Raw genomic sequence first — 144179 nt, 5'->3', positions numbered from 1 at the left:
GTTTCTGCCTGATCCTGTGTATGTGACTATCTGCCTGCGACGGTGTGCATGTGGTGGATTTGACAGTGTATATGTATAACTGTGTGCATCTGACTGTGTGCACATAACTCTGCAAAAATATACACCTGCATTCACACAGAGGCTTAAATGCATTTTTTTATATCTGAATTAAATAACCATCACACACAGCCAATAAACCCAGCACAAAAATCACATACAACCAAAACGCGCATATCACACACAGTCATCACACCTACTATCACATACACAGACAACACAAACATTACATCATACATGGATGACAGGGGGGGGACTGTGAAGATTTTTTGCACAGGGTGCCTAAAGGCCTAAGGCTGGCCCTGAATACTACGTTACATAGTTACATAGTTACATAGCTGAAAAGAGACTTGCATGCATCAAGTTCAGCCTTCCTCACATATGCTTTTGCTCTTGATCCAAAAGAAGGCAAAAAAACAGTCTGAAGCGCTTCCAATTTTGCAACTAACTAGGAAAAAAATCCTTCTTCACCCCAATATAGCAGTCATATATCTCCTTGGATCAAGCAGCTATTACTGCACTAATTAGAAATGATATCCCTGTGTGTTATGTTTTAGTTACGTTGACTTACCATGCTTGGCTGTGAGGATATTTATTCATGCAAAGAAACATAAAAAAAAAAAAGAATCAGCAAACTGATAGAAGTCCCTGGATTATGGCATATGTTCACATGCCTCCTAACAATCCCACTTTTGGCAGGACAGTCCTGATTTTGGAGTCTTGTCCCTCTGTTTCACTTTAGTTTCCAGATGCCCCAATACAAAAAGAGGACAAGAAATGGTGGAAAATATACAGTCATATCCAAACCTCTGTAAACTGGTAATTTATAACAAAGAGGGGATTTTACCAAGAAAGGTTCTCAAACTTTATCATACATGAACTTCTGCGGCTTCTATTTGCAATGTAATCTACTTCCTGGTTGAATTTGAACGGGTATAAGGCACCATTTAATATGCTTCTTGGAATGCATATTGCACTTGCTCAAATTTCTCTGGGAATTATCCAAAACATAACATTCTTTAACCTTGATTTTCTTTGAATCCGAATCAGAAATTATTCCATTCTATTAAAAAAAACTTTTCAAATTATCTATCTACTGAACTCATAGAAACATAGAATGTGATTAACCCATCTAGTCTGCCCAATTTTTTAAATACTTTCATTAGTCCCTGACCTTATCTTATAGTTAGGATAGCCTTATGCATACCCCATGCATGTTTAAACTCTTTTACTGTGTTAACCTCTACCACTTCAGCTGGAAGGCTATTCCATGCATCCACTACCCTCTCAGTAAAGTAATACTTCTGGATATTATTTTTAAACCTTTGCCCCTCTAATTTAAGACTATGTCCTCTTGTTGTGGTAGTTTTTCGTCTTTTAAATATAGTCTCCTCCTTTACTGTGTTGATTCCCTTTATGTATTTAAATGTTTCTATCATCTCCCCCCTGTCTCGTCTTTCCTCCAAGCTATACTTGTTAAGTTCCTTTCACCTGCAATCCATGAACCAGTTTAGTGGCACTTCTCTGAACTCATGCCATTGTGCAGAACACTGGTGAGACCTCACTTGAAGTATTGTACGCAGTACTGGAGACCGTATTTCCCGAAGGATATTGATATCCTTTCTAAAGTATCAATATCTTTCGGGAAATACGGTCTCCAGTACTGCGTACAATACTCCAAGTGAGGTCTCACCAGTGTTCTGTACAATGGCATGAGCACTTCCCTCTTTCTACTGCTAATACCTCTCCCTATACAACCAAGCATTCTGCTAGCATTTCCTGCTGCTCTATTACATTGTATGCCTACCTTTAAGTCATCAGAAATAATCATCCCTTTCCTCAGATGTTGAGGTTAGGACTCTTTCAAATATTCTGTACTCTGCCCGTGGGTTTTTGCGTCCGAGATGCATTATCTTGCACTTATCCACATTTAATGCCACAACTCTGACCATTTTTTTTTGTTTACCTAAATCTGTACTTGGACCCATTCTCTTTAATATTTTTATTAGTGATATTTCAGAAGGTCTTGATGGTAAGGTATGTCTTTTTGCTGATGATATTAAAATATGTAACAGGGTTGATGTTCCAGGAGGGATAAGTCAAATGGCAAATTGATATGCTTTCCAAAAGAAGTGATTTTTTCTGATGATCTTTTGAAGTAACTGAGATTGAGTGAGAGTCTAACAGAGAAGATAAGGGAGTTCTACAGAAAAGGTGCAGCCCTGGAGTAGTCTTGAAATTGAGAGTCCAAGCAGATGATAGATTCTGGATGGGACATATTTGTGTTTTAGGTGGGTAGGAACAGCATTATGTAGACACTTGTAAGAAAGTACCAGAATTTTATATTGAGCCCTATATCTTATGGGTAGTCAATGTAGGGATTTACAGAAGGGGAGGCATGGGAGGTGCGGGTGGTCAGGAAGATAAGCCTCAACACCACATTTATTATAGACTGTAATGGGGCAAGTGGGAACACATAAGACTACTGAGTAACGGATTGCAGTAGTCAAGGCAAGAGAGAATTGTAGCATGGACCAGCTACTCAGCCATGTCCGGTGTTAAATAGGGGTGGATACGCACTATGTTTTTGAGATTGAAATGGCAGAATTTGGTGTGCGACTGCACATTGGGATGAAAGAGAAGTTGCAGTCAAAGAGAACAGCTAGGCAGCAAGCCTGTTAGGTAGAACTGATAGAACTGATAGTAGTGAAATTGAACTGGAGGGAAACAGACATGGGAGTAGCAACACTTGTTCTGTTTTGGACAGATTAGGTTTAAGGAAGTAAGCAGCCATACAGTGAGAAATAGCAGAGAGGCAGTCGGAGATACGAGTCACAAGGAACAACGAGAGATAGGAAGAGGACAGGTAAATTTGCGTGTCTTCTACAAAGAAATTTTATAAGAAGCCAAAGGAGCAGCTGAGTTTTCCAAGGGAGGCAGAATAGATTGAGAAGAGTAGCAGACCCCCCAAAAAAACAACAATTGATACAACTGGGTAATCTATAAATGCTGGACTGGTAGGCATGCCTTGAGTACTGGTTTAGAAACCACTGGAATAGAGTCTTTGGTGAGAGTATCTTAATATGTAACCATGTACTTAGGGTTGTCAGATCTGCAGTGTTCTCTAGACACATATTACTTGAACATTACTTGATGGCAGACGGTACATGAAAGATGCGGTCCATTATCTTGTAGAATTCATAAGCTGCAAGTGTGAAACCAATGAATTAATCATGACAATTCTTTTTGAATTCCTCATTAACTTATTATTTGTATTGTACATATGGTGATATTGCACCTAAGGAAACTTAGGGAACCTGAGATCTTGAAAACTATTTTATAACACCTACCTATGTTAAATCATGATGACCAAATTGTGTATCATCTGATTTGCGTATCATAATCAAATTATTTCTCATGGGTTCTAAACATAGCATCTTATGATGTCTTTAACTTTATTTAGCAGTTAATGATACGAGAAATACACACCGGACAAGGCTATTAACGACACTGTTCTAGAGAATGCTTAAGGGGACACTATGGGCACCCAGACCACCTCAGCTCATTAAAGGGATTTAAGTGCAGTGTCCCTGTCCCCCTTAGTCCTGCAATGTAAAACATTGCAGTTTTAGACTGGCTTCTGGCAGAAAAAGAAGACCTTGCAGAGGATGAGGGCAGGGATGGGACTATGTCTACACTCTGTTATTTCACAGCAACTGGACAGCAATGGCTGCCACATCACTCGGTTTAAGCATTTAGTAGATAGACAGTCAGCTATGACATGGGAAGTGGAGACATACGGAGGTTTAAAGCCTCTGTTATAGTGATATAGGGGTCTTATTGATCCCCATGGGATTTTTAGTTATTTATTTTAATGCTGAAACTGGCTAGCAAGAACTGGACAGCCACCACATTATTAACTTTCTCTCTACCAATTATTTTTTAACTGTCTGCACAATGACTGCTAGTGCTGCTAATGGCACATAGTTTGGATTGATTTTTTTTTTTTTAATAAATAATAATTCAGGACTGGAATTCTATCCTCAAGACCAGGATTTGAAGTATTCAGTCCGGATTTCAGACATCTGGAGTCATCTGGTCCCGCTGAAATGCTGACCACATTTGGGCCTGGATTGCAAAATCCAGACATTGTTAAAGAGCATGAACAATGTCTGAGTTTTGCAGACTGAATGGTCATAAGAGAATTATGCCATCTGTATGTTGGTCTGCCTGGCTTTGATGTAAACTTGTTTTTGTTAGAATGCAAGAGTTAATTTGTTTTCCTTCATTCTGCATTAAGTAGTTGTAATCAAAATTATTCAACCCCCATTGAAAATTAGGTTTATTGTCAAAATTTACTAAATTTCAGCTATTTGCAATGAACAAATCAAACAAAATTGAAATATCTCAACACAATGGATGCTTCAAGTTGTTTCTCCAAATTCAACTAATAAGGCAACTTATATTGACTTTTGACTTATGTAATTTATTTATTTATTTGTTTATTATTGGCATTATATATATATTTTGCCACGCTAAAACACAGCAATAGCGTTTTCAGCCAATTTGGTGATCAGGACAGCCATGCAGCATGCGGCAGCCCTAATCACCTCAATTTATTTTTCATGTGGAGACTGGCTAGCAAGAACTGGACAGCCACCACATAATTAACTTTCTCTCCACCAATGATTTTTTAACTGTCTGCACAATGACTGCTAGTGCTGCCAATGGCACATAGTTTGGATTTAAAACATTTTTTTTATTCAGGACTGGAATTGAATCCTGTGGACCAGGATCTGAAATATCCAGTCCGAATTTCAGCCTTGTGGCCCAGCTGAAATGCTGACCAAATTTGGGCCTGGGTTACACAATCTAGACATTGTTAAAGGGACACTATAGTCACCAGAACAACTACAGCTTATTGAATTTGTTCTGGTGAGTAGAATCATTACCTTCAGGCTTTTTGCTGTAAACACTGTCTTTTCAGAAAATGCAGTGTTTACATTACAGCCTAGTGATAACTTCACTGGCCACTCCTTAGATGGCTGTTAGAGATCCTTCCTGGTTCATGGCTGCCTAAAATGCATCCAAACATTCAGTATCTCCTCCCTCTGCATGCAGACACTGATCGTTCCTCTTAGAGACTCATTGATTCAATTCATCTCTATAAGGAGATGCTGATTGGTCAGGGCTGTGTTTGAATTATGCTGACTCTGCCCCTAATCTGCCTCCTTGTCAGTCTCAGCCAATCCTATGGGGAAGCATTTTGATTGGATCACGATACCACTTCTGATGATGTCAGCAGTTTTTCTGAGGCAGACCGTGCAGAGACAACAGCTTCAGGCTTGAACACAGTAATATTTTTACTACATTTATGGAGACATGAGGGGTCCAGGGGGGCTAGATGGTGGATTTAACACTATAGGGTCAGGAATACATGTTTGTGTTCCTGACCCTATTGTGATCCTTTAAATAGCATGAACAATGTCTGAGTTTTGCAGACTGAATAAACGTTAGTGCCTGTATGTTAGTCTGTCTGTCTTTGATGTAAAGGGATCTAAACAGTTAAATTTCAACATCAGCAGCCTGAGAATTGTTCATAGCTTTCAGAAACCCTCTGAGACCTTTTAATGACTCTTTAACAGCTATCAGGTTTTAGGTACATGACAAACACACACCTCCCCCTTTTTATAATACATGTTATGTATATTTACATAGTTTAATGGGACATTTTGTATTATTATATTTTGGACTTAATCAATTAGTTCTCTATGACCTTGTTTTTGTTAGAGTGCAAGAATCAGTTTGTTCTCCTTCATTCATGTAGTTGTAATCAAAATTATTCAACCCTCATTGAAAATCAGGTTTATAGAAACATAGAAACATAGAATGTGATGGCAGATAAGAACCATCCGGCCCATCTAGTCTGCCCAATATTATTAATTGTCAAAATGTACAGACTTTCAACTATTTGCAATGAACAAATCAAACAAAAGCAATAAAAATAGATCAACACAATGGGTGCTTCAAGTTGTTTCTCAAAATTCAACTTATAATGCAATTTATAATGACTTTTGACTCACTTTATTTATGTATTTGTTTATTATTGGCGTTATATAGCGCCAACATATTTGTCCAATATTTTGCTGCGCCAATATTTTGCCATGCTAAAACACAGCAATAACGTTTTCAGCTAGTTAGGTGATGAGGACAGCCGTGCAGCGTGCGGCAGCCCTTATCACCTTAAAATATTAAAATGGCAACGTTGATGGAATACTCCATTTCTGTGTCTGCCACTGAAATGGTGGATGTCTCTCCTAGAGACAGCCACTGAAATGGTGGATGTCTCTCCTAGAGACAGCCCCATCAACATTAGAAGGCTCCATAAGAGAACCTTCCTTCCTTCCTTTCCTCTTCTTCTCATCTTCTGAGGAGCATGTGGTCCCAGTCACCTGTAAAAGAAAAAAAGAAGGGTTGCCTTTCATCCTTTTCAAGTTCAGATGATGAACATGATTTTGGTCCCTCTTCCCCTCACTCCAATTTGAGTAGTCAACAAATTAAAGGGGCAGTACATTTCAAAAGCTTAATTTGTGTTTCCCTCGTTTGAGGTTTCAAAGCATTTTTCACACAAAAAGAACAAGCTCATTCATCCTCCCTATGCCGGTCCAATTCCAGACAGGGATCACTTGAGACCCATTGGAAGTCTGAGGAGGTGGTTTGTTCTGCAGCTTTCACTAAACAACATGCAGATGGCCAGTGTGAGACTTTTAGGTAAAGTGCTCTCTTCAAAATTGTTCCATTCAAGAGTCAGAAGTCAGAATTTTGTCAAACTAACTTTCAGATCCAAGCAAGAGTCAGAAGTCAGAATTTTGTCAAACTAACTTTCAGATCCCAGCTAGTAAAAAAGGATGACCTCCTCCTTAGAAACCATATTGGTATCCCTGACATTCAGGTACTAATGGCTCCAGAAATTGATCCAGCACTGTTATCCATTACAGGAAGCAGTGTTATTGTGGATCCCGTGGATCAGACATTTTTCAATATACAGTTTAAGATTTTGGAGGCTGTTAACCCCTTTTGCTTTTGTTAGATTACAAAGAGAGGGAGGTATCCTCTCATAACTATTCTCTACCAGGTTTATTGGCTTCTAAGCTGACAATTTTGAAATTGCTTTGGGAATGTCAGACCGCAGTCTGAAGAGGATTCTTCATTTAAATTTTCAGTTTCATCCCTGCAAGATGATGTTGGTTCAGGAAATGAGTGTAGCAGATTACGCCAACTGCAGAAATCTGATTGAGCAAATGTTTGCACAGATCCCTCCCGCAGCAGCTTTCTTCAGTAGCGACGAGGCACATTTTCATCTCAGTGGAGCTGTGAATAAGAAACATTTTCACTACTGGGGTCAAAATAACCACCGAATGATTCATGAAAGAACTCTACCTTGCCCTAAACTAAAGGTGTGGTATGCCATATCACAATTCGGAGTGATAGGCACGTACATTTTTGAGGAGGAAGTGAATTCTGAGCATTATGTCTCAATGTTATAAAATTTTCTGCAGCCCAGAATGGAAAAGATTGTTAAAGAAGATTAATTGGGGGAGTTCTGGTTCCAACAGGAATGTTGTTTTGAAAAAAAATGTTTCCCGGACATCTGGTCTCTCTGAGGGGTGTTGTGGGGTGGTCGGCGCGGTCACCATATTTGAGCATTTGCAATTGTTTTCTTTGGGGATATCTCTAGGAAAAAGTGTTCACACCCTACCAGAACTAAGGGAGCAGATTATTGAAGAAGTTAACGCCATACCCCGCGATATGTGTGAACGAGCTGTATAAAACTTCAGAGATCGTCTCCAACAGTGTGTTGCTGCTAATGGCCGCCTTCTCGAAGACAATATTTTCAAAACTTAATGAATATAAAATCGTATTTACTGCTGAATTAAAAAAAAAAAACAGTTTTTCTATATATACCTCAGTTAATTTTTTATAACCCCTCAAAACAGCTTAATCGGTTCTGCTGCACCCTGTAAACACCTATACAGTAAATATTACAGGATTGGATAGCAACTTGTCCTCATGCTTTTCTTCTGTTTGGTCATATTTTTCCAAATAGACAAATTATATTTAAAAAGAAAAAAAATATCTCAGCTCAGATTTGAAGTCAGGATCTCCTGTTTACAATAGAGAACCTTTAACTAACTACACTACAGCAACTTATTGCTAGCTTAGGATAGCAATACTTTATTGACACTCACTCTCAACACAAAATACACATTTTGAATAACCAAATATGTGTTGGAGAAGCCAATATAAAACCATTTCAATAGATCGTATTAATTCCAAGATTGTCAAAAATGTGCCTTTCTATATGTGTACGTGGGACAATTATTTATTTATCTCAAGACATAATTAATATTTTTTTAAAAAACACTCTCAATTGTAAACGTAGATCACAATATAAAGGGAGTATAACAAATCCTGCTTGACTGATTATTATTTAACCATAATCACCACTATGCATTTGTTTTATTGCTGTTTGTACAAGAGATACAAATCAGATAGCATAGCATACCGTACAAGCAACAATTTCTGATTGTTTATAGTGTTAAAATAGAAACATAGAAACATAGAAACATAGAATGTGACGGCAGATAAGAACCATTCGGCCCATCTAGTTTGCCCAATTTTCTAAATACTTCCATTAGTCCCTGGCCTTACCTTATAGTTAGTATAGCCTTATGCCTATCCCACGCATGCTTAAACTCCTTTACAAATGTTAGGATATCACAAAATGTCAGGAGACAGCACTCTTTAATATATAAACAAGAAAAAAAAATCTCAGTAAGAATATAATAAAGAACTGATATTGAGGTGGATAGCACTAACTGGCAATTAAAGTGATTAACGAGAGAGGGAAATAATACCACTGGGTATTTTAAAATAACTACAGCTGCTGGTTAGTTTGAACACATCCATACAGTAAAACAATTTAGACAATCATATCTGATCTGAGAGAGGCTGATAGAAAAACAAAGCTGCTGTAGGGAGAAGCAGTAGCCGTTGCCCTCACATGGGGATACACGAGGAGGCAGGGTTCCAGAAATAATGAAGGGGTCGCCCCACTGGGCCCACATCTCAGGACTGTTCTGCACAAGGCTCTCTGACATCCAGCTACATCTGGCTGAGGTGTGTGCTCTTGTACCTCCTGCCCTACGTATCCACCATCGCAAATCAGGAATTCTATGCCTGGGAGGCTTCGGTGGAACAGCCATGTGTCACGCCAGACTTTCATGTGAAGTTTGCTATGGCTCGGCACCGCACTCCTGTGAACTCAGGCTTGAAGGGCATCAGCAACTCACATTCTAAGTCCTTCTCTCTCCACACTTCAAGCTCTCAAACCTGTGGGTGCTCCGAAGTAGGAGGCATCCCTTGGTCAATTGGGTGGCTGGTTGGAGGGATCTTCATTCGGACGTCCAACTCGGGGAGGGGTCAGTAGATTCACCCGACATCTGTACAGATGGACCGACCAGGCAAGACAGGAGGGTGTGCTCCCAAAAGTCCTAGCAGATTTAGTCAAATTTAGTTTTAAAACACTCTTCTGGGATTGTGCAGGCTGTAATGCAGCAGCCATCTTTGGTTTCTAGCCGTTGGCTGCATGGCAAGGGATGCCACTGTGTAGAGGTGAGTTTTCCCAGTGCGAAAATAGATGTATGTGCACTGGCAGTAGCCAGTTTTATTATTAGTTTTTACTTATTTTAATTCAATGTATGATGAGGAGTCTGACTGTTTCTGTTCAATCTGACAATATCCTCACAATCTTGTGCTATCCTCACATCCCCTATGCTCTGCCTAAGGTTGATAGATGGTTAGAACTGCACAGAATAATATACAGTACCAGTGAACCTGATGTCTCCCCTAATACTGTTTTTGTCTGCTTCATCCCTCAGCAATACATACTTGTGGTTTCCTTTTGGATGTAGTGAGATTACCCATACTTGTGGTGTCCACACTAGTGAGATTACCCACCACTCTCCCCCTACTTACTTTCTTGCTGCACAAATTGTACTTTTAAAAATGCCCCCTCTTGGAGGCACTCAAAGGATCCCAAGTGGTGCAGTACATTAGCCTAAACCCTTTGCCTTTATGCTGCTGAAGATAAGGGTAGAGAATTATCAGTGGCAGTAGAAGCTATTTCAGCACTAACCTTCTGCACTAGCATGTGGTTGTGTAATGCTAATTGAAACAGTGATAGAACTGGTTATGGGGGTAGTGGCATTGTTGTTGGTGGTGGTGATAATGGTAATAATGCCAGTGGGTGAACTACTTGTGGCACTCATAGCAGGTAGTCTTACAACTGTCTAATTTTTTTTAAAAGGCAATTCAAAAGCAGATAATGATAGACCTAGCCAAGATGGAGAAGATGCTGGAGAAGAGTGCACACTAGCTAGAGGAAATGGTGGACTGCTTGATGTCTGTCCTCTCCCCTCTCCCATCACCCCTCTTATAGTTCCTCTAGTTCACAGTCAAGGCTCACAGTCCTGAGAAGTTAATAAACTATGTCTGCAGTTGTGTTAGAAAGAATTATATGATTACCAGATTCATTACTACCACCAAGACCAGACATTGGGAACATTACTTTGCTGATATGTTGTACCAATTCAGTAAGGGTTTACTCTGATGATACAGCAAACAAGATTCTGGTGATCTCTTCCTTCGTTGCTTCTCGGGGGTGACAAGAAGGGCCAGGCTGCTGCAGATTATAATTATTCCAGTGATTCACTAAACTCCAAATTTCCATGAATTAAATTTGAATTGAAAACTGAAGTAAAATAGTCAAGTTATAATTATGGAGATGGAGAATCTATTTCAGCTATATTTAATGAATAACTCCGAAATTTGCTTTGTAATTCCAATGACACTTCTGGAGATGATCAATTATTTCGCCTACTTCCTGTGGAACATTACTCCAGTAACACAAGTTGTCTGCAGAAGATCTCCATCTCAAAGAAGAACATAATTTATTATGTTTAAGGCATTGCTTCTATAACCTATAAGAGACATAAGCAGCACTCATTTTTCTTCATCCTGGCCTCAACAGAACATTGCTCAATCAGCATCTCTGATTTGTATCAAAAAATTTTATCCAGCAAGAAACTTATAGTGGCAACATTTCATATCTCCTTTACTGACTGAGAAACACAGATCTCATTATCAACTCATTACGTTTGAATTACTTTACTTGGCATTTCTTTTAACTTAAGAACAATGATTGTTGCACTCATGGGATAGATGAAATTACCTGATTGTCCTAAATATGTGTCTGCTCTACATTTGTATATTACCTCTAATTTTATTTTGGCTATTGTAACGGAGCGCTAGTCTAGCAGGGACTTTTCCCAGCTGGTTTTGTCCAAGATGACTCAGTAACAAGGAAGGTAATCCACAGAAACAAGTAAATGCAGCAAAGTAACAACTCCCCAGTAACTGGATGACACTCAGTTTAGGGGGAATAGCTGAAGGTTTAATGCAGGCACACTGCGTTTTATGTGCTTTTCCCCACAAGGTTACCACCCAGGTGGACCTTGTGGGGCACCAAGTTACAAAGTTAAGAGACCAATGAAACAGGGTTATACATAGAGACACTCCCATACAATATGTATAAGCCCACCCCTCTGCCTGGTAGATAATTGAGATAGATAATGTAATAACTCAATTATTTCCAGGCAGAAAAAAACTAATTTTTCACGTTTTCCAGAAATTCCCCAAAAACATTACATATCCCTATAAAGGGCACATCCATGGATAGCTCTGATTTAGGTGAACAACATATCCAAAAATAACCCAGATCAGAGCAGGGGTTCACAAATTCTTTGGAAGTTACATTTGACCGACCGCACGCTTGATTTCATGCCCAAAAGAGTTCCAGAGAATTAGACTGTGCGGCCGGTCTATCTTCTCGGTTAAATAATGTGCAAATTTCATGAACAGATGCGTTCGTGCATACTTTATTATATGTATCTCGTTCGGTAGATTTTTTCACTTTTAGGTGAACTTCGATGGAGGTGGAAGTCCCAGCGGTGTTCACATCGTCGAGTGTCCGATTTTAGTTCCATGCACTCGATGACCAAACATAGCTGTCTTTGTTTGTGTCCCAAGATGGCCGCAGCCATATGTTTGTCTATACAAACGGGGACCACCCAGCCGACTGCTTGGAACGTTCGTGTGGTTGCGGTTTGTGAAGGTTTTAACTGAGTTAATGAGCGGCACGCTCCATAGCTGGGTGGTCTGCCGTTCGGTAGTTTGTTCGGTTGTTGTACAAAACCGTGTGAACCATTTAAGGGAATGTATATTTTTACAAACGGCCAGACGACACAGGGGAATATATAGGTAACAAAGCCAGGGGAGTAAGTCTCGCATAGTTAGAGTTACTTTCTTACACAGGGGGACAAGGAGAGGGGAAAACAAAGGGGATACGGACAGCCCAGAGTTTGTATAATAGGATAGCAGGGTTCATTCTGCTACAGCTATGATATTCAGAAATTGTAATCATTAACTGTTAATCATCATTGTCTCTCCTGTAGGATATCATAGCATCAGAAGTGACAGAAGGATTAAGCAGGTACTGGACACCGTGAATGTTTATATAAAGGCAATAAGGATATTGTTTCTGTTCTGTGAGCATTCAATGGCATCATGTGAATAAATACAAAAGTTATGCCTATTTTCATTCTTCTGTAGTTTAAGACAGTGCTTTAAAAAATGAAACTGACAAATGTGGTCTTCATAATCATTTATTCATTTAATTAATTATATGAATAGTTACATAGTAAGCTACATAGTAACATAGGTTGAAAAGAGACATGTGTCTAGCAAGTTCCGCCTTCCTCACGTCTCTTTTTTTGCTTTTGCTTCAAAAGAAAGCAAAAAACCCAGTTTAAAGCAATTTCAATATTGCAACAAACTAGGGGAAAAGAATCCTTCTTGAACCCAGAATGGGATCAAGAAGCTTTTACCCTGCAGTTGAAAAATTATATACAGTATTTATCGGCGTATAACACGCCCCGGCGTATAACACGCACCTCATTTTAAGAAGGAAATTTCCCCCCCTCCCATAATATTTTCCCCCCCTCCCATAGTGTTCCCCCACCCTCATCCTATAGTGTCCCCCCCCCTTTCCATAGTATTCTCCCGACCTCTTTTAGTATTCTCCACCCCCTCCCATAGTGTCCCCCCTCATCCCATAGTGTTCTCCCACCCTCCCATAGTGCCCCACCTCCCCTTGTCCCATAGTGCACTTTCCCTCCCCTTGTCCCATAAATACTTACCTGTCTTGAAGCGTGGGCCGGCTTCACAGCGCGCACCGCGGTACAGGAACTTAAATTTCAGGTTCCAGTTTCCGGCGGGACTGAAAGGAAGTGTGCACACTGAGTGCGCACTTCCTTTCAGTCCCGCAGGAAACCGGAACCTGAAATTGAAGTTCCAGTACCGCGGTGCGCGCTGAACACTGGCCCACGCTTCAAGACAGGTAAGTAAACCTTCACATTCCAGAGAGGAGAATTCTGGGAGAATTATTTTCGTTTTAGCTGCTACTATTGTCTAAGTACCAGAGGGTACTATATTCATTGTATTATTCAAACCATATTTTGACTTTTTATTTAGGTCTTTTGTTTTAATTTGATATTGCGCTCTCTTTTCAAGTATTATAAACCTTCACATTCGCTCCATAAGACGCACAGACATTTCCCCTCACTTTTGAGGGGAAAAAAGTGCGTCTTATGGAGCGAAAAATCTGTATATCGGCGTATAACACGCACACATCATTTGCCCCCTATTTTCAGGGAGAAAAAGTGCGTGTTATATGCCAATAAATACGGTAATTGAATATTGTATTTTCTGCAAGTATGCATCTTGTTGCTGTTTAAGCAACTGTACAGACTCTGATAAAACCACTTATTCAGGCAGATAATTCCACATCGTTATTGTTCTTACAGTAAAAACACCTTTCCTTTGCCTTAAACTAAATTTAATTTCTTCCAGTCTAAACGCATGATCTTGTGTCCTAAGTATAGTCCTGTTTGTGAATAGATTTGCAGACAATGCTTTGTATTAGCCCCGGATATATATATATATATATATATATATATATATATATATATATATATATATATATATACAGGAAAAATTGTTTATCATATCCCCTATATATATATATATATATAATATATAATATAATATATATAATGTTATCATATCCCCTCTGAGGTGCCACATTAGTGTATTACTTTAAATGGTTTTGTATCATCTGCATCTGACAACACTGAAATATGACTTACAATGGCTATTTCAAGATCATTTATAAATATGTTAAATAGAAGATGTCCCAGAACAGAACCCTGGGGGAAGCCACTTACCATTTCTGTCCAGTTTGAAAATGTACCAATAATATTAACTCTCTGTACTTTTTAGCCAATGTCCTACCCAAGTGCAAGAATTTTCATCTAGACCAATTTCTTTGAGTTTGAACATTAATCTTTTTTGTGAAACTGTATCAAATGCCTTGGTAAAATCCAAGTAGATCACATCCACTGCAACACCCTAATAAATTATTCTACTTATTTCTTCGTAGAATGCAATTAAGTTAGTTTGACATGACCCATTTTTTTTTTAAATGCTGATGTTTGCTAATAACCACATTCTTCTCAATGAATTCCTGAATATTATCCCTTAATAACCTTTTAAATACTTTTTCAGTCACAGAAGTAAGCTCACAGGCCTATAATTTCCAGGCAGGGATTTTGAATCCTTTTTGAATATATGAACCACATCTGCCTTCCTACAATCCTCCTGTACAAAAGAATCTTTAAAGATAAAAAAAACTTAGTCAGCGTGGATGAATACCAACAGGGCTGGGAGGTTTGTTTATATTAACTTTCTTTGGTTGCTGCAGCACCTTGTCTTGAGTCATCAAATTACAATGTTTTTGCAAGTTTTTTGCAGCAATCATTTGCATATCTATAGCCATAGGTTCCTTAATATATATTGAGGAGATAACATCCCCATCCTGGTTTTCATTATACCTAAACTTTCATGTTCTTGTACTTAAAAAATGCTTTAAAAAATCACCCAATATCCTGCTACTTTGTCAATATCTGTGAATGTATCACTGCACAACAAAAATAATAATTGTGATGGAAACTCCTATTCCACAGACATTTGTAGAGGCTTAAAGGCAGCCTATGGGCTTTGAACTATGAAGAAGGGGTATGGTGTATATTGTGCTTGTGGACCTATGGGGATCACCTGGACTAGTCCCACACATAAAGTACATGATCAGGAGATACTGTGAAGCACTCTAGAAATGTTCCTCAAATAAGGACTGTGCGGTGGTCCAGTAAACCTTTCAGCAAGTATCACTTACTCCACCAACCATCAAATAGACCTCTATTTGGAGGGGAGTTCTAGGAGGCAAGAAGGAATCTGAGTATACGTGGGAGTTGAAAGTGTTCACCTTCCCAGAGTTTCTGGAGCACTTTTGTAAGACTGGGACTAAACTTGGAGAAAAGTCACGACCTGTTAAAAGCTTAACACACTGTAACTCAGGAGTTAATTCTCCGATCAGGGCATTATTTGGACATTTCAGGGCATTTGGTGCTAAGCTTTCCAGGAATATATATTGTGTAGGTTATTGGTTCAGGGAAAGAGGGTTCTGAAAGACATTTTATGTATTTTGTGCCTCTTGGAAAGTGATTGCACAGCAGGGGACCTATAGTGTTTTCTGGGGGTAAAAAGTCCCCAGACCGAGTGGTGCCAGGAAGAGACTATTGTTCTGTGTATTGTATGGATGACACCCTGCAGAGAGAATCAACACTTTTCAATATAAATAGCATTGTTGTGTGCAATAAAATAATTCTCCCCCTACATACAGTCTCTTCTAATTGGTTAAGTAAAAAATGCTAAAATCTATTTTACACGAGAGAAGGTCTCCGGAGCTATAAGCACTGCAGCATATTCCAGTGGAAGAAGTCCGCACAGACCCCTGTCAAACTTCAGGGAGGTAGCAGTGAGGAAGCTGAGCTTGACCTACAAAAAATATTCCTTTAATATGTAAGCATCTTTTTTTAAAGTGGAAAAAATATCTGACCAATATCAACATTGAGAAATGTGATTACGTCTCCAGATCATCACTGCTATTAATACTGCTACTTATCAGCTCCTTTCCAGCTGATAACAGGCAGTAAAGGACTTTGGGTTAAATTATGGGTCATAATATTTTTTGTGACTTGCGTGTGTAAAGATAAAAATTCACTAATAGAGAGGTGAGCTGACTCACTGTAACCCGTCAAACAGTTATTTGGAGCAGCATATTGTATCATAATTAGAACTGAAGTGCGACCTCTGATAACAGACTGCCACACTTTGCATTCATTAGCAACATACTGAAAGCAGTTTCTCAAAACTGTAATATTTCTTTGTCCCCTAAAGAAAAGTAAAAAAAAAAAATAGAATAATATTATTTATATGAAAAATGTTTTTCATGTTTTTCCCTGCATAGACTAAAATCCTGTGCTGACAGATTGAGAAATCAGATTGAGCCATGGAAGTGCACTCCTGGCTTTTCATTGATAGATTTCTCTATGAGCGGTGTCACAGCTTAATAAGAAGTCCTTGCTAGGAGCACACAGTGCATGAACACTCTATGGAGCTAACAAAAGTGGAGAAATCCTCCCCTGGATAGAGATGAAGTGATTTATCTATTTCCAGTGTTCCTTTAAAACAAGCTTTTTAAAATAAATTTCAACATTAAAATAGTTTTTCTGAACTAGCAATTAACTCAAACAAATATATAAATATGGCCATAATTATGTATGGTATATCTCTCTGGCAAGCTTACAGGTAAAAGTAATGTGTAAATTGATTGAGGTAGAAAGTTAAAATGTAGGTGTACCTTGAAAATATACCTCTCATTGAAATGTGTCTTGGTCCAAAAAAAGGTTGCGAACCACAGTGCAGATCATGCGGTTATACGGAGAACCAGTTTCAAAGCACACTCTCTTTGTACTTTCATAACCATCTTATAAATTGCACATTTACTTTAAGCTTTGCTAGAAAGATATGCAGACTTCGAGCCAAGTGACAGATAAGAATCCCAGTTTTAAAGCTGACAAATATACAAACTAATTTTAAGCGATGCATTCATCTTAATACAGTCGTGAAGTCAACTGTGGAAAACTGGTTAAAATCCAATACTTATTCTACTACTATGTAGTACTCAAGCATGTATCCAGAAATACACCTCTCCAGGTGTTCCTTATCTTATTACACTTGTGAGGAAAAATAAAACTGTATCATTTTTAATGAACATATTCAAATGATTATACTGTTTAATGAAATATTAGAGGGCTTATGGATTCTGAATGATTCCAGAAAATGTAAACTTTCACCCATAAGATTAACCACCCCAATTGCAAAATCCTAAAGGCGGGAACTTTGGGAGACATTGCACAACAGAGTTCCATGGCAAGAATTTTTATTGTTGGAGGTAGTTGTGACTCATTTGGTGCTCTGTGGCTATGATATTTATTTAATACATTGATTATTAAATGCTTCAAGAACTCCTTAAGAGAGGTTGATAGTTCAATGTACTTTTTACATTTGTAAATTTTTGATTATTAAAATAATTCAGATTTTCTATTTTTGGTTTCTTATCGGACTATTTACTTAAATGAGAATTGTTGTGACTTCAGAATGAGTTCCGAATAAATGTCAAATTTAATGTCAGAATAGCTGAACTGGAAAAAAAATTCAAATTATTCAGGTTTGCTTCAACTTTTTCTATGTTGGCCTTAAATTTGAAATTCACTTCTCATTTTAGTGAATAACCGGGTTTATGTCGCGAATGGTGTCATCTACATACATTTTTCCAACTGATGTTTGGCAAGTCATGGGCAGATTATTGTAAATAGGAAAGAAGAGACCCAAGAATGGAACTAAGTGGAACCTTTTATACAATTATATCATAAATTACTCCAATCTGTTAGAAAATCTGTTTCTTTTTAAATGATTTATCTACAAAAAGTCCTATAGACTTTAATGGTGATTTCCTGTAGATAAATCATTTGACATTTTTTTTGTTTTTTTTCTGATAGAAATAATTTTTTCAATTAATTAATTCAAGCTTATTAAATCGAGACCATAGTAAGTAGAGTGTTGGAAACACACAAATGGTTATGTATTACAATTTGTCTAAGTAAGAACTCTCTTGGTCGTCAAGGAATGAAGTGAAAACTTTTTCAAATATGATGATCAACTGTGTCCTCAAGACCTTTGGAAAATCTAACTCAATTCCCGTAATAAATACAAATAGATTCTGATTTATAATATGACATAAAACAGTCGTTACTTTATACCAATGAAGTGCTGATATCTTGGTTACAAAATATTGGACATAACTGCAGTGACCATTGCATCTAAATCAGGTAACGAGAAATGATTCACTAAAACGCACCCAGCTGCCATGGCAATAACAATAAAATATATACAAAACCATAGCTATACAGAAGAAAGAATGAACGCAAGTGTCATATTGTACAAATATAATAGTGCTTTAAAACTACCAATAAAAAAGAAAAAAAAAAGATAGCTAACTGGATAGAGATGACTACACACACCTATGCACTTCACCTTTATCTCATTATACACAGAACCACAAATGTGGATCACTTAGCGCAGTATATACGAGTCTATAAACTATCTAAATCCAATGTTTTTTTTTTTTTTTACAATTGTATACATGAAAAATAAAACAAATACCAACGACGTTTGCCATATACAAGCTTTTAAACAAAATAAATGATCCTTGTAAATGGACTATGAGTGAATTTGAGGATATACAGGGATGCACTGTGATTGGCTGGTTTTGTAAGACAACACTGATTTAAAGTGATATGACGACTCTTCAAGCTTGAAATGTTTTATACTTAAAGGGTATACTTAATGAGCTGCATACACCAGAAAGGAAGTCTACTAAAATTAGTATTTATCCAACTAATTCTGAAAAAATACAAGATCTTTCACAATATCACAGTAAGTTATAATGTGTTGTCACTCGAAAAAAGTGCATATATCTTTAATTGCACTAATTAGTGAAAAAGTGCTTAAGTAAATTAAAAGTGCATATAACAATATATAAATACTTGACTTCCCTTCTAGCTTAGAATTAACTTGAAGTTCTTCTCAAATCGTCAATCAATGGACATATAGTACATAGGGTGAGTCCAGCTAGGGGAGACAAAAATAAAACATAGTGCAACACTGTGGAACCCAATAGGATAATTTGTATAGTGCCAATGGGTCATTCACACTTTTTAGTCAAAGTTTAGGCATTCAGAAATCTTTAGATGTATGTCTTCTTGATTTTTGATATTGGAGGTCTCAGTTATATGAAACGATAAAGTGCAAGCAAAATAAGGTGACTGTAAAACAAATGTGTAGTACAAAATGTATTTACTTACACACAAGTTAAAAACAGCTGGCATCAGATAAAAAAAAACATGTTAAAAATAACATCAATCCTACGTGTTTCATGCCTCTCAGGGACTTCCTCAGAGATTGTTTTCAGTTCAAAGACAAGTGCCAAATACATACAATACATACATACAATATTTGGCACTAACAGTACGACAGTAAGGTTGGGTTACTGGGGACACTTAACTGAACAAGGAATAGAGCAGCACTAAACAAAGTAAGAACACTAGGATGGGAGGCAGCACACCTGATAATAGGGGAATCCCTCCAACCACCAAGAAAACTAGAACAAGTCAAACAACAATATACAGGTAGCACCGAGAAAAATATTCCAAACACAATAGTATATAATAATAAGAGCAAAAAAAATCAATAAGAGCAATAAAAAACCCACAGGATATAAAAAGAGTCCACAATAAAACTTAAAAGAATACAAAATGGTATGGCACATTCTCAAAGGTGGCAATAGATCTTCTAGTCCTGGTATAGGACTTTCTTGGTAGCTTCGCTTAATGGACCACTCTAGGCACCCAGACCACTTCAGCTTAATGAAGTGGTCTGGGTGCCAGGTCCTTCTAGGGTTAACCCATTTTTTCATAAACATAGCAGTTTCAGAGAAACTGCTATGTTTGTGAATGGGTTAAGCCTTCCCCTATTTCCTCTAGTGGCTGTCTCACTGACAGCCGCTAGAGGCGCTTGCGTGATTCTCACTGTGAAAATCACAGTGAGAGCACGCAAGCGTCCATAGGAAAGCATTATGAATGCTTTCCTATGTGACCGGCTGAATGCGCGCGCAGCTCTTGCCGTGCGTGCGCATTCAGCCGACGGGGAGGAGAAGAGGAGGATCGGAGGAGGAGAGCTCTCCGCCCACCGCTGGAAAAAGGTAAGTTTTTACCCCTTTCCCCTTTCCAGAGCCGGGCGGGAGTGGGTCCCTGAGGGTGGGGGCACCCTCAGGGCACTCTAGTGCCAGGAAAACGAGTGTTTTCCTGGCACTAGAGTGGTCCTTTAATATTATTATATGAAAAGGAAGCAAAAACAGAGGCAAACCAATAGTGCAATATGGTAGTATGTGTTAGGACAAATGACACTTAGGTAAGATGTTAACTCACATATGGTAGAGCTATAACCAGCTCTAGGTAAAACAGCATGCAGTGGTATACAATCCCCACATGCAGGATATCCCTCTGGTTTTGGTACACAGTAAAATGATGATAAATCACAACTGGATAATGATGAGGTAGATCATATGGAATGACAAAAAAACATCCAATAGTGCTCTTTATATAGATAAGTAAGTATCAATAAGTTAAATAAAAATATACTTACAATAGAGTGAGCAAACTAACCACTCCATGTATCAAACCTGCGTGGTATAATCCCCTCCAAGGATTTCTTTGGTTAGTTATCCACAGTAGGTAATGGGTCCAGATGTCAGGTAAAAGTGTAAAAATAAATAATAATATGTTCTAAAAACATATGGCTAAAAGTCAGGTAGTGAGGTAACCAAAATACTTTATTTTAACAACAGCTTAAAAACCACGATGTGTTTCTCCCCTTAGGGCTTTCTCAAGTGGTAAAAACTTTTTTTTAACCCTTGAGAAAGCCCTAAATGGAGGGAGGGTTTGAAGAAGAAGAGAGTGGTCAACAGCATCAAAGGCATTGAGGTTGAGGAGAGTTAAAAAAGAGTAGATTTAACAGTTATTATGTTAGTCACTTTTTCTAAGGACAGTTTCAGTAGAATTTAGGGAGCCGAATCCAGATTGCAGAAGATCAAGGTCAAGTATTGAGAAAGTATTAAGATGGTGAGTAAAACCCACTCAAGGAGCTTAGAAGTTAAGATGACAAGCTACATTGAGAGACCTCTATCTCAGAGACAGCGGGAAAGGAGTTAAAAGTAGAAGAAGGTACAACATAGAAGTCAAGTAGGAAAGGTCAGGAGAAAAGTCCTAAAAAAATTCCTAATTTGGTTGCTCTTGTCAGTTAAGTGACATGCAAAATCACTAGCTGTGAGCTTAGTTAATGGCGGGGTTGTAATGGGATGAAGAAGGGATGTAAAGACATAAAAGTGGTCTTTGGGATCATGAGAGTAGGTGGAGATGAGAGAGGTACTCATGCTTGGCAAGAAAGAGGACAGAAGTATAGATATGTAGCATTAATTTGTAATGTATGAAGTCAGTTGTGGTGTGAGACTCTCTTAAACTATGTTCAGCACTTCATGAACATCATTGGAGGTAGTGGATGAGCTTGCTGTACCATGGTTGAAGGTGTGGCTGATGCTTAGCATGCACTTTGATTGGTGCTTCCATATCTAAAGCAGTAGACACAACAGAATTATAGTATTAGGTAGCTTGAGAGGGACAGGAGAGACTTGAGATAAGAGAAAGCGGAGACAGGAGCGAGTAATAGAAGTGACCTGAGATAAGCAAGATTTAACATATTGAGTGAGAGGCACATTGACAGTGCAGGTTAGAAGATGGTGATCATATTGAAGGAAATGTATGTTAAGGAAGTTAGATGCAGACGAAAAGTTAGAGAAAACAAAGTCAAGGGTATTATAGTATTATATTTGTAGTTGGTCCATTGAGTATTGCCAAAGTAAAAGATGATAGATAGAAGACTAGATGCTGTTGAATTGTTAGGTTCATTAATATGGATGTTGAAGTCACCAAGGATGAGAGAAGAAATGTCAAATGAGAGAAAGTAAGGAAGCCAGAAATGTGATCAAGGAAAAGTAGGGGAGAGCCAGGAGGGCAGACGATAACAGTGACACTAGCAAAGATTAAAAAGACGGATGGAATGAACTTCAAGAGATGAAAAGACAGAGATGAAAAAGAAAAAGGGGAGAAGGTTGGAAGGAACAACCCCACAACACCATCCTTAGCACCGAATGGCCTGGTGGAGTGGAATAAGTGTAATCCAACCATAAGATAGATTGCGGGATAGCAGTGTCAGGTAAAGAGAGTCAGGTTTTTGAGGCTGTAACAGTTGAGCTCAGAAGGTGAAATAGATACAATCAGGACTGGTGCAAGAATTTTTGGCACCTTCAACCTCCCCCCAAAAAATGCATTTCAGCTGTGTCTTGTAATCCCCCTTTTGAATTTCTTACTCCCTTTAATGTATTGTATCCCCTTTTAGTGTGTCTTACACCACTTTGAATGTCTCTTACAACTGCCTTATGTATCTTTTTCTTCCCCCAAGCCCCCTTGTGTTTCTCTTTTTTTCCCACAGCCCTTTTCTGTGGGTCTCTTCCCTCAGCCAGTTTTGTGTGTCCCTCCTCCCCCAGGGTCCTTTGCATGTCTTTTTCCTCCCAAGCCATATAGACATAAATATTTACCAACACACGTAACCATACATGCACACAATCAAACACAGTCATACAGGCACACACATACACTGTTATACTAACACATACATACAGCCAAACACAGAGACATGCAGACACTGTCATATAGAGAAATAAAGCCAGTCATGCAGAGATATACAAACAGACATACAGTCATGCAGAGACATAGACACAGTCATACAGAAACATAAAGATGCAGGTATACAGTGGCATACAGAACAAAGCATACAGAGATATACAAAACAAGGCATACAGAGACACATCGCCAAAGTCATGAATAAACATACATACACAGGCATATAGTCCACAGAAATATATAAAACTGTATGGTATACAGAGACATACAGATATAGTCATACAGAGACATACAGAACAAGGCATACAGAGGCATACAGGGGGACAGGGAAAGTGGAGGGAAAGACAAGGGCAGTAGAGAGAAATAGAGACATACTGACACAAACATATAGTCATACAGACACAGGCATACAGAGCAGGGGCAGATCCAGAACCTAGTCTCTGTTCCCACGACCTTATGCAAGGATGGAAGTCTCTGCGGTGTTCATGCCGTTGCGTGTCCGATTTGGGTTCCAGACACTCGATGACCAAACACAGCTGGTGTAATTTGTATGCTAAGATGGCTGCCGCCACGTGTTCGTATGACAAACGGCGGCCATCCAGGGAATACCCAGTTAGTTTGTTCGGTTGGCAATTAAAATAGTGTGAACCAAGTTGGGAAGGTCAAATGATGCCACGCTCCTCTCCTTGGTGGCCTGGTTATTCGGTAGTTGGTTCGTTTGTCGAACCATATGATGAAAAATAGCTGAAACAGGATTCTTACCGTACAACCAGATGAACGAGAGCCAATATTATATTGTTACTTGTTTCCACAAGTAACCAACAGGGAAGGTAACTGAAATAAAGTAACAAAAGGGTGGGTGGACAGCCCTTAGCAACATGAAAGTACTATGGCGAAGCCCATTCCACTACAGCAAGTCTTATGGCTTGCCTGGTGTGTGCATTTGTGTTTAGCATTAACTATCCACTTATTTCGGGTAGAAGGGGTTTTCATCCACACTATTTTTCCCCACCACAACTTTTTTGGTATGTACTTAACTTAACAATTAATGCCAAGCCTCCATAGCAAGCCAGTAACCTATCTCATGCTGATGAGTTGAAATAACAGCTGTCCATGAGTGATTAACTGGCATTGCACCTCTTCCTGAGTTGTGTTTCAAAGCTGTTGTATGCAGCAGACACAGACTCCAAAGAATCCATGTATAAAGTGAAATTACGAGGCAAAAATTTGGTTTTTGGTGAGCTCATTTGCATACGCCTACCTATAATCCCTTGCAGTAGTGAGAGCACTGTTAAAGGGAGATTTATGTGGTAAAAGCAAGTCTTATGGCTTGCCTGGTGTGTGTATTTGTGTTTAACATTGCATTATATATATATTAGGAAAATATATTAGGAAAATATATTCTTTTTATTATCATCACCAAAATCCAAAATTTACTATATCCTATAAATGCCCTTTTTCCTAATGAGTCAATAAACACAAAGCTGACCTTTGCACCTGATAAAAGCATTTCAATGCATGTGTTGTCACCTATGTGTACACCTAGCCCATCCCTCCCTGATCAGTCTGAACTGACGTCACAACACCCGTTATAAAACTGTTCTCTTACATTGCATAGCAGTGGAGTTGGTGGCAACAGCTGGTACAGAGAGAAATAATAGAGCGCACCCAAGTGATAAAGAACCAATAAGTCGAGCTTGGAATACAGAGTTTAACTTCACTAGACCTCCAGTATAAGGATGCTATGGAAAAGTCTTATCTCAATGCTGATCCCCGGTCTTGTAGCTTGTAAGTAGAGTTTAGTGCTTTTCATGTGCCTCTTTGCTTAAAGTTTTGTATGATCATTTGTTAGTATTAGGCTCTTTTTTATACACCAGCACACAATTCTGTTAAATTTAAAGTTCCAAATAATGCTTCTTTACAATGCAGCATAATGAAGTGTTAATGAATGATACTGTTTTACGTATAGTAATTTATATCTGAAAATTACAATAGCAGACCTAAGTGTTTCAACATAAATCGTATTGAGTTTAAGAATTTAATTTTTAATTTTTATTAAATTAGAGAAAGTAATTTATAATTTCAATGGGCAAACCATATTTTAAATCATTCTGTTGGAAAAAAAAAACACTTTTCAAACAATTTATATACAAAAATTCCCCTAGACTTTAATGGTGGCTTCTGTGGATAAATCATTTGATTATTTGATTTTATTTAAAAGAATGGAAAAATGTATGATTCAAACTAATTAAATGAATACCAACGCTTTGATGGTGAGATAGCCGAGTTGGGAATTTTCCTGACTGCAGAGTCTGTTCAAAAATGCAAGGTCACAGGATCATATCCCAGCAGGGTCAAATCAGCCCCTAATCATTCTGAGGACAAGAAAATGAGTACCAGCAATTGCCAATTTGGTTAATTCCAAGAGCATGTGCTTAAAAGTGCTTTGAGTCTCACTGGGAGGAAGGCACTGTATAAATACTATGGTGGTGCCCCTAAACCTGAAAGTTATAAGACAAATGAGGGACTGAAGAGACAATGCAATCTTCTAAGATCCTCTCCTATCAAATCACAAACAGGGACGATCGCCATTAGCCTTACATATAAAAGAAAAACCTTTTACTTTTAAAAAAAATACATAATGCTGGTATGTGCATAATGAGAAATATTACCATCTCAGTTTTCTGAAAAAAAATCCATACACACCTTAAACTTTGTCTTGTGGTTTATTATGAGGGTGCACTCAGAGATCTTCTTAGGGTACTCGTGGTTTAATGTTCAAACATTAAATTTAAAGGACGCTGTAGGCACCCAGACCACTTCAGCTAATTGAAGAAGTCTGGCTGCTGTGACCCTTTTGCACTTAGTGCTGAAATGTAAAACATTGCAGTTCCAGAGAACTGCAATATTTACATTTCAGTTCTATGTCTGCCCTCTGTGGCTATTTAATAGACAGCCACTAGAGGGCTTCCGGAATCCAAACTGACTTTTGGTCCGTTATCTGATGCTGGACGTCCTCATGGACCTCTAGCGTCAGATTTTCCCCATAGTAAAGCATTGAATAACGCTTTCCTATGGAGAGGTCTAATGCGTACGGAGCATGAGTGGAGCTTGACCCAGCACCGAGGGACATTCAGGTAAGTGGCTGAAAGGGTTTTTAACTACTTCAGCCCCGTGAGAGGGGGACCCTGGGGGAGAAGGGCACTCCAGGAGCCTATAGTGCCAGGAAAATGAGTTTTCCAGGCACTATAGGATACATTTAAATAAATGTGGACGATCGACAATTTGACCATGCAAGTCTTTTTCAAGATCACATGGTAACAAAACAAGATCAAACTCTGTGCTGTTTGTCAGTATAGATAAAATAGAGATGTTAGTAAAACAGTATTCTAATATGGAACATAAACCCCCTTCCCCTTTTTGGCTCCTAGTTTTTGATTGTGACTTCCATTTATGATTAAGTAAGGTGTCTGAGTCAGATGACATTTAGGAATGGGTGTGACTGTCTTCTGACATTAAGTGACTCAGGTATGACAGCCAAGTATCAGAATAAATTATGGGATAGAGATATGATCTGGCACAGACTTTACATATATCGTCTGATGAGTTTAAATGTTAGTCAGACAGGAAAATTTAAAAATGTTTACATATTATATGTAAGAAGATATAAATGTCATTTAGGTGATCTAATCATTATGCACTTTGTTAAACATTTAGAAGCTGTGCAATCTACAGCCTTCAACATAAAAGTAAAGTTAAAGAGCACTCATGGCTCTTGAGAAAACTTTGCTATGATTGTATTCCAATAAAGTGCAAACTCAAAGTTTCATACCTTAACCATAGACTTTTTCAGGACCTGGTTCTGTGAATTGCAGCATGAGGCAAAAAAAATAAAAAATAAAGAGGCAAAAGAGAGAGAACTCGAGAGAGACTTTTAACTCTGTTGTGATAATTGTTAACTTATAGTTTCTATTTTATTTATCCATGTATCCCAGTCTTCTATTTGAGTATCTCTATTTCAAAAGTTCACCAATATACCCCTTTCCATTTTTGCCTGCCATATGACTTGTGTTATTAATTCTTGAATTCGTGGGATTTTCCTTGTTTTCCAATTTCGTGCTAGAAGTAGTTTAACTGTCGTAATGATTTGTAACGTTAACATTAATACTTTTAATAGTATGATATATTTTTTTGTCATTTTAAGCCAATTCAGGTTTAATAGGACCACTTCAGGTTTGAAGACGAGTTTCATTTCCGTTATTTGATATATTACATTGATTACATCTTTCCAAAACGTATTTATGGGTACGCATTGCCACCAAATGTGGGTCAAATTGGCTTCATTGACATTGCATTTCTAACACCTATCTGATGACTCTGGAAAGATTTTTTTTAAGCGTTTTGGTGTTAGGTACCATCTGTTTGAAAGGTTGAATTGTGTTTCCGTAAGGTTTAGGCAATGTATATGTTTGTATAGTTTATTTATAGAGCTTATCCACTCCTCTTCTATATGTACTTGAAGCTCCTTTTCCCATTTGTTAATCAGTCCTATAGGTTTGTCTCCATCTATACATAACTATAGCCCATTTTGCCAATTAATATTATCTAACATATCTGGAATGGTAGAAAATGGAAGCACATCTATTATTCTATGTCTGAGTGTTAATTGTAAAAAGTATCTGTGATTTAGTTTGTGCCTCTTTAACCCCTTAAGGACCAAACTTCTGGAATAAAAGGGAATCATGACATGTCACACACGTCATGTGTCCTTAAGGGGTTAAAGGGACGCTCCAGGCACCCAGACCACTTCTGCCCATTGGTGCCAACTCCCATCACCCTTAACCCTGCAAGTGTAATTTTTGCAGTTTTTATAAACTGCAATAATTACCTTGCAGGGTTAAGTCCTCCCCTAGTGGCTGTTTATCAGACAGTAACTAGCAGGACGTTTGTGTTCTTAGAGCACGAAAAGTGTTTTAAACGATGTTGGACGTCCTCACGCTATGCATGAGGACCTCTAGCGTCGCCGGAATCCCCTTAGGAAAGTATTGAATAATGCTTTCCTATGGGGAGGTCTAATGCGCGCATGCAGCCATTGCCTCGCATGCGCATTAGGTCTCCCCTGCCGGTTGATGTCGACGGGGAAGGAGCATGAGAGGAGCCTGACCCAGCGCCTAGGGACATTGACGCTGGGTTCAGGTAAGTCACTGCACAGCACAGTCACAGCAACATGGGATGGGGGCTGGGAGTGAGAGCTGCACTGCAGGGTCCTGCAGTGCCTGGAAAACAGATAAGGCACTGGAGAGTCCCTTTAACTTGTTACCTGTGTACTTAATCAATTTCTTAATATATTTATACTTTTTCCATATTCTTTGCTTAAATTTCCTATTATCCCCTTGTGCTATTAGTGTCAGGATCCCGCGGGCAGCTGCGAGGGGAGGCTTCAGTCCGCTCGTGGCACTCACCCTCCAGCCGTCTGCGGTCCCCTCCCAGCGTACGCTCGGCGGGCAGCATCCTCCCAGCCTCGGATGCCGCCCGCATCTTCCTCTCCATCCCCCAGCGGCAGCATGCATGACGCTGCACGCTGGGAGACCGCCCATTTTTGTAAACGCCGGGGTCAGCCACCTGACCCGGCGTTAAAGGCACAGTGCCTCAATCACAGTGGGAGGTATAGATATCTCCCACGTGTGATTGTTAATTCTGATTGGAAATTATCCAATCAGAATTAATCAATGGGTTTAAATACTTACCTTTCCTGTCTCTCTCTGCCCTGTTGTGGTCTTTGCTTGCTAGTATTGCTATTGAACTTGTGTTTCTCTCTGGTTACGTACTCTCTGGCTTGTGTATTCGACTTTGCGACTTTCTCCTACCCTTTGACCTCGGCTTGTCTCTCGTTATTCTGTCTTCTGGTTCCCCTTACTCGGCTTGTTTTCCTGACTATTCTTTGTGTGCTTAGCCCGGCCACTCTAAGGTACTGCACCTTTTCTCTGTGTGTGTGTTAGCGTGTTTGGTTCCTAGAATCGTGACAATTAGACTAAAAAAACAAAACAAAAAAAAAGTAAAAAGGGTACTCGTGTATATATATATATATATATATATTTATCCGTGGTTCTTCTTATTTAATATATTCTTCTTTTTCATCTTCCCTACTTAAGAATTTAAGTGTCACTAATTCCATTTTTTTTTACAATTTTTTTTTAGGTAGTTTGAACCTCACTGTTTTTTGATGAGTGATTCGGGCTTCTTTCAATTTTGTTTGCAGTTAAGAGCTTTTTAGATCTTCTGCTCGATCTATAGGAGTAATCTTTCTTTCATGTGATATAATAATTTTCGTGGGGGACCCCCATCGATATTTGATGTTGTTGTGTCTCAGAAATAATGTACTATCAGATAAGGTTTTCCTCTTTTGTCTGGTTGGCCATGACAAGTCCTGTAATATTTTCAGGGTTCTTCTTCGCATTTGTTACTTCTTGTAGCTTTCAGTATTTGCGTTTTAAGTTTAACCCCTTAAGGACCAAACTTCTGGAATAAAAGGGAATCATGACATGTCACACATGTCATGTGTCCTTAAGGGGTTAAAAGAGGTGCAGCATATCAGTACATCTCTTGGAAGGTGGTCTGGGACATCTTTAGGTTTCTTCACTAAGTGGCATCTCTCCATCATAGGAATTCTGGCGTCCCATTCCCAATGCAGGTGTTTGATATGGCTCCATATTTTTGCAATTATTTGTTTTGATACTTTTCTGATTCTTAAGTTGTTCCATCTTGACCGGTCCTCCAGGTTGATCAATTTGTTCTCCATGTCAACCATTTACTTTTCCAGTACCAGGTGTTCTTCCTTGTGGACTTTTTCCTTGTATTCCATCCCGTTTAGTTTCTCTTCTATCCCTTGTATTCGTGGGTTAAGAGTCAGCAGTTATTTCCTAATGTTTAGGGTATTAACTTGGATTTCTTCTCTTAGTTTCCCAAATTGTGCATCTAGCTGTCTGAGTAGGTGGTCATATTCATTTCTTCCTTCTCTTGACTCTTGATTTCCCTCCATTTGTCCATTATTTGTATCTCCTTCTATTGGGATATTTGACAGGAGAGAATCCTCCAGGTTTGATTTTTTACCTGGGGGTATGGTGAAAAGAGGAAAGACGTTTTTCCGCTTTATTTTCGATTTTTTTTGTACTTTTTTAAAATGCTTTCCATTTTGTGTCTTTTTAGTGACCATTTTGTTCATTGGTTTATTTACTCTCTCTCTAGAGATTCTGAACTATTTGCGAATAGTGAAATCTTTGATTATGGTATGATTTTCCTTTTGTATTTAATGTTTCCTAATGGACCCCTCTCCTCCTCACCTTTACACTCCGGCTTTGCCTCTCCGCTTTTATACCCAGTTATATTTTGTCTTTCTTATTCTTTTTCACATTCACTTATTCATGCTTTTATGGAGTAGTGAGTTTAGTGTGACAAATAGAAAGAATAGGGGCAGAGTACGAGGGGGCTGAAAGGAACAGCAAGAGAGAAAAACGAAAACAAAATAAAAAAAATTAAATAAATAAATAAAGTTATTTTTTTTTTTTAAATAAACAAAATAAACAACAAACAAACAAAAACACCACAAGGAATATTAACCCGACCTGCTTAGACTGTCAGGCAATCAGCTTAGCATTGTGAGCAAACTTTAGATCATATATTGCTCACTGAATTCTGCTCCTTATATTGTCCTATATTTTCCCTTCTTTCTCAAGGGTCCTTCAGTATTCAAATGTCCAAAAATTTATACTTTGTTATTTGTACTTTCACCTAGAGGCTATTCACATGCATTTTAGTATCATTAGGCACTTAGCTTTTTGAGATATACTCCGGATCTGCTTTATTGCAGCTTACTGTTTACTCCTGCTGTCTTTATTCGTGGAGGAGCTAGCTATAGTGCATAGTTCTGTCTGTCAAGAAGGTGAGTAGCTTCCTACTTCTCAACCCGGCATCTAGTCCTATTTGACCATTATGTGGGGATCTGTGAAGCCCCCCAAGTAGTACACCAGGTAGATCGAGCCGTTCCCTCAGCTCTTTGTCGGCACCCTCGATTGCCCCCTCAGTCATATTCCACGAGGACGCACGCTACGCACGTTACGTCATCGCTCCACCCCTCCAAAATGTTTTTTTATTTTACAGGATGACATGTTTTATCTAGATTGGAATATAAAATAGAAATGTTTTACTTATGTTTTGGAAAAGATTGAAGAGCACATTAAAGCCATAAGGCAGTTGTCCTGCGACATAATAAGAAACAACAAAGCTAAAGCAATACAACAATCTAGGAGAGACATGGTTTCATTAGGAAGTGCTACTAAAATACTTAAACAGAGGGGAATATTTGGGAATTAAAATGAGTTTACCTCATTCTAGAGTTATTTACCTTCACTTACTATTAGAAAACCATCACTTACTATTTTATTTGTATCATTGTCAACATTTTTAGAGTGATACATTTTTCTGCAGTGCTTTAAAATATCATAAGGGGAGATTTAATAGCAAATAAGACAAACTATTACAAACGTTGGCAAGAAAAAGTGATTGAGAGGACTTGAAAAGCCTACAATATAGAGGAGATGGGGCAGCATGATGGTTAACAACAAAATGAGAATGGGAAAGCAACAGAGTTGGAAAGTGAGAGTGGAGTGTGGACTAGGAGAAAGTCTGATAAGGAGGAAGACTGTTCCATAAGAATAGGCCAAAAGTGTTTATGAATTAGCAGTATGGATAAGAGCAGTGGACAGGACAAGAGTAGAGTTGTTGAGAGTTTTCCACCAGAGTAGAAAAAATATTTGTACATGTGAGCATAATGTCCATACAAATTAAATGTATTTGCATGGCTAAAACAGCAATACTTAACAAGGCAGCATTGACATCAACTGCAGTCTGTGGTATACTCATTACGCAACGTTTTCTCCTCTACTACGGGTGTTAGTATACAGACACTGTAAATAGACCTATAACGACTCCTGTGCAAAGAAGGGTCTACAGAGATATAGAGTTGCTGAATGTAGCCTTGGAGAAACATGCTTATGTGCTGGGTAGATAGGCCTTGGAATCATGGACATGTTAAGGGCAAGCGTATTGTATTACATTTAATTCTACAAGAGACATTTACATACATTGGGATGCAAAGTTAAGGGTTAATATACATGATTTTGACTTGTCTAACAGCAGGTGTCCACCTCTAATTTTCTTTTACAAAATTCCTTATGTGTTGTGAGCTATTTTAGACATAAATTTCTACAACCTACTTATTTTAGAAGATTTATGATTAATTCGAAAATATTAATTAACTGATGTTAATTTGTAACAATGTAACTTTTTTTTTTACAAAAATAAATATATTAATTATTTCCCTTCTAGTTCAATGTCAGAATGGAGGTACATTTGATGGGTTTAAGTGTATTTGTCCTGACAATTTATTTGGGACTTACTGTGAGGATTCTGCAGCACGACCTACCACACGTAAGTATCAAAACTACAGTTCCTTCCATCAGTTGTGTTATTAGGCAGATTAGATTGGCGTTTATACTGACCTTCTGATTTTAGAAAAAAACTATAACCTTAAAAGAAGTTTGGAACCAATCTGTTTGAGATGGTCCACCACAGAACCATAAGGTTTAGCCCTCTGAAATAATACTGTGGAAAATGTGGTGTAACTGTAATCAGAAATTCACTTTTGACGAAAAACCTATGCAAAAGGAACATATCTTCTAAACAAAAGAACAAAAATCACCCATGATCTTCCCACACATTAAAAGAGAAATGTGAGAAATAGTAAAAGAGATAGTGAACCATAAGAGAAAATTATGTTCTACTTAGAACGGTATATAATTTGTATCAATAATGTATTCCATTGGGTAAAAGGAATTGCAGTTTATACACTGTTCACCAGGGATCACTATCCCCATCGTTAGTTGAAACCCATGAATGTGATCCATTTTATATTCAAATTTCTACAAAATACTGATTTTAGAAGATTTATGATTAACAAGAAAACATAATTTAAACGGGTCAATTTAGTAACAATGTAACCTATTTTTTTTTTTACAAAAATAAATATATTCATTATTTCACTTCTAGCTCAATGTCAGAATGGAGGTACATTTGATGGATTTAAGTGTATTTGTCCTGACAATTTCTTTGGGACTAATTGTGAGGATTCTGCAGCACGACCTACCACACGTAAGTATCAAAACTAAAGTCCCTTCCATCAGTTGTGTTATTAGCAAAATAAACCTACAGATTTTAGAAGGTTCACTGCTAGCTAAGGTGGTAAATCAGCTGTAAAAATTGGAGTGCAAGAATTGCATAGACAGAAGATAACTCTTTACATGCACTTGTCATTTAAAATACCTAGAATACATGGCCAGTTACAAGTAAGAGTATACATTTAATCTACGCACGTTTCTAGCAAAATATTACCATATATTCTTGGATGGAAATGGGGAGTGACATCATATGTTTATGAGCTATTTAGTATTAATGATGCCAAAATAGTATACAATAATGTTAGGGAGCAATTGATACTTGTTGAAATGTACGTTAGAAGTTGTATAACATATGAAAGCATGTGTGCATATTAAATATGAAAACAAATATTACAGTGTAAGATGTACCTGTTTCCAAGGAAATTCAACTGTGGCAATAGTTAACAAGACTGTTCTATAAGTTCTGAGAAAAGGCAAAGTCCAGAAGAAGGGTTGCTAACCCTTAAGTAGTCTGGTATTAAATACTAATAGAACAAGGGAATTACGAGGTTTGCAAGATTATAAAGAATATAAAGAATATAAAGAGTAAGAGATGTCCAGTATCCAAATCTGAGGTTTGTAACAGTAAAGTATTTAATAGAAAGGTTAAAAGGTAGTCGGTGTGATAATGCAGGGTCTGTACATGTGTCCGAGCATATCAGTTGTAGAAGTCAAGGAGAGAGTGTGTGTTGTAACCTAGACAATTATTGAGCAACCGGGACTTGATTAATCGGATTTAAATAGGAGATCTAATTAATTTCAAATATTTCCTGAGGATTAACTTTTGCAGAAAAGGACAATTAATCCTTGCATGTCAGGATAATATGATAGGTGGGCAAAGAAGAGAAATAAATTGGGAAGTGGGCGTAGGACAGGATTGGAATTGTGGTGAATGCATGGGAAAGCAATGTATTTGAAAGAAGAGACATATTATTAGTAGGGGCATAGAAGAGGAACAGAATTCAAAAGGTAAGCAGAAAATAAGGAATGAATTAGGAGGGGGTAAAACGGGGAGAGGGAATTGTAAAATAGTAAAAGGAGAGGTATGAAATTAAGAAATGGGAGTAGCAGTTGGAATGGATGGTGTGTACGATACAATAAATAAAATGTTATTAGTACGGAAAAACGTAATTATTATAAATATTAAATATCTGATTTGAAATTAAACTCGACAGGAACAACAACTACAGCAAAATCAAGTCACACAACAACACATGAATCGTCCACTGCATCAAACATAGCCACAGACTCACTCTTAAGTTCACATCAACCTACCACTAAACCAAATATCAGTCCATTTGAATCAACGTCAAAAACTCTGTTCAGTTCAGCAGAATCAAGCAAAGATACAGTAACAATTCCATCTGAATTATACCCAATTTCAACATCATTTCAATCTACTACAGAGGAAATTAAATCTGAGTCTGTATCATCTACTGCAAGTGAATCCACAACATACTCACAATCTAGTCCATCTGACTCAATCACAGACAAGTTAACAACAACAAGTGAATCTGAATCAAGGACACAATCAAATTTACCTGAATTAAGCTCAATCTCACTTTCAGGTTCACCTGAATCAAGCACAGATGCGTCATCTTCTACAACCCAATCAACCACCTACTCAATGTCAAGTTCATTAGAATCAACAACAGAGAATGTGCCTGATCTATCTGAATCAACAACTAATGCTCTATCGAGGTCATCTGAGTCAACCACAGAAACCCGTTTAAGTACTATTGAATCAACAACCTCAACATTATCTGAATCTACCTCCGATGCATCATACACTGTTTCTGATTTAACCATAACCACACTAACCAATACACCAGAAACAATCGATGATTCATCCTTTAGCCCATCTGTTTCAAACACGAATAAACCATCTATACCATTTGAATCAACAACTGGTTCATTTTCCAGTTCATCAGAGTCAACCATACTCACCCTATTAAGTTCTAATATACCTACAACTCTGGAAATGTCATCAGCATTTGAATCAACCACCAAGACATCATCTGCTGAATCTGAGTCAATAGCATATACCCCATCAAGTCCAGATGGATTAGGGACAGACACCTCATCAACATCATCTGTAACTACACAATTTGACTTTTCTGGTCCTTCTGAATCTACCACAGATGCATTGCCCATTGAATCTCAGCCAACCATCACCACACAATCAAATATACCTGAATCAACTACAGATTCAGTGTTCAATCCATCTGAATCCAACACAGATAAATTGTCTAGTCCATTTCAATCAACAACAATTGCACAGTCTATGCCATCTGACATAACCACAGATTCACTCTCATTTCCACCTCAGTCTACACCAGAATCAAGCACAGATGCTTTAACAAGTCCATCTGAGTCAAAACCACTTTCAACTTCAACCTCCTTTGAATCTACCACAGAGAACTTGCCCAGCACCTCTGAATCAAGTAAGGATATATCATCTACTGTAAGTACATCGACCACATACTTACATTCCAGTCCATCTGACTCAACCGTAGATATATCAACAAGTGAATCTCAATCTAACACACCATCAAATTTACCTGAATCAAGCACAATCTCACTTTCAAGTTCACCTGAATCAAGCACAGATGCGTCATCTTTTACAATCCAATCAACCACCTACTCAATGTCAAGTTCATTAGAATCAACAACAGAGAATGTGCCTGATCTATTTGAATCAACAACTAATGCTCTATCGAGGTCATCTGAGTCAACCACAGAAACCCGTTTAAGTACTATTGAATCAACAACCTCAACATTATCTGAATCTACCTCCGATGCATCATACACTGTTTCTGATTTAACCATAACCACACTAACCAATACACCAGAAACAATCGATGATTCCTCCTTTAGCCCATCTGTTTCAAACACGAATAAACCATCTATACCATTTGAATCAACAACTGGTTCATTTTCTAGTGCATCAGAGTCAACCATACTCACCCTATTAAGTTCTAATATACCTACAACTCTGGAAATGTCATCAGCATTTGAATCAACCACCAAGACATCATCTGCTGAATCTGAGTCAATAGCATATACCGCATCAAGTCCAGATGGATTAGGGACATACACCTCATCAACATCATCTGTAACTACACAATTTGACTTTTCTGGTCCTTCTGAATCTACCACAGATGCATTGCCCATTGAATCTCAGCCAACCATCACCACACAATCAAATATACCTGAATCAACTACAGATTCAGCGTTCAATCCATCTGAATCCAACACAGATAAATTGTCTAGTCCATTTCAATCAACAACAATTGCACTGTCTATGCCATCTGACAGAACCACATATTCACTCTCATTACCACCTCAATCTACACCACAATTAAGCACAGATGACTTAACAAGTCCATCTGAGTCATACCCACTCTCAACTTCAACCTCATTTGAATCTAACACAGAGAACTGGCCCAGCACCTCTGAATCAAGTATGGATATATCATCAACAGTAAGTATATCGACCACATACTTACATTCCAGTCCATCTGACTCAACCGTAGATATATCAACAAGTGAATCTCAATCTAACACACCATCGAATTTACCTGAATCAAGCACGATCTCACTTTCAAGTTCACCTGAATCAAGCACAGATGCGTCATCTTTTACAATCCAATCAACAACCTACTCAATGTCAAGTTCATTAGAATCAACAACAGAGAATGTGTCTGATCTATCTGAATCAGCAACTAATGCTCTATCAAGGTCATCTGAGTCAACCACAGAAACCCGTTTAAGTACTATTGAATCAACAACCTCAACATTATCTGAATCTACCTCCGATGCATCATACACTGTTTCTGATTTAACCATAACCACACTAGCCAATACACCAGAAACAATCACTGATTCATCCTTTAGCCCATCTGTTTCAAATACCAATAAACCATCTAGTCCATTTGAATCAACAACTGGTTCATTTTCCAGTGCATCAGAGTCAACCATACTCACCCTATCAAGTTCTAATATACCTACAACTCTGGAAATGTCATCGCCATTTGAATCAACGACCAAGACATCATCTGCTGAATCTGAGTCAATAGCATATACCCCATCAAGTCCAGATGGATTAGGTACAGACACCTCATCAACATCATCTGTAACTACACCATTTGACCTTTCTGGTCCTTCTGAATCTACCACAGATGCATTGCCCATTGAATCTCAACCAACCATCACCACACAATCATATATACCTGAATCAACTACATATTCAGTGTTCAATCCATCTGAATCCTACACAGATAAATTGTCTAGTCCATTTCAATCAACAGCAATTGCACTGTCTTTGCCATCTGACATAACCACAGATTCACTGTCATTACCACCTCAATCTACACCACAATTAAGCACAGATGACTTAACAAGTCCATCTGAGTCATACCCACTCTCAACTTCAACCTCATTTGAATCTACCACTGAGAACTGGCCCAGCACCTCTGAATCAAGTATGGATATATCATCAACAGTAAGTATATCGACCACATACTTACATTCCAGTCCATCTGACTCAACCGTACATATGTCAACAAGTGAATCTCACTCTAACACACCATCAAATTTACCTGAATCAAGCACAATCTCACTTTCAAGTTCACCTGAATCAAGAACAGATGCATCATCTTCTACAATCCAATCAACCACCTACTCAATGTCAGGTTCATTGGAATCAACAACAGACAATTTTTCTGACCTATCTGAATTAACAACTAATGCTTTATTGAGTCCATCTGAGTCAACCACAGAAACTCGATCAAGTACTATTGAATCAACAACTTCAACTTTATCTGCATCTACCTCAGATGCATCATACACTGTTTCTGATTCAACCATAACCACGCAAGCCAATACACCAGAAACAATCGCTGATTCATCCTTTAGCCCATCTGATTCAAACACCAATAAACCATCAAGTCCAATTGAATCAACAACTGGTTCATTTTCCAGTGTATCAGAGTCAACCACACTCACCCCATCAAGTCCAGATGGATTAGGTACAGGCACCTCATCAACCTCATCTGGAACAACACCATTTGGCTTTTCTGGTCCTTTTGAATCTACCACAGATGCATTGCCCATTGAATCTCAAACAACCATCACCACACAATCCAATATACCTGAATCAACTACAGATTCAGCTTTCAGTCCATCTAAATCCAACACAGACAAATTGTCCAGTCCATTTCAATCAACATCAATTGCACTGTCCATGTCATCTGACATAACCACAGTTTTACTCTCATTTCCACCTCAATCTATGCCAGAATCAAGCACAGATGCATCATACCCACTTTCAACTTCAACCTCGTTTGAATCTACCACAGAGAACTGGACCAGCACATCTGAATCAAGTATGGATATATCATCTACTGTAAGTGGATTGACCACATACTTACATTCCAGTCCATCTGACTCAACTGTAGATATTTCAACAACTGAATCTCAATCAAAAACACGATCAGATTTACCTGAATCAAGCACAGTCTCACTTTCAAGTTCACCTGAATCAAGAACAGATGCGTCATCTTTAAATGCTACATCTAAACTGTCAACGTCTTTGAGTGCTCTTCCTTCCAAAAGCACCATAAGTACTTTTGATCCAGGTAAGTCTTTTCCTGTTTCCTGTTCTACTGTGCTGCACATTTAACAATTTTCTCACAGGAATAGTTTGCATATAGTGTTTATTTTTTTTACAAGTGAGACTATCTATCAGTATATTGCATTGTAAATACATTTATTAATATTTAGAGAGGAAAATAAAGCTCACTGGAAAGTTTTTTATACACATTAAGTTCAACAAACTGGTATAAAATTTCAAATTTTAGAAGAAAATAGCCATGCTTTGTTGAAGACTTTTTCCGAAAATGTTTATTTTGATCCAAGGTTTTAAATTCCCAGACTTTTAACTCTAAACATTTCTTTTTTTTTTTAGTTAATTATTAGGGCATACATAATTGGAATAGGTATATACTCTATCACATGACCCTGTTATTAACTTGAATTTCAAATTTAAGGCCAGAGAATTTGAACTGCAAGCATAGCTGACAATTTTCTAAATTATTTTTTTTTCCCCTTAAGCTTGAATTTCATTTTTAATTCTCACTTTAGTGAATAACCTAGTTAGTAAAATATATATATATTTATAAGAGTATTTATACTCAAAATATAACACACTAGAAACTCTAATTAATAAAATCAATAGTTAATCTGAAATTGAAAGCCAAAATTGTTTCCAAAACATAAAAATTCTTTGTCAGTTCTCTAAATTTCTTATCATGGTGAATAATTCCATCTGTGTCTTGTTCTCTCTAGAAAGTTGAACAAAACAGTGTAACATCTAAAATGTATTACATTTGTAAATCTGAAATCAACTTCCATCATATTTATTAGTACATCTTGTGCTTAGAAAAAAAATTATATGTTAGCTATTATTTTTTTTTTTTATATATAGCTATTACAAGAATTCTTGGCAGGTATATTCACGTCGCACACTGTCAAGTCAACATAACTAGTGAAAAAATAGAATTATTCACTAATGTGAGAACTATTTGGAATTCAAAGTTAATTTATAGTCAAATTCAAATTTTAAACTAAAATAGCTTATCTGGATGCCTAGCTGATTCTATTCACTATTTCGACTTTAAATTTGAAATTCACTCTCTATCCTCACTTTACTTAATAATACTGGCAGCATTAGGATCAATCTAAGGGAAACAGATAGTCATAGGATTTAAACCCCAAAATAAAAGTTTATGGTGGGTAAATCCCTTAGTTCATCTGGTATATATGAGCCACCATTGCAATTTCTCTGCTTTTCTATGGGAGTTTTTAAATTCATAAATGGGTTTGTTTCTGACGTAGTAGCTGACATATTCATATTAGTAACGCTCCTTCTGGGGTATGTCTTCTGTGACGTCACATCAGGTGCTTGTGAATTCATCTGTATCTGTGCAGTTTACTGTCCTTAGTAAGGTTTAAGCCATACCAGAGCATTAAAATCCCATTGCATGCAAAATGGTAGCAACATACTTTACATATTTCTTTGAGGTTGTGAATTCTTGATATTAAATATTAATTATGCTATTATTTTATCCTGAAATAGATGCTCAATGTAACAACAATGGTTACTATGATGGCATCATATGTATCTGTGGAGAAAACTTCTATGGAAGTCGTTGTGAATTCATTGTGAATGAGATCCGACCAGGTAAGCGAGTAGTAAGGCTGGACAGATATTACAGTTAGAATTAATGGTATCTTTACATGAATACATCAAATTTTAACAGAACTATTTGTTCAGTCACATAGGGTTATTTTTGCTATTGGAGTTAACTTAATTGCCATGACCTTTAATGTAAAGCATTTTTAGATAATTGACCAGATATCAGCCTTGAGCACAGAGAACAAACTGCACCCTGTTGAACTGACACTGATAAGCATATCTTTATGATTTACACCAGTTTTACTACCTTCTATTGTCACATGTTTTCTCTTTACTCATATGTAGAATAGAAAAATAAAATAAAAATATTTTTGGAGAATACCGTAATAACCATAACAATAACCATAACAACAATATTATAGAAGGGCTTGATGTGCCTATATTCACAGAACGGCATATTGCAATTATTTGGGAAAGAGCAAAATACCTATTATATATTTTTTGTTAATGGAACACTATAGGGTCAGTAACACAAACATATATTCCTAACCCTACAGTGTTAAAATCACTATCTAGCCCCCATGCCCCCCTCCCTTGCCTCCTTAACTATTGTAAAATGTTACCTTTATTCCAGTCTTTATTATCAGAAGTAATGATCTGAGCCAAACACAATGCTTTCCCATAGGAAAGCATTGGATTGGTTGAGCTTGTCAATTCTGATAATCTCAGCCAAGGAGGTGGGGTTGGGGGCAGAGCCAAACTATGCCATGGCCAATCAGCATCTCCTCATAGAGATGCATTGAATTAATGAATATCTACGTGGAAAGTTCAGTGTCTCCATGCAGAGGGTAGAGACACTGAATATCAGCGACACTGTGCAGCACTGTCCCAGGAAGCACTTCCAGTGTCCGTGTTATTAGATAAGCGTGCATTGTGGTGTGAGCACGGCTCTCTGCATGTTGCGCACTGAGTGAGTCCAGTTAGAAGGCTGTCAGTCAGCCTGGCATGTATTCACATAAAACTGACATGCTCCTTTGGTGTGTCACCAGTGAAACAAGTGGCTTATATGGCAAGCCCCTTTAACCCCTTAAGGACCAAACTTCTGGAATAAAAGGGAATCATGACATGTCACACATGTCATGTGTCCTTAAGGGGTTAATACTGTCCTCCTCCTGAGTGCATGCCTTCCAATGTTGGGGGGATGTTACTCTGTAAGTTTGATGTTATGTGTGTTGCTAATTTCAGATTAATTCCTGGAGTAGTTTGAAAGAGCCGTTTAAGTAGTGTTTTTCTTCCATTCAGCACAACTAAAACACACAAACAAACAAAACATTCAAATCTACAGCACGCATGAAATCATAGCAACAATTCAAAGACACATAAAATGTATCTCATTCATCCACACTGCCCATTTTTTATGTTTGAACTTTCTTTTAAAGTTCAGAAGTGTCACACGTATTCCTTATGTATGTTTAAGTTAATAACAATTTTGGCTTCATCTGTTAGGAGGTCATCCCATGCATCCACCACACCTTCAGTCAAGTTATCAGGTTTCATATTGCACTTAAAACCATATTGCACATTTACTCTGTAGATTTAGACTTTGAGCTCTTAGCACAGGCTGGGAATGAGGGTTTTAAAATATTTAGGTTATTAAATGGTAGTACTGGTAATTTGAGATAGAATTTTGACACATCTTATTTCACATTGTGTTAATAAATATCTTACTTTGAAAAACATATTTCACTATTTTTTTCCTTTGATATATTGATATTATTATGTCTGAAATATTTTGTTTTATATTTTTTATATTTTGAAAAGCTTAGCCAATGATAATAAATCATGGTTATAATAGGAAACAGAATGCAGTTCTGCACCAATACAGAGTTAATCATTACGAAGTGCAATGTGTGCTTCTATTGATTATTGCTAGCTAAAGCAATTATAGACTCTCACATATCAGCGTTTTATCTGTCCAGCCTAGTGCAGATATCTATGAATGGATATATTAAAGTGAAAAGTGTGATGGATCTTTACTGTTTATGAAATTACAGATAAACTCAGAACTGCAGTAAATATCATGGTAAAAGTGTGGAATGAGAAATTCAGCCAGGACTTGGGGGACAAATCATCAGAAACTTATGTGAAATTTGAAAGAAGGTTTAATCAGCAGGTACGTGATTTGAGATCGAGGTTATTAATAGTCTCATTAATATTCCTATATTATCTGACTGTGGGGTAGTTAAGAAACAAATCACCAATAAAACACACTCAAGTGTGTAAAACAGGGAGTTTCGTACCAGTCTGCAATAGCTGTCAACATTATAAAATGTGGGGATTCCCTAGTTTTGAAATGAGAATGTCAATAACACTGTGAAGGTAGTCCTTAAAAAATAAATACACAAAAATAAGTCCTGCGTTCAGATTCCCACTACTCCTGGGCAGCAGCAACGACCATAGTACACACCAGCCCCAATACATACAATAAAAACACAGGTAACTTTTTTCTTTGGATTTAATCCTTAAAAAATAGTTACTGAATCACCAGTGTACAGTATTATATATATTACGAATGATCCAGTTGGACCAGTTCCTGCCATTGACCACCCACTTATGGTACCTGGAAGGACATATTCAGGGCTATTCATTAAATTGAGAATTTTTGGAAATTCCAAGTAAATTTCATATTACAGACCAAAGCATCCAGACTGGTAGCATAGCTGATTTATTTTCCAAATTGGCTAAATTTGAAGTTCACGTTGAGTCCCCTTTGAATTGGAAGGTTAGACGGAGTTCTGGGGTGTACAGCTGCTCCATAGCTTTCAAATAGTTTTATAATACACCTTTGAACTATATGTGTCCATAGAAGCTTTATCTGTACCTTTGATACATTACTGAACTCCAGTGTTAATGGCAATGGCTGAGATAACGGAATGTCAGTTACGGTAAAAACTCACCCATGTGATTATTCTTCTTTGCTCTGTCCTGCAGATGGCCCTTGTGTACACACAGGAAAAGATTCCCAGCTTCGCAGGTTTAGAAACAATATCTATCAGGTAAAGTCCAGAGGGTTTAACCTCAGCCATGAGGCTTTAAGATTCCATTTTGGTAGTTATTTGGCTTGTTCATGGTGAAAAAAATGTGTTTTGTCTGAATCGATTTATCTGGATTTTATTTTTATTTTTGGATGAGCCAAGTTTTTTTTCTTGTGATGTTGGGAGGAATTTTGTGTATGTGATTATTTCGTTCATTTGTTCAGTGCACTGCAAAATATAACTATTAGGTGTATATTGTATTGCACATGGGTACATATTTCAGCTATTCAGTTCTAGATCAAGTGAGATAAAATAACTTCCAAACTACGAAACAATGAAACCAGCTTTATCATTTGTTTCGTGATTCATTGTGATTCATTGTTTATTGTTTCAGAAATCAGAGTTTTGAGAACCGACAACCACACAAAATTCAGACGAATCACAATTCGTATGAAACAACGCACAAGTGTGGTAGTTATGTGTGACATCATTCAGGGCTATTATAATAAATGAACATACATTCTTCAAGAACCTTTACTGCCAGTCCCACGTGCCCTCTGATTTTACAAAAATTAAGTAGTTAGTAGAGATGTCGCGAACATAAAATTTTCCGTTCGCTAATTTCCGCAAATGTTCGCGAACGGGCGAACCGGGCGAATCGCCATAGACTTCAATAGGCAGGCGAGTTTTAAAACCCACAGGGACTCTTTCTGGCCACAATAGTGATGGGAAAGTTGTTTCAAGGGGACTAACACCTGGACTGTGGCATGCCAGAGGGGGATCCATGGCAAAACTCCCATGGAAAATTACATAGTTGATGCAGAGTCTGGTTTTAATCCATAAAGGGCATAAATCACGTAACATTCCTAAATTGTTTGGAATAACATGCTTTAAAACATCAGGTATGATGTTGTATCGATCAAGTAGTGTAAGGGTTACGCCCACTTCACAGTGACAGACCAAACTCCCCGTTTAACGCACCGCAAACAGTCCATTTGAACAACCGCAAACTCCCCATTTGCACAAGGTTGGATACCAAGCTAGCCATGTCCCGTTCCTTGTCTTCACTGATGTAATTGAAGGTCTCTTCCTTCACCCAGCCACGTACAACACCAAGGGTCCCCGAAAGGTGACAACAAGCCCCCTGTATTTTTTCTTAAATGAACACTATTGTTACACCAGATATGAGTTGCACTGGTGTGACACTGTGCCCTGGCAGGCCCTGAAACGCACACGTGTGAAGGAAACTGACTGCTATTATATTACAGTCAAAAAAGTTTTTGTTTTTTTAAATGCAAGCTATTGTAACACCAGATATGAGTGGTGGCACTGGGCAAGTGGGCACAGTATACGCTGTGAGCCTGACACACACGCTGGCAGGCAGGCAACTGCAATTAGATTAAAAAAAAAAGAATGCAGCTTCCGAATGAATCTAAAATGGATGCTGTCCAGGAGGTGGGAGGGTCTGGGAGGGAGGGTCTGCTGCTGATTGGCTGGAATGTGTCTGCTGACTGTGGTACAGGGTCAAAGTTTACTCAATGATGATGAATAGGGGCGGACCGAACATCGCATATGTTCGCCATCCGTGACGAAAGCGAACAAGCTATGTTCGCCAGGAACTATTCGCCAGCGAACCGTTCGGGACATCTCTAGTAGTTAGTCAATTTGTTATTTCAGTAGCATGTTGGGATTGGACTGAAATGATTCAAGAAAAAAATGGATTCAAGGAATAGTACAATACAGTAAACTCAACCCACTCAAGAGGCTTAGACATTAAATTGGAGTTTGGGTAAAGACAATGCTTTTTTAGGACTGAAATTATGGTTGAATATTGAAAAGGAGTAAGAGACAGCAGAAGAGTGAGATTGAATATTTTAGCTAGAAGCAAGTGAATGGTTAAGATGATGGAATTGGGTTGTGAGAATAAGGGATAGTGTGGGAGGACAGAAGAAGAGTTAAGAATCTTTTTTGTGTAGTATATATGGGAGACCTCTAGAAAGAGTAAAACATAAGGTGGAGGGGAGTGTGAATGTTAAAATCCCGTACTTGACTGCAGCAATCTTAGCAATCTTCTTTGCCCATGCTGGTGTTAGGAGACCTTTGCTTAAGTTATTATTATTATTATTATTATTATTATTATTATTATAAGTATTCTTTTGATATATACAAGTGGAAATATATGCAGCAGCACTGTGCAATCGAGAAACTATAAATAAAGCTTATTGTATTTGAATAGTGATAACAGATGATACAAAATGGTGGTGGCCTAACGAAAGTGAGTAAAGGACACTCATTATTTCCAGTTAAATTGTTTGTGATTTTGTCCCGTGCATACAACATATTTCAGTATATTATATAGCTGTTCTTCCCTAACTGGTGACAATCACTATGTAAATATTCAAGTGTAACCGTTTTTCGTTTCTTTCTCTAGCAATGGAAGTATTGTTATTGAGCACATGGTTTTACTGGACATTTATGCAGAAGAATATGACTCTATTGTAAATGAAATTGCTACAATATTAAATAACACTAATTGTACGAGCTATGGAAATGCAGGTGAGAAGATGAACCTCTTCTAAAAACTAATGCAAAATCCAATTCACATTGATATACATTTGTAAAATGGAAATGAATGACTTAATGTAAGCACTGTCTTTTCACCTAGTAGCACCTCTAGTGATAGTCACTCAGATGGTCACTAGAGGTGCTTTCTGGGTTAGTGCTGCACAATATGCAGCACTGACTAATCAAGCTTGATAAAGATCCCTGAAGGGATCAAAACATTATCTTTCCAATTAATCTGTTAAAGTGTTTGAAGACCTTGAGTGCCTGGACTACTTTGCTGTAGCCCATATCTTCCTTACCAGTCCTCTCATGCTAGCGACCTAAAGACCAATTATAATCTGCCACCGTTGCCAGGCCTCCCATGATTGATGCAAAATGCTATCAAATGCACTTTAATTGTACCCAGCATGTCCATCGTGAATGGAATTTGGTAGCTGGGGAAGGTCATACAAGGAGATGCTGCAAGACAACATGGAATGTGGCAACTACCCTTTGCGATACACGTACTTTAAGATTCCTTAGGGTATTTGGTTACCTAAACTCCTAAAACTTATGTGTAGTGTAACTTTCCCAGACAAAAATATTTACACAATAACAAATATTACATTTAGCACATTTACATTCTAGTTAATGCACATCAATACAATGCCGTGGGAAACTATATCTCTGCCTCTATTTAAGGGAGCTTTTTCTTTTACAGATCTCCTGTGCTTTGTCCAAAACAGCACTAAAATTGTAAAGCAGGAACTAGATTTAACAGGTAAGATTATGTCAAATATGTAAAACATATTGTGTATTCTGAAGATTCCCTGTTACTAACACTATCTTGTTGTTTGTTATTAAATAAATGCGAAGACACATTATTCACCATCATAGACATGATGAGGATGGGCTTTTTCTTGACATACCTGTGAGATTTTCCTAACTACAATGCAGGTTGACCTGGAAGCTTCTTGGCTCCCATGCAGTTCATTAGAGGTCCCCGGGACATTACTCAGGTCCCAATATGTTGAGTATAGTCATCAATTTATTTCTGTACCACAGTTAGAAAGTTACTTCTTATCTACTTTGCTTCTCTAAGTTAACTTGGCAGAAAGTCATCACTGAAACCATCCGTTTCTTAAAATGTTTTTTGTTAAGTTAGATCAGCTTTAAGTTTTTTTTGTGTATTGAACTTTTTAAAATTTCATTTAGATACAGATATTTTATCCACTGATAGTACAGGCACAGACCGCCATGTGGTCTTATGAAGATTTATTAAGAATTAAATTGGCTCTTTCTGTATTAAAATGTATCATCTTGTTGCCTGCTTCCATAAACATAGGAGAACAATGATTATGATATAGTGACACCAAGTGTTGGAATTGCTAATAGACATAGCTATTTAAAAAGTGTAAGAAACAGTGACACCACCTGGTTATTACGTGCACACAAAGAGATATTAAATGCCAATATAAATTAACTTCCATTAGATTAAACAATTGCATACCACTTTTAAAAGATGAAATGCATGGCTTGCACTTATCACAAGTATAAAACAGCACATTTAATTTAAATTCATGTTCTCGCATACCTAAAAATACAATTATGTAAATGTGGTATATTCAAATCAATTAAAAACATTAACAAATTATATTTTACACTTGCCTCTTAAAGTAGGGTTTGCAGAGATTTTTTCTTTTTTTTTATTAGCAGTTTTTAAAATAGTACAGAGTTACAGCGTTTGTAATTTTGACAGTCCCAACATATTATTGCTGTCTTAACATGCATAGTTACATACAGGCATTGTATCTGTTGTACATTTGTTGCATACATTTTGGCCTACATGAACTTATGGCATCCATTAACTCAGTACATGTGGTTACTTTCCCTACATTAGTTCCGCTGTTCCCTGCACTCTTTTACTTTTTGTGTGGAAATATAACCTTAGTATAACAGTGGCATAACTGGGGGGGGGGGGGGTAGGATGGGTAGGGGAAAGGGTGTGGTCGAGGCGGCTAGGTCTTCCATTTCAACTCTCAAGAGCATTTAGTGAGAAGTTTTCAGTTAGGTCCTTAGTTGGTATAAACTATGTTGTTTGCTTGTTATATGCATCCCACAATTCCCAAGCGTCTACCCAGAATTTTTGTGTGGGTCTCATTTTCCTGGCCATGGTTTCATATTGTTTAGACGAGTCTACAATTTGAATACATTCCGCTAAATTCAGAGTATGAGGTGATAACCAATTTCTACCAATTGTTTGCAATGCCGCAGTGAGTATATGATAAATCAGATATCTTACAGTTTTTGTTATATTGTGTGGGAGCAGTTGTAACAGATAGTGTTCGGGCTGAAGAGGTATCACTATTTTAGAGGAGTCTGTTATCAGTTTTGAGATTTGAGACCAGAATGGAATTACTTTTGAACAAGTCCACCATGTGTGGTATACTGTGCCTGGCTGCTCTTTACATCTCCAGCATTGCCCTGAGGTTTGGGGGTTTATATGTTTTAACTTCGTGGGAACTAGGTGCCAGCGGTATAGTAATGCCCTAGACATTTCCATGTGTGTACTGCACAGTGTTAGATTTCTGTTTGCTGAGAATATACATGCCCATTGAGATTCGTCTAGGTTCTTTTGAAAGTCCGATTCCCATGCTGATATGAAAGAGGGTTTTGCTGTGTTAAGTCTTTGGGTAATTATGTTGTACAATTAGGATATGAGCTTTGTGGGAGGTTTGCTTTGTATGCATAGTTGCTCAAGAGGCGACAATTGACAGTCTTGTCTGAGTGCGGTGTTCGGGGGATAGTGCTTGCGAAACCATGACTGTATTTGCCTATACATGAAATTCATGTTTTGTGGTATTTTATATTTAGTTAGCAAGTGTTCAAACGGGATCAGTTTGTTGTTATCCACCATCTGGTGTAAAGAAGTGATGCTATACTTGGCCCATTCTTTAGCATTGAATTGTGGTATGATCATTGTGAGGGCTTTAAGTTTCGTAGCCAGTGATGGGTGTGGTGGGGGCCATGTTTTAGTTTTATGAGAGTCCCATAAGGACAAAGTTAGCTTGGTGGTCGGCAGCATTTCTCTGTATTTGGGTCTAAGGATACGTGGTATCCAGATTAATGCAGTTAGATCATTACCTTCCGTGTATGCCGCCTCTATTGTGAGCCATTCCGGTTGTGACACTTGGTTAAATGCCATAATAAGGGGACTGAGAATTAAGGCTGTGTAGTAAGTTTCAATATGTGGTATTCCCATGCCTCCTTTTTTGAAAGGCTTATATAATGTGGATGCTGCCACTCTCGGCTTTTTGTTGTTCCATATGAATGCATTAAGGAGTGCCTGTGTGTCCCGTAGGAAAACCTTGGGGAGGTTTATGTGTGGGGTACGGAATAGATACTGGAGCTTAGGTAGTAGTATCATTTTTGTAGCCGCTATGCGACCCAGCCAGGAAACATACTTTCCCTTCCACCCCTCGATTTGGCTTTTTAGTTTATTTACAAGTTTGATGAAGTTTGTTGGCATCAGGGCGCGTGATGTCAACGTAAAAGCTACACATAGAAATGTTAAATAGTCTTTACGCCATTCATATTCGTAGCTTGATTTCAAGTCTTTTAGAGATTGAGGCGACAAGTGCATACCCATTTCCTGTGTTTTCGTTATGTTAAGTTTATAGTATGAGCATGTGCTATATTTGGTAAGTATGTTGTGTAGATGTGGGAGTGTTGTGTGCCGGGATTCAATGGAGAGCATGATGTAGTCCGCAAACATAGTCAGTTTATGTTCTGCGTTACCGATTTTGATTCTTTTATCTTCCGTGTTATTCCGTATGTGCTGCGCCAGGGGCTCTAGCACTAAGATGTATAGTAGAGGGGATAGTGGGCATGACCCCCTGGCGTGACCCATTCATGATTTTGAAGTCCTTTGACGTGAAGCCGCTATTGGCTACACATGCTGTCGGTATTGAGTACAATGTCTTGAGCAAGGACATAAAGTTCGATGGAAAATTCAGCTTTTGGAGCACTGACTCTAGGAATCCCCAGTGCACCCTATCAAATGCTTTTTCAGCATCTAGTGAGATGAGCACACTGGGTCTTCCCGAGCTTTGTATTTTTTACATTAAATCCAACAATTTCCTTGTTCCGTCCGAACCCTGCCTCCCTCTGACGAATCCATTACATTGGGGTTTCAGGGCAGCATGTCTCCTAGTATCTCTCAGTACCGTTGTGTCCAGGTGGGGATCTAAAGTTTGGTTGAGATCTCCACATACGATGAGATTATGTAATTGTGGTTGTGGGAGTTTGGTGAGGACTTTGTGTAAATAATTCCTCTGATTGGTGTTGGGGCTGTACACCGAGACTATTGTGTATTGTATGTCATTTATAATACAATGGCGTATTATGTATCTGCCTTGAGTATCCTTTTTAACTTGGAGTAATTCATATGATAGTGATCTGTGTATTAAAATCGAGGCTCCCCTCGATTTGGTGGAGTATGTAGAGTGGTATTGAATGGGGTAGTCACGTAGCGCGAACGTGGGTATCTTAGCGTGCGTGAAATGCGTTTCTTGAACACATAGGATGTCTATTTTTTCCTTTCTGGCTGTGTCCATAAGAACTTGTCTTTTGTGCGGTGTGTTTAAACCGCACGCGTTAATTGTTTGTACCTTCAGTTTGTTTTAACTGTGTGTTAACTGAAAGTGTACTTATTATGATATGGGTTATTGCGAAGCATGCCTCGACCCAGGAGTGTTAAACTAGGATTTGGTGGAGGGGATAGGGTTGAAAAACTAGATATATACATGTTCCCTGTCTCAGGGAACTGGTGCGACAGTCGTGCACCGTGGGGTATGGAAACATCAAGTCTCCAGTGGAGTGGCGTATGGGCTGAGCTTTTCCTTTGGCATTTGAACAGAACTTATGTCTTTTTATAGATATATAATTACCGGGTTTTTTTTTTTTTTGTATTTTAGAAGGGAAGGAAAGAATAAAAAAGAGAACTACGGCTAAACTGAGCCGCCTATGTATGAGCATGTTAGACAAAAAGTCTACATGAGGGTTATCACGTGATATTGTTCCGCAATGTTTTACAAGATTGCCGCTAGGCAGTATTGGACCTCTGAGGTCTTATTCGGCATTTGAAAGGGCTGATTAATACTTCGGGTTTTTTCCCCTCTCCGGAGGTGTTTGACTGTGTTTGTTCACGGGCAAGCTTCCCCCAAGTCGCCCGCCCCTCCCCTCCCATCTCTTTGGTCTCATGAACATTCAGAATTTCACTTTAGTGTCAGTACTAGTTGCGGACAACAATATTTTTGGGGTGCCATAGCATCATGTGAAGTCCCCGTGTGTTTTGGGTACAGTTTGTTTGCCATTGACGAGGCATTGCATTTTTCCATTCAGTAACCATATTTTAAAACCAGGCCGTAAAGCACCCTGCACGACTCCCCCCTCCCCCCCCCCAACAAGGGAGACTGTGGAGGAAAGGTGCCCGGGACCCCGGCTCTTACTCACTAACATCGCAACCGAGATCCGCTGGGCCCCCTCAATACTCATCCTCTCAGCCCCTAAGTGGTATATGAAAGTTCCTCTTCACATGATGTGCTCTTCCTCATTGTGCAAGTGGGGACAGTTACACATACATTCGCGGTGCATCATGAGCCTATACCCTATTACATATCATCCTGTTAGCTACAAGCAAAACATAACAGCATATAAATAAATCGAGGATCAAATCATAAAAAACAAAAAATGAGAGACATTGTGACATGTGACCTCTATCTAGAGAAGAGATTTATTTTATCGTATTTCTTCAACTATAAAAACAGACTAAAAATATAATTTAAAAAAGGCTGTCATATCTTGTACCCACTGTATTAACATAAAAATACTGTGTTTGCAAAAAGTGATGGATAGAATAAAATATTAAGGTACATTACAATTTTTTTTATTTAATCTGTGCCCTCTGGCCTATTAGTTGTGTAAGTCAATAATTTGACTATTTAAGACTTACACACTTTTATATATGTCTCTGCTGGTTTTCAGAGTCTTCGATATATTGTGATTGGTTTACTTGCAATGCGTAATAATTCCACTGCACTTTCAAACAAGTCTCATTCCAAGGAGGCATGCCTAGTGTTGTCATTATGTACATTACTAGATGGTCCATGCTTTGGAGTGTTACATAGAGCATCATGACACTTTAATCACACCATTTCTAATCATCACTATTTGTTCATGACACTTTAATCACACCATTTCTAATCATCACTATTTGTCTTTTATAGGATTTCCACTTAATAAATTTCATGACACTTTAATCACACCATTTCTAATCATCACTATTTGTCACCACGTTTATTATCTTTTAATATTACCTCTAGAATTCAATGTGGAATTATCTCCTATTTCAGTCACATTACATGGAAATCAAAGTTAATTCTAGATTCCTATGACCACATATGACATACATATGATATATGTGAGGTATGGGTTCGCCCTTTGTCTCAAATAAGAACATTTGGTTAATCACCATTTGATATAGAGATCCAGTTTAACCCTTACAATATACTTTCTTTACATATACGTATGCAGCATTTTAGCCCTAGATATATGACACTTTGCCTAGTCTATAAGGGCTAAATATCTGGCTCTGGGTTTATATACTTTTATCTATTCCGCATTCATGATTCCATGGATTGATGTTTCGAACTCTCGGCATAATATATTGCAATTTGCCAGAGTCTCTCATATCGGTATTTTGGTCCCCACCTCCCCCCGTACGCCCATTACTTCTGCACACTCGAGCCGGATTGGAGTAAGGGAGGAGCGAACCCTTCCTTTCGCCGCCCCTAGCTCCGCCCTTGGATACCCACGTGGGTTGTGACGCACACTTTGGCGTACCGCTCATCAGAAGTACCAGATGACGGCCGTTTGCTCCTCCCACAATATGCTCCGTGCATACACCGGCTGATACTTACGGGGTGATGGGACTGCGCATATGACTGGCCATTTAGGATTTAAAAGCTTCCCCACTGACAGAGGTATTTTTAGCCCCTGACGAAGGTGCAGCAGACGCACCGAAACGCGCGTCGGGTTTAATCTTATCACGTTTTCTACACTAATGGTAGCACTAGCTGTTTGATTTATTTTTTGAAAGCACTGTTCTATTTACTTTAAAGGTGATTTCAGCTGCAGTCAGTCTGCCTTTTTTCTCCGTTCTCCCATGTAGGGACAGCACAGAACACCCTTGAAGGTGTTTTATTTAGGAGCTACAGGGATACCAGTTCTTTTTATTTATTTTCCTTTGTGGCAGACTGTCTTGCTTTACTGGAGCTATAGGGTTATCTCCTTAGGCTCTCTACTTAGGAGTAATTTGGTGGAGCTGCTTGTGTCAATCTCCTTTCTGTTTTCTCATATAGGGACAGTATAGAACACCCTCGAAGGTGTTTCTAGGAGTTACAGGGATTTCTGCTCTTTATATTTACTCTACTCCTGTCATTGGCTGCCTTGCTTCATCTGGGGACTTCTCTCCCCCATTATATAGCAACAAGGGCAGCTTAGCGCACCCTGGAAGGTGCCTTGTATAGGAGCCATAGGGTTATTTCCTGGGGCTCTCTATTTAGGAGTCAGTAGATTGAGCCGCCTTTGAATACTCTGGGGATTTATTCTTTACTGCTCCTCTGCTAAACTGTTAATTACCTTCTTATTTTTTGCACAGTGGTATTTAGCCTCTACATTGATATATTGTATTCAGCCCTATTTATTACACTCCATTTACAGTGTCCTCTCTCCTGTTTATTTACCAATAAAGTAAGTTTTATTTTTATTGAGCCACTTTTTGGAGCTATGTAATTCCTTATATCATGCCATATATCATCTGATGCATTTTTTAGGTCTAAATGGAACAGTGCCTTCTGGTGTGGTCACCATAATTATTATTGTCCTATTAATTGTATTGTAAAACCAGTTTAGACCAAATACTTTAATCCGGGTACAAGCCCTTTTTTGGTGGATCTGGAACCACCACTCTGACCCTGGGTGTTCCAACACTCTCACATTTTGTGTGAGTGGTTGATACACTCTTATGTTTCTCTCTTTAATTACATAGAGCATTGCAGGCTGCCACTGCAACCTAAAAATAATCCCTAGGTTTTAGTAAATCCATAATCCATAGGTCATAGAAAGCAACCATGTAGTTTGACTTACAAAGGTAGCTGTGCAATATGGTTGGGTGAGGGTACATTTACAATCCCTCTGCAGATATGTGGAGGTAGAGAAGGGACCTCTGGCTTTAGGGATTCAGTTTGTTTTGCATTGCTTTACAGTGAGAAACACATTTAATTCAAGTGAATAAGGGGTTGAAAAAAGGGGGGTAAATTGTTGCGGACTTAATGCTGTGTCATTTTGAATTCATTGTTATGTAATTTACTATTAAATTAATTTAGAAAACATTTAGAATTATAAGCTGACATTATCACTGAATGTGACATAAACTATTGTTTTTTCCCTTGTAGATATCTGTTTAAAAAACATAAACATCCCTGAAGAGGTTCGACACAATTATTCACCAACGATGGTGTCTGGAATTCTAATGTGTGTGTCCAACTGCAGTATCAATAGTGACTATTTTGTCAACTGCAACAAAGGCCAGTGTTTAGTTACACTACAAGGGCCACGATGCTAGTGAGTAAAATTCATCCATATTCTGTCTTTTTTTATTTTTTTTAATGTTATTATCCTTACTCAACTCAGGTTACTTGTACATATTCACATAGAAAATACAACATACTGGTTGAGAATAAGTCATGCACACACAAGGAGTAGCCATGGGAATTTGTTTTCAGATGCAGCAACATTTTACTGAAGGTTACATTATTTGTAAATTAGCCAGCCAATAGAAACATAGAAACATAGAATGCAATAGCAGATAAAAAAACATTTGGCACATCTAGTCTCCCCAATTTTCTAAATACTTTCATTGGTCCTTGGATATATTTAGGATAGCCTTATGAACTTCCCACACATGCTTAAAGTTTTATCCTGCAATCCATGAACCAGCTTAGTAGCCCTTATCTGAACTCTCTCTAAAGTATCAATATCCTTCTGGAGATACGGTCTCCAGTACTGCGTACAATACTCCAAGTGAGGTCTCAACCAGTGTTCTGTACAATGGCATGAGCACTTCCCTCTTTCTACTGCTAATACCTCTCCCTATACAACCAAGCATTCTGCTTGCATTTCCTGCTGCTCTATTACATTGTCTGCCTACCTTTAAATCATCTGAAATAATTACCCCTAAATCCCTTTCTCAAATATTCTATATACTGCCTTTGGGTTTTTACGCCTAAGATGCATTATCTTGCACTCATCCACAATAAATGTCAGTTGCCACAGCCAGTGGCAAACACATTCTTCTTTTACATGATTACCAGGATCTTCGTCCAATCTCGTAGGTCTTGCCTATAGATCTGGCCAATCCCTTTCTGGCTTTGTGCAGTAGAGGAAAACGTAGTTTCGTTAGAGACTAGTTGATCGATTTAATGGTCACATAATGTTCAATACTGCTACTATGTGTTTGTAGTTGGTCATTAAAGATTTGGAAAGTTACGGGCCATCATATACAACTCAGCACATCAAATATTCTCATCACATCAAATATACTGTATTATTAAGTGCTAATTATTATAATGGCTTTAACCCCTTAAGGACACATGACATGTGTGACATGTCATGATTCCCTTTTAATCCAGAAGTTTGGTCCTTAAGGGGTTAAATGTCTATGGATAGATGTCCTTAACCCCTTAAGGACACATGACGTGTGTGACACGTCATGATTCCCTTTTATTCCAGAAGTTTGGTCCTTAAGGGGTTAAATTATTTTCTCAGTGTGCCATTTATTATTACTATTATTATTATTATTATTATTATTATTATTATTATTATTATTAGCATTTGTGAAGGACTTTTATGCAATTGCCTTTATGCTTCAGTTTAATTCTCTCCCTGCTATTTTAAGGTCTATATTGTTCGGTTCCAAATGTTAAGAATGAATGTATTTTAAAGTCTTTCTGTAACCATGTGGTTAACCCCTTAAGGACAGAGCTTCAGAAGCTTGTCTTTCACTTAATGACAACGGCATTTTTTGCATTTTTTGCTATTTGCGTTCAACTGCAATTTGCTTTTTACTTATTCATTGCACCGACACATATTATATACCGTTTTTTAAAGGACAGAAAGGGCTTTAATTTGATGTAACACATATATATATAAATGCTTATTTATTATTAAAAAAATACAGAAATATGCAAAAAAAAGAATTTTTGTGTGTTTTTTTTACAGTTTTTGCAATAATAATGTGTACATAATTAGTGCAGGTTAAGGAAAGTAATTAAAAATAAATTCATTTAGTTGTTCTGAATTACAGAATATATAATGTGTCTGGGATTTTAAGTTTTTTTTGGTAGTTACAGGTCACAAAGCACAAGGAGTAAAATAAACTTTTTATGTGGAGCGATTTTAGAATTTGGTATGTTTGTCTTGTAAGCCTAATAGCCATAAAAGAAAACAAAATTGCCACACAAAAGTATATATTTATATAAAGTAGACACCACAGGCTATTTACCTAAGGTTGTTTTGACACTTTCTACGTAGCCATTTTACCGCCAACCTCTGCTAAATATTGGAGTAAAATTGTGTTTTTTGGGGGTTTTCGCACACAAACTTATAACAAAGAACTTTTCATGTGTATTTTGTAAAGTTGGTGTGTGCTATTCCTGTACAAAGTTTTATTATGTGTTCAGTTACTTCTGCTGAGTACAACGGTACCCCCATTGTATGTCTTTGGCACTATTTCGTGAAGCTACAGTGCCATATAGGAGACCTGTCCTTTTCAGTATTCACAGTAGAATTTTGAGAGACGGATTTAATGAGCCTATGCTTCCATTTGGGGTATTATAACAGTTTGACTGTTCAAAAAAACCCCACAAAGGCCTACCATTTATAAAAGTAGACACCCCAGGGTATGTCATAAGGTGCATATTGTGCCTTAACATGCCCCCATTTTTTTACCATTACATGCCAAAGTATGTGGTAAAAAATAATTTTGTGCATTTTTTACATACGGATTGCATTTTTGCTGGGCATTTTGTATATTTCATATGTGCCACTAAGTTCAAACCCCCCAAATTATGCTCAGCTAAGTCTTCTGAGTAAAAGGACACCCCCATTGTATGTCTATGGCACTATTTCGTGAAGCTACAGTGCCATATAGGAGACCAAGCCATATCAGTTTTTACCGAACTTTGAATTTTGACGCCGGGCCTAAGTGCAATTTCCAAGCATCTTCGCAGGTTTTAAATTCAAACTACCCCACAAAGGCCTACCATTTCTTAAAGTAGACACCCCAGGGTATTTCAAAAGGCATATTTTGAACCTTAGCGTGGGATCATTTTTCCGCTAGCGTGTACCAGGTGTAGTGGTAATAAGCGTTTTTTTCTGCCTTTTTGACACACAAAGTGAGTTTGCACAGTATATTTTGCAAACCATATGTGTACTACCACTGTATAATACTTCATATGTTGCTCAGCTATGTCTGCTGAGTACAAAAATACCCCCGTATGTACCTTTGCCAGGTATATGTGGACATCGGAGGGGCACATTTGGGACACAGCCATTCCATTTTTTTTCAAACTTTACATTTTTACGCTGTGCCCATGTCCCATTTTAGAGTATTTTACCAGGCTATATGAACCAAATACCCCATAAAGCCATACCATTTCTTAAAGAAGACATCCCAGGGTATTTTAAAAGGCATATTTTGAACCTTAGCGTGGGATCATTTTTCCGCTAGCTTGTACCAGGTGTAGTGGTAATGAGCGTTATTAAATGTATTTTTTTACTTTTTAAAACTTTTTTTACTTTTTAAAACTATTTTTTAAACTTTTGTTTTGCTTATTAATTTTTTTAAAGTTTCCTAAACTTTCGTAAAACTTTTTTTTACAGATTTAACATTTTTCTAAGCTTTTTTTTTACGTTAACCCCTAACTAGCAGTAAGCAGCACTAACAGTAAATTCCCCATTTTCCCATAACTCCCACCCACCCCAGCTAGCAAAATATTTAATTATACAATATTTAAATTAGTTAATTAAATAAATTTAACCCCTGAGGATTAAAAAATAAATAAAAGTTAATCGTCAGGGGTTAAAAAAAAATTAGATCACAGTATAATACTGTGATCTGTATTTTGATCACTGTAGGCAGTGATCGACTGGCAGGGAAGGGGTTAATTTTTATTTGGACTGGGTAAAGGGTTTATTTTTTTAAATTTTTTACTTAAACGTTATTAAAACTTTTTTTAAACTTAATTTTTTAACTTTTTAAAGCTTATTTTTAAACTTTTTTTAACGTTAACCCCTAGTTAGCCTAATACTAAATCCCCCAATTCCCCACTAACTTCCACCCTCCCCAGCTAGCTAAATTTATAACTTTAAATTTTTTTAATTAATTAATAAAATACATTTAACCCCTGAGGGTTAAAAAAAATAATAATTAACCCTCAGGGGTTAAAAAAAAAATCAGATCATAGTAAAATGTAATCCCTACCAATTGATCACTGTAGTCAGTGATCAATTGGCAGGGAAGGGGTTAATTTTATATTAAAATGGGTAAAGGGGGGGTAAAGGGGGGTGGGATTTTAATTTAACTTTATTGTTTTGTCACCAGGGGGCAGGATCACTGAAGATCCGGCTCCCTGCACTTCACACAGAACCAGGAAGTGCAGGGAGGCAGAGGTGAGTATAGAGAGCACATGTGCCCGCTCTGGCATGCTGTCAGAGCGGGCACATGTACTCTGACAGCCCGATCCGGTGCTCCCGGTCTGCCTCTAATGCAGAGGCAGACCGGAGCACCATTAACCCCACGATCGCCGCGATTGCGGCGATCTGGGGTTAATTTTAACAGGTGACGGACGAGGTCCGTCACTCGTCGTTAAGGCAATCCCCAGAGTGACGGACCTCGTCCGTCACTCGTCGTTAAGGGGTTAATGGAGTCTGCCTCTAGCCCTGGATAATTGGATTACTTTCCCCTTTGTCTCCAGGATAGAGGCCTCTGTAAAACCTGTTTAAACCAGATTGCCATGCGGCCAGTAAGGGACAAAATATACTTTTACTAACTTTTGAACCCCTGGTCTGATTCATGCCATTTTTTAATATGTTGTTCCCCTGAATGGATTGATTGTGAATATGTGAATGTAATGTATGGTTTTAGAGTTATGAATGTTAGGTAAAAAGTATGTTAAACTGTAAATGTTCTGGCCAGCAGATAATTGAGCTATGTATATTACTAAAACTCAATTATCTAGCCTGGCCCAGAGGAGGAGTTTTGTGTTGCATAAATTGTGAGTTCTGTGTGCCAGTAAATCACATTGGGTGATTTTACTTTTATGGGAAGAAGGGAATGCTTGACGGGGATATTTTTTACTACCGTCACAGCATTTATATAGTGCCAACAAATTCAGCAGTGCTTTACAATTATAGAAAATGGATATCAGACAACAAGTGATTGACATTCCAGATGAATGGGAGAGCCCTTAAAAAAATCTGGTAGCAGATGACAGGTTAAGGTAATTTGCAAAGTAAATAGAATGAGAAGGGGTGTATTGGTTGAATAAAGAGGAAATGTAGTGGCTGTGTAATTATTGTTATTAAGGGTTTTTACATTTAGTTTTACAAGTTTGAATTGTATACTAAAGGGACAATGCAGGTATTTGGAATAAAAATGACTAGTGAGTTGCAATCTGAAAGTTTGTAAATGGTCAGTGCATGAAGAAATGCCTTAGTTGCATCTTAAAGAAATGCCTTAGTTGCATCTTAAGTTAAAAGAGGCATATTTTAAGGTGAAAGATTCTGTAGACAGACTGGATGTGAGGAGAAATGGCAAGTTATGTATCAAATGTAACTCTATGGCAGAGAGCTAGAGGGATTGGAGTAGTAAGTCTTTATTTGACATGTAATGAGATAGATGGAGGTGGACTATTTGAGCAGGATGCAGATAAGGAGTTCAGTTTTAGTAAGATTAAGTTCAAGAAAATGGGAATACATCTAGATAGAGATGGAAGAAAGGCAGTTTGTGACACGTTCCAGGAGAGCAGGAGAGAGGTCATGGGAGGAGAGTTAAATTTGAGTATCGCTAACATATATAGATGGTATTGCAGTCCAAAAGAGTTAATAAGGTTACAGTCTGCTCTCTGTAATCTCCTACATTGGCCTCACGCAGTTGTCTATTTCAGCAACCCATACAGCAGGAAACACTCTTGACCTCATCTTCACCAATCTCTGTACTACCTCTAATCTCTCCACTGTTCCATTTCCTTTGTCTGACCACCATCTGCTTACATTTGACATCAGCCTACTCTGTACCCAAATCTCACCACCCTCAACTCTCCAATCTCGCAGAAAACTCAACTGCCTTGATCTGCAGCATTCCCCCACCAAACTCCAAACTCTCCTTTTACCCATCTCAAATCTAACTTGCTCTAACTCTTCAACCTCACTCGACAACTCAACTCTCTCCTCTCAACTCGACATCATGGCACCTCTTACAATTAAACGCAGCAAGCGCCCCCAATTACAACCCTGGCACACCGTGCTGACCCGTTACCTACATAAATGTTTTAGAACTGCTGAACGCTGCTGGAGAAAGTCTCACTTTGCATCCGACTTCCTCCACTATAAATTTATGCTGTGCTCCTACAGCCTGGCTCTTTCCACTGCAAAAGTAAATTACTTTAACACCCTCATAAGTACACTGTCCCATCAACCCAAACACCTGTTTCACACTTTTGATGCTCTTCTTCACCCTTTTACTCCTCCTCTCTCTACACCCTTTTCCACCACAAACTTTGCATATCACTTCACTGAGAAGATCTCTACAATCAGAGAAGAGATCTCTAATTTCTCTCCTTCCCCTACCGATACATCACCCCACCCCACTCCCTCCACCATTCTATACTCATTCGCACCTGCTACAGCAGAAGTGGTTTCTGCTCTGCTCCGGTCCTCCTGCCCCACCCCCTGTTCCTTGGATCATATTCCCTCATATCTAATCGTCAGTTTGTCTCCATTTGCTCTTCCTCTCACTAAAATTTTCAATCTCTCCCTTTACTCTGGCACATTTCCCTCACCCTTCAAACATGCAACACCGATTCTGAAAAAGCCCAGCCTTGACTCCAACTCCCCAACCAACTGCCCTATCTTGCTACTGCCATTTGCCTCCAAGATCCTCGAGAGAGTTGTGTACACCAGACTGACTGACTTTCTCAAATCCAACTTTCTGCTTGACCCCCTTCATTCTGGATTCTGCGCTGGTCATTCTGTCAAAATGGCTGTGACCAAGGTATCCAACGATTTAATTGCCGCTAAATCTCACAGCCATTACTCTATCCTAATTCTCCTTGATCTTTCTGCTGCCTTTGACACTGTCTACGGGATACTGCTCTCTTCTGGTGCTCCTCCTAGCACTTTTTCAGTGTTTCTTTCTCTGGCTCTGCCTCTTCCCCCAACCCCTCTCTGTTGGCATTCCCCAAGGTTCTGTCCTTGGTCCCCTACTGTTCTTTATCTATACTGCCTCTCTTGGTAAGCTCGTCAGCTCCTTTGGCTAACGTTATAATTTCTATGCAGATGACATGCAAATTTACCTGTCCTTTCCTGATCACCCTCCGCTCCATCCATCTTTACTCATGTCTCTGACTGCCTCTCTGCGACTGGATGGCTGCTCACTTCCTTAAACTCAACCTGTCCAAAACAGAACTTCTGGTCTTTCCTCCCTCAAGTGTTACAACTCCCGTGTCTGTCTCCCTCCAAGTCATCAGCGCTACCATCACCTCTACCTCGCAGGCTCGCTGCCTGGGTGTTCTTTTTGACTCCAACCTCTCCTTCACCCCTCATGTCCAATCAATCGCCAAATCCTGTTGCTTCCATCTCAAAAACAAAGCGCGCATCCGCCCCTATTTAACGCCAGATGCAGCTAAGGTGCTGGTCCATGCTGTTGTTCTCTCTCGCCTTCACTACTGCAATACCCTTTTCAGTGGTCTTACGTGTTCCCAGATTGCACCGCTGCAATCTATAATGAATGCGGCGGCCAATGCAGGGACTGACAGAGTGGGGAGGCGTGGGAGGTAAGGCTCTTTTTCCTTACCTCCCACGCCTCCCCACTCTGTCAGTCCCTGCATTGGCTTCCAGTTAGATATAGGGCTCAATTTAAAATTCTGGTGCTTGCTTACAAGTCCCTACATTATGCTGTTCCAACCTATCTATCCTCCCTAATACACAAGTATGTCCCGTCAAGGCCCCTTACGCTCTGCCAAAGACCTACATATATCCTCTGTCCGTGCTCCCACCTCTAATGCTCGCCTCCAAGATTTCTCCAGGGCTGCACCTCTTCTGTGGAACTCCCTTCCCTTCTCCAAAAGACTTTCACCCAATCTCCACTCATTCAAAAAAATAACTGAAAACTCACTTCTTCAAGAAAGCATATCCATTAAACTGTTAGCAGGTTTTTATCCCCCACCCTCATGACTCCTCTCCTGCAACTGTCAAAATTACCTACTAAGCCCTCAGTGAATACTTTTCTAACAACCTACTTTGTACCCTTACTTTTACCTTTTGTGTCACTATGCCCCACTCCCTCTAGAATGTAAGCTCTTTGAGCATAGCCCTCCCCCTCTCTGTTCCTGTACGTCCAGTTGTCTGGTTACAATTACATGTCTGTTAGTCCACCCACTGTATAGCGCTACAGAATCTGATGGCGCTATATAAATAATAAAATAATAATAAAGATAGGCAGTGAAAATAGAGAATAAGTCCAGAGCCCCTACTGACTGTCTGACAACCACTTGAGGTGTGAGAATTGCAAAATGTAAACAGTATAGGTTTTCAGATACTGCACAGTTCTCATTTGCAAGACTGCAGCGCTATTATCTATGCCTCAAAAGCAATGGTGGTTCTTAGACTGTCCTTTTAATATTTAAGAAACATACAACCAGGGTTATTTACTAAAGTGAAAATTCAAAGTGAATTCATTTAAATAATAATAATTAAAAAAAAAAAACCTCGGCTATGCTTTCAGTTGAGCTACTCTGACCTTAAATTTGAAATTCACTTTGAATTCACTTAATTCTCACTTTTGTAAATAATCCTGAGTGTGTGTGACATTTCCCCCCCTATGATATTTTGGACCTTATTGTTTTATCCTTAGTCTTTTTTCCCCCAAAACACCGTCTCAGTTGTTTTCTCTTATTCTAGTTGTGAGACGTCAAACCAGTTCTGGTATTCAGGAGACGGATGCCAAGTATCTATCAGTAAACCCGGTGTGTACGGAGGAGTAGCTGCCGCACTGTTTGTTCTGCTCATTGTTATTATGACTCTGGCTATAATCCTGTTGAGACGGAGATATCGACCATTAGAGAAGTGAGTAACTCTATCTTCAGTAGCCAAACCTAGCTGGCTTGGAGAATAAATCCAGTTCAGCTACATTGACCTTAAATTCAAATTTGCGTTGCCTTCTCTGTGAATTCTCACTTTAGTGAAAAACTATATATGAATGAATACATTGTTAACATTTTTAATAAAAACTAATTATTTTCACAGTTTTGCTCATAATATTTTTTACAGATCAAGTACTGTAACGAAAAAGAACTCAAATTAGATTTAAGTATCAATACAGATTGTTAAAGGCTGCACCTGTCTAGGATTTAAATAGATTTTTGTTAGTTAGATCTAACCCTATACCAATCTTACCCTTATCCTTATGCCTCCCTTACCCCTAGCCCTATGATTGCCCTAAACATAGCTCTAACATCCCCTAAACTTAGCTCTAACCTTAACCATGCCCTATCCCTAATCCAGCACTAACTCTAATCCAGCATTAAAATCAAATACATTAGCACTAATCCTAACCCTAAACTATTCCTAATCCTAGCACAGAGGGATTCCCTCTGTTCAGATCAGTATGGACATCAGCAGAGGGATTTCCCAGCTTGCACAGTACAGAGCGCTCCATACTATGTGATTTCAGCACGACAGGGAGATATTCCTCTCATGCTGCATCTTCTGCATGATGTCCCTGTGATCGATGCTGGTCAGTCAGGCATAGCCTATATTTCCAGTTTGAGCAGGGATTTAACCCTACTTGGAAATGAAAAGTAAAGCCCATTATTTTAAAGACAGCATTGAAAATCCAAACAAGAGTTTAAATGAATACAAAAAAATCTGCTGAGAAAGCTCAGTTGGTTAATACTTTAAGTGTAGACCTTTCTCACTGCTTGGGAATTTTGGTTCTATAAGTTTACTACTTGGAATAATCACATCATCCTATACCTCCACCCAGATCAATAAAATAGGTACCATTACGTTTCATTACCACATATACCCCATGAGATTCTCAAAAATGACCAGAACATTATATATTTCCCTCTAAGGTTATTTTTAAATCATACAGAGAATGTTTCAAAAATAATCTGACCATCCTAATTCTGCCTCCCTCCACCCCCATGTTTCAGATGAATACAAAAGTAAAATTTTAGGTTACTAAGCAATGTTTTCTATATTCCCATTTTCTCCATAACCTCATTCTTCTTTCTTGTACTCAGGCTGATAGACACAGATATTCGCTGGTATGAAGATGGCTGGGAAGCAGAAGGTAATGATAAAAAAGTAGTTTTTGCAGAACATACATTTTTGTAACTATTACTATTTGCTACTTAACTGCAACTGCAATACATATTAAACTTCCCCTTCAACCAAATACTTTCTCTTTGATTCCATACATATTGATACAGTTGCCACTCCTTTAGTCCCTATCCGATTTCAGGAGAGTATCTTTAGTCCCTTAAAAGGACACACAGCCTTCATGAAAAATAGGGATTCATTTTCGATCAGTTATCTTCTGCTATGTAAATTGAACTTTATTACATACAGTAGTCTACTGAGGGGTCTAGCAAGCTATTAACAGAGCAGGAGATGTGACATTCTAAATTAAACATAATTTGCAATAAGGGAAGTGGAAACATAAAATGATGCTTTTCAGGAAGTGTTTAGGAAGGCTGTGTAAGTCACATGCAGGGAGGTGTGACTAAGGCTTCATAAACAAAGTGATTTAACTCCTAAATAGCAGAGAAATGAGCAGCGAGGCTGCAAGGGCATGATATATAAACCAAAACTGCTTCATTAAGCTAAAGTTGTTTTGGTGACTATAGTGTCCCTTTAAAGACCAATGATGGATTCATATCATCATAGCATCACATCTTAATAAGATTCAACATAAGAATATAGTATATTGATATGATTGCAGGGCTGTATACAGCTGGGACACAGGGTCTTTAGGGATCAGATTGTGATTCTTAAGGATTTATGAATGTGTTTCTTAAAGGCTTAATAGTACTGCAGTGCATCACTTCTTATTCCTTGTTTAACTTCTGAAAGACATCTCTTGCAGTCCATATTAGACGTTTGCAGTATATTGCTCTAATGAATGTTAAAACATCCATCTGCAACTTCTAAAAAGCTTTCAATATCTCCTATAATAGTCCTAATATCTCATTACCTATGTGCATGTTTATTGCATCCTTTTCTCTCTCAAAACTAGAGATATTATGAATATTGATAAGTATAACTGTAGTATCAGACCCTGTTACTATACATATCACTCCTACCAATCTTCTTCCATCCTGCCATCCTGAGAACATTGGTCTTGCATTTCTTACAAGACATATCCAAGCATTATTCCTTTTGATTCGTATGGGCTTTAACCGAACATCCCTCTATTGACTCTTCCTTACTCCTCCAGAGCATCATTCACTAAGGTTCTCTGTCCTGAATCATGCCCATATATTAACTATTATCCTATGGCATAAAGAGCATTACCGTTTAACTCCACTTATAAAATCTAGAAATGCATCATTAACCTTCATTGCTTAGTATTGATGAACATGTCTACATTATTCATGCATCTGCTTTTGTTTTTCACAGGATCTCAGAGCTCCAATAGTGGAGCAAGTAACGTCCAGATGTTACTAGACAATGTGAATGCAGATGTTAAGGTAAGGAAGTGGAACAATTTATTTAGTTAATATCTCAGAGCATTGATTTTTTTTCATTTTTGCTCTGATTGAGTGACTGTGTATAAGTGCTATATGTTTGTCTGAAAGGAATGCTCCAAGCACCATAATGACCACAGCCAGCTAGTCCCTTGTTGTCCTTCAAGAGTAAATAATGGTTTGACAACTTACCGGAGGTCTGCTGAGAGTCTGTCCCCACCTAACCAGCTGCTGGAAACTCATGTAAGGAGCTTAAAGTTAGCTTCACTGATCTAAACCTAGTTGAACAGGGACATACTCACTGGTTGAGATCAACAGGCGAATTAGGGATAACATCACACGAGAAAGACTTGGTAATTGTTATAGACAACAAACTAAGCAACAATGTGCAATGTCAACAGCAAAGAACAAATGTGAAGAAGGCTGAACTTGATGGACACATGTCCCTTTTCAGCTTATGTTACAATGTAACAGCTGAGTGTTCTCAGCCAATGAGCATACCTCAGTTTAGCTATGTGGTCAAATCTTTCTGCTGCAGCGGAGGTGCGGACAGGAACCCACCAGGACCCAAGTAAATTGTGAAACCATCCTACTTTCTCTGGGAGAGTAACAGGACACCACACCGCACCATAATTAATACAACAAACTACAGTGGTTATGGTGCTTCGAGTCTTCCATTAAAGGATGTGTCAGAGAGCGTGAAATATACAGTTAATGGTTCTTGATCCAAAAGAAAACAAAATGCCTGCATTGCTGCAATTTCCAATGTTGTCTTTAACATATAGTACTTATCAGTACATTAACATGTTCTCCATAATAAATGCATTCCTCTCACCCTGTCTATTTTTTTCCCTAGACGAATTTCCCTCGACCCAGTCCTGTTTTGGAGAACAATATGTGCCATGAAAGATAAACAACTACATATGAGTAATTATTATAACAGGCATCCTGCATTCCACTCGACGTATATTACTTATAACATATTCCAAATAACTAACAGATGAGGAAAAAAGCTATCAACATGCAAACTTTTTGTATGGTAAATGTCTAAGCCAACCAGTTTTTTTGACACAGCCCTCCATTAAAACAAAACAACTGCCTCCATGTTTCTATATATTTTTATATATCACTTATATAAATTAAATATATATTTATTAAATATTTATGTAATTCATAAAGCGACATGTATTTATGAATCTGTGTAATTTATTTTTTTATATTTATTTATTAAAACAATGAATAAAATAAGAAAGTCGTAGTCCAAGCATTTGGATTACAATTAAGAATGTAATATTAGCTAATGTGCAATAAATATGCTTGTTTTGCAAACATGACGGTTTTCTGAATTTATTTACAATTTAGTTTGAACATTCAAATAGTTATTTACTAAAGTAAGAATTCAACACATGGTCAAAAGTTTCCAGTTTGGTTATTTTGATCTTAAATCTGAAATTCACTTTAAATGCTCACTTTATTGAATAACCCTGTAGATTTTTTTATTTTAAAGGGACATCCCAAGCACCATAAGCACTTATGCTCTTTGTATAGATTGTGGCACAAAGTGTTCCCTGTTCACATCTCCCTTTGTTACAAAATTATTGCTGCTAAACATACATTTACTGAATGGCTGTCACTTTTGAAGACGGCAGACGAAGCCCAGGAATTGTATAGTCTGAGCGGGGATCAGTGCAGACCTGGCCCTGTTGACTATGAATCCCAGACTTTCAAACAAGTGTACCGTATATCCGGGATGTTGTAAAAGGAGGGTGTTCGTCATGCAGAACAGCAGGATGTCGTCCAAGTATATAATGCGTCGGATCCCTCATGCTCTGAGATGGGCCACTACTGGTTTTAGCATCTTTGTGAAACACCATGTTGCAGAGCTGAGACCGAAATGGAGGCAATGTTCCACCTTTATTCAATGTGCACCGTTGTACTGAATTCTATGTTGACTTACCATGCTTGGCTGTGAGGATATTTATTCATGCAAAGAAACATTAAAAAAAAAAGAATCAGCAAACTGATAGAAGTCCCTGGATTATGGCATATGTTCACATGCCTCCTAACAATCCCACTTTTGGCAGGACAGTCCTGATTTTGGAGTCTTGTCCCTCTGTTTCACTTTATTTTCCAGATGCCCCAAAACAAAAAGAGGTCAAGAAATGGTGGAAAATATACAGCCATATCCGAAACTCTGCAAACTGGTAATTTATAACAAAGAGGGGATTTTACCAAGAAAGGTTCTCAAACTTTATCATACATGAACTTCTGCAGCTTCTATTTGCAATGTAATCTACTTCCTGGTTGAATTTGAAAGGGTATAAGGCACCATTTAATATGCTTCTTGTAATCCATATTGCACTTGGGGAATTATCCAAAACGTAACATACTTTGGCCTTTATTTACTTTGAATCAGAATCAGGAATTATTCCATTCCGACTAGAAAAAAAAACAAAAAAACTTTAAATTATTTATCTACCGAACTCACCGTAAAAGTATATGGGAATTTTATAGATAGATCATTTTGAGAAAAAAAATAAAAATCTACCAGATTGTGATCATTTCTAATTCTGATTCAAACTAATTAAAGTAAGGTCTATGTAATTTTCATTACTTTATCTGTTAGTAAATCTGATACTAACCATTAGGTGGCAACATTACATAATTACATATAATCTTTTTATTATTATTTGTCACGGAAGTCATACCCCGACAAGCAGGAAAGAGGAAACCCACAAATGGTTAATCCAAAAGACGTATTACCAAGCCTTAGAATGAACGGACTTAACGTATTGATATAGCGAGAAACAAGTTCAAGAATAAATCAAGATCAGGAATACAAAAATACACAGTGTACAACAAAGCCTGGTCAGGAAACCAGAAAATCATGAGTCAATTACAAAGCCGGGTCAGGATACCAGAAAATCACAAGTTAAATACAAAGCCAAGGTCAAACACAGGAAATCACAAGGGAATCTGAAGGAGCATTATAGGGAAAAAATAGGTCAAAGAATACGGGCCAAAGCAAGCCTTAAATAGGCTTACCTGTGTTTTGATTGGTCAATGTCATCATTGCAACTCAAAATAGATTAGGATCGCAATGATGACATGGTCACTTTAAGAGTGGGCTTGACGTCGTTTATAAATGTAATGCCGCGTGGCCACATGGATTGGCAGCAAGAGGAGGTTATGCGCAGGTTAAGGGAGGTGAGTATTTGCTTCAGGAGGTCGCGCGGCCAAGTGGAGCGGTCGGACTGGATGGCAAAAGGAGGGCTGTGCGGCTCGAAGGGAGTTGAGTACACACTACATTATTATTATTTATAAAGCGACAGCAAATTCCGCAGTGCTGTACAATGGGTGGACTAACAGACATGTATTTGTAACCAGACCACATGAACACACAGGAACAAAAGGTGTTGAGGGCCCTGCGCAAATTAACTTACATCATAGAGAGTGTGGGGTATAGTAAGGGTAGGGTAGAAAAGTAGGTTTTTACCCTTCAAATGAGTTTACATTCTAGAGGGAGTCCGGTATAGTAAGGGTAAGGTAGAAAAGTTTGTTGCTAGAATAGTATTCACTGGGTGGTTAGTGTTTTATATTTTATTTATTCTATCTCTCCTGACCTCTCCCCTGCTGTCCTACAAAGTGTCATCAACTGCCTTTCTTCCATCTCTGACTGGATGTCTTCCCATTTTCTGAAACTCATTCTTTCTAAAACTGAACTCCTTGTCTTCCCTATTCATAATACTGATCCTCCTCTTTCAGGCGCTCCTCTCACGCCTCACCCCTCTGTCAGTCTTTACAGTTGCTTCCTGTGTCCTATAGGAGTCAATTAAAAGTGCTAATACACACCTATAAAGAACTTAACAATTCTAGCCCCACCAATATCTCTTCACTGATCCATAAGTATGTCCCTTCTTTGTCTCTCCGCTCTGTCCGTGACCTCCTCCTGTCCCCTGCTCGCACCCGAATGGCCAACTCACGCTTGCAGCACTTCTCGCCGGTGGCTCCGTTCCTTTGGAGTACCCTGCTGTAACGGATCGCCTGGCACCCCGACCTGGTACCTCCGTTAATGGATGCTCCTAGCGCTTCCTGAGGACTCCAAGCACTCTGGCAGACACCACAATCACCGAATCAGAGAAGCATATGAATCTTCTCAAGCCTCTGAATGCTGTAGACAGTTGAATAGGAACCATACGAATAGGTTTACACTCCTAGCAGTCAACTGGAACAGCATGCAATAAATCCTTCCCCCAATAATGAGACGACACTTCACTTTGAGGGTAAAACAGGAACTCTGGACTGGCTCATCCAGCCTGGCTTTTATTTCCAACTCACACATACAGGCCACACCCAGGGGGAGGCATAAAAGAACCAATGACATAGATGTTACCTCCCACACATCCCCTCCCCTTAGTGTGACACATAATCCCATTATTCATACAGTTTAAAATATACTTTTTACACAATATTTATAACTTCAAAACCATACATCACATTCACACAAAATTACATATCCAATGTCAATCCATTCAGGGGAACAACATATTAAAAACTGGCATGGATCAGACCAGGGGTTCAAAAGTTACTAAAAGTATCTTTTAAAACCCCTAGCTTTCCAGGGCCTTCTCTGTGCTGGAGAAGTAATCAAATTATCTCCCAGCACAGAGACAGACTCCATTAAGCACATGGGGACACAAAGACAGTAAAACACTTTAAAATACATAAATTCACCTTTTACACATAACACACAGACATTTCACCTATCCCCAGATAGCTGGGATCTGCGCGCACAAAACTACCGAATAGCGCGCAGATCCTACTCACACAGTACAATTGCCATGGAGCTAAAGTCTTTCCCATAGTCTTTCATTATGAATAGGCTCCATGGTATAGCTATCTGGGGTATCACATTCCCATAAAGTCTGGTCCATAGTCCAAAGGCAAGAGGCGGGCAATCGGCCCCCTCCAAGGACTCGTGGCGAGGTCGGTTTCGCCACAATCCCAAAAAGTCCCAATATGTCCATTGATGATTTTAAAAGGGCCAGTTGCAGCAATATAAAGTACAATATGCCCCAAATAACCCAGGGGCCATAGTCAGCAGGTAGGAGGCTAGCAAACAGGCTTCTCCAGGGCCCAGTGGCGAGGTTGGTTTCGCCACACCTGCCTATCACCATTAGACTGTCCCCTAATCTTCAATCATTTAAAAAGTGCCTTAAAACTAATCTCTTCAGGAAAGCTTATGACCTCCCAGAGTAACCTCTATAATAATATTGTAAAGCGCTATGGAATTTGTTGGTGTTATATAAACGCCAATAATATTAATAATAATAATAATAATAATAATAATAATAATGACAGTTGCGTGAGAAGAATCAAGGTGAGAAGAGGGCAATTTATTAACAGTTTAATTCATATGCTTTCCAAAAGAAGTGAGGTTTTAATGATCTTTTGAATTAACTGAGACTGAGTGAGAGTCTAACAGAGAAGGGAAGGGAGTTCTACAGAAAAGTTGCAGCCCTGGAGAAATCTTGAAAGTGAGATACCAAACAGAGGATAGACCCAGTTCTTCAAATTTGTGTTTAGGTGGGAAGGAGCAGCATTGTGTAGAGACTTGTAAGAAAGTACCAGAATTTTATATTGAGCCATATATCTTACGGGAAGCCAATGTAAGGACTAACAGAAGGGGCGGCATGGGAGGTGAGGGTGGACAGGAAGATGAGCCTCAACACCACATTCATTATAGACTATAATGGGGCAAGCTGGGAACACATAAGACTACTGAGAAGCGGATTGAAGTAGTCAAGGCAAGAGAGAATAGTGGCATGGACCAGCAACTCAGCCATGTCTAGTGTTAAATAGGACGCACTATTTTTTTGAGATTTAAATGGCAGGATCTGGTGATCGACTGGACATAGTGGTGAAAGAGAAGTTGGAGTCGAAGAGAACAACTAGGCATCAAGCCTGTTAGGTAGAAGGTAGTTAGGTAGTGCTATTGAATTGGAGGCAAACAGTAGCAACTCTTGATGTAGGAAAGGTAAGCAGTTCTGTTTTGGACAGGTTAGTTTTAAGGAAGTAAGCAGCCATACACGAGAAATAGCAGAGAGGCAGTCAGAGGGACAGCGAGAGATAGGGAGAGGACAGGAAGATTTGCATGTCTTCTACAAAGAAATTATATAAGAAGCCAAAGGAGCAGATGAGTTTTCCAAGGGAGGCAGAATAGATTGAGAAGAGTAGCAGACCAGAAAAAAAGAACATTGGGGAACACCGACAGAGAGAAATTGGGGAGAAGAGGCATAGTTTGGAGAGGTAGGAGGAGCCTGGGAGAGGTAGAAGGAGCACCAGTAAAGACCAGTATGTTGTAGACAAAGATTACAGAGCATGAGAAGACCCTTGCCTGGTTTGACATTTACCTCCTCCAGTGCTCTCCACGCTGCACAGGAACATGCTGCACCAACGGAGACCATGACTTCCGAGCCGCATCAGCAAAAACAGTTCTCCGAGGATGTTCTAGGTGTGCATTTATTAAAATGGGAAGGTGGTGACCTAATTATAAGCTGCGACTAGAACACTATAGCGTTAGGATAACAGGTTTGTATTCCTAATACTATAGTGTTCCTATTAGGTAAACCAACTTTTTGTTTATATTAAACTGTGTGATTTCACCAGGTCTATAAACGGCATTAATTTAATTGATTTAAACCAATACAGTATATCTATAGCATTATTCTGCTTGAAGGTGAATCTCCACTCATCTCTGAAAAAGGAAATTTCCTCAAGAATTGCCCTTTATTTTGTGCCATTTACTCTGCCTCCAAATCAGTTTTTCATTCCCTATCATAGAAAAGCATCACCACAACATGACACTACTACCACCATGATTCACCATGGGAGATTTTTGCAAAATGATAAGCACCGTTGACTTTGTGCTTCATATGTTACATATTTCCATATAAAAACTTTTCAAATGTTAGCGCTTCAGACTATGTGAGGAAGGCTGAACTTGATGGACGCAAGTCTCTTTTCAGCTATGTAACTATAACTATGTTACTGCCTGCCACATGCTAAATCATAAACATGATACGATCAGGGCCGGTGCAAGGATTTTTGCCGCCCTAGGCAAAATAAAAATGTGACATTACAATGCCCCACCAATATGATCTGCCATATGAACTAACACCAGTGTTGCACACTGTGTTTACATTAAAAAGCCTGCAGGGACAGGCTATAGACACCGGAACCACTTCATTAAGCTGCAGTGGTTCTGGGGACTATAGTGTCCCTTTAATGTGAGGTTAATTAGAGATTAGTGTCACTAATAATATACTAGATTGCCTACTTACAACCAGATGAGGATGAGGATGGGCTCTAGCTGCAGTCTGGCTCCACTGGTCTGGTGCAGAACTGGATCTCTGGAGGCTGTTTGTAACTGCAGTCACAAAATTCAATGTTCTGGGAGAACAGGAAGCAGCTCCATTTTTTGGGGCCCCTTACACAGCTCAATGTCTGGGTATAGGCATACCAGTTTGTGTAGGTAATGCAGTGTGTTTGTGTGTAGTGGAAGCAGTGCGTGTTTGTGGTTATGTGTAAGGGGTACATTGTGTGAATCTGTGTTTGTATGTATAAGGGATGTAAGGTGTTTATCTGTAATGTGTGCATTGAGTGTGTGTGTAAGAAATGGATTGTGTTTCTGTGTGTATGTAAGAGAAGCAGTGTGTGTGTGTGTGTGTGTTTGCATGTGTGTGCAAGGGATGCATTGTGTGTTTCTGTGTATGTATAGGGATGTATTGTGTGCGTGTAGTGTGAAAGAGCTCTCCCTTCTGTCCCTTAGAGCTCTCCCCTGCCCCTTTGTGGTCTCTCCTCTCCCCCCACCCTCCCTTGGGGGTCTCTTCTCACACCCACCCACCCTCCCTGTGTTTTCCTCATCTCCCCTTCTCCTCACCCCCTCTCCTGTATGTCTTCTCAGCTCCCCCCGTGTTCTTCTCACTCCCCCCTCCCTGTGTTCTTCTCACCACCCCCTCTCCTCACCCCCCTCCCTGTGTTCTTCTCACTCCCCCCTCCCTGTGTTCTTCTCACTCCCCCTCCCTGTGTTCTTCTCACTCCCCCCTCCCTGTGTTCTTCCCACCTCTCCCTCTCCTCACCCCCCTCTCCCTGTGTTCTTCTCACCCCCCTCCCTGTGTTCTTCTCACTCCCCCCCTCCCTGTGTTCTTCTCACCCCCCTCTCCCTGTGTTCTTCTTTCTCCCCCCTTTCTTCTTACTCCCCTCTTTCTCCTTACTCCCCCTCCTCCCTTTCTTCTTACTCCCCCCTCATCCCTTTCTTCTTACTCCCCCCTTTCTTCTTACTCCCCCTCCCCTCTTCTTCTTACTCCCCCCTTCTTCTTACTCCACCCTCCCCTCTTCTTCTTTCTCCCCCTCCCCCCTTCTTCTTACTCCCCCCTTTCTTCTTACTCCCCCCTCCACTTGTCTTCTTCTTACTCCTCCTTCCCCCCTTTCTTCTTACTCCCCCCTTTCTTCTTACTCCCCCCTCCCCTCTTCTTCTTCTTACTCCCCCCACCCCTCTTCTTACTCCCCCTCCCCCTTCATACTACCCCCTCCACTTGTCTGCTTCTTACTCCCCCCTCCACTTGTCTTCTTCTTACTCCCCCACCTTCCCTCTTCTTCTTACCCCTCCTCCCCTCGTTCTTACCCCCCTCCCCCAGTTCTCCTCCTAACCTCACCTCCCCTGTAGCGTGGCCGAGCTCCTCTGCGGTCCGCGGTACAGGAGTGTCAGTTTCCTGTACCCGGACGGACTGATAGGAAGTGCACACTAAGTGTGCACTTCCTGTCAGTCCAGCCGGGTCGCGGACCGGAGAGGAGCTCAGCCACGCTACAGGGGAGGTGAGGCAGTGCGGCAGCCCCCTGAGCGCTCTCTATAAAGTGCTCAGGCAACTGCAACATTTAAAGGGCCGGCGATGGGGGCGCAGGCCGCCCCCTCCTATATGGCGCCCTAGGCGGCTCCCTAGTTCGCCTTATAGGAAGCGCCGGCCCTGGATACGATGTATTGATTTTTGCAATGGCATTCTTCATGTTATCTGTTCAAGAAGCCTAAGTAGGTTGTATTTTCAGGGTTCTTCAGTCTCACATTTCACACGCTCGTTCAAAATTACCATTGCATCTCTTACTAATTCCCTCCTTTCCCATTACTGTGTTTTGGTGGATGGCCCTCTCTAGGCAGAGTCATGGGGATGCCACAGACGTTCTGATTTTTAATAATAGATTTAGCAATGCTCTGTGAACTGAGCAATATTCGGAATGTATTATTTAAAACTTACCCAGCTTGGCACTGCTCCAGAACTTTATCACGGACTTGGTTTAATTTGTTTTCACAAGGTTGTTTGTTTAAGTGTTTTCATTTCAAGATCCTGTGACTCTTTGTGTCCCAAGCGGGACATATGATGACAAAGAATAATGGAAAAAATAAAGCCATATCATAATTTCTGTAAACTGGGTATTTTCAACAATGAGAGAATGTCATCAATGAAGGTTCTCAAACTTTAATAGGACACTGTTGGCACTTTAAAAACTTAATTTTATTAAAGTTATCACAGGAATCCGTGAATGTGCTTCTTGGAATGCAAAATGCACCTGCCTAAATTTTTGGGGGAATTATATCCTAAACTTAGCACACTTTGGCCTTTTAGAAAAAAAAAAAAAAAAACTTCTAGAAGATTGTGATAATTTCTGATTCTGATTCAAACAAATTAAATTGAGGCCTTTGTAAGTTCCATTTCTTTCTCTGTTGGTAAATCTGATAGCATATTTACATATTTACCACTAGGTGGCAACATTACATAACCACATATATTCCTTTTCAACAACTGTATCTTCATATAGTATCTTGAATATAAAATTGTAGGTTGGTTGCTGCCACCTTAAGCTTGAGCTTTGTGCTTTCACTGTGCCTTTCAAATATATCCAGTTTGCTGGTTTTAAACCTCTCTAATGTATCTCTAACATCAGTCTGCATAAAGATGAATCTCCACCCTGGCCTCTGACATATGAAATTTCCTAAATAATTGTTCTATATTTGTCTCCTTGCCAAAGAAAAGCATCATCGCAATGTGAAGCTGCTACCACCCTGATTTACCATGGATGATTTTCTCAAAATGATAAGCACTGTTGACTTTGTGATATACAAAATGTTTTCTAAATGTTGCTGTGTCTGGCATATGCTAAATTACAAACACTATTTGATTCTTCATGTTAGCTGTCCATTAAGCCCAAATTGGTTGTTGTATCCAAGGTTCTTCAGTCTCATATCTCACCAGCTCCTCCAAACTTACCATTAGCCTCTTGGTTGCATCTCTTACTAATTCTCTCCTTTCCCGTCAAAGTGTTTTGGTGGATAAACTTTTCCAGACTGTGTCACGGTGGTGCCATAGACATTTTGATTTTTAATAATGGATTTAGCAATGCTCTGTGAATTGAGCAATATTCGGAAATTATTATTTAAAACTTACCCGGCTTGGTACTGCTCCAGAACTTTATCCCAGACTTTGTTTAATTTGTCTTTGCGAGGTTGTTTGTTTAGGTATTTCAACATCATGTGACTCTTTAATTGTGTCCAGATAATCAATTATATGAATTCTGATGGCAGCTGGATACATCTGAGTTTAAAAAAGAAACACAAAAAGTTTATGTGCTCACTGTAGTGAAAGCAGCAGTCAATCTTACAAGGATCCCCAAAACCTTGTAGAAATAAACTATAACAAAAAAACAAACAGCAGATGACTGTGCCTAACAAACAGTGTAGCCCATAGTTGAGGTTATATATATAATAGATATACATACATACGACTATGAGATCTTTATCCTTTACACAATATTTGATATCTCAAAGAAAAAAGAAAAGAATAATCATATGTCCTTAAAAACGCACAAAATGGACTGTAATACAGAGAACTCAATTACACTTTATGGAGCTACAAAGAGCTCTGCTGTATTGAGCGTGGGCATTACAATCCCTTTCTCAGGATGTATATTCAGCAGTGGAGATGGTGGGCGTAGTCAGTGTATCAAATATGTGGAGACAAGAGTGAAGATATCCAATAGTGCAACATGTAAAGTAAAGTGACTGTGCATTTATAGCAGTAAGTATCCTACTCACATGAACTAGAGCATTGACCTGCTCTAGTGTGGAAGCGCTCTGGTGGTATAATCCCCACCTGGGATATGTGTGGATCAGGAGGCCAAAAAAATAAATAAATAGGTGACAATCCCGAATCAATTCAGTTTAAAAATGAATTAATTTTATTTTAATACATCAAATGAGTTTTAAAAATATATATTGTATTTAAAAAAGAATCCAAATGGTAGAAAACACACTTTACGCGTTTCACCTTTTCATCAGAAGTTTAGTTTGTTAGTGCACATTATCAGTTTATATAGGCAGATTGTCAATGTAATTAACACAAACAGGTGTAAACAAACAATGTTCATTGGCTTTCTTCAAAGCACAACACAATTTACAATAATCGGTAGGTTTAGAAAACTTGTGTTTGAGATTTATTTTTTTAGTGCGTCTCGCATTCTTTCGTAACACTGTCAGGGGAATCAATTCTTATTGGTGGTCACAGGCGTCACTCAAACGTAGTGGCTTGCGCATTTCCATTGTGTCAAAGGTCATATTTGAGCTTACTTAGGGCCTTACGGCAGCATCAAGGAGTGAAAACACTTTGAAGGTGATATGGAAGTAATATTTTGATTATGACATGAATATTAATTGAAAAGAATAAGTAAAAAAAAAACCTGTTGGATCAGGTTTTTTTTTTACTTATTCTTTTCAATTAATATTCATGTCATAATCAAAATATTACTTCCATATCACCTTCAAAGTGTTTTCACTCCTTGATGTAACACCACTCTCAAACAACGTGATTATATCTAATATTTCTGATTCCAGCCAATGTATGTTACGTTTAGGATATACTCGCCCCCACCCCCCCCCCCCCCCCCCACCCCCTCCCCCAAAGAAATATGGCCAAGTGCATTGTGGATTCCAGGAAGCACATTCAGTGATGTCTTATTTCCTTTCAAATTCAACAAGGAAGTCGATTATATTGCAAATAAAAGTATGTGTACATGTATGACGTTAAAGCTTAAAAACCTTCATTGGTAAAATCCCCTCTTTACAATTTACAAAGGTTAGGATATGGTTTCATATTTCCCACCATTCCTTGTCCTTTTCTAGTTTAGGGACAACAAGAAACTAATGTGGGACATTGGGACAGTCCTGATATCAGGACTGTCCCACCAAAAGTGGTTAACATGTTGGGAGGCATGTGAATATATCCCATCATCCAGAGGTTTCTATTAGTTTGTTGCTTCATTTACGTTTATTTTCAGGAATAAATATCCTCACAGCCAAGGAAGGCAGGTCAATGTTGTATGCTGTACAAAGGTTATATTGCACATTGAGTTCAATGCATCGTAGCATAATATATGTGACACACGTTTCCTCCAGAAGATGGCAGCATTTCCTAATATTGGAGTATTTGTTTAGAAACTTTCATCTAAGTGTCAGTAATTTAGACAGTGTCAGCAAAAAGAACGTAAGCGCACTTATCAATGGAGACTGAACTATAGATTATCTTTCGTTAATGCACAGGTCTCACGCCTGCTTGCTTTTACTGCCTGGTATTTATTTTAAATCAATACTTTGTCACTGGTTTTTCACAATCCCCTCTCCTTTTCTTTACTTTTGTTCTTCTTTTAATCTTACTTCCTTATCATGTAGGGCTGTTCTTCTATATCTGCCTCTTTTAAAAAAGTATATTCATGAATATACACTTCAAGATAAAATGAAAAAAAATCAAACTCTATAAAAATGCTATATTTTTATATTACTACATTTTAAGTGTGACTATTTTGGTGGCTTAAATTTGGAATTTCCATTGTCAAAAAACATCTGCGATTTAAATTTTCCTATCAAGAGAAGAACTTTGTAATTGATGATGATAATGTCTCCTGTTTTTGGTAGGTCCGTTTCCTCCATCCGATATTCCTTCCGTTTTTTTTAGAGCAGACAGAATTATCAAATTTATGGAGATTACATAGAAACATAGAATGTGACGGCAGATAAGAACCATTCGGCCCATCTAGTCTGCCCAATGTTTTAAATACTTTCATTAGTCCCTGGCATTATCTTATAGTTAGGATAGCCTTATGCCTATCCCACGCATGCTTAAACTCCTTTACTGTGTTAACCTCTACCACTTCAGCTGGAAGGCTATTCCATGCATCCACTACCCTCTCAGTAAAGTAATACTTCCTGATATTATTTTTAAACCTTTGTCCCTCTAATTTAAGACTATGTCCTCTTGTTGTGGTAAAATGTAACGTGTAGTAAATTCTCTCATTCAGGATGTATTGGAATACGATGTTTATTTCTATAATCTGACTAGGAGCAATCTTCAATCCGGTGCGGATAGAATAGTAAACCGGAGACATCTACTTATATGGGTGAGATTAAAAGGTGACTAAAGAAGAAAAGCTAAGAACAATTCCCATACCGGGAGTCGAACCCGGGCCGCCTGGGTGAAAACCAGGAATCCTAACCGCTAGTCCATATGGGAAGCTCTTCTGTCCACTGATTTGAGATGACTTGGAATTTTTTTTTTTTACATTTCACTGGTGACGACATCTGCAGCAAACATGGAGGCTCGTAAATATTTCACATTTGTGAGAAGTTTTCAATTAAAAAAAACAAAAAAACTATTTTTTCCTACAGATAACAGTCTAACAAAAAAAATTGAAAAGCCCAGAAACCACCACTACAAGTAAATCCAAAAACTGAAGAGAAAAAATAATTACAGATTTTCAAACTAAATAAACAATATCATAAAAACTTTTATTGACACTTGGATTAGTTTAGATTTAAGAAACAAAAAACTCCTTCAAAACATAACTCTACACATGGAGTATCGCCAACACAAACAAAAAAGCAATAGGCTACCACAAGGATCAGTTATTCAGACTCCACCCGATTTAGTGGAAGTTTTCATAAAAGGCAGACTAGATTAACTAAATTGGTTTATATTTTTCATCGGCATATCTGCGTTCTTTGTGTTAGCATTTAATGTTGTTTTTCTGCTTCTTTTTAACATGTTTCAGAATGAAGCTGATAAAGTATAGACATATAATAATAACAAAGTATTTATCCAGGAAAGGTGCATTCAGATTACCATGGTTTTCAAGTAGGTCCTACTTTTGCCCAACATCCAGGGGTTGTTACTATTACCCAATTTAATGGTGCTCAGTTCAGATGTATCGGTTTAAAGTTTGAAATTCACTTTACATTTTCTTTGAGGTCCAGACAGTATGCACTATACTGACTAACTCTGTTTGTTATGCTCTGTTGGATAATGCTAAGTTATTCTGAGATATGTTGTCAGGTAGACAGGTGTAATTCAAGTGGACAGGGTGGTTGTTTAATTAGCCCAACTTGTAATGACCTAACAGAAGCAAGGTTATCTAGTGTATCCTGCAAATTCTTGTTATCTGTAGATATCCGCAAATAAACGTCTTGTCTAATGGTTGTCAGACAGTTCAGTTACCTGTCCTATCTCATATGTATTGTAAACTGAAATAAAGGACCAACTAAATACACAGCTCATTTGCAAGTGTATGTCCAAAATAAATATAAATAGAACAATAATTCGGAAAGTCATTTTTTTGAAGTGCCCTTTAAAAGCAATCATTGCATGTTTGTTTAATAAAGAGATGGATTAAAGTAGTAATTTCCAAACTAGTCCTCAAGATTTAGGGATTAACAAGCTGTGTCTAAGGTGTTTTTAGAAAGAAAAAAACAACAACTTGACACAACTGGGTAATCCCTAAATGCTGGACTGGTAGGCACACCTTGAGTACTGGTTTGGAAACCACTAGAATAGAGTCTTTGTTGAGAGTATCTTAATATGTAACCATGTACTTGGGGTTGTCAGATCTGCAGTGTTCTCCTAGACACATATTACTTGAACATGATGGCAGACGGTACATTAAAGATGCGGTCCATTATCTTGTAGAATTCATATTCTGTAAGTGTGACATGAATGGATTAATCATGACAATTCCTTTGGGATTCCTCATTAACTGATTATATGTATTGTGCATATGGTGATATTGCACCGAGGAAAACTTAGGGGGCTTGATATCGCAAGAACTATTTAATAACACCTACCTTTGTCAAATCATGAAGACCAAATTGTGTATCATCTGATTTGTGTACCATGATCAAATTATTAAGCATGGGTTCTAAACATAGCATCTTATGTTATCTTTCTATCTTTATTTAGCAGTTAATGGGGCAAGTAATACACACCAGACAAGGCTATTAATGACTTTGTTCTAGAGAATGCTTAAAGGGACACTATAGGCACCCAGACCACCTCATCTCATTAAAGTGTTTAAGTGCAGTGTCCCTGTCGCTCCTAGCGTGCAATGTTTGCTTCTTTATTTCAGGTATAGATTTAGTGATTACTTTGTTTTATATATTTTTCCTACACTTGTCAAGCTTGACAAAATGTGGAGCTACCTCTTGTCATGCTTTGTCAAGTTCTCAGCTTTAACTATTGAAAAATAGTCTTAATAATGGTCTCATGGAATCTATCATAGACATCAGTGCTCACACGTGACATAACAGTACTGGCTTCTGGCAGAAGAAGAAGACCTTGCAGACATTGGGGCATGAAGGGGACTATGTCTACACTCTGTTATTTCACAGCAACTGGACAGCAATGGCTGCCACATCACTAGGTTTAAACATTTAGTAGATATACAGCTAGCTATGACATGGGAAGTGGAGGAGACATAGGGAGGTTTAAAGCTTTCATTAAAGTAATATTTTTAGTTCTTTATTTTATTGTGGAAACTGGCTAGCAAGAACTGGACAGCCACCACATAATTAAATTTCTCTCGACCAATGATTTTTTAACTGCCTGCACAATGACTGCTAGTGCTGCCAATGGCACATAGTTTGGATTTAAAAAATAAATAAAAAAAATCAAAATTCAGGACTGGAATTTAATTCTCAAGACCAGGATTTGAAGTATTCAGTCCGGATTTCAGCCGTCTGGTGTTATCTGGTCCCGCTGAAATGCTGACCACATTTAGGCCTGGATTGCAAAATCCAGACATTGTTAAATAGCATGAACAATGTCCGAGTTTTGCAGACTGAATGGACATAAGATAATTACGCCACCTGTATGTTATTCTGCCTGGCTTTGATGTAAAGGAATCTGAATCTGAGAGTTGTTCATAGCTTCCAGGAACCCTCTGAGGCCTTGAACACATGACATGTGTGACATGTCAGGATTCCCTTTTATTCCAGAAGCTTGGTCCTTAAGGGGTTAAGACTCTTTAACAGCTATCAGGTTTAAGGCACATGGAAAACACATACTTCCCCCTTTTTATTATACATGTTACGTATATTTACATAGTTTGATGGGAATGTTTGTATTATTATATTTTTGGACTTAATCAATTAGTTTCCTAGGACCTTGTTTTTGTTAGAATGCACAAATTCATTTGTTTTCCTTCATTCTGCATTAAGTAGTTGTAATCAGAATTATAAACCCCCATTGAAATGTAGGTTTATTGTCAACATTTACAGACTTTCAGCTGTTTGCAAAGAACAAATCAAACAAAATTGAAATATCTCAACACAATGGATGCTTCAAGTTGTTTCTCCAAATTCACCTAATAAGGCAACTTATACTGACTTCTGACACATTTTATTTATTTATTTCTTTATTATTGGCATTATATAGTGCCAACACATTTGTCCAATATTTTGCCACGCTAAAACACAGCAATAGCGTTTTCAGCCAATTTGGTGATCAGGACAGCCATGCAGCATGCGGCAGCCCTAATCACCTCAAATTGTAAAATGACAACGTTGATGGAGGACTCCATTTCTGTGTCTGCCACAGATATCGTAGATGTCTCTCCTAGAGACAGCCCCATCAATGTCCATAAGAGAGCATTCCTTCCTTTCCTCTTCATCTCATCTTCTGAGGAGGATATGGTCCCAGTCACCTTTCAAAGAAAAAAAAGAAGGGTTGCCTTTTATCCTCTTCAAGTTCAGGTAATGAGCATGATTGTGGTCCCTCTTCCCCTCACTCTTGTTTGAGTAGTCGACAAATGAAATGGACAGTACCTCCACAAGCTAAACGTCTGTTTCCCTTGTTTGAGGTTTCAAAACATTTTTTTTTTACACAAAAACGACATGACTCATGTAAGTGCTCACAATTTGAATATAATATAGCAGGAATGTGGAACTGCACTTAAACCCATTTGAAATGTATCTGGGTGCGCTAGACCAGTCCCAGTTAAAGTAGAATAAACATTAGCTGACATTTTACAGGTAGAGTTTACATTTAAGCCAAAAATATGGCTTTTCCATCTAGATCTACTGGAGATGAATAATAATATATAGGAGTGTATATAAAAAAATACCCCTTTTTGTCTCATTAGAGAGCTTTGCCAGAAGCTCAAGGAAGCAAGGTGAATGGTTAGAGTTAGGACCCACCTGGGGGGTGGGGGGGTCTGCCTTGTCGTTGGCAGGTGGGCTTATCCTCTCATGGCTATTGGAGGTAACTAAAAAAACTCCATTTGTTTAAAAATACATAGGGATTAAGGAGAGAGCTCAGGTAACTTGTTTTTCTTTGGAGATGAATAAGCACTGTAAATATATAGTAGTAAAATAGGCATGGCTAGAGATTGGCAGAAACCAGACCCCCGGAATGACCTAGAATAATTAATCAGATAACACATCAAGCACATATGGAAATATATTTTTATAGGATAAATAGGAAACTTTTATAGGATTATAGGAAACTCCCTACCTATAAGGAAATCTGGTCCCTTGGCTAGAATATATTAAGGAGACTTAGACCCCAGATGGGAGAGTGCCTAAACTTTAGCATATAGAGAAATATTGTCAAATATTGTCAACGGTTTCTATTTCCCTCTCCTCTTCCCTTTTTTCTCCCCCCTTTTTTTTTTTTAATTTTTTATGAAAGATTAACCCTTTCTAAAGGAAGATGAGTAGGAATTCCGATGCTCATGAGAACACAACCGTTACTAGAGGATGCATGGTAGAATGGGTTATGAATGCTTCTTGGGTGTTAATTTTATGTAGTCTAATGTAGGTTTGTACTTATGTATGTCATGGAAAATAATAAAATTTATATTCGGACAGAAAAGATTAGCAATAACAAATGATGACTTTGGTACTCCATTTATTTTTGGAGGAAAAAAAAGTTCAAAACACTGAATACCAATGCCTGAAGTTAAAAAAATAAATAAAAAAAATAAACCCTTTTGGAGTGAGGACCATTCCTACAGGGCTACAGGTTTGCCCCAGGAAGTTTCTCAGCAAGTCCACTTTTGTCATCATGGGGGAAAGTCAAGACCCTCAGGCAGTAGCAGACGAGCCCATGTCCGAGGTGGCTCATCAGGAAAAGGAAGACCCATGCAGTCAAGTAAATGGTTTACTTCCCATTCCTCCATGACGATTGGTCAGATATAACCTCTTCCAAAACAGGTTTACAACTCTCTCTCATTCGGTTTCCTTTCCAGAGTCAAGCTCTGGGGAGAGAGGTAAATCCAGTTCTAGATGCCTCTGTTTCATTGGCATTAGCTCAAGGAAAAATAGAATTGGCAGATATGTCATTTGCAGGTTGGACCAGTCCCTTGTTCCCCATTCCAAAATCAGTTGGTACATGGAGACCAGTACTTAATGTCAATGCTTTGAATGCTTTCCTAAAAAGGAAAAGATTCAGGATGGAAGGTTTAACAGACCTCCCAGGCCTAGTGCAGAAAAAAAAGTCTGCATAAAATTAGACCTAAAAGATGCTTTTCATTCAGTTCATATCACTATGAAGCACAGGCACTTTCTCAGATTCCACTTTAAGAAACAGATAAATAGATGGGATGATACATTTTATTAGCAAAAATTTATATATATATATATATATATATATATATATATATATATATATGTGTGAAAGGCTCATGATGGCAAAGAGAAATAAGACCTAATAAGTGTAGGATGGTATAAAAGTAGCAAGTCGGTTGTGGTGTGCCGAAACCGACGATGAGGTAGGCCTGAAAATAAAGAGGGCCTACCAAGAAGAAATGTAAGAAAAAGGAGTTGATAAAGAGGTGTGGGTGGGAGGGTGATGCAACGCTGACCTCGAAGGTATGGAGCCAGGTAAGGGGTGTCCCTTAAGTAGGGAAGGGGTGTGTCATACGCCCCTCCCACAAACACAGGCCAAAAGGCCTTACTACTTGTGTGAAGGGCTCATGATGGCAAAGAGAAATAAGACCTAATAAGTGTAGGATGGTATAAAAGTAGCAAGTCGGTTGTGGTGTGCCGAAACCGACGATGAGGTAGGCCTGAAAATAAAGAGGGCAAAAATAGAAGTTTCAACATTTTAATACAAACTACCAATATACAACTTAACAAGACATGTTCTGAAAAGCATTCCTTACTTCTTGTACAGGGTTAGGAATGTACCGTGTGTAAGTGGATGATTTCCAGCGCCCCAGTGTCTTGATAACGTGAACCGGTATGTTAACACTGGAGGCTGTGGAGGCCGCTCCTATGCGGAAGGAGTGGCCTGAATAGTTAGCTGGCTTGAGTCCCAGCTGTGTTAGTAATGACCTAACGTGGGTCATGAAGTTGGTAGTAGTGAGAACTGAACCTCGTAGAACAAAAAGTGGTTGTGATGGTGGTGCCTTGAGACTCTCTGTATAAGAGTCCAGTATTTGGACGGGGCACCAACTGTTGTGAGTCGGATAGTATTTAACCTCTACGGGTGGAGCGTGTTGACTGTTTTTTGAATGAGGTAGTGTTAGGATATAATAGTCCATGTGTTTGGTTAAGTGCGAATGAAGCAGTAGGTGAGTGGATTGTGTTGTATTGATGGCGGTAAACTCTCTAGGTCTCAGAAACCCATAAAAAGCCACATAAATAGCTGTTTTGATGACTAGTGTTGTGTTGAAGGAGAAGGGTTTTAGATCTAGTAGTTGTGATAATTTCTTAAGGATATGAAAATCTATAGGAAGCCTCTGTGCTGTATGCGGGGGTTCGGATCTTTGTATACCCCTAAGGATGTTCTTGATTTGGTATGATGACATGAAACTTGAGTTGTTGGGTTGTAAGGTCAGCATGTGATGTTGGATGCCTGTAAGATATAGTTTGATTGTGTTGTAAGAAAGTTTGAGTTTGAGGTGGCAAAAAGAGGCAAAACCTAAAAAAGATGTCATGATGAATGTTTGTAATATGTTGTGTTCCAACAGGAATCTTTTGAATAAACTGAAAGCTCTGTTGTAGGTTTTCCTGGTATTTGTAGATAGAGCTAGTTGGGACAAAGTTCTGCAATGTTGCATGATAACGTCTAGTCCATTGTTAGCTGATGGAACAGTGGAGTGGCCGTGGCTGTGAGCGCGGCTGATGGGAGAAGTTGATGAAAGGCCTGGAATTTAAAACGAGACAAATTATCAGCTGCCTCGTTACAAATACCTGGAATATGAACACAGTGCAAGAAAAAATTATGACATGCTGCCAACCAAGTGAGTTTCCTCAAAAATCTCATGATAGTAAGGGAGTTGGAGCGACCTTTGTTGATAATGGAACAGGTTGCTTGGTTGTCTGAGTAACACCTGACTGATGAACCTGTCCATAGATGTCCCCATGCCACGGCAGCCGCCACGATGGGATATATCTCGAAAAGAGCTGAGGTAGAGAAAAAACACTCCAGGTCCTGCCCCTCTGAAGGCCAGCTACCCCAAAGCCATTCGTTCCCAAAAATTGCTGCAAAACCTGTGGTAGACGCCGCGTCTGTCCAAACAGTAGGAGAAGTGTCAGACAATTGAGGGAGGAACATGCTTTTCCCGTTCCAGGAGTTTAAAAAGTTTCTCCACATGAGAAGGTCTGCCGTGGCTTGGGTATCTAGGGTCAATCTGTGTGCATCATGTAGAAACCGTGGGAACATGCTGAGGAGACGTGATATGAAAGCACGGCCTTGAGGTATAATACGCATGGCAAAATTGAGTGACCCCAGTAAAGATTGTAATTCTTTGCGATTGCAAGTGCGTAGTTGTATATAGAGGTTGATGTTTGTCAGAATGTTTTCTACCTTGGTGCGTGGTAGGCTAGCTTGCATGTTGGCTGAGTCTAGCATGATGCCCAGGAAAGTGATGATGGTATCTGGGCCTTCGGTCTTGGTAGGGGAGACTGGGACCCCCAACTGGTTGAATAGGCTGACAGTCTCTTTCAGGCTAGTGGGAGGGGAAGAATTCTCCTCGACCATTAAGAAATCATCCAGATAATGTATGACTGTAGGGCATCTGGATATATTGAGTAGTAACCAGCATAGGATTTCGGCAAATGTGTCAAATATGGCTGGACTACTTTTAGAACCAAAAGTTAGTCGTGAGAAAAAGTAGTAGTTCCCTTCCCACTTGATGCCATGTAGGTGCCACAGTGTGGGGTGGATTGGTAGTAGTTTGAATGCATTTGTTATGTCGGTCTTACTGAGCCATGCACCGACTCCTGCCTGTAAGATAGCCGTAATGGCGTGGTCTATAGTGGAATATTGCAGGGAGAATTCCTCAGATGGTATTAAGGAGTTGAGGCTGGGAGTGGTAGAGGTGTGTGGTGCCGACAAATCGATAATAAGTCTCTGCTTGTTGGAAGATTTTCCTGTGACAACCCCGATAGGGTTTGTCCTCCATGTAGTGAAAGGAGGGGATTGAAAAGGTCCCAATAAAAAAACCTTCTGACACTTCTTTAGCTATGAGTGTGTCAACAGCTGTAGGGTTGTGTTGGGCGGATTGTAGACTTGGACATTCCAGGATTCCTGAAGGCATATGTATGATACCTGTGTGGAATCCTTCTGATAGACCAGAGATTATGAAATCTACTAAATGTGTAGATGGATGCTGTGACAGAAATGTCGCAAGTAGGGATATGTTGATAGACGTTAGGTACTGTTTGGGATACATTTTATTGGGACACATGATTTTTGCATGTGCCCTGAAACATTTTGAGCATATATGCAATAAACGACAACCGCTGTAATTACATGTACCAACATTAAAGTTATTACATATCTGGGATTTACCCAGAAACTTGATAGGTCTACCCAGTTTGTCTTTAGCTATTTTCTCCGTAGGACCAGCGGAGCTAGGTCCTTGCACGTGGGTATGCTCGTTAGCAGTGGTGGGACAAAAATTTGCCGAATGAGACATGGAGGAGCAGTATGCACAAGCCGGTGTCCTTAGCCCTGCAAAGTGTCTGCAGAAAATCGCTGTGTCTATCTTACTCCAGTTGGACCTTGTCCCGTACTGTGAGAAGGCGCCTGACACTTTTGCAGAAAAAGATCTATGGTAATCGTAGAATGCCGATCCACCATATTTATTGCCCAGGTCCACCAGCTTGTGCATATACATGTCAAATTCCTCACGCCTGTGTGGGTAAACGGCACATATGACATCCCGGTAGATGCCAAAAGCCAACACAAATTCCGGGATGGTGAGTTTCCTGTTTAGGCGTGCATCCCTGGACTTTACCACCACAGAAATATCCTCATACGCATAAGTTTTATGCTCCACCACATCCTGGGAGGCAATTAGTAGTGCAGCTAAGTTGACATCTTTACCTTCCAGGATGTCTTTCTTAAGGTGCTCAGGTATCATATGGGCAGGGTTAACCTCCTGCTCGTCAGAGGTGGTGGCTGGAGAAACTAGTGGCAACTCGACCAGTGGCGGAGGGGTCACAGTGACTGACCCAGCCAAGGTAAGGGCTGTGGTGACCGATTCCAGTTTCTCCAGCCTGGAGTTTACCTTGCCCATGGATGACATGAGGGATGTAAGCATGCCATGTATATCTGTCGGGTTAGACTGGCTAGTCCCTTCCCCTGCATCAGAGTTATCAGTTGAGGTGTGCAACAGTTTGTATAGTTCCGCTTTCCTGGCAGTAGCGGGGAAAGGAATGTGTCGCCTCCTGAGTTCGTTAGTTATGCGAGGGATTGTCCAGGACCTGAATGATGCAGGACTAGCCATGTCTTCTTCCGGTGGTGGGGAGTTTGGTCTAGCCGGAGTGCTCGGGATGGAGAAATCCTCTACCCCTTCTTGAGACAAACTAGATGAGAAAATATACCGTTAGTGTTGAAACCCAGGGGATGTACTGGCGGGCTAATTATGCCGTGTGAGGCGAAAAAATTAATCTTGTCCTTTGGTGACAGGTGAGGCCCTGCTATTTGCCAAGTGGCTATGAGAGGCTCTATCTATGCGTTGGCGCGAGGGAATATTGAGGCCACCCATGTAGTGGCAGGAATTCGTAGGCCTCTCGGTGACAATAAAAGAAAAACAGGGGAAGGGAGTGACAGGTGACGCCCTCTCTAAACTTTGCGAGGCGGCTAACTAACGTGTGGCTCGAGGGGTGTATGCCTCCGAAACGTTTGAGGCGGGGTGTTGGCCTCGCGGACCTCTAAACTATAGGCGGTATGCCAAGAGGGGAGATACCTATTTGGGCCTATACCCCTAACTGCCAGTACTCTACGTCCTATTTAGGGAGAACGTATGTGACACGTGAGCAGGCTTACGTACCTGCTAGTATGTATACGTATATGGTGCGTAAGGTATAGAAAACCTGGATAAACCTAAAAGGGTAGAAATAGATATGATAGTATGAGAAATGGATCCTGTGATACTAACGTAGACTAGATATGCTGTGGTTGATTTTATTAACCGTATGTGTTGAAGGGGAACAATTAGAGTAAGGAAGTACCCCGCCTGATTTATTATGGAGAAAAACCGTAACGCAGGATTAGCTTGTAGTGTCTACATATAATGTGTATACCTGGTGACCAAATTTAAAATATATATATGGCCGTGCTACTGTAGTAATCATAGTGCAGGGAGTATGAGTTTAAACTATGAAAATTGACCATATGCAGAAAAGTAGACGTATGAGAGGTTAAACCAAAAGTGTGATTCAAACCTGAAAGTGTGAGATGTTGGGACCGTGTTCTGTATACACGATATATCGTTTGAGTATATGCAGAAAGGTCAGGAAATGTAGGTGCCATGTAAACGGGTGTACATGGTAGTGACAACGTAATATACACAATTAATTTAGAGAAAACTTTATCACATATATATACACATTATACCTATTCCTGATTAATTATCTGAGTTTCTAGTGTATGTAATTTGAGTACATAAAGAAAAGTCAGCATATGACAAGTGCCATGTAATGAAAAGTGTACATGGTGTGTTTAAACAGGGAGGAGAGAGAAAAAAAAAAAACCGTTTGTTTAAAACAAATTCCTAAGTGTAAATGGAAGGTACACAAAAAGTAAAGTGTTCAAGCAAAACTATGTATATGTATACCAGGATAATATCATGAACTAATAATACATGAGCCCTAACCTAGGTATAATTAATGTGACAGCATAAATTATGAAATACATGCTAAAATCGTTATATGTATATAAAACAGACTGGTATTGAATAAACTATAATCTGTATGAAAATGAATAATCCTACTATCAGGTACTAAAACTTATAATATAGAAACAAACTGAAATAAAGGAGGGAAAAATAAAGCATAGGAATGCTACATACTTAGTACTTGGTTTCCGGAAACCGGAGGGTTAATTTGCCTGAGACTTTGGCCGTAAAGCGTGTGGCCGTAAAGTGAGGCTGAAAATTATTGCGACGCCGTGGGAAGTGATCCGGGCGACGGACTTACGTTTGAGAAGTCCAGAGGACTCGATCAGCGAAGAAGACCGGGTTTTTTGTGCGTGGCTGGCCGTGGAGAGACCTGTAAGGAGTTCCTGGACACAGCTGACACCGAAGAAAAACGCGGGTTTCTGAAAGCAAGATGGCGCCGTCCGTGAACCGGAAGTGGATTCAGGATGCAACGCTGACCTCGAAGGTATGGAGCCAGGTAAGGGGTGTCCCTTAAGTAGGGAAGGGGTGTGTCATACGCCCCTCCCACAAACACAGGCCAAAAGGCCTTACTACATATATATAAATATATATAAATATATAAAAGAAACCAAGAGGGCTGCACTCACCTAAACATGCATACATTATAGGGTGCTGCTGGGGCCAAAATATACAAAATACAGAATCCAGCGCACTCGCTTATTAACTAAACAGCGATTTCAAATCTTAGAGATTGTAATAGTTTTATTTAAAAACACCTCACCTAGGCAAAAAATTATGGGGGTTTAGTTACATTATATGATCATACATTGCATAAGCCTGCCAACTACGTCAAAGTACCCCATATTCGGCAGGTCCTACCCTAGTAGCAGCCTAATGCTTGCTCTTATGCTTGCTCTTGGTTTCTTTTATATATTTGGGAGTCCCAGGCCAACTCCTTAGTTTTGCACCCCTCCCTGTTACAGGTGCCTCATTTCAGGACCCTATTTAGCATTGACTTGCAGAGAGTCCCAGTAAGGAAGTATTTCCCAAGTAAGTGGATTAATCTAATAAGAGCAAGCATTAGGCTGCTACTAGGATAGGACCTGCCGAATATGGGGTACTTTGACATAGTTGGCAGGCTTATGCAATGCATGATCATATAATGTAACTAAACCCCCATCATTTTTTGCCTAGGTGAGGTGTTTTTAAATAAAACTATTACAATCTCTAAGATTTGATATCGCTGTTTAGTTAATAAGCGAGTGCGCTGGATTCTGTATTTTGTATTATATATATACATAACTACCTAAATTACATGTAAACGTGCAAAGTAAGTGATCTATGTGAAAGTTAAAAGACTGCTTAAATTGTACCATAAATGTAAGACGGACCACTAGGAAACTCCACAGGCTATAAAAGTAGCGACTTGTAACATAGCTGTGCCACCCATCCCATGTGTTCCCTATTAAGGATTAATAAGTATATAGGGGTGTATATAAAAAAAATACCCCTTTCTGTCTCATTAGAGATGTCTTTGCCAGAAACTCAAGGAAGCAAGGTAAAAAGGTTAGTGTAGGGCCCACCTGAGAGGTTTGCCTTGACGTAGCAGGTCGGCTAAACTCTGGCCATTGGAGAAACTAAATAACCTCCATTTGTTTAAATATGCATAGGGACTTGGGAAGCGTGCAGTTAACTTTTTTCTGTATGTTACTGTATGTTTGGGGATGATGTGTACTGTGGTTGTTGCTGCCGCCCAGGAGTAATGGGAGTTTGAGCACAGGACTTGTTTTATTCTATTTGTATTCAGCATAAGATACAAACAAATGGTCAATGAATTTAAAGCATGTGAAGTTTCCTTCAATTTCCTTTCCCATGAATCTGACACAATATCCTTAGCTCTGGAATTCATCACCCTTAACTATCATTCGGGGTTAGCTTTCTGTACAATTAAGACATAACTTTCTCCATTAAATTTTATAATCCCTAATCTGACCCAAGACACCCTTTACCTCATGTTGCTAAAAGGGTTATCAGTTTGCCAGCCTTTTACTCCAATATACACTTCCACTTGAGCTGTAAATCTTTTATTGAACTACCTTAATTCTCTGGAAGGCTATTAAATTAGCATCTCTTCTAGCTTTAGCTCAGGCAGCTAGAGGCTCAGAATTAACGCAGATAAATATTGTCCAGCCATGTTTGTTTTAAACTCCAGGGAGGTTTCATGGCATCCTTAAAGGGAGACAGAAGACTCCCCATATTTTCCCAGGTCCTGTAGAACTGAATTTGGTGCAGGATTCTGCAGAGCCAGGTTTATATTTAGTTAACTTGTTTACTAGTCAGACAAGAATTTACGCAATTATTCACACTTCCAGGAAACCTTTTTTGCCAGCTAAGGTTAACACAGTCACAGGTTGGATGCTGTCTGCTATGTCTGCAGCAGGTATTGATGTGACGGTTTTTAAAGGTCGTTCTATCAGAGGAGCTTCAGCTTCAAAAGCAGCAGCAAAAGACCTTCCTCTTCCTATTATCCTAAAAGCTGCAAGATGGTCTTCCAGTAAGAATTTTGTTAGGTTTTACTGGAGACTATCTAAAGTTAAATGTTTATAGTTCCTTAGGACCACCACCAGGCGCATGCTATTCTACCCACTGGGTTCGCTGGGTGGTTATACGTCCCGGAGGGAAAAAAATAATAAAAGTAATCTATGATCTATAAACTTTCTTTGTCCAAGTGATGAGCATAACCACCTAGCAAACCGCCCATCCCTCCCTCCCCAGGTTTATTTGTAGTGCCTTGTGGTGGTGGGATTTTTCTCAGGTTTGTGAATTTCTCTAATTAAAGTAATTTGTGTTTCCTTCGCTTATATATTTTTTCTGTTTCTCTTTACAGATTACAACCACCTACCCAGACAGGATCAACAAGCCAAGGACCCTCCTAAGTAGTTATTCTGCGGGGTTAAGAATTATTTCAGAAGTTCTTCATTTATGAGATATTCCAATATTTCTCACAGAGATTGTTTGCCTTTTCACCTTCATGATCAAGCATTGTTTTGTTAAATTTTAACATGCTACTATTAAGTACTCGAGACTTTGTTCTTATTCATTGTTACTTTATTATATTGTCCTTTAACCCCTTAAGGACACATGACATGTGTGACATGTCATGATTCCCTTTTATTCCAGAAGTTTGGTCCTTAAGGGGTTAACTGTGTTTCTTTAATCCTTACATAAGTGTAATTTTGTTATCCATTGAGAAAATAAAATGTTGTACCCCCCTTTTATAAGCAGTGGTGTCTCTTTTCCTTTTTTTTATTTTATATAGTACTTTATGTGTTTCTGTACATTGATTCCTTTCCTACATTATGGGGTTCTTTGTCTCTGGATGAGTTATCCATCCGCAGTATCCCGATTTTAAAATCGGAGGTGATTATGGCTGCCACGTTCTGCACGGCTGCATTGATCATCTGATTGACTGAAAACACTGTTGCTGTACAGGAGCACAGGACAAGCACTTTTAGCGCGGCAAAATATTTCTCCTCTAGGCTGCCACATGCCAACTAAATTTGCTAGGTGCTTATTCTCATCCCTCAGACAAAGAACGTTTGCAGATCATAGATTCCTGCAAACTCTATTTACAATATTATAAGAGGTAATATTTAACAATAAATGAGGCAATTACAAAAATGTACAGGAACAATAGGTTAAAGAGCACCCTGCTCAAATGAGCTTACAGTCTATAAAACACAATAGGACAGGAAATATCAATCATACAAGGTGGGAGTGAAGCAGAGTGAGTGAGTGAGAGAGTGGAATGCTGCCCTTTAGGAGAGAGCAAGGGACAGAGGGATAGGTTTGTGAGGTAGCGCTTACTCTGGGAGGCCAAAGGCTTCCCTGTAGAGATGGGTTTTAAGGCACTTCTTAAATTATTGAAGACTGGTAGAGAGTGGGAGAGTCTGATGAGTGGGAGAGAAACTGCTATGTTTACACTGCAAGGTTAATCCAGCCTCTAGTGGCTGTCTCACTGAAAGCCACTAGAGGCCGCTTCCACGATTCTCACTGTGAAAATCAGAGTGAGAAGATGCTGGCGTCCATAGGAAAACATTGAGTAATGCTTTACTATAGGCGTTTTTAATGCGCGCGCGGCTCTGGCCGCGCATGTGCATTCGGCTTTACTCTGGAGCCGACGTCGGAGGGGGAGGAGAGGTCACCAGCGCTGAGGAAGTCTGGTGCTGGATAAAGGTAATTAGCTGAAGGGGTTTTAACCCCTTCAAACCAGTGGGAGGGGGGACATAAAGGTGGGGGGGACCTAAGGACTACATAGTGCCAGGAAAACGAGTTTGTTTTCCTGGCACAATAGTGGTCCTTTAATCGTTATTATGTGTTCAATATATGTCAAGGCAAATAATTAAATAGCTGTGTAATATAATGCATGAGAGAACTTGTAAGCTGCAACATGCAGTAGGCATGACACAAACCAAGTTACAAAGTCTTTCAGTTTATACTGTAATTATATTGTAATTGCCCGTCAGAATACGCAGTACTTCGATAAGTCAGTTATATCACATTCATGTTATCTAGTTAATGACCTTTGTGACAGTTTGTTCTCTACTGAAATCTAGCAAACAGATTCAATACCTACAATGCAATAATCTATAGCATTTTTAGAAAACAAATATGCATCTATAAAACTGTGAAGCCAAGCCGATAATGAATGCACAGAAAATGTAATATATTTTAGTAATACCTTATGATAAAAGGATACATCTGACCGCCATTATGATGAGAGGTAGGCTGAAGTTGATGGGCACATGTCTCTTTTCAGCCTATGTAACTATGTAACTTATTCCTTTAAGGTGTCAGAATAGAAATATGTTATTTTGAGTATGTCAACATAAATTACGTTTGATTTTAATAAAGGAATTCAGAAAATCTCAATTTTTGTGTCCAGTGTCCAGTAGAGGTAATGGTTAAAAAACTGGAAGGACATTTGGATATCAGTACTAAATTGTTCTGAGTGAAGTGTTTTCAAATATAATAAAAAAAAAAAAAAACATGTATATCAATTTACACAGGCACTGTCTGTGTAAAACACATAAACCAAAGTAAGTTTCGTTTAGTGTATGGTTTATGTTGTATACAGACATTGCCACTAACACAAAAAACATGTGATAGTTGATATTGAAAAAAATTGGTAAAATTAATCTTCCGATTTCTACAGTGGCTATAAAGATTAGACATGTGCATCCCTTGCACTTTTCCTAAGACAAATCAATTAATTTGACAGCTATTTAATTAATCTGGTGTTGAAACCCCTTCCATTCATTTTTAGCTCATTCAGTTTAAACATGAATTGAAAGAGATTCTATGCCAACTGATTCATTGTCAAACAAAATAATTTGTTCAAGGAAGAGAGCAACAAATGTATATGTATGTCATTACACTCCAGGGCTAAACTGTGACAAATTATACCCAAGCACTTCAAGTCATAGCAGCCCAATAAGAGAGTGTGGGGCTGGGTCATTACCAATTTAACATATGCCACTAGAGTGCCCCTTTATGGTCGCCCATGAGCAGAGCACTGCTGAAGAGCCCCCACATGGCGAAAATTGTCTTTTTGTTCACACACCACAAGTGAATTTAATGACACACTTTTTTGCATTCGCTAGTGTATTGTCTCTGATGTGTCCATAAATGGAACACCAGAGAACAAAAGAAGGACAGGACTGGGAAATTAAGTTGTGTTTGTGAGGAGGCTGTTTATGGGGTAAGGCTGCTTCTGGTATTGTGTGTTTGGAGGGATGCTACTAGTGGGGGTGTAGGCTGCTTGTGGAATTGCATGATAGTAAAACATACAGGGTTGTGTGTGTATGGATGGATAGGGGCTGTCATGTTTGTGTGTTACTAAGGTTTGTAGTGTACGTGGATAGGTGCTCATTTGCTATAATGTGTTGGGATATGTCTTGTGCAGTTGACCGTGTGTTGATAGTTACGGAAGAGTGTGGAAAAAATAAATAAATAAAGTTTATTCTCCATTCCCTATTGCTTACTTTGAGAGCCATTGAGAGCATGCTACACATCAAAGGTGCATCTGATGGGACATCATACAATTTTTTATTTTTTTTATTTTTTATATTTATCTCTCTGTTTTATCCAGTTGTCAGGGCAGCAGACTAATTGTTCCAATATTTATTTGGAGAATCAAAGCTTTACTTGGCTTACATGACTAATTACAAGTGGAATGGTTTTGGCAAGCAGTGACATATCACTGATACTGTAGAAGATTTTATGTTAACCAGGGTTTTAACGACTGAATTCCCTTATGATGCAATAACCTTCAAGATATGTTTCTCTGCTTTTAAACATGAAAGTATATCGTGGAATCAATGCTATGGTTAAGATTTTTTTCTCTACATTTTTAATGCACAGTTTGTGGAAACCTTTAAAACAGCTGAAAATATTAAGTCAAAACAGTCAGAGCTTCAAAAATAATTTCTCAAATTTGGACATTAAACTCTTTATTTTGTAATTCTCTTTTCCCTAACTCCACGAGATTCATGGTTAATTAAATAAATGTAATATAAGGATTATTCACTAAACCGGAATTCTGCGTAACTGAAAAAAACTCTTCTGATCAGCTATTTTTTTTCGGCTCATCTATTGTGAACCAAAATATCCGTCTCCATAGCCGATTACCAACTGGCCCTGGTTTAGTCAAAACCCACAACTGTATAGAGCAGGAGTGACAGATATATAGTTCTCCAACTATTGAAAACCATCTACCACTGTGATGCATGCTATGGGTGACTGAGATTCATATCAAATTCACTTTCACAGTAGAGTGAGATCCACCAGTTTGCTATCTGATGGTGTGTACTGAAAGAGGTAGACTGACACTCTCAGTCAAAAATTGGCCAAAGGGATCGATATCCAGCTTCTTTAGCTCATAGAAGACCCTCAGTGACCAGCAGCGACCAGTTAATATTACAGACTGTGGCAAAACAGTTTGCACCAATACCAAAAAATGGGGTCAGCCTGCTCTTCAGATTATAACCACTAAATCAGGCTGTGGTGGTCATGATGTTTTAAGTGTTCTGTTACTATTGTTAAATGTTAACAACATATTATGAGCCCTTGCGAATTCTAGAGCAAAGCAGATGATATTAAGAGCTTTCGTTAAGATCTGAATACACAGCATAGACTTTGTCCGCTGTAAAGTTATAAACAAATCATGCTATTATGGGTTATTTAGAGAACAGATATCTAAATATAATCATGTTTATACCTTTAGAGCTGGTTTGTGCGTCATTGTAGTTTCCAAGGTGCAATAGGATATTGGGGTCATGAGGTACAACGTATGTCCAATTGGAATGTGGGAGTGGTGTATGCACAGACAAAAACAGAGGAGGAGGAGGGGTTACCGAGGTGTAACATAATGGAAATGAAAGTAGGTCACACCGAAGAAACATATCCAATTAATCCATTGTACCTTTATACAAGTATTAATTCAATTTTTTAAGGACACAACAATAATCAGAGATCATAGCACTGATTTAGCATTTTGCACATCGCAGTTTATGTAGTGTGACCATTTGAATTATTAGTTTACATCTCCTCATATGCGTTTTTAAGACAAAATGTATGCATATCACAAAAAAAGTTCATTTATTCCACTGCTTTACTCTGTTAGCATCTACTAATCCACTGGTATGTCATTCCATGTACCTACTACCCTTAATGTACAGTACTATTTTATTTACATTACTCCACAATAAAATAATTTATCCTAGTAATTCTGATTTTAATTGCATAGTATATAAACATACATATATTTTGTGCTACCTCCCTTTGCCAAGATGACAGCTCTGAATCTTCTCCTCTAATGCCTGATGAGGTTGGAGACAAGGAACCTGAGATCATTCCTCCATACAGAATATCTCCAGATCCTTCAAAGTTTGAGGTCAACATTGGCAGACTCTCCTCTTCAGTTCACCCCACAGGTTTTCTATGGGGTTCAGGTCAGGGGACTAAGATGACCATGGCAGGACCTTGTTTTTGTGGTCAGTAAACAATTTCTGTGTTGATTTTTGATCTATGTTTTGATCACTGCTTGGAAATCCAACCACAGCCCACAACCCAGTCTGGCAGATGTTTTTATTTTTTTATATTTGTTGATATTTTATGCCATGTTGATATATGATGCCATGAATTTTATCCAAATCTCCAGGTCATCTGGCAGAAAAACAGCCCAGAATTAAACCATGCCCACAGAGCCACCACCATATTATACCATAAGGTACTTTTTCATAAGTCTACCTCTATGTGAGCTGGTATTTCCTACCAAAAAGCTCTGTTTTGGTTTCATCTGACCATAGAACCCAATCCCATTTGAAGTTTCAGTAGTGTCTGGCAAACTGAAGATGTTTGAGTTGTTGGATGGGAGTAGAGGCTTATTTCTTGAAATCTTTCCAAACAACTTGTATGTGATGTCAAATTGTAGTTTTAAAGTCTTTCTGACCCCAAAAAGCAACTAACTTCTGCAATTCTCCAGCTGTGATGCGTGGAGATTTTTTTGGCCACTGAAATCATCCTTTTCACAGTACATTGAGACACTATAGACACACATTATCTTTCAGGCTGATTCACAACATTTCCACTTCTGATTTATTGCCCTGATAGTGGAAATGGGCATTTGTAATGCATTTGATATTTTATTATATCCACTTCCGATTAAGTGAAGCTTAACAAGATTTCGCTGCACATTCCAGCTGTGTTCCTTGGTCTTACCAATTGTGATAAATGACTAAGAGAACTTAGCCTTTGTGAAACAGGAAGTCATGGTTGAACAATTTCCTCTTCCTAGTCACCCAGGTGTATAAAAAACAAAAAATTAAAACATCAATGTGAATATACTTTAAATATATGTTTGTCATATTAATTCATAGGGGTGACAATCATATATTTCACAAATATTTTTTTTGTATAAACCCGTGTTATGTTTGCAATAAAATGGACACAAAGCGGAGGACTATATATCAACTTATAAACTTATAAACCCACAAGAAGGTCACAAAGAACATGAGAAAGAGATTATGGTCAATGCTGTGAGCGTGGCTTTATGTGAAGGTAATTAGGGTAGTGACTAAGCTGTAGGACTTTGGCTCTGTGGGAGGAACATCATGAAGGTAAATTCGGATTTGTTGAACAGATTGATCATTTACAGTGTCACTAAAAACCAACGTGTGAGTCTCTGTAATAGAATGTTGTAAAATCAGGATGGATGATGCATAATTAATTAACGAATGCAAATTTGGTTGTCAGTCAAATTCCACTGTAGTAATAAACTTACACTTCCTTATAAAGATAAAACATCTAAACGCTGATACATTATATCTTATCTTCATTTACTAGTTAATATATAGCAAAGTGAAGCATTTATTACTGTAATCAATCAAATCGGTGCATTTAACCATACTTCTTATGATGAATGTGATTTTTTTAGAGAACATACTAATTGTTAATTATTATTAGTTCACTATTACCTATTCAGTCTGACAGTGACTCTGTCTGTAAACGCCTGTCTCCTAGGTTTTCGATTGTATATGTAGTTGTAATCAAAATTATTCAACCCCCATTGAAAACCGGGTTTATTGTCAAAATGTACAGACTTTTAGCTGTTTGCATCGAACAAATGAAACAAAAGCTATTGAAATCACTCAATACTACGAAAGTGGTTTCCCTAAAATTCAACTAAAAACACAATGTATGGCTTGAATAATTTTTATTGCAACTGTATATCTATCCTGCGATGTGTGACCATGTCCTAAATGACTGGTCCCCTGCAAATGTTGTCTTGTCTCTTGCATCCATTTTGTTGTGGGTGATGTGCTACAATTTCAATTAAAGGGTTATGACGTTGATGCCTTGGTAACAACATTTGCAATGTAGTTTGCAATGTTATATCTACCAAGTGTCCCTATTTAGGAGAGCAGTCCCTATTTTGTGTCCAAATTGCTCTTTCCCTCTTTTTCTACGAGCTCCGTATTGTTGTTGTACCTGAATGTCAGAGCATCACAGCAATAATACTCCCAGTATTGTGTATTTAAACTACAATAAATGTGTTTATAAATCAGTCTGTGTAAATAAGATACATCATTCTTGTTCTTAATTACATTTTAGTTGTATAAATTCCAACTAGTAAATCACCTAAAATTTCTCAGTCCACACCCTTATTCACACACCTATCATTTTGTGATATTTCAATATTTTGAAAAAAATGAGTAATTTTCAAAGTGTATCCAAAAATAACTATGTTTTCATTGTGATTGTTCCTCCGTAAACTCTCAGATTAAAACCTAGTTTCCTTTGATTTTCCCCCATAGCTTTTTTCATTTTCTGTATATTTACCTTATATTACATTTGTGACAAAAACAAGAAAATGGCTAATATTAAAATACTATGATAGAAACATTTAAATACATAAAGGGAGTCAACACAGTAAAGGAGGAGACTATATTTAAAAGAAGAAAAACTATCACAACAAGAAGACATAGTCTTAAATTAGAGGGGAAAGGTTTAAAAATAATATCAGGAAGTATTACTTTACTGAGAGGGTAGTGGAAGCATGGAATAGCCTTCCAGCTGAAGTGGTAGAGGTTAACACAGTAAAGGAGTTTAAGCATGCGTGGGATAGGCATACGGCTATCCTAACTATAAGATTAGGCCAGGGACTAATGAAAGTATTTAGAAAATTGGGCAGACTAGATGGGCCGAATGGTTCTTAACACACCATGTAAACAACAAAATAAAATGAAGAATAAATGGAGCTATTTCTAATATCAAAATTGTTACTCCCGTATGTGTCTTGTGTTGCACAACCTAGAACACATACACTGAATTCAAACATACAATTATATTTTGTACAAACACATATATTTTAATTTTTAGACAGTTAAGAGTCTGCGTAGAACTGACTAGAGCGAATAGGAGTGTGAGTGGTCAGGAAATGGAAAGTGTCTCCATGGATTGCAGAACGGGTGTAATGGGAGAGAGGAACATGGCAGGACTGACAATAAAAATATAGAGTCTTTGCTGGAAAGATGGAGATATAATAAAAACCAAGGCACGTTCACTCCAAGCAGGGACATGCAGTAACTTGGAGAAACATACACAAGAATAGAAAACACGGATTGGGTCCTACACAAGTCACTTAGAAGAGGACACGTCAGGGCAATTGGCTTTGTCTTTGTTGTAAAAATGCCTTCTCGCAAAGTCTGCGAGCCGTGGTAGACAGAAAGGCTCACAGTTTACAGACCAGGGCAGGGTTAAATGACAAACGTAAATTCCACCCTGAAGAAAAATGTTAAAATTGATCTCCTTGTGTCATACAAATGATGGACTATGAAACATGTCCTGTAGGTGGAGTGGAACTAAAGCAAGAACAAAGCAACATGTGAAAAGTCCCTGATAAATCAACCAGGTTTTATGGTTTTAATACATGTTTACATTGTATTTTGTATTATGGACTTTCAAAAGAATGTATTGACTATATTTTATATTAAAGGACCACTATAGGCACCCAGACCACTTCAGCTCAATGAAGTGGTCTGGGTGCCAGTTCCATCTAGGGTTAACCCTGCCTGCTGTAAACATAGCAGTTTCAGAGAAACATTTACATATGGGTTAATTCAGCCTCTAGTGGCTGTCTCATTGACAGCCGTTAGAGGCGCTTCCGCGCTTCTCACTGTGATTTTCACAGTGAGAAGATGCCAGCGTCCATAGGAAAGCATTGAGAATGCTTTCCTATGAACTGGCTGAAAGCGCACGCGGCTCTTGCCGCGCATGCGCATTCAGCCGATGACGTCCAAAGGAGGAGGAGAGACCCCAACGCCAAGGAAGCTGGAGAAAGGCAAGTGTTTAACCCCTTCCTCTAACTTCAGCCTGGCAGGAGGGGGGCCATGAAGGTGGGGGCACCCTCAGGGCACTATCGTGCCAGGAAAACAAGTTTGTTTTCCTGGCATTATAGTGGTCCTTTAACCCCTTAAGGACACATGACATGTATGACATTTCATGATTCCCTTTTATTCCAGATGTTTGGTCCTTAATGGGTTAAGGATCTTTCTAAAGAATGTATTGAATATATTTAAGTTTATGGACCTTTCAATAGAATGTATTGAATACATTTTAGATGATGTACCTTTCTAAAGAATGTATTGAATATATTTTATATTATGGACCTTTCTAAAGAATGTATTGAATATATTTTATATTAAGGACCTTTCTAAAGAATGTATTGAATGTATTTTATATTATGGACCTTTCTAAAGAATGTAATGAATATATTTTATATTATGGACCTTTCTATAGAATGTATTTAATATATTTTATATTATGGACCTTTCTAAAGAATGTATTGAATATATTTTATATTATGGACCTTTCTAAAGAATGTATTGAATATATTTTATATTATGGACCTTTCTAAAGAATGTATTGAATATATTTTATATTATGGACCTTTCTATAGAATGTATTTAATATATATTTATATTATGGGCCTTTCTATAGAATTTATTGATTAAATGTAAAAAAAATTTTTGAGGATTTTGCCGCCCATCAGACATTTAACCACTAATGAGGATAAACATGCACTTATAAGGCTAGAAAGGGTAAATAGGTGTGTAGGGGTTCATAATAATATCTATTTCATTCTCATTAGAGATTTTACCTTTTATCTGAAAGCAGCAAGGTGAATTGTTAGTGTTAGGCTCAGCTAAGAGTTTTCCTTGATGGGGCGGAGGGGGATACACAGAGGCCTTTATCACCATTTAACTAATGGTTGGGAATTAAAGGGGAATTTCAAAACAATGCCAAAGTAGTCAAACTGTAAACAGAATTAACTGCGAGATTTTTTTTTAATTCGGTTATTTTTTTATATTTTTATACTAATTGTTAATTATATCCACTCTAAAGAATGTATTGAATATATTTGATATTATGAACCTTTCTATAGAATGTATTAATTAAATGCAGAATGTAACAATTTTCTTGGTGGGTTGGAGGATTTTGTTTAAATTCACTTTTCATTTCCTAGCAATTCTCACTTTGGTGAATAACCATGTATATCTGATTTGCGCCCAACTTGCGCCGTTACAGTCAATAATGAATGCGGCGGCAAGGCTCATCTTCCTGTCCTCCCGCACCTCCCATGCCTCACCCTTCTGTCATTGGCTTCTTATAAAATATAGAGCTCAATTTAAAATTCTGGTTCTTGCTTTCAAATTGCTACATAATGCTGCTCCCACCTATCTATCCTCACTAATACACTTTTCATTTCCTAGCAATTCTCACTTTGGTAAATAACCATGTATATCTGATTTGCTCCCAACTTGCGCCGTTACAGTCCATAATGAATGCGGCGGCAAGGCTCATCTTCCTGTCCTCCTGCACCTCCCAGCTCAATTTAACATTCTGGTTCTTGCTTTCAAATCGCTACATAATGCTGCTCCCACCTATCTATCCTCACTAATACACAAGTATATCCCGTCTAGACCCTTACGATCTGCTGAAGACTTACGTCTATCTTCTGTCCGTACTCCCACCTCTGATGCTCGCCTTCAAGATTTCTTGAGGGCTGCACCATTCCTGTGGAACTCACTTCCCTCCTCCGTTAGATGCTCACCCAGTCTCCACTCCTTCAAAAAATCGTTAAAAACCCACTTCTTCATAAAAGCGTATCAATTAAACTGTTAATAGCTCCTGACTGATTCCTCTTCTGCAACTGTCACTAGTCTAATACTATCCTTACCTTTTGTGTCACTTTACCCCACTCCCTCTAGCATGTAAGCTCATTGAGCAGGGCCCTCAACCCCTCTGTTCCTGTGTGTCCAACTTGTCTGGTTACAACTACATGTCTGTTCGTCCACCCATTGTAAAGCGCTGTGGAATTTGATGGCGCTATATAAATAACATAATAATAATAATAATAATAATAATAATAATAATTTTACAGTAGGTAACCTATGTGTAATTGAATGTTAAAGGAACACTTCACTGTCTAATTACAGACACATTTAAAATAATTTTTTTAGTTAATATACCTCCAATTAAAACATACATGCATTTAATTATACATTTTTTCATTGGAGTTATATCTAAAAACAGCTTGTAAAAACTGCAGTTCTCTTGTCTGCTGCCTTTGCAAGCTCTCCCTTTCCAGACTGTCTGCGGCTCTCCAGTCACCGACTTCTAAGTGCAGCTTAATAAGAAGTTCAGGAGAAGGCAGAAGCTCTGAACAATTACCTGACTCTTGAGTTTAGCTCCATTGAGCTAACCAAACCAGGAAGTAACAGAACCAGTTGTTTGATTGACAGCCAGTTGGGTGTAACAAGGTTAATTCACAAAAGTGTCAGTTTCTATTGAAATATGCACTTCCTGAAAAAAAAGAGGATATAATGTTAAAAAAGGACTGCTCTGTGTATAAAAACATACACACAAACACACAGTCATCCCTTTCTCTTTTATTAAATGTGTGCTAGTGTATGTGTGGCTTCAAAGTCAGTAAATGTCCAATGAACAACAATGGAAGGATCAAGATTAGCTTATATATAAAGGAACACTCAAGCACCATAACAACTACATAATTTCATTGTAAGTAGTCAATTCCTTTTAGAACACTTTGACTTCTAACTTGGGGTCCTCCACTACAGATTCACACTCCAGGCTAATAGAATATGCTCTGCATTACAGAGCTAGTTCAGCTCAGCAAACTCCAGGCAAGAAGTCAAACTGCAATAAAATAATTTGACTCCTTACAATGGTACTATAACCACAATGGATGGTACCATAACAACAACAGTGCACTGTAGGTATAATGCTTAGAGTCTTCTATTAAGGACACAAAAAGGCATTTGATACAACTAAAATTGACTTTGGGAGGAAATTATATATTTTTTAATGTATGAAAAAACAAAGAACTGGACTGCCCAGTGACCTTAGGAGAGGTAAAATATAACTTTTAATTAATTCTCGATGTATTTGTAAAAATAATAAACTTTTAATGTATTGATAAAATGAGAGCTGAAAAGATATCAGGCTCTAGACGGACATAACATAAAGAGGAAGAAAAAACGTTGATAAACGTATATGTCCCTACTAGAATAGTAAGTTTCTCAGACTGCAAGTGCAGACTAATACTGAGTGTTTATACTAAGAGATAATAGCTGGTCTCTATGTTAGTAGGGGCAAGGTGGAAATGATATGTACAATGGTATATACACAAATAAATAGTCAGACATATACAGCCAGAGATATGATGAGGTGAGTATTATGTCTTAGTCCCAAACAATGGGGGATTTTTGGATATTTTGATAGGTATCAAGTCTGGACCTCATAGATAGCCCAGAACAGGTAAATCATGCCACTACTCTGGATTGGCTAATGCTGACTTTTAATAGTGTAGCTTAAGTCGGCTAAAGGTCCCTGCCTTTGCCAGACAACATATGGTAATGTGGACAAGTGATGTAAAAGTATAGATATCCCCAAAGTAGAAATATAGGTAGGGAGAGCTGAACGAGGTGTCTGTCTGAGAGAATCAGATAGTATAATACTGTATTTCTGATTCCTGCTAAATTAGCGAGTCTGCAATACCTGAGGGTCTAGAAAGTCACTGGTGTATACTGCGTTAATTCACGAGGGTTTCAACAGATATACTCAATTTAGAGTCAAGTAATTCGGCTGGCATCCCAGCAGGTCACTAGGGTTATAGTCAGCCAGTGGACTTAATTATTCTACACGGCTTGTCAGTGTGTGATCGTAGAAAACCGCTGGAAAAATGCACAGCCTGGGTTAAGTGATTCTTATAGGTAGACGTCAATGGACCCTCTAGTGTGGATTGCAGAGATAACTGAAAATCACTTTAGACTGTTAGAGCTTTCTAAAGATGAGCTCACTTTATCTGGCTTAAATGCAGTTAGTACGGCTGGTCCAGTACGATTGCATAGAACAAAACTCATTTACTTAATAGACTGGTCTTGTTTAGTCAAAGTGTAAGCGGCTTATTGGCACCTGACTGTAAGAGACCGCTAGTCGGGTTGCTGATACTGACTGGATAACGTCTCGTCAATTAGTCGGAGTCCGAAGACCCCCTAGTAAATGCTGCGGAGATTGCTAAGAGTCTGTTTAACCAGGTTCGTTAGATAACAATTCAGAGATAGCTAAAGATAACTTTCGATTACCAGCATAGAACAAAACTCATTTACTTGATAGACTGGTCTTGTTTGGTCAAAGTGTAAGCGGCTTATTGGCACCTGACTGTAAGAGACCGCTAGTCGAGTTGCTGATACTGACTGGATAACGTCTCGTCAATTCGTCGGAGTCCGAAGACCCCCTAGTAAATGCTGCGGAGATTGCTAAGAGTCTGTTTAACCAGGTTCGTTAGATAACACTTTAGAGATAGCTAAAGATAACTTTCGATTACCAAAAATTTATAAGATACCAAAGTTCACTCAAGTTCAGCTCTAATGATCTAGTTCTAGATATAGAATATAAAATATAAACAGCTTATCCAGGATAGCTACACGAAGAGGAACAAAAGCCCCGACGCGCGTTTCGCCTGTGAGCGGCTTTTCAAGGGGTCTACCCCTTGAAAAGCCGCTCACAGGCGAAACGCGCGTCGGGGCTTTTGTTCCTCTTCGTGTAGCTATCCTGGACAAGCTGTTTATATTTTATATTCTATATCTAGAACTAGATCATTAGAGCTGAACTTGAGTGAACTTTGGTATCTTATAAATTTTTGGTAATCGAAAGTTATCTTTAGCTATCTCTAAAGTGTTATCTAACGAACCTGGTTAAACAGACTCTTAGCAATCTCCGCAGCATTTACTAGGGGGTCTTCGGACTCCGACGAATTGACGAGACGTTATCCAGTCAGTATCAGCAACTCGACTAGCGGTCTCTTACAGTCAGGTGCCAATAAGCCGCTTACACTTTGACCAAACAAGACCAGTCTATCAAGTAAATGAGTTTTGTTCTATGCTGGTAATCGAAAGTTATCTTTAGCTATCTCTGAATTGTTATCTAACGAACCTGGTTAAACAGACTCTTAGCAATCTCCGCAGCATTTACTAGGGGGTCTTCGGACTCCGACTAATTGACGAGACGTTATCCAGTCAGTATCAGCAACCCGACTAGCGGTCTCTTACAGTCAGGTGCCAATAAGCCGCTTACACTTTGACTAAACAAGACCAGTCTATTAAGTAAATGAGTTTTGTTCTATGCAATCGTACTGGACCAGCCGTACTAACTGCATTTAAGCCAGATAAAGTGAGCTCATCTTTAGAAAGCTCTAACAGTCTAAAGTGATTTTCAGTTATCTCTGCAATCCACACTAGAGGGTCCATTGACGTCTACCTATAAGAATCACTTAACCCAGGCTGTGCATTTTTCCAGCGGTTTTCTACGATCACACACTGACAAGCCGTGTAGAATAATTAAGTCCACTGGCTGACTATAACCCTAGTGACCTGCTGGGATGCCAGCCGAATTACTTGACTCTAAATTGAGTATATCTGTTGAAACCCTCGTGAATTAACGCAGTATACACCAGTGACTTTCTAGACCCTCAGGTATTGCAGACTCGCTAATTTAGCAGGAATCAGAAATACAGTATTATACTATCTGATTCTCTCAGACAGACACCTCGTTCAGCTCTCCCTACCTATATTTCTACTTTGGGGATATCTATACTTTTACATCACTTGTCCACATTACCATATGTTGTCTGGCAAAGGCAGGGACCTTTAGCCGACTTAAGCTACACTATTAAAAGTCAGCATTAGCCAATCCAGAGTAGTGGCATGATTTACCTGTTCTGGGCTATCTATGAGGTCCAGACTTGATACCTATCAAAATATCCAAAAATCCCCCATTGTTTGGGACTAAGACATAATACTCACCTCATCATATCTCTGGCTGTATATGTCTGACTATTTATTTGTGTATATACCATTGTACATATCATTTCCACCTTGCCCCTACTAACATAGAGACCAGCTATTATCTCTTAGTATAAACACTCAGTATTAGTCTGCACTTGCAGTCTGAGAAACTTACTATTCTAGTAGGGACATATACGTTTATCAACGTTTTTTCTTCCTCTTTATGTTATGTCCGTCTAGAGCCTGATATCTTTTCAGCTCTCATTTTATCAATACATTAAAAGTTTATTATTTTTACAAATACATCGAGAATTAATTAAAAGTTATATTTTACCTCTCCTAAGGTCACTGGGCAGTCCAGTTCTTTGTTTTTTCATACAGTTCTATGGGTTAACCCCTTCATTCACTGTCCAGCTACTCTATCTAGCAGCTTCATTCTATCCTTTACGTTTATTTTTTAATGTATGCTATAGTTCAATAATTCATAAAAATAGTATTAAATTGATCTCAGACTGTTCCTTGAAATGATTTATTTGCTAAGTATGGAGTGTACATTCAAAGTATTTACTAACTCAGTAAGTTTCTCTTCTTCATGCAATCCCACTTCTAGCCACTAGTTGTCAGTGTCGTTCCAGTCACAGAAATTAGTCTCAGGTACAGTACGATGGCAAAATGTTCCTTGCATAGCTGAAGTCTCCATGCCTTAGCCACTAGCAAATATTGTCGTGCTAATCCCTGATATTCAGCTCAAAGCATTTATGAATTCTTAATGAGGGACAATGTCCAACAGCCACAGTCAGAAGCTTCCACATTCTAATAATATAAACTTTGGATTTTCTTCTGTGAATGGCTAGCACTGTGACCTTATTTCCTTTGCCACTTTGTAAAAGGAGGACAGCAATAAAATAATGTAATGGTATTTGTTTAATGACTTGTAGACATGAGCTCTCAAACATTATTGTATTTAATTAATGACTCTTTAATTAACTCCAAAAGGACATTCCATGATTCCACTTAGAGATATAGCATGGGTCTGCACACTCCCCCTGCCCCCAGCAATGCTCTTGTGTCATAGCTCAGGTTATAGACTGAGGGACAAATGGGTCACTTCCGACCCCTACAATTAAAGGACCACTATAGGCAACCAGACCACTTCAGCTCAATGAAGTGGTCTGGGTGCCCTGCCTGCTGTAAACATAACAGTTTCAGAGAAACTGGTATGTTTACATTAGGGTTAATCCAGCCTCTAGTGGCTGTCTCATTGACAGCCTCTAGAGACGCTTTGGCGCTTCTCACTGTGATTTCCACAGTGAGAAGACCCCAGCGTCCATAGGAAAGCATTTAGAAATGCTTTCATATTGACTGACTGAATGCGCGCGCTGCTCTTGCCGCGCATGCGCATTCAGCAGCTGACGTCGGAAGAGGGAGAAGAGCCTCCAGTGCCAAAGGAGCCCGGTGCTGGAGAAAGGTAAGAATGTAACTCCTTCCTCCTCCTTCAGCCCGGCGGGAGAGAGACCCAGAGGGTGGGGGGGGAGGGGATGACCTCTGCAAAGTATATGGAGTTTCTGACTGACCACTTTCTTCCCTGGTACAGAAGGAAGAACTATGCTAATAAATTCATCGTCATGCATGGCAATGTACCATCTCATGCTGCAAAGAATACCTCTGCATCAATGGCTGCTATAGGGATAAAAGGAGAGAAAGTCATGGTGTGGCCTCCATCCTCCCCTGACCTCAATCCTATTGAGAACCTTTGGAGCATCCTCAAGCAAAAGATCTATGAGGGTGGGAGGCAGTTTACATCCAAACAACAGCTCTGGGGGGCTATTCTGACATCTTGCAAACAAATTCAAGGAGAAACTGTCCAAAAACTCACAAGTTCAATGGAAACAAGACTTGTGAAGCTGCTATCAAATAAGGGGTCCTATGTTAAAATGTAACGTGACCTGTTAAAATGTTTAAAAAGTTAAAATGTTGTTGTAAGTTTGATTGAAATGGCTTTTGATTTCAGTAAATATGCTGCAAACACAACAAATTACATTTTTCAGTTCTTACAACCTATAAAGTGTTTTGAAACTTACTGTGCGTAATAATTTGGAACAGTGCATTGTAAGTTTTTTATGTTATATGATTCGTCTCTGAGGAAGTAGAGCTATTCTCTACGAAACGCGTTAGACAGTTTGAAGAAGTATCCACACAGTTCCCAGCCAGCCAGGGTATCTTTGCAGAAGACTTACTCACCTCGGATCCCAGACGCATCACTAACACAAGTGAGGCTCGAGGTGGAACACCGTCGCACACCGTCCTCACCGGCGATCAGAATCTGGGTGACAGGATCTCGAACAGCATCTGCATCCATCCAAGCCTGTATAAAAGGTTGACTTGCATTTTTACCCGTAATTGATTGGTACCAATATTGTGGATCTAATTTTTACTTTATTTTTGATTTTAATAATTTATAATAAATAATCACTTTTATACTCTCAGTTGTCTCCAGCGATATATATATATATATATATATATATATATATATATATATATATATATATTGCTTAAAGCAACCAGTTTGACGTACTGGATTTGCTTGATTTCTATATATAATTTATTCTAACCAATGGTAGTGGACACTTTGTAAGCACTCTCTAACCATCTGGTTATTGTATCCTTTATTCTTATGATAATTGGGCAGAAAGGTTACATTCTACCCTCGTTCCTCTTTTTTTCCTTTAACCAGGGTTTAAGATAGCTTTGTCCTACTATTATCTAATAGCTGCATCAGATATCTAATGGTTAAATTCTAAGACATTTATGTGAAGTATACTTAAGGATGCCTTATAATCTATAATCCTTGACTATTTTCTTCCACTTTCTGAATTCTATTTATTCTACTAAGTAAGCTCCTGGATAACTGTTACTATGTCTTATAGTATCTAGAAATCTATCTAAAAAAATACTGTTATCATTAGGAGGTTTGTTCAATAAAAATTGGATTGTACTCTTAAAGGACCACTCTAGGCACCCAGACCACTTCAGCTTAATGAAGTGGTGTGGGTGCCAGGTCCTTCTAGGGTTAACCCATTTTTTCATAAACATAGCAGTTTCAGAGAAACTGCTATGTTTGTGAATGGGTTAAGCCTTCCCCTATTTCCTCTAGTGGCTGTCTCATTGACAGCCGCTAGAGGCGCTTGCGTGATTCTCACTGTGAAAATCACAGTGAGAGCACGTAAGCGTCCATAGGAAAGCATTATGAATGCTTTCCTATGTGACCGGCTGAATGCGCGCGCAGCTCGTGCCGCGCGTGCGCATTAAGCCGACGGGGAGGAGAAGAGGAGGATCGGAGGAGGAGAGCTCTCCGCCCACCGCTGGAAAAAGGTAAGTTTTAAACACTTTCCCCTTTCCAGAGCCCTGCGGGAGGGGGTCCCTGAGGGTGGGGGCACCCTCAGGGCACTCTAGTGCCAGGAAAACGAGTATGTTTTCCTGGCACTAGAGTGGTCCTTTAATAGTTGATAACATGAGAATTATGCTGACTGTTATTTACATCAATTATTTAGGTAAATGAGAAAAATATAATTTGCATAATAATTTGGAACAGGGTATAGTTTATCTGCCTAAATATAAGGGATGGGGTTAGGATTGAGACTGGATGTAAAATGTGTTACAAAATAAAACATAGAATCATAATTTTACTTAATTGAAAATCTAATTAAACAGCACTTCAACTCTCATACATCTCAAAACACACTGGCACAAAGCAATAGTGTTATGAGAACACTGGTTGCTATAATTTCCTCACAAGTCTTTATTTTAACTTGTGAAAGTCTGGCTGGACTGAACCTATAGCACCCTCTAGTGTAGGGGTAGATAACCTTTGGCACTCCAGATGTTGTGGACTACATCCCCTGATGCTTTGCCAGTATCATGTCTGTAAGAGCATTCTAGCTACTCAACCTTCACTGTTATCATAAGCATTAACCAGACAGGTTATCATACAAAACTAATTCTAGTTTATGAGACATACCTCTCTAGCATTTGTGTGATGCACGTAACACTTTCTCTTATCATGGGCACTACAGAAAAGAAATGCAAAATGTAAAACCAACAGACTTTGATCAGAAAAACATTACTACCATTAGGTTATTTCTTAATTCTCACAGGTGAAGCCTGCTTATCAGGAGTTTTTTTATGGTCAATAATTCATCGTAACAGATAGGGTACAAGATGATGGGCAGATAATATGCAAATCTATGTATAATCATGTCTGTTTATTGCTTTTGACAAGGTTGTAGGTACATCGTATCACGTTTCTTGATGTTTGCTGCCCGCAGTCCAAGGAGCTATTGTGATTGAGCTATAAAAGTGATTATTTTATTTATTTTAAGGTTTTTTTTGTTTGCTTGTTTTTTTTACTTTGAAGGCTATTTACATACCATAAAGTGATGATGATCTTATTTATAGAGTGTTTCTCTTTTTTTTTGTGGAACTGCATATAATTAGACATTATGTTTGGTCTGGTGATCTTCATTGCACAAGATATCACATACAAGAAAACTAGCAAAAGGTCTAGAAGTTATTCTAAGTGCAAAAATTGTATTCAGACCTTTTTTTGTGACTGCCTGAGGTTTAAAATAGGCATCAGTGATAACAAGCAGGTCATTATGAGCCTGGAAAATAAAATAAATTGATACAAAAACGTAGAATGTAATACTGTATAAAAAAAGGTAAAGGAAGAAAATATTATGGTTACTGTAGCCACAATACACAATAAACACTTTACGTCATTGAATTGTTTATAGTTGCTGGAGTCCTATGACTCTGACCCTCTGTGACAAAAGCCCTGTTTTGTGGGTACCAGTGCCCTTTCATATGCTGTTTGTGCATTTGGCACTATTTATTCCCTTTATTTTGTTTACCGAACAAACTGACGAACAGCCGGACCACTCACAAGTGGATTGTGCAGCCTGTTAACCTCCCAGAAGCTGTGGTTAACCGCAGCTTAATTGACGAACGGCTGGGTGGTCGACGTTCGTATGCACGAACACGTGGCGGCGGCCATCTTAAACTGTCGAACGCCCAGCGGTGTTTTGTCGTCGAACACATGGAAATGTTTTCGGACACTGTCTCACATGAACACTGCTGGAACTTCAGTGGCGCAGCGGCGTTCGATACATTAAAACCTCACAAACTAGACTGACCATGATAGATAAAAACATGGAACTAATTCTGGACAGATTTATTCACAATGGTCGTTGAAAATCCTTTAACTCCATGGTGATTTGACTGTGTTCGTGGGATCTGAGCGCTTTTCAGATATATTGAGCGCTCAGATCCAAGCTATATAAAGGGGTTCAGTTGTGTGAAAGATGAGTTATGTATTTTAATATGTTTTGTAAAAGTTATAACCTGGAAATATTTTCTCTACCTGGAGATAAATACGTTTACTATGGCCACTTAACCCATTTATTTCCAGGATAGAGAGGATGGGTTTTACTGTTTATGTGGAAGTGTTTTACATTGTAACTGTATGTTGATTGGCTACTGTAATTGTGTCCCAGTCCTCCACAAGGTCCATATGAGATTATCCCTTGCTGGATGACTTGCATAAAATGCGGATCGTTTTACCCCTTCATGAAGTCTTGGTTCATGTTTGGGGGATTGGGAGCTATAATTCTCTACACCTTCTGCTACATTTGGATTTCGGGAGATTCTGCACGGATATACTCAGCTGGAGTATTGGAGATCTGTTACACCCTCCATTCAGCATTAAACCATTTTTGAGCAGTTGAACATGGAGATGTTGCTAATGTAGAGATTACACACTTCCTTGTAGCCACATATTAATACCTCCAATGGCACTGTGATGGGTTAAATGTGGTCAGCTAACACTATCAGTCAACCACAGCTGCCCATTGCTACTCAGGCTAATGCAACCTCATTAACCCAAGCAGCACACAGGGGATGGGTTGTTTATAATGATGTACTGAACGGTTCGCTGGCGAATGGTTCCTGGCGAACATAGCGTGTTTGCGTTCGCTACGGTGGGCGAACATATGCGCGGTTCGATCCGCCCCCTATTCGTCATCATTGAGTAAACTTGTACCCTGTGCCTCACAGTCAGCAGACACATTCCAGCCAATCAGCAGCAGACCCTCCCTTCCAGACCCTCTCACCTCCTGTACAGCATCCATTATAGATTCATTCTGAAGCTGCATTCTTAGAGAGAGGAGGGAAAGTGTAGCTGCTGCTGATTTGATAGGGAAATCGATAGCTAGGCTAGTGTATTCAGTGTCCACTACAGTCCTGAAGGACTCATCTGATCTCTGCTGTAAGGACAGCACCCCAAAAAGCCCCTTTTAGGGCTATAACATCAGTCTGCTCTACTCTGCCAACTTCTGCCAGTGCATAGTGCCACTCATATCTGGTGTCACAATAGCTTGCATTTAAAAACAAAAAACTTTTTCCACTGTTATAGATTGAATAGCAGTTAGTTGTCTTCAAGTGTGTGTGTCAGGCCTACAGCGTGTACTCTGCCAACCTCTGCCACTGCACAGTGCCACTCATATCTGGTCTGGTGTCACAATAGCGTGCATTTAAAAACAAAAACATTTTTTCACTGTAATAGATTGAATAGGAGTTAGTTGTCTGCAAGCGTGTGTGTCAGGCCTACAGCGTCTACTCTGCCAACCTCTGCCAGTGCACAGTGCCACTCTTATCTGGTGTCACAATAGCGTGCATTTAAAAACAAAAAACGTTTTTCGCTCTTATAGATTGAATAGCAATTAGTTGTCTTCAAGCGTGTGTGTCAGGCCTACAGCGTGTACTCTGCCAACCTCTGCCACTGCACAGTGCCACTCATATCTGGTGTCACAATAGCGTGCATTTAAAAACCCTAAAACTTTTTTAACTGTTATAGATTGAATAGCAGTTAGTTGTCTTCAAGCATGTGTGTCAGGCCTACAGCGTCTACTCTGCCAACCTCTGCCAGTGCCACTCATATCTGTTGTCACAATAGCTTGCACGCATAGTACCACTAATACAAAAAAAAATGACAGGCAGAGGCAGGCAACCCCGCAGGGGCCGTCGTGGTCGTGGTGCTGTGATTCCATTTTGCCCTAGAATAATGCCCAGTTTTCAGAGGCCACGTACCCTGAACTTGAAAAGTTCTGAGGACATAGTTGACTGGCTAACACAGGACACCTAATCTTCAACAGCTTCCGCTCAGAACCTTGATGCACCATCCTCCTCCAGCTTGGCTTCGGGCACCTCTCAAGTTACCACTCACCCGCTTGCCGCCACCACCAACACTAGCACCACAGTCGCTTCACTTTATCTGTCAGAGGAGTTATTTACACATCCGTTTGAAGAAATGAGTGATGTGCAACCATTATTGCCAGAGGATGTAGATAACAGGGATATGTCTCAGTCAGGCAGCATTACACACATGGACGTACGGTTTGATGATGATGATGTTGTACCTGCTGCTGCTTCCTTTGCTGAGTTGTCAGATACAAGTGAAGCGGTTGATGATGACGATGCGTCCATGGATGTCACGTGGGTGCCCGCTCGGCAAGAAGAAGAACAGGGTGAAAGTTGAGATGGGGAGACAGAGAGGAGGAGGAGACGAGTTGGAAGCAGGGGGAGGTCGTCGCAAGGAGCTAGTCAGACAGCATGCATCGGCACCCGGGGTCAGCCAGACAGCACGCCAATCAACGCATGCTGTGTCCACCACCAGAATGCCGTCATTGCAGAGCTCAGCAGTGTGGCATCTTTTTTGTGTGTCTGCCTCTGACAACAGTGATGCCATTTGCAACCTGTGCCAAAAGAAACTGAGTTGTGGGAAGTCCAACACCCACCTAGGTACAACTGCTTTGCGTAGGCACATGATCGCACATCACAAACTCCTATGGGATCAACACATGAGTACAAGCAGCACACAAACTCAAAGCCGCCATCCTCCTCCTGGTCAAGCATCTTCAGCCACGTCAACCACTGCTGTCCTCCTTGCCCCCTCTCAACCATCCGCCACTCCGTCCCTCGCCTTGAGCAGTTCTCGCTCATCTGCCCACAGTCTGGGGTCTGTCAAGGACATGTTTGAGCGTAAGAAGCCAATGTCAGAAAGTCACCCCCTTTCCCGGCGTCTGACAGCTGGCTTGTCTGAACTATTAGCCCGCCAACTTTTACCATACAAGCTTGTGGAGTCTGAGGCATTCAAAAAATTTGTAGCTATTGGGACACCGCAGTGGAAGGTACCCGGACGAAATTTCTTTGCACAAAAGGCAATCCCCAACCTGTACTCGATTGTACCAAAGGAAGTAATGGCATGTCTGGCACACAGTGTTGGGGCAAGGGTCCATCTGACCACTGATACCTGGTCTGCAAAGCATGGTCAGGGCAGGTATATCACCTACACTGCACATTGGGTAAACCTGCTGATGGCTGCCAAGCATGGAATGCGTGGCTCTGCAGAGGAGTTGGTGACACCGCCACGTCTTGCAGGCAGGCCTGCTGCCACCTCCTCTACTCCTCCTACTCCATCCTCTTCCATAATCTCCTTGGCTGAATCCTCTTCTGCTGCTGCATCTTGCTCCACATCAACGGCACCCCCCCAGCTCCCAGGTACTATTCCACTTCCCGGATACGGCATTGTCACGCTGTCTTGTGGTTGACTTGCCTGAAAGCAGAGAGTCACACCGGACCAGCACTCCTGTCCGCCCTGAACACACAGGTGGAAAAGGGGCTGACCTCGCACAAACTGGAGATCGGCAAAGTTGTTTGTGACAACGGAAGAAATTTGTTGGCGGCATTGAAGTTGGGCAAGTTGCCACATGTGCCGTGCATGGCACATGTGTCTAATCTGATCGTACAACGCTTTGTGCATAAGTACACAGGCTTACAGGACGTCCTGAAGCAGGCCAGGAAGGTGTGTGGTCATTTCAGGCGTTCCTACATGGCCATGGCGCACTTTGCAGATATCCAGCGGCGAAACAACATGCCAGTAAGGCGCTTGATTTGCGACAGCCCGACACGTTGGAATTCAACACTCCTAATGTTCGACCGCCTGCTCCAACAAGAAAAAGCCGTTAACGACTATTTGTATGACCGGGGTGCTAGGACAGCCTCTGCGGAGATGGGAATTTTTTTGCCACATTACTGGTCGCTCATGCGCTATGCCTGAAGGCTCATGAGTCCTTTTGAGGAGGTGACAAACCTAGTCAGTCGCACCGAAGGCACCATCAGCGACATCATACCATTTGTTTTCTTCCTGGAGCATGCCCTGCGGGTTCTGGTTTCTGTAGTCCGCTCCCGACTCTGTGCCCTAAGTATTGAACTTCTGCCATTCCTATATGGCACTTACTGGGCTTTAGGGTCAGTCCGGCCTCCCTATTCCGGTCTAGTACGGCTCCTATGTGGGTCAGGTGTTCGGGCCAGGAGCAGCTAAAAATGGCTATATCATCCAAGTAGGCGCAGGCATACTCCTGAAACCCATCCAGTAGCCGATCTACCATCCTCTGAAAGGTAGCCGGGGCATTCTTTATTCCAAATGGCATGACCTTAAACTGATACAGGCCAAACGGGGTGACAAATGCCGACTTGGGGATGGCGTCCTCGGCTAATGGAATTTGCCAGTGCACCTTGCACAGATTTATTGTGGTGAGGTACTGGCCTCTGGCCATTTTGTCTAGGAGCTCGTCTATCCGGGGCATAGGGTAGGCGTCTGAGGTTGTTTTATCGTTTAGCATCCGGTAGTCCACACAGAAATGTGTCGTGCCATCCCGTTTCGGTACTAGTACTACCGGGGAGGCCCAGGGGCTGTCAGAGTGTTCTATCACCCCTACCTGCAGCATTTCCTCAATTTCTTTCCGCATATTTTCTTTAACTGATTCGGGTATGCGATAGGCGGTTTGGCGAAGGGGGGTCTGGTTTGTGAGTGGTTAACGGAGTGTACCCAGGTAGGTTGGAAAACGTGGCACCCTTGTCCTGGATTAGTCTTTGGACCTGGGTCCGCTCCTGGGGGTCTAACCGTTCTCCTAACTGTATTTCTCCCAGGTCTCCGCTCTGGCCCTCTTGGTCTTGGAGATCTGGGAGTGGCAAATTATCATAATCATCAGTGGCAGGTGCACAGATCGCGGTTACCTCTTCCGTGCGCTCGTGGTATGGCTTGAGCATGTTCACATGGAGCATGCGCTTGCCTCCCGTGCCTGTGACCAGACCGATCACAAAGGTGGTATCACAAACCTGCTCTACCACCTTGTATGGGCCTTGCCAGGAAGCCTGCAGCTTGTCCTTGTGGACGGTGTCAATCCATATCTGCCAAGTGACCCTATGTAGGGGGAACAGTCCCTATTCTGCTCTGTGTCAGTGTGTATCAGGGTCTCTGAGGACAGGTGTTAATCCATACCTGCCAAGTGACTCTATGTAGAAGGAACAGTCCCTATTCTGCTCTGTGTCAGTGTGTATCAGGGTCTCTGAGGACAGCTGTCAATCCATATCTGCCAAGTGACCCTATGTAGGGGGAACAGTCCCCATTCTGCTCTGTGTCAGTGTGTATCAGGGTCTCTGAGGACAGGTGTCAATCCACATGTCAAGGTGTCAATATGTCATATGTCAGGTGTCAATCCATATCCATTGTGATTTAGGAATGTTAAGTGATTTATGCCCTTTATGGATTAAAACCAGACTCTGCATCAACTGTGTAATTTTCCATGGGAGTTTTGCCATGGATCCCCCTCCGGCATGCCACAGTCCAGGTGTTAGTCCCCTTGAAACAACTTATCCATCACTATTGTGGCCAGAAAGAGTCCCTGTGGGTTTTAAAATTCACCTGCCCATTGAAGTCTATGGCAGTTCGCCTGGTTCGCCCGTTCACGAACATTTGCGGAACTTCGCGACATCACTAGTTGTTTGAACATAGTTTAATGCTGAATGAAAAGACAACACTTAGGGACTACAGACACTTTAACCAGCCTGATAATACAAAGATATTATGTGGCCTACTACAGTGTCTTTTTTAGTAACATAAAAAAACAGTTATTTTCAAAAAGAGTGCATATATATGTTTGCAATGTGTGTAGTGAGTGAATGTGCATGAGTATACAGTGTTTGTTCATGCTTGTGTAAATATATGTGCCGTATAATGCTTGTGTAAATATGAATCCAGAATTATGGTGATCTAGAACCCTGGTTTAACTTTTTTACTCAAGATTAGCTGGCTCTCTTGCAGGCTTAGTTGTGTCGAACAGACTTTTCTATAGCAGCACGTTGTAAGCCATACCAGTGCTCTCTCTAATTCAGCTGATCGTAAATTGTGAACTTTGCTTTGACATTACCCACCTTTGGACTGGTTCCTTACCCTAACTGTCTGGGACCACCCTTTCTTATTCAAATATGGAAACTCTCCAGGTGACGACATCATTGTTCCATTTGGTGGGTCTACTACTCCGTTTAAGTGGTAGGTCCTCCTGTCTTGTCTTGCCCTGCTTTAAATAAATTTACAAACTACATAAGCGATTAAAAGAGGCGACAATAAAGTGATTAAAGTAATTCATACAAAGATTCAGGAACGTCTAGCATTTTTGTTTTATATTTCACTCTTTCAGAAGGTTAAATCAAACCCCAGGTTTTACAACTGTACATAACAATCACCTGATTGTGAAACAGGGAGCAGCCTTAGCAGCTTAACAATTATTATCGGTTAATAAACGTGAATTACCCGGAACTGTGTATATTGATCCTGAAACCTGGAAAATCCATAACTGATGGGATGGGTTATTTGAGCTGTCACTTAAGAATAGGTGTGCATCTAGCTGTTGCTACTCAACATTTTGCATTTGGCTGCAAATTGGAGGAAGTGTAGTTAAACAGTACCTAAATGGATAGAAAATCCATGCTTTCAAATTTGTTGTCTATCCAGCTAGCATCATATAATTTACTGTTTATTTTCTAACCTCTCAGGCAGTCCCCAATATGCCTGGATACATTTTTTAAAAGTTATGAAAAGTGTTAAAACTGTTTAGTAATAATAATAATAATAATACTAATAATAATAAAATAAAAAAAATATATATATATACATACAAACATGGGCACAGCACTCTCCCGCCTCGTTCTCGCCTCGGTGCAACTCATTGCCTTAATATATAAATCCGGATCAAGTGCACTCCAGAGGACTTCTCAATGAAAACAAATCTTTTATTGTGTTTAAATCACACCGATACATATAATCAACATTTCAGTCCATTGAAGGACTTATTTCAAGGTCTGAAACGTCGGTTCTCACTGCATGTTGCTATTAATATACATATATATTTATATCAAAATACACTGAATAATCAGTTCCTGTAATATATGAATCTACTGTTTTTATCAAATATTAATTGCAGGTGCCAGAAGGCAAACTATTGTTCTATTGTTCCCCTGGAGCATGAACACTTTGCCCTGGGAGTCTTTGTTTTATTTGTTGATGTAATTTTCTTCTGGAACTTTGACTGGTGTATCGTCGCCATATGGGCATCCGGAACCTCGGACAAACCCCCACATACCTTCCCCAATAAGACAAGGACACTAGGGTTTATGGGAAAAATGTCCATATCTTTATTAAATATATAAATAATAATAACTTAACATAGAAACTTTTGGGTCATTGCCTTATGCCCCGCCCTTACTTCCATATCCTTCCGTTAGATATAAAAGGCAATGACCCCACTATAAATAACATTATATATATATAACATTATACCAACATAACATCACTTAAAGTGCCAACCATTTATTATAATTTAACCATGGTAGGGGTATACCCAGATACCCCTACCCCACCAGGTTCTGAGCCACCGACAGGACTCAAAACCTACCAAACATACCAATAACCATTAACATAGCCTTTCTACTGGAGAGCCTATTTCCTCTCCTAGAGCTCCCTATCCTGCCGCTGTGACAAAACGGGAACCCAGCTATGGCCAAAAACCCAGGGAGGGAGGGTGGGACAAACTCAGCCAGGCAGGCAAGTTAAAACTGATTCTTCCAAGACGTCTGCCTATTTATATAGCCCAGCCCCTTAACCCTCCATTAACCAATCCCATTAGCTTCCTCCTATGCCCACCTCCTAACCCCTGTCAAGGCCCCTTTCCACCAAGCTGTGTTTTTGATACATGGGGCTACAGTACTGTTGTATCTTAATTGTCTGGAGGGGAGATTTGGGATAAATATGTGTGCATGTTCCTTAATAAACCAAGCTCCTGTTTGACTCTCAAGCATTCAGTCTTGGCTAAGGTTCTTCGGGGTATCACTTCCAGCAGCTGATACTTTGATATCCTGTGCACTTACAATCAAAGCAGGCTTCCCCAAACTCTGGACCTCCAGATGTTGCTGAACTACAACTCCCATAATTCTCAACCTATCTATTTTATTCATAGAATCATGGGAGTTTTAGTTCAGCAACATCTTGAGGGCCAGAGTTTGGGGAAGCCTGATCTAAAGGCTATAGTGCCTAACTACTGACATGATGTCAGTGTAAACCTTAATTTACTTACTTTCAAGTTTTTTTAGACAATGTATATGCGCATATACTCATGATATCTGATAACTGGTATCTATAGGGACCTGCTTAAGCATGACATCAGAGCACAAGCAAGAATTATATTAGTAATAGTAGTGGAAGGTGTTCTGAGAAGTGCTACCGTCCTTGAGTATTATTATTATTATGATTATTATTATGTTATTATTTATATAGCACCAACAAATTCCATAGCGCTTTACAGTGGGTGGACGAACAAACATGTAGTTGTAACCAGACAAATTGGACACACAGGAACAGATGGGTTGAGTGCCCTGCTCAATGAGCTTACATGCTAAAGGGAGTGGGGTAAAGTGACACAGAAGGTAAGGATAGTATAAGACTAGTGACAGTTGCAAGAGAGGAATCAGTCAGGAGCTATTAACAGTTTAATTGATACGCTTTTATGAAGAAGTGGGTTTTTAATGATTTTTTGAAGGAGTGGAGACTGGGTGAGCATCTAACGGAGGAGAGAAGCGAGTTCCACAGGAACGGTGCAGCCCTCGAGAAGTCTTGAAGGCGAGCATCAGAGGTGGGAGTACGGAAAGAAGATAGACGTAAGTCTTCAGCAGATCGTAAGGGCCTAGACGGGAGTATTGATGAAGATACCAAAAAAATATTATTTTAACTTAACCTCGTTGAAAAATCCATGGGCTTTTCATCAGCTACATAACTGTCTTATAAGTTCCACAAAAACAGATCTTAAAATCCTGTAACATGAACCTGACTCATAATTACATGGACCTTATCTCAATATATTCACTGCATAGACAGACATTATCTCTGGTCATACTGCTTTCAAAAAGTCTACCAGAAATAGGTACTGATTAACATACATTCTTTCACTGTATCGTTACAATACTGACACAGGAGCTAATCGTACTGGCCGTAAGACATTATTTCCTAATCTCCAATGTTTATCTGCTCCTTGCTTTCTGGTTTCATCAGTGACATCATATGTTAACCTAAGAAAGAAAATTGCAAACATATTTCAAAAAGGCATTTGCGTCTAATCTAAGTAAATACAAACAGACAATGTTTGTCACATTTCATAGCATCCAGAGCGAATATTGTCTCAGAATGACAAACGCCCGAACCTTGGTTGTTGTGTTGAGACAATTTTTATTTTTATTTTAAAGAGCAACTAAAATTAATGGAATCAAATGTGAATTGGTGGCAATTTAACCCCTTAAGGACACATGACATGTATGACACGTCATGATTCCCTTTTATTACAGAAGTTTGGTCCTTAAGGGGTTAAAGTGAATTCGTAGTGAATATAAAACTGATTGGCTGTGCTGGTCAAAGAGTTCGAATTCTCTTTGAATTAATTTTTTTTGAATTCCTCACAATTCACACTTTAGTAAATAACTCTGAAATTGCAGAAGTGTGGTATAAATAAAGAAAAGGTCAATATGGTGATAAAAATATAGAGAGACTGTATAAGACAATAGTGTAGTTGAACGGCACATCAGCACTACTGTGAGGTTGGCGTCTGAGATGGTCAAAGTTCAATATACAATATCGTTCTTATTTGTAGGGACTTGCACAGTAAATATTTGCATAGTAATATCTTAAGAACATTGGTAAGATCTTAAAATCCATGCATTTTATCCAAATCGACTTTTTCAGTTTGACCGTGAATAAGTCTTGCTAGAGGAAATTTATTAACTTGTGAGATAATTTCCACTGTTGTGTCGAATGCATATCCAGTTCTAATAGATTGCAAGCACTGTAGGTTATTTTTATTTTATTTTTTTACTCACAAATGTAGCCCAATACTATTTCAAAATAATACCAAGAATATACTAACATTAGCTCAAAAATTTAACCCCTTCAGGACGGAGTCAATAGTACACGTTCTGATCAAAACAAAACGTAAACAAAAACTGGAATTTGCGCTATATGTCTGTTCAACCGTATTTCACCGCTGTCACATTAAGTGCACCCACACTTATTATATATAATTTTGTTCAGGAGAAACAGGGCTTTAATTTATCATTAACTATTCATATATGGAACATAATTTATTATTAATAATATTTAAAAAAAATGTGAGAAAATAAGATTCTTTTTTTACATTTGTATTTCCGTCTGACATTTTAGCTGTGAATGTCATAATACTGTTATGCAAAAAAATGCACATATTTGTAATCAGTGTTGTCTCACAAGTACAACAGTACCCCCCATTAACAGGTTTTATGGTGTTTTGGAAAGTTACAGGGTCAAATATAGAACGTTCCATTTTCAAATAGAAATTTGCCAGATTAGTAATGTTACCTTTGAGACGGTGTCGTAGCCCAGGAATGAGAATTACCCCCATAATGGCATACCATTTGAAAAAGTAGACAAGCCAAGGTATTGAAAGTGGGGTATGGTTAGTCTTTTTTAATAGCCACTTAGTCACAAACACTGGCCCCCGGGGGCCTCATTTGCCATGGGAGGGTTGCCTGGGCTGTCAGGCAGCCCTCCAGAAGAGGATCACTGTGGAGGTAAGTACCTCCGATCTCCTGGGGGCTTCAGCCGTTACTGCATTCTATGCCCTTTTAATGCGGGACAGCATAGAACGCCGTAACGGCGTTAAGAGGTTAAGTAGAAATTATAGTAAATCATTGTAGACTATATTGAAATTATGCTGTTATGGATAAGAGAAGAAAATCTATTCTGTTATCTCCATATATCTACGTCAGTTACTGTGTGGAAACCGAAAATCCATAGACCTTAAAACAATCAATGTTTAAAACACAATCCTTTCCTAGTGACTCTGTCAATAAGCTTGTTTTTTGATTAATACAAAACACAGTAAAGTCATGTAGGGAAAAATCTTGTTATTATATTTATTATCACAATTTATAATGTTTTTTTTTCACACCAGTTCTAAATAAATCTTAAAATAACTATGTTCTGAAATATACAGAAATGTATTCACAGTCAAGGCCACCATAAGGGCTTAAAAGTCCATGCTATGTTCAGGGGTCCAGGACAGTAATGGGACCGACATGTGGCCTTTTAACTTTATGGTCCAGTTATGGAGATAAAACCCTCTCCTCAGTCAGACTGAACTTAGCATTGTCCAGACACCTGAACAGATTGGTTAAACAAACTATTTCCTTGCATGACATTGCTAAAAATATGAATTTGAGTTTATGTGCATATTCAAATGTGTTTGTCTTAGTGTGGGTGTCTGTGTGTGGCAATGTGTATCTGTGTGTATGTGTGCAACTGCGAGTGTGTCATTGTACACGTATCTTTCTGTGTATAGCAATGTCTGCACGTGTGTCTGTATGTTGTGCTTTAGCCATTTAACTATTGAATGCCTTGAAAAATAACCGGTGTATAGTTGCCAAATGGGCAGTCGGAACCTAGGACAACCACCCCACATACCTATCCCAATAAGACGCTGACACTAGGGTATATGGGTCAAATTGTCCACAGCTTTTATTAAAAAATCTTAATATAATAATAATAATAATAATCATTTTCCAACATTATTCCAACATGAACAAACTTTAAGTGCCAAACATAAATTAACCACGGCAGGGGTATACCCGGATACCCTTACCCCACCAGGTTCTGAGCCACTGACAGGACTCGAAACCTACCAACCACTAATGACCACAATTTTTAATTTCCATCACGTTCCTCATGGGGAGCCTATTTCCTCTCCTTCAGCTCCCTATCCCGCCGCTGTGACAAAACAGGATAACCCCACTGAACCAAAACCCCAGGCTGGGTGGGTGGGACAAACTCAGCCAGGTAGGAGATTAAAAGTGACTACCTATTTAAATAGCCAAACCCCCTTAGCCACAAACTCCAATCCCTGCTTGCTTCCTCCTATGCCCGCCTCCTAACACCTGTCAAGGGCCTTTTCCGCTAAGCTGCGCTTTGGCTACATGGGGCTACATAATTCACTTTTCACTTACAGATAATAATCAGATTGGCATACCTTTAAATGGTGTTCCTCATTATATTTAATAAGGGTAGTGTGCCGTATATGCGTGCACATTTCACCTATGCAGTCTAAAATATATATACTGGGCAGGTAATTTCTGTATCGGCGAAACATCAAGCCAGACAATTGGTTCAGCCTATAGTACTGAGCAATTTATAGCTTCATTGAATAAAAAGGTTCACAGCTGCACTATCCTTTAAACTTATGGAGACCTTGAAAGCATTACAAGATAAAAGCAAAGTGCATTTGATTAGCACAAAGAATAAACAAAAGCTTCCCTAGAGTTCCTTCTAGGTGGTTCCCACTAAGAATATATGAGTGCTTTGAACACAGAGAATATGAGAAGTCTGAGGAGTGTAGTTGATACACCTCTAGGCAGAGTAAGCATGGGATCCAGGTCTGGAATATCATTTTAACTTGAGGAGAGCCAAGTTAGTCCAACGAAAACAGGGAATATGAGAACTCTGAGAACGGACAGAAGCTTAAAGAAACTTTGTAGCTCACCCTGCAGTGAATCTCCACTCAGATCTCAAAATATTTTTTGCTCACATGCACCATTACAGAGAGAACCAATCCCAAGGCATATCAGACTGATCCCACACATAAGGGCAGTCCAAAACCGAAATGCCAGCAAGTTCTCTCTGCACAAGACATACAGCAACCCCGAATGATCATTTTGATCTTCTTTGGGCCTCCTCAGTGATGTGTAGCTGATACCCATGAGACCCATGAAGCACATTTAAGCTCACTTATTCTAGTCCAGAAGATCAGTATGCAGTAAGATTATCTGGCTGAAACCAACAAACAGTTAGCATATATACTGTCAAGCAGGTCAAGGAATAAAAAGACCACAAGCACTAGTCTTTGGATGTAACAGGCCTCCTCGGTGAGATATTGCTGATACCTTGATAGGTACACTATATATAAATCTTAATTTTTTTTTACATTTTCACATGCTTGTATTGTCTGCTCGGCAATAAAGGATAATCCAGAAATGGACTCCATTTTCACTGTACGAAAACAGTCGGAAAAACCTGTCGGAAACACCCTGACAACATAGCTTTGAGTTCCCTACTCCGGATTACCACCCCTCCAATATCCTCACGAAACTGCCCATTAACACGTTGAACTTACCTCGGCAGCGCACAATCAAAGATGGTTCCCGCACATGCCGCTACCTGAGCTGGGGAATTATCTCCGACCAGATCACCTGGACACCTGGGAACAATGCCCTAAACCTGTTTATGTCCTGCTTAATCCACTTGACCAACTGCCTCTGCGGGACGAGCCCCAGATCATTACCCTCTGCATGTAGAACAAGAAAATCCTGCCTCCTATCCACTTCCAGCATACCAAGGACCACCCTGAAAACTGCCTGCCACCTGTAGTCCCGATAACCAAACCATTTCAACACAATCTGGTCCTCCAATAGCCCAGCTGCTGACCCCTGAAACAAGGAATGGCCCACAATCCAAATGACTTGACCTATGGAAACAAGAGCAGAAATTACACCAGAGCCCTGAACCCCCAACATCACAACATTATACCAGACGAGCTAAGCGCACGTAGGACCTGAATCAATCCAATTTCCACCTACCAATCTTAACTAGCTCCTTGCCCAAACCCAACCTTTTTGCCTCCGTAGCGGCCCCTATCTGAAATAAATGTGTCCCAAACTGGTGTGGCCGCAAGGTGCTGCTTTCCACGACGTGGACCCTCACCAACGTTTTGTACGGCACTAGGCCGAACACCCACTCCTTGGCCTGCTGCACATATCTCTGGAATTCTGCCTCATGGGCCCCTCTGGCATCCTGCTAGACACCCGTGACCATCCCAAAGTGCAACCCCTGCAGCCCACCTGCTTGGTCTGCCGTTCCTCTGCTCCCTCGCCCCAGGTGCGGTCCGGCCGACCCACCTGCCTCCTGGAATCAGGAACCAGGCTGAATCAGCACACAGAAGCAGCCACCAACCCAGGCTGGTGAGTTAATTAATTGTGACAGCGAATAAAATGGCCAACTTATATATACTAGGCCTGCCCCTAACCTAACCTACCAATCCCAGACTTATCCACCTAAGCCTGCCTCCTAGCCCTGTCAAGGGCCCATTTTACATAGGCTGCGCTTGTTCAATGAGGCTACAATAAAGTAAACTGGAAATATAGGAAAAACATATGAAGATTTTTTTTTGTAACAGTAGCAAATTCAAAAGGACAATGCAATATAATTCTTAACATGGGCACTATAACTTGTGCCAGTGTTTTGCAGTCTTTGAGCTGGGTAACAGGGCTTAAAGGAAGAAGATATCAGAGACGGACAGAGACAGAAACAATTGCAAACCCTAAATGCAGGAGAGAGAAGTAATATAATTGATGTTGCAGTTAAAAAGTTAAACAATAGCTTTATATCATGTTTAAGTCTGTTAATATTTAATAAAAGTATATTTATGAAATATGTGATGGAGTAACTCAAATTCAATACAGTCGATGAAGGAAATGTGTGTGTCAGATCTCAAAGGTCAAAGTTCATTTTTCTCCATGAAGGGACATGGACATGATGTCGAGTTATTTCCTGCTTCTGTGTGTATACTTATTATTTTTGAGTTGCTTTAAAATTATTCCTTTTATTTTAAGCATCAACATATTCTGCAGCACTCCACAATTTACATATATTAATGGCTACCTATAGTCCCAAAAATAACAAAAAGGAACAATAGGTTCTGTACTCGCCATCCCCCTTTGTCCACTCCCCATTGCTATTATAAAATTAAAGTTAACACTATCGTCACAGAATATAGTCACTCGAATCCTATTTCAGTTATGGGGTTAATCTGGTATGCCTAGTGCAACACACAGGAATGAGGGAGTCTGACTGGTGAATGGAGACGCTCAAAACTGGATATAGGCAGAGATTTCACCAAAACTCTGTCTGAAAATATGAAATAATGAAATTAACACCGTGGGATCAGTGTGATGAATCCAGGAGCTGGTCCATTAAAAAGGCTTTGGTAAAATTTTTAGAAGATCTAGGATGGATGGCAGTATTTATATATATGGAGTGTATACCTTTAAATCTGCTATAGACAGAATCAATCTGATACACGTCAAATGTTATACTTTATATGGAAAAAATATTGACCATTTCATGTATAGGAAAACAGTATGAGGAACTGTTTCCTAAATTGTACTGAAATTGGGTGTGAAAATTAGTGTATAATGACACAGTAATTTGTGGTGTATACACCTTTAAATCCGTATAGACATAGTGAGTGGTGTGTATACTTTGTGATCCAAAGATCTTATAAGGTAGAGGTGCTTTTTATTTAGGCAAAAGTGACTGGGCCAAAAGTATACAAAGTATTAAAATCAATGAAAGTTATAAAAATATAAAAATATAAATAAATAAATCGGAATCACCAATACAGATATGCTGGTAACACTCTTGCAAACCATCCCTGGCTGTTATTTTTATATTTTTATAACTTTCATTGATTTTAATACTTTGTATACTTTTGGCCCAGTCACTTTTGCCTAAATAAAAAGTTGTATTATTTGCAATTCTCATCTATTATCATTTTCAATATATTGGACTTTATTGATTGCACTATATTACAGAATACAGCTAATTGCACTGCACCTCTACCTTATAAGATCTTTGGATCACAAAGTATACACACCACTCACTATGTCTATACGGATTTAAAGGTGTATACACCACAAATTACTGTGTCATTATACACTAATTTTCACACCCAATTTCAGTACAATTTAGGAAACAGTTCCTCATACTGTTTTCCTATACATGAAATGGTCAATATTTTTTCCATATAAAGTATAACATTTGGCGTGTATCAGATTGATTCTGTCTATAGCAGATTTAAAGGTATACACTCCATATATATAAATACTGCCATCCATCCTAGATCTTCTAAAAATTTAACCAAAGCCTTTTTAATGGACCAGCTCCTGGATTCATCACACTGATCCCACGGTGTTAATTTCATTATTTCCTATTTCAGTTATGACCTGAAGTTGTATAGGTCACGCATAATGAAACATACAATATGAGTACTTTCACACCTTTTTTAATTCTAAGTAAGATATTATGTAGTTGCCGATTTGACCATCGTGGGTTCTATACTGCCACAAGGTTAAAATCAGTTCACTCTCATGTAGGTGATGTATACACTAATATGTTGATACAAAGATAATAAATTACCTGCTCATGGTGATTATGTTCACCCTCTGTAAATTATGTGATTAAACCTACTATATATAAGTCTAGAGTCCTTTAAGAGATCCCTCTCTACATACCTCTAAACAGAATGCACATGTCATGGGTGATTATATATTTCTTCCTGTTCTATGGTAAATGTTGTATATATTGTGTATTAATATTGTTTTTGATTTTTGTATTTGTATTGTATTTGTATTTTATTGTACCCTAATGTAACAATGCAATGTTTTGTGGACCCAGGACATACTTGAAAACGAGAGAAATCTCAATGTATCTTTCCTGGTAAAATATTTTATAAATAAATAAATAAAATATTGCCCTTTTTTTATATTGTTCTATAATAATAAGTGTATACACTAATATGTTGATACAAAGATAATAAATACCTGCTCATGGTGAACTTACCTCTAATGTATCTATTATATTGAGGTTTGAATAAATTACCAATATAACATTTGGTTAGTATAGTTGTATATATATATATATATATATATATCTATCAAAGATATCTCACATGTTAGTATATAGTATATAATGAGCTGGTAATTATATTCACCTTCTGTGAATTCTGTGACTATGCCTACTGTATATGCCCCTTTCATATTGTTCCATAATCTGCTAGCACTAAGGATAGAACATATCGCCGTTATAATTCTGGACCAAATGTCTCTATTATAACCATAAGAGAATAAATAGTTGTGGCGCACTCAGACTACAAAAAATACTGAGCTCCAATCATAGAACATCAACACAAGGTATCTGTGACAATCTGTGATACAGTAACACCAGCAAGCTTTATACTGAGTTCCAATCATAGAACATCAACACAAGGACTCTGTGACAATCTGTGATACAGTAACACCAGCAAGCTTTATACTGAGTTCCAATCACAGAACATCAACACCAGGAATCTGTGACAATCTGTGATACAGTGACACCAGCAAGCTTTATACTGAGTATCAATCACAGAACATCAACACAAGGAATATGTGACAATGTGTGATACAGTGACACCAGCAAGCTTTATACTGAGTTCCAATCATAGAACATCAACACAAGGAATATGTGACAATCTGTGATACAGTAACACCAGCAAGCTTTATACTAAGTATCAATCATAGAACATCAACACAAGGAATCTGTGAAAAACTGTGATACAGTAACACCAGCAAGCTTTATACTGAGTATCAATCATAGAACATCAACACAAGGAATCTGTGACAATCTGTGATACAGTGACACCAGCAAGCTTTATACTGAGTTCCAATCACAGAATATCAACACAAGGAATCTGTGACAATCTGTGATACAGTAACACCAGCAAGCTTTATACTGAGTTCCAATCACAGAACATCAACACAAGGAATCTGTGACAATCTGTGATACAGTAACCCCAGCAAGCTTTATACTGAGTTCCAATCACAGAACATCAACACAAGGACTCTGTGAAAATCTGTGATACAGTAACACCAGCAAGCTTTATACTGAGTTCCAATCACAGAACATCAACACAAGGAATCTGTGACAATCTGTGATACAGTAACACCAGCAAGCTTTATACTGAGTTCCAATCATAGAACATCAACACAAGGAATCTGTGACAATCTGTGATACAGTGACACCAGCAAGCTTTATACTGAGTTCCAATCATAGAACATCAACACAAGGAATCTGTGACAATCGGTGATACAGTGACACCAGTAAGCTTTATACTGAGCTCCAATCATAGAACATCAACACAAGGAATCTGTGACAATCTGTGATACAGTAACACCAGCAAGCTTTATACTGAGTTCCAATCACAGAACATCAACGCAAGGACTCTGTGACAATCTGTGATACAGTAACACCAGCAAGCTTTATACTGAGTTCCAATCATAGAACATCAACGCAAGGAATCTGTGACAATCTGTGATACAGTAACACCAGCAAGCTTTATACTGAGTTCCAATCACAGAACATCAACACAAGGACTCTGTGACAATCTGTGATACAGTAACACCAGCAAGCTTTATACTGTGTTCCAATCAAAGAACATCAACACAAGGAATCTGTGACCATCTGTGATACAGTAACACCAGCAAGCTTTATACTGAGCTCCAATCACAGAACATCAATACAAGGAATCTGTGACAATCTGTGATACAGTGACACCAGCAAGCTTTTTACTGAGTTCCAATCACAGAACATCAACACAAGGAATCTGTGACAATCTGTGATACAGTAACACCAGCAAGCTTTATACTGAGTTCCAATCATAGAACAGCAACACAAGGAATCTGTGACAATCTGTGATACAGTGACACCAGCAAGCTTTATACTGAGCTCCAATCACAGAACATCAACACCAGGAATCTGTGACAATGTGTGATACAGTAACACCAGCAAGCTTTATACTGAGCTCCAATCACAGAACATCAACACAAGGAATCTGTGACAATCTGTGATACAGTAACACCAGCAAGCTTTATACTGAGTATCAATCATAGAACATCAACACAAGGAATCTGTGACACTCTGTGATACAGTGACACCAGCAAGCTTTATACTGAGTTCCAATCACAGAATATCAACACAAGGAATCTGTGACAATCTGTGATACAGTGACACCAGTAAGCTTTATACTGAATTCCAATCATAGTACATCAACACAAGGAATCTGTGACAATCTGTGATACAGTGACACCAGCAAGCTTTATACTGAGTTCCAATCATAGAACATCAACACAAGGAATCTGTGACAATCGGTGATACAGTGACACCAGTAAGCTTTATACTGAGCTCCAATCATAGAACATCAACACAAGGAATCTGTGACAATCTGTGATACAGTAACACCAGCAAGCTTTATACTGAGTTCCAATCACAGAACATCAACGCAAGGACTCTGTGACAATCTGTGATACAGTAACACCAGCAAGCTTTATACTGAGTTCCAATCATAGAACATCAACGCAAGGAATCTGTGACAATCTGTGATACAGTAACACCAGCAAGCTTTATACTGAGTTCCAATCACAGAACATCAACACAAGGACTCTGTGACAATCTGTGATACAGTAACACCAGCAAGCTTTATACTGTGTTCCAATCAAAGAACATCAACACAAGGAATCTGTGACCATCTGTGATACAGTAACACCAGCAAGCTTTATACTGAGCTCCAATCACAGAACATCAATACAAGGAATCTGTGACAATCTGTGATACAGTGACACCAGCAAGCTTTTTACTGAGTTCCAATCACAGAACATCAACACAAGGAATCTGTGACAATCTGTGATACAGTAACACCAGCAAGCTTTATACTGAGTTCCAATCATAGAACAGCAACACAAGGAATCTGTGACAATCTGTGATACAGTGACACCAGCAAGCTTTATACTGAGCTCCAATCACAGAACATCAACACCAGGAATCTGTGACAATGTGTGATACAGTAACACCAGCAAGCTTTATACTGAGCTCCAATCACAGAACATCAACACAAGGAATCTGTGACAATCTGTGATACAGTAACACCAGCAAGCTTTATACTGAGTATCAATCATAGAACATCAACACAAGGAATCTGTGACACTCTGTGATACAGTGACACCAGCAAGCTTTATACTGAGTTCCAATCACAGAACATCAACACAAGGAATCTGTGACAATCTCTGATACAGTAACACCAGCAAGCTTCATACTGAGTTCCAATCATAGAACATCAACACAAGGTATCTGTGACAATCTGTGATACAGTAACACCTGCAAGCTTTATACTGAGTTCCAATCATAGAACATCAACACAAGGAATCTGTGACAATCTCTGATACAGTAACACCAGCAAGCTTTATACTGAGTTCCAATCACAGAACATCAACACAAGGAATCTGTGACAATCTGTGATACAGTAACACCTGCAAGCTTTATACTGAGTTCCAATCATAGAACATCAACACAAGGACTCTGTGACAATGTGTGATACAGTAACACCAGCAAGCTTTATACTGCGTTCCAATCATAGAACATCAACACAAGGACTCTATGACAATCTGTGATACAGTGACATCAGCAAGCTTCATACCGAGCTCCAATCACAGAACATCAACACAAGGAATCTGTGACAATCTGTGATACAGTGACACCAGCAAGCTTTTTACTGAGGTCCAATCATAGAACATCAACACAAGGAATCTGTGACAATCTGTGATACAGTAACACCAGCAAGCTTTATACTGAGTTTCAATCACAGAACATCAACACAAGGAATCTGTGACAATGTGTGATACAGTAACACCAGCAAGCTTTATACTGAGTTCCAATCATAGAACATCAACACAAGGAATCTGTGACAATCTGTGATACAGTGACACCAGCAAGCTTTATACTGAGTTCCAATCATAGAACATCAACACAAGGAATCTGTGACAATCTGTGATACAGTGACACCAGCAAGCTTTATACTAAGTATCAATCATAGAACATCAACACAAGGAATCTGTGACAATCTCTGATACAGTAACACCAGCAAGCTTTATACTGAGTATCAATCATAGAACATCAACACAAGGAATCTGTGACAATCTGTGATACAGTGACACCAGCAAGCTTTATACTGAGTTCCAATCACAGAATATCAACACAAGGAATCTGTGACAATCTGTGATACAGTAACACCAGCAAGCTTTATACTGAGTTCCAATCACAGAACATCAACACAAGGAATCTATGACAATCTGTGATACAGTGACATCAGCAAGCTTCATACCGAGCTCCAATCACAGAACATCAACACAAGGAATCTGTGACAATCTGTGATACAGTGACACCAGCAAGCTTTTTACTGAGGTCCAATCATAGAACATCAACACAAGGAATCTGTGACAATGTGTGATACAGTAACACCAGCAAGCTTTATACTGAGTTCCAATCATAGAACATCAACACAAGGAATCTGTGACAATCTGTGATACAGTGACACCAGCAAGCTTTATACTGAGTTCCAATCATAGAACATCAACACAAGGAATCTGTGACAATCTGTGATACAGTGACACCAGCAAGCGTTATACTGAGTTCCAATCACAGAACATCCACACAAGGAATCTGTGACAATCTGTAACACAGCAACACCAGCAAGCTTTATACTGAGCTCCAATCATAGAACATCAACACAAGGAATCTGTGACAATCTGTGATACAGTGACACCAGCAAGCTTTTTACTGAGGTCCAATCATAGAACATCAACACAAGGAATATGTGACAATCTGTGATACAGTAACACCAGCAAGCTTTATACTGAGTTCCAATCACAGAACATCAACACAAGGAATCTGTGACAATCTGTGATACAGTAACACCAGCAAGCTTTTTACTGAGTTCCAATCACAGAACATCAACACAAGGAATCTGTGACAATCTGTGATACAGTAACACCAGCAAGCTTTATACTGAGTTCCAATCACAGAACATCAACACAAGGAATCTGTGACAATCTGTGATACAGTGACACCAGCAAGCTTTTTACTGAGGTCCAATCATAGAACATCAACACAAGGAATCTGTGACAATCTGTGATACAATAACACCAGCAAGCTTTATACTGAGTTCCAATCATAGAACATCAACACAAGGAATCTGTGACAATCTGTGATACAGTGACACCAGCAAGCTTTATACTGAGTTCCAATCATAGAACATCAACACAAGGAATCTGTGACAATCTGTGATACAGTGACACCAGCAAGCTTTATACTGAGTTCCAATCACAGAACATCCACACAAGGAATCTGTGACAATCTGTAACACAGCAACACCAGCAAGCTTTATACTGAGCTCCAATCATAGAACATCAACACAAGGAATCTGTGAAAATCTGTGATACAGTGAAGAAAAGATCACAGGCACTCCAAATTTTAAGCCGTATGCAGCTTTAATGTAACAAAATGCAACCCTTTTAGCACCAACACATTAACTATTTAGTTTTAACACTGTTTTTAATTGCTTTCATCACTTATGTTTGTATACTCACTATGCTCTTACTAGTATTTAATTTAACACTTTTATTTTTAACACTATTACTATTTACTTGCCCCCCACATTTTAGTGTAGGACCCACCAATAATGGGGTACTTTGAAAGTTGTGGTGGGCTTAACAACATATGGCCATATGGTGGAACCAAATCCCCATATTTATACTGAGTTAGGCATTTTGGTAGCCTTCTTTGTTTCTTATATTTTTTGGTAGTCTGAGTGCGCCGCACTATTTATTCTCTCATTCATGAAGTTTTGGTCACAGCGGCAGCACCTTTCATACAAAATTCAGGTCTCGGTAGTGCCCCCTATCCTTTCTCTGTTTCTATTATAACCATAGACAATTCACACTGAGATTCATATTAATGTAGCTAACTAAGTCACCTCCTTGTGATTTGTGTGATTATGGACATCACTTATGCCACTTTTGTTTCATTTTTGCAAGAATGTTTTGAATACTTTCGGAACAAACTTGCACTTAAAATGAGACTTCTCAGGATTACCTTTCATACTGCTAGGATTGATTGACAGGACTGGGAGGGGAGGAAACATATATAAGCAATTATATCACTGAAATAAAGTACACGCCCCCTCGCCATGTGGGTATGTGCGATTAGCTAGTTATGAGACTCCCCACGTGGGCTCTACCTTTATAAGGAAGATTACACTTTTTACAGTGTTACTTTTTCCCTGACGGAGGTGCACACATGAATGCACCGAAACAAGGGTCGGGTTTTTGATCCTTTGGACACTTATCACTTTGCACCCACCACTTGGTTATGTCTATATGTATATAGACATGATCTTTTAAATTTCACTATTCATTTTTTCTGACTCCTTTATCTGTTTTAGTTAGATTATCAGGGAGAGAAGTCTACTGCTATTCCTTTACTAACTTCTCTACCTTATTGCTGGCTATTGGTACACATATTTATCTATTGCTTACCATCCTTTTGATATCCTATATCCTATTTGTACTATATAGAGGATCTAAGCAATACTTGGCAGCAGTGCACTGGTTAAATTGCAGTAACTCTCCTATGCACATAGAGACAATTTTACCATCTCAACCCTGGTTTCCTTTATAACTATTTTAGTGGGGTAACTGATTGATTGTATATATGCTTTATACTAATAGGCCTGCACAATAAAGCCTTCTAACTCTAAGCATCATACAGGTTAAGATATAACCCTGTGTATAGTTATTTATTTGATATTGGAGTAGCCTTATAAGGCTAGTGAATGTATATTTATATGTACGTTTTTCTGTTTTGTACCCTGCTCTATGTCTTTATACATATTGAATATTTACTATATTTGATAGAATACTTACCTCATTTCCAGATTGATACTTACCCACATTGTGTGGATTAAGTCAGGGTTCCAGTCCTGCAGGAATGCATGGGAACGGCGTTCCCGCACTTTTTCCAAAGCTACCTGCACACAGGGGCCCAGCACACTCTGTGTTCCCTCTCCAGCTCTGTCTCACATCCGCGAGTCCATGGCAACGCTCCGCACAGCACGCAGGCGATTCTCACGAAAGGTAGAGCTGGAGAGGGAACACAGCGTGTGCTGGGTCCCTGTGTGCAGTGGCTGGCTCGCACCACCGGACCCCCTCCCTGACAAGGTAAGAAGCAGGGGGGGGGGGGGGGGTTGGGACTAAAAAATATACAAACATGAATTAAAAAAAATGCTTCCCCCCTAACACACACACACACACATCAGGCAGCACACACACACACACACACATCATCCAGCACACACACACACACACCATCCAGCACACACACGCACACACACCATCATCCAGCACACACACACACACATGATCCAGCACACACACATCATCCAGCACACACACATCATCCAGCACACACACACACATCATCCAGCACACACACACAATCCAGCACACACACACATCATCCAGCACACACACACACGTCAACCAGCACACACACATCACACACACACACACACACACATCACCCAGCACACACACACTGCATTCATTATACACAATCTGCACTTACTACAAACACACTACATTCACTATACACACTCTGCACTCACTACACACACTACATTCACTATACACACTCTGCATTTATTATACACACTCTGCATTCATTATACCCACTCTGCACCCACTACAAACACACTACATTCACTATACACACTGTGCACTCACTACAATCACACTACATTCATTATACACACTGCACTCACTACACACACTGCATTCATTATACACACTCTGCACTCACTACAAACACATTGCATCCGCTATACACACTGCACTAACTACACACACAACATTCTCTGTACACCACACTCTGCATTCATTATACACACTCTCATACATTATACGCACTCACTACAAACACACTACATACACTGCATTCATTACACACAATCTGCACTCACTACAAACACACTACATACACTATAGCATGTCAAACCACTCTGGGTGACTCAATAAAAAGTCCACTGTGTGTAGGGTTTTTTTGGCTAACATTTGGGTTTCAAATTTAGACTCTGTACTTGTATTTGTCTTATTCTCCCTAACAGTTTTAGTGACCACATACTGTCTAGTGTATTACATATGCAAAATAAAGGCCGCTAAATCCCCTCCCAAGGTTATAATCAGCAGGTCTTCCAAGAAAATTAATATTTAATCTTTCTAAATGATCTTAAGAACCTACCATGGCACAGATTATGTCTAATCCCAGATCTAGACTCTGCAATTGAATTTTTTCAGTCTGAGCTCTTGCGAGTTTGTAATTTTCATGCCCCACTGTGTAAAGTGCAAAAAAAAAGGGACACATCTGTCTTGGATTACAGCTAACCTCATTCAAATGTACTAGTTTTGAGAGTAATTGTGATTAAAGTTCAAGCATACTGACTCCATGAATGATCGCTGTGCCTACAGACAATGGCGAAATGCATGCACAAAACAAACAAAAAAATGGCAAAGGCCCAATATTTCAGAGACATTTGAAAAATATATCAAAACCCAAGAAATATTTGAAAAATCATGTGTAACATACAAACCCCCCACAATCTAAATATCGTCCGATATAATTGCTCCCCGTATTGTGAAAAATATTGGAAAAATGTGTTCACATGCAGCTATGTGAATATTATCAACAATCAAACTACATGACCTCTGATCAATCAGCCTTTGTCTAAATCACTCAGCTACAACTGCTCTCTTAAAAGTTTGCAATGACTTAACTTGAGTTATTTTTTGTTATTTCACAGTAGACCATGGCATTCTTTTGCAAAAACGTAAAAACTCAGGCATTGGTGATCGTCCGCTAAACTGGATTTGATCAGTTTAATATTATTATTATTATTATTATTATTATTATTATTATATTTATATAGCGCCAACAAATTCCATAAAGCTTTACAATGGGTGGACTAACAAACATATAATTGTAACCAGACAAGTTAGACCCGCAGGAACAGAGGGGTTGAGGGCCCTGCTCAATGAGCTTACATGCTAGAGGGAGTGGGGTAAAGTGACACAAAATGTAAGAGGAAGTAGATTTGCAGTATAGTATTTACTGAAGACTTAGTGTGTTTTTTTTAAATGAAAGTTGCAGGAGATGTGATATGTATCTGATCGATCGCAATATGTGACCTTTTCTGATAGCGCTTCCCTCCCTCTGCCGGTCACATGTGGTGTTCCCCAAGGCTCCATACTTCATACTTGGCCCCCAACTATTTACATTATTTATAAATGATCTGCCTAACATCTGCAAAGTTTCAACTGTACACATGTATGCAGACGAAACAGCATTGATTTTAAAACTTTGTATACTTTTGGCCCAGTCACTTTTGCCTAAATAAAAAGTTGTATTATTTGCAATTCTCATCTATTATCATTTTCAATATATTGGACTTTATTGATTGCACTATATTACAGAATACAGCTAATTGCACTGCACCTCTACCTTATAAGATCTTTGGATCACAAAGTATACACACCACTCACTATGTCTATACGGATTTAAAGGTGTATACACCACAAATTACTGTGTCATTATACACTAATTTTCACACCCAATTTCAGTACAATTTAGGAAACAGTTCCTCATACTGTTTTCCTATACATGAAATGGTCAATATTTTTTCCATATAAAGTATAACATTTGGCGTGTATCAGATTGATTCTGTCTATAGCAGATTTAAAGGTATACACTCCATATATATAAATACTGCCATCCATCCTAGATCTTCTAAAAATTTAACCAAAGCCTTTTTAATGGACCAGCTCCTGGATTCATCACACTGATCCCACGGTGTTAATTTCATTATTTCCTATTTCAGTTATGACCTGAAGTTGTATAGGTCACGCATAATGAAACATACAATATGAGTACTTTCACACCTTTTTTAATTCTAAGTAAGATATTATGTAGTTGCCGATTTGACCATCGTGGGTTCTATACTGCCACAAGGTTAAAATCAGTTCACTCTCATGTAGGTGATGTATACACTAATATGTTGATACAAAGATAATTGTAAAGTGCAAAAAAAAAGGGACACATCTGTCTTGGATTACAGCTAACCTCATTCAAATGTACTAGTTTTGAGAGTAATTGTGATTAAAGTTCAAGCATACTGACTCCATGAATGATCGCTGTGCCTACAGACAATGGCGAAATGCATGTAGCCCCATGTAGCCAAAGCGCAGCTTAAGCGGAACAGGGCCTTGACAGGGGTTAGGAGGCGGGCCCAGGAGGAACAGACAGGACAGGTGGGTTATGGGATATGTGGGTTTGGCTATTTAAGGGAGGAGCCATTTTGTAAGGTTCACTTCTAATTTCCTACCCGGTTCAGTTTGTGTGCATCCCGGTGCTCCCTATACTTTCTGGGTAGGGTTTCTCTTTTGTCTCCTCTGCAGGGCCATGGATATCGTGGAGAAGCTTCTGGAGGGGATCAGGACAGCGGCGCGGCAACAAGGAGCGGATTGGGTGCAGGCCCAGCTGGGCCCGGTCCTTGCTGCGGCGGCAGGACAGGAGGCCGGAGACTCACGCCCGGCGAGGGCCAGGAGGCCCCCGAGGCGTTTGAGCCCGGGAGGGGAACCGGAGGTCGGTGGCACGGGAGTGCAGGAGACAGCCAGTGGAAGTCGTAGCAGGCCCAGGAGCTGCCTGGTTGAGGCTCTGCCTCCCAGTGTGCGGCCGGGGCTTCGGCGTGGTGAGTCGAGACGGGCGGCTGCCCTGGACATCGATGCACCAACCCCTAACACGGATGGGGCCGTGCGCGGAGCTGGATCCAAGATGGCGGCCGGACGGCCTAGTGCGGGGCCTGGCGGGGCGGGGTCTCGGCCCAGGAGGGCACCCCCATCGGTCTTGGCGGTGGACTGCAGCACGCGGACTGGGACGGTCCACGACGGGCCCAACGTACAGCAGGCAAGTGCAGGGGCCCCTTCCGGGGGTCCCCTTGGCGTGGTGGGCAGGCGGGGAGTGAGGCCCGATTCCAGGGAGCGGGCGGATGGGGGGGCGGGTAGGCGAGCGGCCCAAGGGGAGCAGGGGTCGGGCGGGAGGCCCCTGGGGGGGGTGCGGGATGCTGCGCAGGGGTCCCGCGGAGTACAGACTGGGCGGGCTCCCGTGGGAGAGGATGGGGGGTCCCTCGGTAGTTCTCTTGCGGGGCGGAAGGTAGTGCCTGCGGGTTCGATGGATGTTAGGAGGGTGGTAGAGGGTAAGGGGAAAGGAAAGGCTCCGAGGTCCGGTCGGTCGGGGAGAACTGTCTCGGGGAGCAGGGTGTCACCATCCGCGTCCGTGGAGGGCCCCGGGGGAGGTGCCCCTGGTCCGGGTTCCGTAGGTGTAGTGGTAGGTCGGGCTGCTGCGGGGTTGGGGCGCGGGGCGGGAAGCGGGGAGGGAGTCGGGTAGTGCTAGCCCCTCGCCGGTTAGGGCCCCCAGGACACGCAGACGGAGGCCCCGGCGCAGGCGCACAATGTCAGGGAGTTCGGCAGGGTCCGGGTCCCCCAGGTTGCCTCAACGGGGGTTGGCTTCCAAAGGCGATGGTAGGAGTCGTAGTCCACGTGGCAGGGCTCTCAGGGCCTTTGGGGCGCGACGGCGGGAGGATACCCGGCGGGAGGCTTTGGCGGTTAGCAGGCGCTCCCCGGTTCGGGACGGGAAGGTGGTGGGGGAACAGTACGCCTTGCCCAGGACTTCTTCTCCTCTTTCCAGGTCCCGGAGTCGCTCCTCATCTGATTTTCCCAGGCACCGGGTGGGATCCCTGGTTGGCGGGACATCGGCGGATGGCGTTCATCCTGGACGAGCAGTGACGGACTGCGCAGCCCCGGGTGTCATCGGCCCCAGGAGCTCGGCCGGTGAGTCTATTGAATCGCTACAGTCCAGTGCACTAGTACAAACACTGCAGTCACTACTCCACTCACTGGGGGCGGGGGGTGGCACACAAGGTAGCGTAGGGCAGGTGTGGACGCAAGGGGGTGGGGAGGCGGGGCCCGGTCTAGGGACCCCGGCGGCAGTTGCGGGCGGGGAAGCGGTGTCGGCTTCCAGCGTGGGTGAGGCGGGAAGCGAACGGGCGGAGTTGACGGGGGGGGTGACGGAAGCAGCGAGGCAACATGCGTATGTGTCCTTCGCGGGCCCGCTGGGGGTGCACCTCAAGCAGGAGGTGAAAGATAAAATCTGGAAGGGGGAATTCTGCGAGATTTTCTCGCTTCTTCCCTTGGAGGACTTTCTTGACCTCAAGGAGGAGGACAAGAAGGACGAAAAGAAAGAGGAGGAGGAGAAGCGGCGGAGGTATCGCAAGATACCGAAGTCTTTTGGTAACTGGCTAAGGGCATTCTGTATCCTAGCCAGCGTGATCGGGGAAAAATCGCCGGGCTCCTGCTCGTCCCTGTTTTGCTACTTGGACGGCATATGGGAGGCATACCGCACCTATGGCGGATTGGCATGGTGGCGGTATGATGAGCAGTTCCGGCAGCGGCTGGCGGCGAATCCGGGCATGCGGTGGGACCAGATGGACCTGCCTCTCTGGATGAAGCTCATGATGGCGCAGAAGGCGCAGCCCTTTCAGCACGCGGCTGGCGCTAAGGGTCGGCCCTCCTCGTCGGCCGCCTCGCAGAAGGGCTTATGCTGGCTCTTTAATGAGGGCCAGTGCAAGTGGGGCGCAGCCTGCCGCTTCAAGCACGAGTGCTCGGGCTGCGGTGGGGCTCATGGGCTCCAACGTTGTTTCAAGAAAGGGAAGTCCGGGGGGACGGGAGCCTCTGCCGCGGTTGGCGGCGGAGGGTCTCCCACTACCTCGGGGGCTAACCCCAGTGAAATTAGACGCGATGGAGCCCTGGCTAAACCGCTACGGTAACAGGGCAGACGCGGAGCTGCTTAGAGCGGGGTTTGGGCAAGGGTTTGTCATTCCGTTTCGGGAGAGGGGTGGCACTGCTTGCCCTCATAATCTCAAGTCCGTGGTGGAGTTCCCAGAGGTGGTTCGGGAGAAGTTGGACAAGGAGGTGCGGTTGGGTAGGATGGCGGGGCCTTTTGTGGCCCCGCCACTGGAGGGCCTTCGGGTCTCTCCCCTCGGGGTGGTCCCCAAGAAAGAAACAGGGAAGTTTCGGCTCATTCACCATCTTTCCTATCCTAAAGGGGAGTCGGTGAACGACGACATTGACAGGGACCTATGCTCGGTCTCGTACGCATCATTTGACCAGGCGGTCGAGCTGGTGAAGAGAGCCGGGCGTGGTGCGTTGATGGCCAAGGTGGACATCGAGGCTGCTTTTCGGTTGCTTCCGGTGCACCCGGCGTGTCACCACCTGTTAGGGTGCTTCTTTGAAGGGGGCTACTTTGTGGATTTGTGCCTTCCCATGGGGTGCTCCATTTCGTGCTCTTACTTTGAGAAGTTTAGT

Source organism: Pelobates fuscus, chromosome 3, assembly GCF_036172605.1.
Source record: "Pelobates fuscus isolate aPelFus1 chromosome 3, aPelFus1.pri, whole genome shotgun sequence".
NCBI lineage: Eukaryota > Metazoa > Chordata > Amphibia > Anura > Pelobatidae > Pelobates > Pelobates fuscus.
The sequence above is the reverse complement of the archived record's forward strand: the minus strand, read 5'-3'. Positions refer to the sequence as shown.